Source organism: Mustelus asterias, chromosome 3 (assembly GCF_964213995.1).
Source record: "Mustelus asterias chromosome 3, sMusAst1.hap1.1, whole genome shotgun sequence".
Lineage (NCBI taxonomy): Eukaryota > Metazoa > Chordata > Chondrichthyes > Carcharhiniformes > Triakidae > Mustelus > Mustelus asterias.
Genome location: NC_135803.1, coordinates 54,940,365 through 55,062,260, shown reverse-complemented (window position 1 = coordinate 55,062,260; position 121,896 = coordinate 54,940,365). Strand labels below are relative to the sequence as shown.

The 121,896-nt window shown below is 44.5% G+C and overlaps 3 protein-coding genes across 5 annotated transcripts in view; 1 reads left to right on the top strand and 2 right to left on the bottom strand.

Annotated features, from left to right (window-relative positions):
* Nucleotides 1-298: 298 nt before the first annotated feature.
* Nucleotides 299-79,518, bottom strand: gfm1 (G elongation factor, mitochondrial 1). 3 transcript variants are annotated; one of them, XR_013497426.1, is made up of 19 exons: nt 79,261-79,518; nt 67,179-67,331; nt 64,696-64,828; nt 61,870-62,074; nt 55,748-55,864; nt 52,064-52,214; nt 51,581-51,735; nt 50,549-50,633; nt 48,360-48,497; nt 47,456-47,557; nt 44,420-44,476; nt 43,224-43,361; nt 23,793-23,875; nt 9,076-9,238; nt 7,184-7,328; nt 5,718-5,878; nt 4,008-4,061; nt 1,515-3,712; nt 299-530 (listed from the first exon to the last, which is right to left on the bottom strand). XR_013497426.1 is itself a non-coding variant. In XM_078208975.1 (18 exons), the coding sequence occupies exons 1-18, from the start codon at nt 79,333-79,335 to the stop codon at nt 3,581-3,583; spliced, it is 2,247 nt and encodes a 748-aa protein (XP_078065101.1). In that variant the 5' UTR covers nt 79,336-79,518; the 3' UTR covers nt 299-3,580. The 3 variants fall into 3 exon arrangements, 2 of the variants coding, with proteins under 2 accessions (XP_078065101.1, XP_078065109.1); XM_078208975.1 differs by having other exon boundaries at nt 299-3,712; XM_078208983.1 differs by lacking the exon at nt 44,420-44,476 and having other exon boundaries at nt 299-3,712; nt 79,261-79,391.
* Nucleotides 11,943-21,117, top strand: lxn (latexin). Its single transcript, XM_078208989.1, has 6 exons — nt 11,943-12,164; nt 19,052-19,120; nt 19,386-19,554; nt 19,701-19,837; nt 19,927-19,989; nt 20,115-21,117. The coding sequence occupies exons 1-6, from the start codon at nt 11,943-11,945 to the stop codon at nt 20,868-20,870; spliced, it is 1,416 nt and encodes a 471-aa protein (XP_078065115.1). The 3' UTR covers nt 20,871-21,117.
* Nucleotides 79,519-90,053: 10,535 nt separating the features above from the next.
* The window catches only part of mlf1 (myeloid leukemia factor 1), a 38,879-nt gene continuing 7,036 nt past the window's right edge, over nt 90,054-121,896 (bottom strand). The window contains exons 2-7 of the mRNA XM_078209012.1: nt 111,666-111,804; nt 107,715-107,801; nt 107,417-107,545; nt 104,266-104,425; nt 96,849-96,960; nt 90,054-91,706 (exon numbers count right to left, since the gene is read on the bottom strand). Of these exons, the coding sequence (XP_078065138.1) occupies nt 91,574-91,706; nt 96,849-96,960; nt 104,266-104,425; nt 107,417-107,545; nt 107,715-107,801; nt 111,666-111,804 (760 nt within the window). The 3' untranslated portion in view covers nt 90,054-91,573. The remainder of the gene's footprint in view (nt 91,707-96,848; nt 96,961-104,265; nt 104,426-107,416; nt 107,546-107,714; nt 107,802-111,665; nt 111,805-121,896) is intronic.

Genomic DNA, 121,896 nt, shown 5'->3' with positions numbered 1-121,896 from the left:
CTTGTTAACCATTCGGTGAACCTTTCATTTGTGCAGAGATTTTAATGTAGATTAACTTAATTAGTTAAGTGCCACACAATAAAAGGGTTCCAAGCTTTGGAAAGAGGTGTTTGATTCTCACTAATTTTAACTGGGCCATATGACAAGCATTGAAGATTCTAATATTCACTGCAGTACAGAAGCAGCACTGCCCTGTGAGTATGTTATCCTTGGATGTGGGTTTATACCAACTGCCTCTCTGCTGAATATTAATTATCCTAATATTCAAAGCAACATTCTTCCAAAAACCAGCACCAAATACTTAATTGTATTTATTACTTTTCCTCTTTTGTTGGTTGCACATGGTTGTGCATACATTGGCTGCCACATCTGCCTATATATCAATGCCTGCTCTTCAAAATGAAATTCATTGGCTGTATTTTGAGGTGGCATGAAGGCTTGATAAGTGATTACATCAAAGCAGGTTTGTTCCTTCAGCACTTAGTCAGGTGTTCAATTCATTGAAAGTACTCGAGATCGATGAAATACCCCTGGTGCAAAGTCAACAACAAAATGATATAATATAAATCATGAAATTAATTAAAACATTCCATTCCGTACCACAGCATCCTAAATATTTTGCAGGATTATCCAGGACTAAATTTAAAGTATATTACATCAATTTTTACAATTTTACATTTTTGGAACCTAACACAATTCAATTTTAAATCCATTTGTAAATATTCTGAGTTCCCGCTCACTTACAGAATTCTGTTTCCTATATATGATCTAACAGGATTTCAATACAATAGGCAAAAGATCACTTGGAGATAAGAGGGTCTGAAATTAGCCTACATCACATTACAGTGTTCTTAACCAATGGATTTTCTTTTCACTAATTTGGAGGTCACAGCACAATAGAGCTGAAACGTTAACTGTTTCCCTCTTCACAGATGTTACTTTATCTGCTGGTATCACTTGTCTAAATACAAAATGTTCATCTCTCCCTTCTCACCTCAGCTGCCAGCAGTTTTCTCCCCCACTCAGGGCTCTCAAACTACTATCAACAGAATCTTTACACCAAATGGTTACTTTGCTGGGAGCTTGTCTTTGCTCTTCATAATTTTACCTCTGTGCAGTGCTCCGATTTTTCTCCCAAATGGCGCCCTGCTTTTCTTTCGGGATGAATTTTTTAAAAGTCTACCATCAGTGTTAAATTTTGTTCCTCCACATGAATGTTCATAAATATATCGATATATGTCACAGATTTTTAAACAGAAATATTTAAGGTTTTAATGTGAGAAATGAAACATGGCAAAGTGCCTGCTGATCACAGTTTAGGCACAATCAAACAAAATATTCACTTTTGAACTGTAAAAAAACCAAATGCAGTAAATACAAGAGAAATTAATACTATAATCCAGTGAAAGCAAAGTTGTGGTTCAAATAAAGCAGTGCCTAATATGCTGAACTTCAAATATTTTAGAACAAAAACCTCACTAAAATTAAGAAAATGTTTTTGTTTGTTTTCTCACCATTTTATCATTTTTTAAAAAATCACAGTTTTGGTCTTTTTCCTTCTCTCTTGTGGAATTCAACTGTACATATGGAGAGGAAAATATTTCTGCAGATGACAGAATGGACAATTTATTAAACAGCTGAGGCCTTCAAGGCATTATGCAATGTGTCCTAATACACCAACATGCCACACTGTTTCCTCGTATGTTGAAACTTCAGTTGCAGCCTGGGGAATACAGGGCAGGTGCTTCTCAATAAGGCAATGATTCCCATTGATGTGGCAAGAGCATGTGGTATTCAATTTTCCATGGAATTCACAAGAATTCAAGGTGAGCAAATGTTTTCAAAAAGATAAAACCCTGAAGCTGATCACAATGCTACTTCGAACAGTGCAGACATGAGGCTGAGCTCCCCCTCCTTCAGCACAGAAGGCCAGGCAATATCCGGCCCTGCTCGACTTGTCTCTTGGTCTCTCTTTGAGTAATGGACTCCTGCCGACAGTCACTTCACTGAGTCTTGAAGCCTGACCTCGACTATGAATCTGGCAGCAATGTTTTTGCTGCAAAGCTGCAGTCTGTGCCCAATACCATCACCCCAACTCTGCAGATGACCTGGGCTCCAAAATTAGCTACCTCAGCTCCCTCAACCTGCATTTCATCCACTTCCTAGCCTCAGATGAAGATAATATTTTTACAAAGCACTTTTAAAACTCAATACTTTAATATTTGTGTGATGTATCGTAGATTAATGAGATTATATCTTGAATTTTACTACTCTACTTTACTGCCGTTCTGTTGTTGCAGGCATTTAGAGCCATGTCGAATTTCAAGTGTTAAATGGGGTTGTATTGGAAAGTAATTTGGGAAGCATTGCCATAGAGAGTGATAGAAGAATTGAACAGCTGGGTGCCAGAGGTCCACTTTCATGCATTTCCTAGCAGCAGGCACACAATAGCAATAGGAGGTTGGAAACCAGGTTTTATATGCATTTCACAGCTCTTGTGAATGTAAAACACTCAGGAAAAAATGACCAGTTTGCAAGAAACAAAAGACCTTTTGGTAACCAAGGGAATAATCACAAACAAAAGAATCTTTTCATTCAACAAAGTTCACCATCTATGTCATTCTTCCTTTGAGCTTCATGATTGGATCTATGTTGTTAATAAATTCAAAAAATAAGAACAAAGGTCCATATTTTATAAAGATCTTCCTAGTTTTCAAAAGAGAAAACTTGAGGGACACAAATTTTGAGAAACTTGAATTCTCAACTCCAGATAAAAATTCCCCACTTTTATATAACAGCATTTTAAGAAAGACAGTCTTTATGAAATACCCTCGAGGAAATTTCTTTTGGTAGATTAAAAAAATGTGGTAAATAATCTGAATAAATAACAAATGTATGCCTAACTGGCACAAGATCAATGTACTGAAACACAGTTCAGTTTCACAACCCTTTTTTGATGCATTACCCCTTTAACATTAACAGCAATATAAATTTTAAAAACTATAAACGATTTCTATAAACAATGTTGGATCCAAGTGAAATCTAACTGACAATTTTCCCACTCAATTAAAATATAGAGGATAATTAGATGCTTTGGATCTAGATTTCAAATTGCAAAGTTTGATGGTTGGAGCTGGAAAAATATACAGATCAATGGGGACAGGGCTGGAATTGCTTTTAACTAGAAAAAAATCAAAAACATTCACAATTATTACAATTATTCAGCAATTTTTGAAGTCACAGATAAGACACCCTTTTCAAAAAGGTATCAGTTAATTTCCATCTGTGATAATAAACAAAATCAGTTGCTTTCAGAGCTACAATATGGAGAAATAAATGTCAGTGTGTAACCTTCTGATAAATCAGTCTCCTTCAAAACCAGACAATGGTTTGATAAATGTTGGCTCATGAGATGTAGTGATCGTTGCAAGTCTTATCAAAGGTGTAATGTTAAGGAATTCCTGTGGGTAGGTGTCCCCAACAAAACACTACCAACAACTGTTTATTTATGTTCTTGAAACAGTTAGCAAGCTGTGCAAAATGGTGCCAACATTCTTGAAACATCAACTGACAATGGCTTTTAGTTCTTGGCTTTTCCCTTTTTAACTGGAAGTTGTCCAGTTGCTTCTAGGTATTTATTGACCAGCTCTTCCTGTATACTGGGCAGGCAAGGCTGGTACCTGCTGTAGTCCATTGTGTATTCACCTTTACCCTGGAAAACAGTTAAAAAAGGTTATAACAAAGCTTACCTTTGCTCAAACTGTTGACAATGTTCACCTCTTGTAATAATTATAAACAGTTCAATTCAAAACTTGATCAGTTCTTAATTTTTCATCATATTGATTACAAATGAAATCTAAAGCTTTGTCACGAAAAATAAATCTTACTGATCAATAATAATGAATGTTACAACAAGCATTTATTTTAAGAATGAGTAACCTCAAGGGAGCAAGAGATGAAACTGAAAGCCATGTAAAGAAGGCATTTTTAAATGTTTGATGATGTACCTCTGTGCAAGATCGCAGTTCTGTAGCATATCCAAACATGCCATTCAGTGGTACCTGTAAAACAAGTGAAAACATTTTTCAAGTCTTGTATGTCAACAATATTGACAGTAGCTGGCTCTTCATGTCAAGTTCTGTTGCCTCTCATTCAGGTAAGGATTGCTATTACATAACTTGATCAGACAAGTAAAATAAGCCACAAAGACTGTAAAAATGAACAATTCGGAAGAAGAAGAGAGTTTTGGCTGTTGCCCCGATTTTTGACAGCACAATCATACAGACATCCTCTGTAGATTATAAAACATAGCACGAGAATCTTAGAAATAGATTTGCATTCTACCAACAATACCGAGATGAAATTCCCACTAGAACAATTTATCACTGAAACGAAAACAAAGATTGGCTTCACATGCTTAGTAGCTCTTTATGTAACACAATTCGGATCTTTCCATAAACTTAAATATACCTAAATCTGGAAATTATTCTATGCTGCTATGTTCAATTATTACTCAAAGAAGTAAATTTCCCGAAGATAGAAATAGACACAAGCATGGGATGAAGAAAACCCATCTTTTAAGTGTGATTAAAAATATTCCAAAATCTACAGAATGGCATTTCTAAATTATTTTTTGTTCTGGAAAGCAGGAGGGTGCCAATACTTTGAAGGGCCATTGGTATCGCATTCAGCGAGTCCCAATACGACCACTGCAAAAAATAATGTTTCTTCCCACACTATTCTAAATTTCTTTGATCTTTAACAACTGTCACAAACCTAGCTAATGTGTGTCCCAATTCGGAAACATAGGTTCGTGGTGGTGTAGTTCTGTTTACAGGAATGGTATAAAGGGCCAGGTGTGATACCCAGTGAGTGGAAGATCACTTAAAGACTATTTATTACAATAAAGACACATATACACAAACAGGACTATAGTAATCTATGACAGTTACATATAAGACTACTAAACACACCCACACAGTTTAAGTAGGAATTACCTTTCTGATCCAAAGTACATTTACAAGATCTGAACTCTTTCAGGACTTCCCTCTGCCAAACAACATCCAATCCAATAGATCTATAAGTAAAGGCCAGCTTGTTACCACTCTGTATACGATTGAATAGTTATTCTGGGGAACGTCTCTGCAGAGGAGATATGGCTTTTAACTGCCTCCCTGTAGGTACTCTGTGCACTTACTTCTGGTCTGCTACCCAGCACTGGCTTACAGGCTGCTAGATGGATACTGCCTCTCTCCTTCCACAAAACGGTTGCCAATTATATAATTGCTTCCCTTTGAAGATACTCTATATTTGGCTGTTTGTCCCCTTGGCTTCTGTCAGCTCTGATGTGAGCATATGTATGTCTTCCCTGAATGGTACCATGATCTCCCCAAAGTATTTCCTATTAGGAGGACAATGTTTTTCTTTTTTGATCAGTCCACACAATCTCATTATTGGGACTCTCATCCTGTGAAATACCTTTTGAAATGCTGGTGGCTTTGGACCTACTGGCACATTCAAGACACATTCTCCAAAAGCAAAATCTTTTACTGAACTATCATTTTCTTGAAATAGTTTTTAGTGTCACAATCATGAATGTACAGTGAACAGTTTAACAAAATATAAATATCTACACAAGGTAGAATATGACCATGGTTATTCAATAGTAATATCAGCAATTTTCCATAAAATGAAACAAGGCAATGCATGATACATACATCAGCATAAAGTGTGAAGTATCCCTCTGTTCCATCCTGGCCAGTGATTACACCATGTCGGCGATTGACTCCAGCAATTACAGTTCCCTGAAACTCAATTGGTGCTACAATCTCCACTGACATAATAGGCTCCAGAATAAGCACACTGGTCTTCTCCATAGCTGAGCAATAGAAACAAAGAGAAAGCAAGCAATTATTTCACAGACAGCGTAAAGACAGGGGGTTTTGCTTCTCTCAGCATATTACAAAGGCAGGGAATTGGGAAGGGTCTAGTCTAGATACTCTCGACAACATGAGCTCCAGATAAATTTGACAGGCCAACTGCTCTATTCCTGCCTGTCAATTTCATGTTTATATGCTCAATCTAATCCCTGAAATGTATATGAAATTTTACACATTAGATGTTTATAACACTTACTTGGATTGATTCACTTGCAAAATAATTGTATTGCCATTATGCTTAGATATTAGCTGATCAGCCTGTATAAGCCACTCTCACTAACAGTTTGGTAAAAGTAAATGCTGAAGAATTCATGTGCAGTCAAGATTTCTGAGCATGCTGATTTCCATAAAAGATCAGGCAACATCCTACGACACTATAAAATAATCTGGTGTGATTATTAAAACCCGAGCACAAGAGTACCGCATGGTAAAACACTATTTCATGATTCCACAAGGCTTGTAAAAGTTTTTTAAAGTTTATTATTAGTGTCACAAGTAGGTTGACATTAACACTGCAATGAAGTTACAGTGAAAATCCCCGAGGCACCACACTCCAGTGCCTATTCGGGTACACCAAGGGAGAGTTTAGTGTGGCCAATGTACCTAATGAGCATATCTTTCGGACTGAGGGAGGAAATCGGAGCACCCAGAGGAAATCCACACAGACATGGAGAGAACATGTAGACTCCACATAGACAGTGACCTAAGCCGAGAATAGAACCTGGGTCCCTGGTGCTGTGAGGCAGCGGTGCTAATCACTGCACCACCGTGCTGCTCTGTATGTGCATAAACAATCATAAAGATGGAACTGAAATAAAAATAACATGCAAAACATGAAGTAGGAAATTACAACAAAATTATGTCTGTAACATAACTGCATTTTTCTTGCAAATAATCTTTCATCCAAAAATGCACACAGTTCCCATTGTGAAACTAATTTAGAAAAGTAATTTATGGTATTAGCTTGATAGAATATACAATGTACAGTTTTGGAATTCGCAAGATGCAAATTATCCATTTATAGACATAAAGACATACAGGTTCAGTATGAATATCTGCAAAACTTTACTTGTATTTTTGTGTCAACTGACACCTGTTTTTCAGCAACCTCAAGGTTTTAGTAAATTTGATGAAGGATGTTCTAGGGACTCTATTGTGGACTTCTAGGGAAGCGGGAAGAACATTGAACCATTTATTGTCAGTATTTGGCACTTCTGGTAACTGGTTCTAGGAGCTTTACAAACCTTGCCTTACAGCACCCTCTCCAGCTCTGATGAATGAGATTTCATTGGAATCCACCATGTGATGGGCACCATCTTCCAGTACAAATCGTACTCCAGAGACTTTATGCGCGGTAAGAGGACCTTTTTCACAAGCTTCAAGAAATCCCTGCCAAAATAATGCACAACATATTGTCATTTACACCATGTTTTTGGTTGCACAGTTATAACTTTGAACATTTTGTTTGAACTAAAGCAGCATATTTAAGCAAGGCATAGATTTGAATATTTTATATATCTTAGCTTTCCCTTTCAATATATTTTAAAATGAGCTATACAGATCAAGGTGGCCCAGTTTAGTCCATTTCTGTTCTGAAACAGCGTCAAAGTAAAGATGCAGATATTGCAATTGGCTTTGGTATCACCAGTAAAATGTGGGCAAATTAAGAAAAGATAAATTATACAAAAACAATTCAGTAGCAGTACAGTAACTAATACAAATCCACAGCAAAATAGACAGATGCATTGGTTATGACTGAATTTTAACCATCTTCCTTCTAACTGTATATAATTGCTGGTCAATGAATGGAATCCACAAATTTCTAGTGCATAGTCCTACTCAGTACATCTGCCATACGATTTAACAATTTTAAAATAAAAAAAAATTCATCTTACAAATCACGAGCTGTGATTTGCAATGGATAAAAGGTTTCAGTTGTGATGTCATCTCATGCCCAAGACACATTACTGCCTTAAAAAAGCCACAGTCATGGATTGATTTCTATAATACAGATATAGGGCCTTATTTTACCATTTTGATTCTAAGTGCTGGGCGGACTTGAAACTGGGAGTGTTTCAGATCCGACTTTTAGACTCATTCTCAGGTGCTCCCATACGCGATTCGGAATTGCTGATATTTGTACTGAACAAATATCAGCAATTCCGAATCGCGCTGCAGAAGCCTGTGGGCGGGCTTAACGTGCCCGAATCCCTGCAGCTCCAATTGGCTCCTCCAACTGCGCATACGCAGAAAAAACGATAGAATGCGGCTCCCCTGCCACACCACTCCCAGACTGGACAGACATTGCCCCACCCCCACAATATTACTGATCCCCTTATTCCCCCACCCCCTCTGCCACCTAAACAAATCGCGGGCCCCTCCCCCCCTCCGCTGATCTCAGGCAGAGTGGCAGCGGATCCTCCCCTTCCCCCTCATCAATCACAGGCAGAGTGGCAGCAGACCACCCCCCCTCCTTCCCCTTCACTGACCTTAGGTAGAGTGGCAGCAAACCTACCTCTCCCAACCCCCCCATCCCCCACCAATCTCAATCAGAGAGCCGTTGGATGCTCGACACTTACCTCCTCACTAACTGGAGCGCCCGAATTGGACTTTTGTGGAGCATGTCTATTTTGCCCCGATTCTGGATGGGCGGATGCCGAGGTAAAGGGGGAAGTGCCAGTAAGATTGGGCATGCAGCCCATTAAGTCAATTTAAATGCATGTTTCGCGGCCATTTTCGGGCCTTGGTAACCGGGCCTTCGGGAACCAGCGCGGAGGCAGGCGCGGATCACTGTCCTCGTCTCACACCCGGCTTTACCAAGTTTTTGCACCGTGCTGGTCAAATCGGGCCCATAGTCTCTATTTCCTTGTTAATTGTGATGCATTTGACAAGTTGACTCAAATCTTAGTGGCAAACTTCATAAGTTTAGTTTTGTGGCAATACCGTATGGTTAGCAATTATTCTTATTCAATTTCTCTTGAAAAGGTTATATTTTGAAATGTTTAATTTCTCCCACTAGAAGCCAAGGTTTCCAAGTACAATAATTTAGGGTATTTGGTAATATTGCTAGAGGCAAGCAGAAGCCAGTCTAAGATGCCAGAAGGAAGTGAGGTAAGGAGATAATCAGATCCATTACCTTCTCAACGGCTGGTATAAACTGCTTTGGTACATTTGTTCCAATTGTTCTGTCAACAAATTCTAATTTGGTGTAGTTTTCAGGGTCCAGAGGTTCTAATGCACCAATAACTTTGCCGTATTGGCCTGCTCCACCAGACTGCTTCTTGTGAGTAAATTCAAAGCTGGAAAAATAAATGAAAAATATAACATGAAAAAATCATCTGGCATATAAACTAAGTAAGAAGTCTCACAACACCAGGTTAAAGTCCAACAGGTTTATTTGGTAGCAAATACCATAAGCTTTCGGAGCGTGCTGCTCCTTCGTCAGATGGAGTGGTCTCTGTTCTCCAACAGTGCACAGACACAGAAATCAAGTTACAGAATACTAATTAGAATGCAAATCTCTACAGCCAGCCAGGTCTTAAAAGGTACAGATAATGTGGTTGGAGGGAACATTAAACACAGGTTAAAGAGATGTGTATTGTCTCCAGACAGAACAGCTGGTGAGCATTCCATTGGATGCTTGCCTTGAATTATTCCAGAACCATCTTTACTTTTAAATGCATTTATATATCACTGCCTCACATTCCCAGGACCTGACTGTGGAATAAAAGCAATCAGAGATGCGCTTCATTTTAAGGATCAAATAGTACCACTGCATAGAAACCCTACAGTGCAGAAGGAGGCCATTTGGCCCATCGAGTCTGCACCGACCACAATCCCACCCAGGCCCTACCCCCACATATTTTACCCGCTAATCCCTCTAACCTATGCATCCCAGGACTCTAAGGGACAATTTTTAACCTGGCCAATCAACCTAACCCGCACATCTTTGGACTGTGGGAGGAAACCGGAGCGCCCGGAGGAAACCCACGCAGACACGAGGAGAATGTGCAAACTCCACACAGACAGTGACCCGAGCCGGGAATCGAACCCAGGACCCTGGAGCTGTGAAGCAGCAGTGCTAACCACTGTGCTACCGTGCCGCCCTGTAAGGCTAACCAGGAATCAGGAGAGATTCCTGGTTATCCCTGTGATGGAAAGAAATTGAAACCTCCACCATCACTATCCATTAGCTCCAGGCTACAAAATGCATGTAAAGAAATGTATGTTGCCGCAGCAACTTGGAATCTTTGGATCAGTTGGCACAATTGATGGATGGCTGGTGTGAATTTGATTGGTGCCAGTAGCACAGGTTTCGATTTCCATTTTCAGATAGAATTGTTTCAGGACCTGCCTGCTTGCCCTATCACTCATGGTAGAGATTGCAGCGCCTGGTGTTGGACCTGCCTTTGGGCAGAGAACTCAAGAAGACGATTCTGCCTCTCGAGCTTGAACCGCCATTCAATAACATCACAGTTAATGATTTGACAGGGCTTAAGGAGGACTGCGTAACCAGTGTAACTTCTGGAATGTTTTCCACTATCAGTTACAAGGAATAAAATGAAAGGCAAGAACTGGCTGACATTTGGCGAAAATGTAGTGAGCTTACCAGAAACTGTCATCCAACATTAATTCCTGTACATCATAATCAACATAAAGTTTAACATGGGAGGTTTAAACTGAAACAGACATTTTCCAACTTGGTGAATTGCTTACACTTTTACTGCTGCTTTATTAAAATCTGTTCCTTTTCTCTGAGAAGACAAAGTCCAACACTCCACACAAACCGGGTAAAGAATGGGAGAAAGAAACAATGAGTTGCTAAAGAGAGAACAATTGAAAGCAAAACTCTCCCTTACATCATGGTTGATTTAGAATTAAGTTTAAGATAAAGGCTGGAAATTGTCATTGTAAAGTTGCCAGTTGCCAGAATAAATCCTAGATAATTTTTCCTATTTCCTTCTCAGCAATGCAGCTGGATCAGATAAGCAAATATCTGAAGTCAAGTCCCAATGTGACCAATCAAATTCAGAACTCCAAATCAAAAGCACAGTGCTCTACTGCATGACCAGAGGCATACCATGGTGTTAAGTTCAACAATATAGTCTTTGATAAGTTTAATAGCTCATCTCTATATATTTTTAATTTATCTCATTGCACTTTAAAATGTTATAGCAAATTTTACAATAGTCAACAGCAAATTTCTGGATCAATATTCAGTGATTAAATAAAATTTACTTCTTCCATGTGGATGCCTATCGCTCACTGATTTAGGGCATAATATCCCACTAATACCAACATAAGGATGCAGCCAGCAGTTAAACTGATCCACACAGAGCTAAACCTTCTGATAAATGTTAGGTTTCAGATGAAGTCAAATGATTTCTGATATTAGTTTCGGATTTCTAAACAAGCACAAAATAGCAATATTGGACAGGAACATCTGTAAATTGCATTAGTTTAATTTTTGACCATTTTAAAATGGTCCACTTTATTCACTACACTACACAAAACAAGCATTACAAAAGGTCAATGAGGAGAAGTTAAATTGCATCTATCATTATGCTCGTCTGCATAATTAATAAAGCAAAAGGTTGTGAAAATTAACATGATCACAAAATAATATTCCTTCCTCTCACCACTGATAAATTAAACAGGGAAAAGCACTTCAAAATATCAGATTCTGAACATGAATTTTGGCTCAAATTCAAAAGTGAAAGAAACTTTTGTTGTTGAAAGCGAGATTAACAAAATAAAGTCAGCATTACATTCCAGACTTAATCAATCAAATGCAGTAAAGTTAAGTCCAGATTAAAGGCAGAAGTGCAAGTATGTTGGAAGTAGACAGAGAAAACTGTAACAAAGTCCATGCAACATAAGCATTTATCACTTGAATATATAACCATTCAGGTTGCGAGGGTGCAGCTGTGACGCAACTGCTGAAGCTATATCTTTCACACCCAGTAAGGGCTCAGTTTAGTTCACAACTGGGTTTGCTCAAACATGTACTTAGTTCTATGCTTCATCATTTGTTTCTTCCCATTATTGTATGGAATGCCAAAAACAACAAATCGTTTTGACCTTCCAGTTACTGCTGTTGAAATTCCTACCAAAGCCCGCATTTCTCAACAAGCTGCAAGTGTGACTGTCCATTATTTAAACTATCGTTATGGATCCCCAAACAGAATTTATGAACTGCATAAACTGAAGAAAGCCTATACGGAGGTAAGATTTTAAAAAATACAAACAGTACGAGTAACAAATTTAAACCGCTTGCTTTCTGAATGTTTCATTGTGTGTGTCTTTTAGAATCCTTAATGCGTGTTTTCTCTCTTAATATATGTGATAAAAATAAATACAAACTAACATAAATGTGCTGCTACTGCAAAATTACAACACAAGTATTATTTATATGTTTCATACAACATGTTCCAGTTAAAACTAGAAGGACAGAATTAAAATGCAAAGCACATGAACAGGGAGATGGCAAATGCCTTTGTTTTTGGAAAAGTTGCTGAATTGGAACCTTTATGCAAGAAGCTGGATAATTGATTTCAATAATATGGGAACTCGGGAGCAGACTATATCTAATTTCCAATAATTTTTTTGGAAAACAAACTTACAAACTAGTTTATACCAGTGACTTGAATTGACAATTTTCATTCAATATTAAACTCTATTGTTTCAATACATTTATGAAGGATAGGTGGTGGATTTGGAGCAGAATATTGCTTTCAAATTTCAATTTATTCCATTCCAAAAGAATGATAAATAAAATCAGTTTGAAAAGAATCAAAGCTCAAATGAAGAACTTTGCTGATACTAGTAACTAAGGGAAACCCAAAACTCTTCTATCCAGTGAAGGTCAGGGTATTTAACAGTACAAAAACCATTTTGTATTCCAATCCATGGCACTTAGCAACTAAGGACTTTCTTGCATATTTTCAATCTATAAGCACTTAGTGTTTAAAGTTCCACCTTAGAAATCTAAATAATGAAACCAAAGGTTAAGGTCCTTTCTTCCAGCTCACACATTGCACAAATTTTACGAACAGCTTTTCAATAAGCCTTCTTTATATCAGTCAGGTCTCCCTGGTTTTTCAAATCAATAGCCAATCATTCAAACGATCAACCTCGGGCCAAGAAATTGAAACTTTATTTTTATTAATTCATGGACTGTACGCTAACAAGACTGGCATTTGTTATCCCTAATTTGCCCTTGAGGAGGTGATGCGGAGCCTCTTCCTTGAACCACTGCAGTCCGTATGGTTAACAAGGTATTCTTATAGTTCTAGGATTTAAACCAGTGACAATGAAGAAACAATATATTTATAACTCAAGATGGTGGAGAGACTTGTGGTGATGGGTGGGGGAGGGAGGTGGTGGTGGACCTTGGAGACTATGGCGTTTTCAGGAACATGGTGCTCCTGTCCGTCTAGCCCATGGCTGTTATGATCTCGAATGGAGACCATTAACTAATAAAAAGAAATTAAAACTCCCAATTACCTGAAAGAATTACACCATACTGTTTTACATTTTAAATACAAACCTTTACTGTAGAAAAATTAAATAGAGTACTACTAATTTATCACTACAAATATTCCACAAATCCTTAGATTTTAAATCTGAAAATATCAACAGACGATGCCCATTCTGATTTTTAATTCCACCCCGTAGTTCCACAATACTTTCCAGGATCTTCAGGGTTCTTTCACTTCACCTGAGATCAAATTAAAGGATGATACAGCCTTATTCAACTCTATTTTTTCAATACATACATGAAGTGTGGATTTGGAGCCGAATATTGCTTTCAAATTTCAACCATTTCAATTTATTCCATTCCAAAAGAATGATAAATAAAACCAGTTTGAAAAGAATCAAAGCTCAAATGAAGAACTCTGCTGATACTAGTAACTAAGGGAAACCCAAACCCACAGGTGGTAGTGGTAGTGCTCAATTCACTTTGACTCTCTTCAGTTTCCAAGTCTGGCACCTTGACTCCCAGAGTCCGCTCTCTCTTCAAGGATTCCATTGCTGATCTCTTCCACTACCTTTACCAGACAGATCTGACTATTTTCATCCCTCATGAAAATGGATTTTTCATTTGGGGTATGGACCTCACTCTCAATTTCTGCTTGGTGACTCCAATTTAGAAATACCCCTGGTTCCTAATTGCCTCTCTGCCCCTTGTTCTGGCTACCAATAAAGAAACTGTTACCTTCTGATAGCCTTCTAAGTTCACTCACTCCTTCTGTGAGAAAAACAGGTAAACCCAAAACAAAAGATTGTCTCCTTGCAATCTATTCCCAGGCAATGTGGCACATCTGCGGTGCCCCAGATATAAATTTCAATTCTTAGCTTAAATTTTAAGTCAGTCCTTTGATCTAAAAAGTATATGGATACTTTAAGATCTCCCTTGTTTACCCTTTATTTTCGAACCCCTCTTTGATATGGGATTCATATGAATGATTTACATTCCTTGTGAAGACAACTGTAAATATCTAATCTCGACCAAGAGGATAACCCTGGCCTTGTCACTACGCGTGAGCAAATACATTACGTGATCTGGCAACTTGTGAATTCCAGAGTTTCTATCATCTTACACCAGTGGTCTCCAAATAGTCGACTGTGATTGACAGGTCAATCCTGGTGTCTCAAATTCCATTGTCACTGACTGCTAAACTGCTGTCGAAAATACGTGAGATTTGGGCTTCTAATGATGATGAGTGAATCAACTCTCTGACTGCCAAACCACAGGCACCAAAATGTAGACTCAGCTGAGTGAAGACAAAATGACGAGTGAGGAGCCCGGGGCCTCCAAGAGGACAAAAACCTACCATTTCCACCAGGAATGGGAAAGTGGATTTTATTTTACGAATGTCAAAGGCAAGGCCATTTGTCTCATTTGTCAACAGAATGTACCCTTGAGTAAAAGAGAAAATTTGGAACTGCATCACAGGACAATGTATGCAAAATTTCAAGAAAATTTCCCTTTTAGCCACACCATTCGGACAAAGAAAGTTGAGGAGTTAATGGGAATGTTGCAAGTTCAACAGTCACTCTTTTCAAAACCTGTGGCTAAAGGCAAGGCTAGCAAAGGGGCATCTTGTTGCATTCGCGCTGGCAAAACATTAGAGACCATTCACTGATGGGGAAGTTGTCAAGGAGGCTATGATGGTTGCTGCCGACACCTTGTTCAAAGACTTTAAAAACAAATTTGAAATTATGACAGCCATCAAGAGCATGCCACTTACTACTTCATTAGTAGTCAGAAGGGTGGAATTGTTGTCCAAGGATGTGTCTCAGCAAATCCAATGAGGCTTATTAGTCTGTTTCTCATTGGAGTTTGAAGAGTCAGTAGACATGACAGACATGGCCCTGCTGATTCAAAGATGCAACAACAAAGGAGAACTTCCTCACACTTTTGCTACTCAAAGAGAGGACAAGAGGCAAGGATGCCTACTACGAATTTAAAAGGTATGTGACTGAGGAAAACATTCCGATCACGAAAACGGTTTCAATCATAATTGATAGTGCACTGTCAATGCAGACTTTGTTGCACTTTGCAGAAATAATCCTGAATTCCCCTCCTTTGTCAATTAGCACTGTGATATGCACCAACAAGCACTAGCAAGCAAGGTTATTGACTTTTTCACGTGATGACAATTGTTGTCAAGATAGTCAACTCAATGCATGCCAGAGCACTTCAACATCACTTGTTTAAAATGTTAATCAATGAGCTTGATGCCACCGACAGTGAGCTAATCCTTCATGCACTTGAGGTGGTTAAGTTGAGGAAAAGTCCTCAAGAGATTTTTTAGATCTGCTCCCTGAAATTGTCACCTTTCTTAGATCAAGAAGGGTGTCCAGTGAGCTGTCAGATAATGCGTGGTTGCTCGACTTGGCTTTTCTTACGGACACACGTACAAATTTGAATGAGCTGAACCACGAACTGCAGGGGAGAGACAGAGACTCGTCACTCATGATCAGTGCAGTGAATGTGTTTCAAATTGAATCCGGGCCTGTGGTCCGCCCAGTTAAAGAACAAAACTACTATGCACTTCCCAAATCTGGAGGAAGTCCAACAAAAGGTCAAACAGAACAGGTTCCATCCAAATAAATTGTGGCCATCTGAACAAATTGGAAAAGGAATTCAACAGACGATTTCAGGAGTTAAGACGAGATGGAACAAATCATTATGTTTGTCTCAAATCAATTTCTTCAAGTGGACATTGGAGAACTGACAGCAAAATTTCAACAGGTGATCAAACAAAGCAGTGGACTTGACATTGAAATAATCACCATGCAAAATGACACAGAACCGAAAGCAAAGTCAAAGGACAAAGACTTTTGTGGACTTGTAAACAGAGAAAAGTACCCTCTTCTGACATTGTGGGTATGCAAGATAATGGCCTACTATGGTTCCACATACCTCTGTGAGATGGCTTTTTCCCAGATGAAAATCATCAAGTCCCAAGTATCACAGTCGCCTCATAGAACCCATCTGGTGAACTGTATGAGACTGGCCATCTCAAAAGACAACCCAGGCTACAATGCACTCTCAGATAGTGTGATTCTTGTGTTTGCACACTAAGAGAAGGTTAATATTATGCATAAGTACATTTTGGGGGAGTTTCAGTAAAGTCCAATTTTTAAAAGTAGATCTTGTGCTGCATTTTGATGCCAAAAGTGATCTTGTGCTTAAAAAGGTTGGAGACCACGGTCTTATGTTTATAAATTTAATTTCCCCAAAATTAAAAATTATATTTCTACATCATTTCATTAGATACTCATAGCCATTTGCTCATCTTGCAAGCGTGGCAACAAAATAGAATGCATGCAAGCTATCCAGCAGGACAATGTTTATTTATTATTATCACATGTAGACTTCCATTAACACTCCAAGAAAATCCCCTAGTCGCCATACTCTGGCGCCTGTTCGGGTACACTGAAGGAGAATTTAGCATGGCCAATGCACCTAACCTGCATGTCTTTCGGACTGTGGGAGGAAATTGAAGCACCCGGAGGAAACCCACGCAGGCACAGGGAGAACGTGCAAACTCTGCACAGACAGTGACTCAAGCTGTGACTTGAACCCGGGCCCCTGGTGCTGCAAGGCAGCAGTGCTAACCATTGTGCCACCCTGGCTATCCTGACGATGTCATTGTTCGCTTTGTATTGCATTATCTCTTCATCAAGAGCTACATTTTGGTCAGTGTCAGCTACCCAGTTTAGCATTTTTAGCTGCTAGTTTTGGTAGCCTCTGTGAACTGGAGACTCAGGGCTTCTCACATAAGCACAGCCCTCCAACATAAACCTTAACAGCATTTCTAATGTGGAAAATTATATTGCACAAGCATGCTTTGTCATTTAACTTTGAATGTTATAATTTTAAGTACTTATGCATGTGACAAACCTAATTTATTGTAGGAAGCATTCAGTTTAGCTGAGAAGTGCGATTTTTGTATAACTGAGTGATTTGATTAGATCATATTTTAAAATTTATACGTGTTGCTGATTGTTAATGTACGGTTTGAATCATAAATGGTTCCATATTTCACAGTAATGATTCAGCTGAATTACATACATTATGAGCATCCCTGATTTTAATCATTTCTGGCTGTGCCTTCAATAGTCAAGGCCCTAAGTTCTGGAACTCCCACCTTAAATGGCTCTCTCCTCCATTAAAAACGTTTAAAATCTAACTCTTTGGCCATCAGCCCCAATATCTCCTGACCTCGGTATCAAATTTTGCTCTCTAATGCTCCTGTGAAGCACCTTGGGATGTTTAATTTCAACAAAGAGGTGATATAATACATGCCGTGATTTTTCTTTCTGTCTGAATAATAATTTTTGCTTCAAAAGCCTTTCTCTAAAACATCCAGCCTTTCAGTTGACATCTTTCCTCTGTCAGCTTAAAAGACTTAACAACCAATCAGCATTCAGTACAATGCATTGTATGACAGAGTAATATATATGATACAATAGATCCTAGAAGAAGCCAAAGCCAGATTTGGTTTGGCATTATTTAATAAGTCACGGATGGGAATGCTATTTAAACACCCTGGTTTTACATATTTCCAAGATCTAATTGAAGCACATGCAGAAAATTGTGTTTCGAAACAATCGTTTTGTAGCCATGAATACATACCATGATGGCATTGTGCAGATGCCGAACACCCACAATAAAATCATGGAGGAACTTCAAATGGAGTGCTAGTTTTGGTAGCCTCCGTGAACTGGAGACTCAGGACTTCTCACATAAGCACAGCCCTCCAACATAAACCTTAACAGCATTTCTAATGCGGAAAATTATATTGCACAAGCATGCTTTGTCATTTAACTTTGAATGTTATAATTTTAAGTACTTATGCATGTGACAAACCTAATTTATAGTAGGAAGCATTCAGTTTAGCTGAGAAGTGCAAAATTTAGTAAAACGATTTTCGTATAACTGAGTGATTTGATTAGATCATATTTTAAAATTTATACGTGTTGAACTTTAGCGTTTAAACGTTTAAAATCTAAGCTTTAGTGATAATAGATCTTTGTCACTGCCTCTACAAGTCCTGTACTTCCAATATGTAGTATATTGTGCAGAGTTCAATACAACCCATGCGACTCTGCTCTCCCTGAGACATCAACAAGATCTATACCCATAAGTTATAATTTCCACAAATTTACAAGTGTACAAAAATGTTTTGACCAATGCAAAATGAATTTAATGAAGGCGGCACGATGGCACAGTGATTAGCACTGCTGCCTCACAGCGCCAGGGGCCCGGATTCGATTCCTGGCTTGGGGCACTGCCTGTGTGACGTTTGCACGCTCTCCCTGTGTTTCCTCCGGGTACCCCGGTTTCCTCCCACAATCCAAAGATGTGTGGGTTAGGTGAATTGGCCATGCTAATTTTCCCTTAGTGCTAGGGGGACTAGCTAGGGTAAATGCATGGGGTCTTGGGGATAGGGCCTGGGTGGGATTGTAATTGGTGCAGACTTGATGGGCCAAATGGCCTCCTCCTGCACTGCAGGATTCTATGAATTGTGTACATTGCTGTAGTACTAAGTTTGATTTAACATAAACCCAACCAAATAAATACATTTTCCCTCCAGGTGATTTTGAATAAAGGACACAAGTACTACCTAGAATTTGAAGTGAAAAATCAAGAAAGTGCTTCAAATGTAAGTAGAATCGTAACAATATGGTCATGTCACACATGCAACATTCATTGTCTAAATGACTCATAAAATTTTATTCATATTTTCTGCTTTCGATGATCCGTTTTTGGTATCAAGATTAAGTGACAAAGCTTCAGTATCTTTCACTGTTCATTTAAACTTGGGTAACTGAACTAAAATAAGTAGCTACCTCATATAAATAATACAAGTGCAACAAATACTAAGAACATAACTAACTCAAGATTACAATTATTGTTTCTCACCACAGGTTACTGCCACCTGTACAGCTAAAGTCCTCTTCCATAAGAAAAAAAATCCGGGCACAGCTCTAAAGTGTAATCTGAAAGATCAGATGAAGGACAGTTTCGAGAAAGATAATCGATTTTACATCAATATGCAGGAACAGAAGTACCTTATGGTTGGCTATAATATCCCAGGTATCAAGCTTCAGTCACCCATGTCACTCAACAGTTTAATTGGTTATCAAACTGATTTTTAGGATTAGAAAATATTCAAGAATACTTGACCTGATTTCCAATCTTTTTTTCTCAACATCTTGTTTCATTTTCTCCCTGCATATTAGACAATTTTGGATTTGTTGATCCTAAAATGACGCCAATCTGGCTCCTGGCAAAAGTTAGTGCCAGTTATATAATCTGGAAAAAATCCACTGACGTCATGAATTATAACATGGTTCAAATCCAGAAAGTTAACCAATTGGTAAGAAATTAAAATATCTTCCTGTCCTTGAATATATATATTGCGGTATTTCCATCAAATGCTTTAGTAACCAAACAACTCTTTTCCAGAGAAAGACAGACACATTTCTTCAGTTTGTCTACATAATTCTTCTCCATGAGTTGCCAACCCAGGTAAATTAAACAACGACAAAAAAATTGGATTATCTCTTCAGAGACCACTGAAATCCCTTTCACAATGATTATTGCCAGCCCATTAATTACATGTTTTGTAATACTATTTTCTCTGGCCTGAACAGGGTATACTTACTTGCTCTATGTGGGTGATGTGGCATCCCAAACAACCGCTGATTGTGAAATATTTTTGCTCGACTCCTCCATCTGAAAGTTTTCCTGAAGAGTCAAGATTGAAGAGATTTGAAGGATTGGGATCAGAGAGATCCAAAAAGTCAAGATCGGAGCGATCCGAAGAGTTGGGACTGGAAAGATCCGAAGGATCGGGATCCGAGAGATCCGAAGGGTCGGGATCCGAGAGATCCGAAGGGTCGGGATCCGAGAGATCCGAAGGGTCGGGATCCGAGAGATCCGAAGGGTCGGGATCCGAGAGATCCGAAGGGTCGGGATCCGAGAGATCCGAAGGGTCGGGATCCGAGAGATCCAAAGGGTCGGGATCCGAGAGATCCAAAGGGTCGGGATCCGAGAGATCCAAAGGGTCGGGATCCGAGAGATCCAAAGGGTCGGGATCCGAGAGATCCAAAGGGTCGGGATCCGAGAGATCCAAAGGGTCGGGATCTGAGAGATCCAAAGGGTCGGGATTTGAGAGATCCGAAGGGTCGGGATTCGAGAGATCCGAAGGGTCGGGATTCGAGAGATCCGAAGGGTCGGGATTCGAGAGATCCGAAGGATCGGGATTCAAGAGATCCAAAGGATCGGGATTCAAGAGATCCAAAGGGTCGGGATTGGAGAGATTCGAAGGGTCGGGATCAGAGAGAGTCGAAGAGTCAGAATCAGAGAGATTTGAAGGCTCAGCTATGGAAGGTTTGCTCATGAACTGAATGCTAACCACTCATTTAGGATGCATTACATTTATTCAAAATTATGGCTTTCCATTGTACTGCTGGTATATAAAGTACAAAAATGTGAGAAAGGAAATATTACTAACACTGCATCCAAATTAATTTAATTCATACTTGTAACTAAAATGAATGCTACTCAAATGTTATCTTCAAGTTTTGAGATTGCATTTTCCATTATTGACAGACAAACATATTTAAATGGCACAAGATATTGAGCCTTCAGTCAAGCCAGTAAGCTTATTTAATGTCAGATGAGTAAAACTACTGTTAATCTCAACAGTTCACTCCCTCACTGCTATCAATTAATAAAGAATATTTATTGAAAAATGCTTTGTGAACAGATCTGTAAAAACTGCACACAAACTGGAAAATTGAATTATCTAACCTTGATAGGGCTTCATTCTTAGTAGGTGGATAAATAATTCTCAGTGAATCAAGATATCCAAAATTGGCACATAGAACCCTGTGACCTCAAAATGTTTTCCTCCATTCAGAAATCGTTTCTCCAAATTTTTGATCACAATTTGTTTAAAGGAGCTCTTTAATAACACAAGAATCTCCAAGCATTCCAGTGAGAGTATGTGTACTAGAGAGGTCAAAACCAAACATTGACAAACAATTTAACAATCTTACTCAAGCGTGCATTTCCAAATTAGAAAAGTATAGGATTTTTTTTACTTGAATGGGTGGAAAGCAGTTATTGTTAAATGTCTAGGTTAGCAATCTATTCAACAGCATCAACTGATGCACTGTGAATGGTGGTGATGCCATCAGGAATAGATCTTTCAGGACAGAAGTTCAGTATATGGACAATGGTTTGTCTTGGATGGCTACAGTCATAATTTGAGCCGTTCAAGTTCCACTTGTATCAGAACAACTTCGTAACATAATTTTGGTGTCAGCTTAAGTTATCAAAGGTAAATTAAGTTATCAAAGGTAAATTAAGTTATCAAAGGTAAATTAAGTTATCAAATGTAAATTAAGTTAAGAACTGGCTCATTTGATGATATTCTGACTGTCAAGTCATCTTTAATATCTGCATTTAGAAAAACACCTCTTGGACCTACCCACACTTTTGGTGCCAAACAGCAATGCAAATTCTCATCTTATATACTGCCAATAGTTCCTGCATTTTCTAGCGTCCTGTGCCAAAGTTGGTCCCCTGTTTCAAATATTTTTGAAGAGCTTTTTTTAACTAAATTTTACTTTGTTCCATTTAAATTTCTGCCTTCTTGCCATACTGTCATGGTTTAACAATGAGAGCGGTGTTCCAGCTTGGCTTTTTCTGTGCGGTTTAGTTCTTTCTTATTTGCCTGCTTTTAAGACTGCATTATCCAAATTTGTGAAATCTTTCCTCAAAGCTCAGTCCTCAGCAACCAACTTCATTACTTTTCATTACCACCTCGTGGACTTGAATATCGCGGTTGCATCTTACCGACCAAAATTAGATACAGTACTCAAGTGGTCAGTACAATTTTAGCAGGCCATCTTTGAGTTGTTTTCGAATCAATAGTTAAGTAATTCAATCCACTTGCTCGGTTGACCACTCTTCCTCATTAATCCAATACTGCAAATGCCAAGTCTACCACCTTCTCTGAATTTCCTTTAATATTGGTACTTCAGCATTATTCATGGAGCATGTGCTCAATGTATGGCAATCAGCACATCCCTATACACAGCGCTGCTAGAACTCATCAGTGTGGCAACATCAAACTTGCATTTTTCTATCTGCGGCATTAAGTGTTGGTGTTATGGGCAGCACAGTGGTTACCACTGCTGCTCACAGGGCCAGGGACCCAGGTTCAATTTCCAGCTTGGGTCACTGTCTGTGCGGAATCTGCACATCCTCCCCGTGTCTGCGTGGGTTTCCTCCAGGTGTCCCTGTTTCCTCCCACAGTCTGAAAGGCATGCTGTTTAGGTGCGTTAACCGTGCTAAATTCTGTACCCGAACAGGTGCCGGAGAGTGGCGACTAGGGGATTTTCAGAGTAACTTCATTGCAGTGTTAATGTAAATCTACTTGTGACACTAATAAATAAACTTTTAAAAAATTTAAAGTAGAACGTACAATGCCACTGCACCCTACTTAATGGAAAATGTTTGCAAAGTAAACATGTCACTGATATGCTTAATCACTACCTTTCCCAATATCAAGATCCTCTTTTATAATTGAAGGGATGGGATATAAAGAGAAGTTGTGTTACAGCTATTTAAAACCCAGTTTAAATTTCATTTGGGGTACTTTGTACAAATCCTGGACAATCCACCTTAGAAAGGAAAAGCTGGTCGTGGAACTAGTGCAGCACAGATTCACTCGAATGTTAGATTAGGAGAGCAGATTACATAATCCAGGTCTATAATCCTTGGATGAAAAGTTTTTGGAGTTTGAAAAGATTTGACAGTGTTAATGGAAACGTTTTCCACTGGTGGGGGAGTCAAGCAAAGGGGGTATAACATTAAAATCAGAACCAGGATTTTCAGGAGGGAAGTTAGGAAATGTTTATTTGTATAAAGGGTGATACGGGTGTGGAAAACTCTCCTACAAATGTCAGTACATGTCAGATCAATCAATAATTTGAAATCGGTTTTAACAGATTTTTGCTAGCTAAAGGTAGCATATAAGCCAAGGCAGATGGATGGAGTTACAATACAGATCGACCATGATCTTGTTTAAAAGCTTGAGGGCTGAATAGTCTACTCCTGTTCTGTCGCACAGATATTTAGCGCCCCAGGAAGGTCAAGAAAGATTTTGATTTTAAAAAGTAAAATTTATCGCAAATTAAAAGGATTCCAGGATTCCAATCTCTTGAACTTCAGCTATGCCAAAAATAAAATACAATTTAAATTCCAAAGTAGTTGATGACGAATAAGTCCAGTAAATTGACATTTATGAAACTACTTACGGAACATAGGAAGAGATGGTTTCTCTGAAGGCAACTTTCGGTTTTCCCATCACACAGGGACAATTGTATTCTCTTTCTAGTCTCTAAATATTGAACAGAAGATAAAATAATTAACCGCCATTTATGGCTTCATTTAAAGCAACACAATAGGATTACCATGAGTACTTGATAGCCTCTTTTATACTAATGTTGTTTAAACTGAGAGTTTGGGATACCGATGCTCACAAGTTGGTTCCTAGTATTTACGTGACATTTAGTCAGAAAATTTATCCTCAGAGTAGATTCAACAGCCTAATTTTGAAGGCTCTCGAGGTTCCATTCTTTCAGAATCTTAACAAAATCATGCCAGTATAAAAACAGCTTATAAAATATTTTACGTGGTGTGTACAGCCAAGCTTAATCAGTCTCACTAACTTTCTCAACCAATATGAGCTGAGTTCATAAAACCTAGGAGCAGAATTAGGCCATTCGGCCCATCGAGTCCACTCCGCTATTCAATCATGGCTGATATATATGTTTTTAAGGCAAGGATAGATAAATTTTTGAACAGTAAAGGAATTAAGGGCTATGGTGAGTGGGTGAGTAAGTGGAGCTGAGTCCACGAAAAGATCAGCCATGATCTTATTGAATGGCGGAGCAGGCTCAAGGGACTAGATAGCCTACTCCTGCTCATAGTTCTTATGTTCTTATATGCTCCTCATCCCCATTTTCCTGTCTTCTCTCCGTAACTCTTCAACTCATTACCAATTAATAATCTGTCTAACTCCTCCTTAAATTTACTCACAATCCCAGCATCCATCGCACTTTGGGGTAGCGAATTCCACAGATGCACAACCCTTTGGGAGTAGTAGTTTCTCCTCAACTCTGTTTTAAATTTGCTACCCCTTATCCTAAGACTATGACCTCTCATCCTAGAATGCCCCATAAGAGGAAGCATCCGCTCCACATCAACTTTATCCAGACCTTTTATCATCTTGTATACTCAATTTGATCTTCCCTCATTCTTCTAAATTCCAGAGAGTTTAGGCCTGAACTGATCAATCTCTCTTCATACGACAAACCCCTCATCTCTTAAATCAATCTAGTGAACCTCCTATGAACTGCCTCCAATGCCACTACATCTTCCCTCAAATAAGGGGACCAAAACTGTGCACAATACTCCAGGTGTGGCCTCACCAATGCCTTGTATAGTTGCAACAATACTTCCTTACCTTTATATTTTATTCCTTTGGCTATCAATGCCAACATTTTGTCTGCTTTCTTTATTATCTGCTGACCTGCATGCTAGTTTTCTGTGACTCACGAAGGAGGACACCCAGATCCCTCTGCACCGGAGCACTTCAAAGACTCTCCCCATTTAGATAATAAGTCGCCTGCCCATTTTTCCCTGTTGTGCCCGCAACAAGTCAACAGTAAACTTGTCTGGAAGTGTCCAGTCAAATGGCAGAACGGACTCGATGGACTGAATGACATAGTTCTGCTCCTATATCTTATGAGTCAAATCAAATAGATGCTTTCCATTGATGTTCAGAATTAAAACTTCATGCTTTATGCTTGAGACACATGCTGGTTAACAGTATGCTAGGGACAGCAAACTGACCCATTCAGCACATTGCCACAACTTGTCAAGATTCCTCTTAACAGGAGTCGGTCAATTAATAGCAACACAACAATCTGTAACAGAGAGATAATAATGTAATACATTTACCAAATATATTTTCCATTGCTGGCACCTTCAAAGATGAAGTAATAGAACCGCCATAAACAACACAACACAAACGAATTTACAATCAAGTGAAGCAGTGCAGAAGCAGAGATACAAATCACTTGCAAATTAGAAATGGTGTAAGCTGTTGTGCACCAGTATTCTGTTGCCATCTTGGGCATTGCACAGCCAACTATATCGCCATGGCAACAGCTTAAGCTTTAACAAGCTCCTTTGCTCAGTTTAGATCTGCTCTAATATAAAAGAGCTTGCTCATGCTTTCTGAAAGAAGAAAGGCTCTTCAAAAAGCAGTTTGGATATGATTTTTATTATCCACTCAGCTGTTAAAGCTCAACTGAGAGTACATTTAATTTTAAAAAGAATCAGCTTTAGTGCTCTTAGATTCTAATACTGATTCTTGCAGGGTTTTGGTCTACAGAATAAACTTGCCCGCAGAACAAAGAAGTCCCCGACGGACTATAATGGTGACTTAGAATTTCTCCAATGTTGAGTGCATTAAGTACTTCTGAAATTGGGGCTGAGACACATCATTGACAAAAAGTTGAGGGAGATTGATTTTTCATTTGGCCATTCTATTTCAATCTTGTCTTGATAACACAAAATTGATTTCACAAGCCCCTGCTGGTAGTCCTGAACCTTGGAGATCAGGAGTGTTGTTCGTGGTATTAGTTGCACAAGTTATGGCACCCAACTTGCAGTGAGCCTTATTTTGAAGGAGAGTTGGGATTTTGAGGCGATTTCAATGGCCAGCACAAACCTCAAGAAAGATATAAATGGTTCAGTTCCTGGATTTTGCAGCTTTCCTACCAATACCAGTAGCAGTGTGTCAACTGACTGCACAAGTAAGTTTTTACAAACTAACCACAAGGTTTTACAGTTTGGAAGTTTTTCTTCAATTTATCATACTACTACATATGCATTGTTATTAGTCCTTTAATATTTGCTTGAATGACCCGATGGGACTAGGCTGCGGACAGGGGGAGCTGGGCATCTAAAGCAAAACCTAGAAGGAAGGGTAGAGGAAAACAGTACTTAACGGTGAAGGGTTGTTATAATTGTTCATTTGTATCATTACTACTTGTTATTATTTAATAGGCTTTCAATAACAAACGGCCAAATCTTCTGGACTCCGGAGATATTGAAGAAACATGTCAGGACCTTATGGAAGTCCTGATGTGTGGACCTCTTTAGGAATTGCTTGGGATGTTTCAACTTCTGATGCGCAATCCCCTGCTCTCTAGGAACCTCCATGAATGCCACTGTCTTGGAGTTAAGAGTCAGAGACTTCAAACTGTTATGTAGTGCTTAACCTCAATACCCAAGAAATTTCAATGCCTGGGTAACAAAATCAACTCCCCAATCAACCCCCTGACCACCCCAACCAGCTCTCCTAACCACCTTCCAACACTTGACTACCTAAGATCCCAACCACTCACCAACTTGATTATCCTGACTATCTGACTACCCCACCTCCGACCTGGCCGACCACCCTTCAAGGTAACCCACCTACACTGCTCCAGACCCAACCCAACCCAAGTAACCCCTCAAACCACTCACCAATCTGCTACCCAAGGACAGACCTCAACCACTGCCCACTTGCCTACCACACTCATTCATTCACTCACCCATTCATTAACATTCAGACTGGACTTTTAAACTTATTATATGGAACTAGTGCTGTACAAGGGGACATGTCTTCTGTGCTGATCCCCTTTGCAGGTCTCTGCATGGATTCCTGTGCTGAGGGAGGTCTTCTGCATTCCGGAAGTTGGGACTCATTTAACATGTCAATGTTTAAGTGAACTTATTTTCGCAACTTCACCTTCCTTTAACAAATACAATGGGCAAACTATAGAAAATGCAAGATAACCCTTGAACTTCGGCATTCATCATTTATCCTTTTACAAATACAGGACAAATGCTTGTCCTTGATTCAAGGAATTCAGTTAATGAGAAAATATTGAAAAGATTCTGGATAACCGGATTAAACAATAACGTTTTTGGCAGGGAATCTCACATCGGAAAGGCATGACAAGCCAAATGGCCTTCTCCATTTAACAACTGCTATGATTCCAGATAAATAACACTTCAGAAATCTAAATTGCAGGATAAGCAGAAGACAGCAGCAGACCCTAACTTCAGTAAAGTTTATTTATTAGTCACAAGCAGGTTTACATTAACGCTGCAATGAAGTTACTGTGAAAATTCCCGAGTCGCTACACTCCTGCACCTGTTCGGGTACGCTGAAGGAGAATTTAGCATGGCCAATCCACCTAACCTGCACATCTTTGGACTGTGGGAGGAAACCGGATCAAACACGGGAAGAATGTGCAAACTCTACACAGACAGCGACCCAAGCTGGGAATCGAACCTGGGTCCCTGGCACTGTGAGGCAGCAGTGCTAACCATTGTGCCACCATGCTGCCCTCAGCTCAGCTCATCATATTGTCCTTTTTGAATCTTGATATCAAGTAACAAAGTATCTATGCCATCAAAGTCCCTCCTCTATATCTTCACTTTTACATACAAACACAAACTATGCACTGCAAGTACCTTGCACTTTGTCAACAAAAACTACAACAGGCCCCCCCCTCCGCTCAAGATATTTTCTCCTCAAAAAAGTTGGCAATTATACTGCACTATTACAGCAAAATGTACTGAATGAATTTGATCTCATCATCTGAACTTTAAAAGTTTTTAAAAACTAATTTATTCCCTTGTTCATTTCAAGTCTGTTGAGGTATGGTTCTTCTTACGATCTCTGTTGAGACCAATAATTTTTTTAAAATTCAAAATCTTAGTTACTGAAACAAAAATGTGATAGAATCTGTGGTTTCAAAGCTTGTAAGTTTTGAGACAAACCCTAATTGGAAAGGGAAATTAAGGAAGGAACTATCCCTTCCAGTTACCAAGGGAACTCAGACTGAAACTCATACTGAAAGCCAAAGCTTCTGGGAAAACAGAAACTGGTTGAAACCATATAAAAGGGCAGAGTCATTTAGAGTACTCAAATTCAATGGGACACTTACATTAACAGCCTATGTACACCTTAGTTAGCTGTTTGTTCATTTGATGTAAAGCATTTATGTTGAAGTGAAAACATCAGATTTTCAAATTTATAAGCTGTTTTTCCTCCAATATCATTGAATGAATGGTTTCTTGCCACTTCTGTGCCCCACCCCAAAGACTCTTGTTTTGATCCACATAATGCTGTTTCCACCCTACCCGTTGCAGAGACAGCATTAATCTGACACTGGTGAGACGTAATGTGACGATGACTATTCCTCCTCAAACATTCAATGCAGTTGAGTACTCCAAATTTTCCCACCATCTCATTTGCATTTTACGTTTGGGAGACTTGCCTAAAATAGATTAATTACTATTTTTTCTGACTCAGCCATCATATTTTCAGTAATGGTTCTCCACCCATTCTCTTGTCAAATTATAATACGTCAAGATTTCCTGGGTTTTTTGGTTTAAATGCGGTGCCTTGGAAACATCACGGGCAGAATAGGGGTCAGAGTCAATACTTTGGAACACACTCAACCCTAATTCATTACCACTTCCAGTTCCACACTTCCTTCTTTTTTGGCAGATTTCTCAAACTGACACTAAGTCACAAACAAGTCAGAACTTCCTCTTACAGAACACAGGGAAAGCTGAAGCTACCTTATTCGAATGCTAATCTGGATCCTGACTCCAATTCTCTCCCAGACTGTTTACATAGGCTGAACTGGATGATGCACAAATTAATTATTATATATGAGCTGAGATTCAAACCCCGTATGCTGTCTATAATCAAGGTTAGCATATTTTGATTCTGATATCCAATTACTGATGATTTGTTGCAGAAAAAAATCTAAGTCTGATTTACATCACAATCTTTGATTACATGCAACTCTTTTGGGGAGTCAATTCACAAAATAGCAGAGCTAGGAAACGCAGAGTTGGATGGGAATAAAGGGTCTAAATCATATTACTAATGACAACTGAGGTTAGTTTAGACATTCCCACTATCATCCATGCCTACGACTGTTGGGATGATCCAAAGCACGTGAGCTCAGCAAGGATGGTTGCAAAGAAAGTTAGAACCTGATTTTGGAAGAGAGGTGGCTAGTTTTATGAATGGACTGAATGGGGAAACAGCCGAAAAGGAAATCATCAGAGCAACAGTAAATTCACTTACTGTGGTCTGAAGTAAGAAAAAGCCAAAATAAAATTTAAGCCAGTCTATTTGTTGGGAATGCACAAGAAAATCATGCCCAAAGAACTCCTCATAGGACCAGCTCTGACTGAACTAGTGCTAGCCTTGACCAGTTTTAATGTTAGGTTGATTAAAGTACGAGCTATATCACTAATGCAGGAGAAGGCAAGGCAACAAAGTTGATTAATTTTCTGATGCATAGAAAAGTGTTTGAAATTAATTGCAGTAAGTATTGATTATAACTCTCGGTATGTCCACTTGCTATCCGTAAGTTAAAACAGCTCAACTATTTATACTTGGCTTCATCCCTAGGTGGCACAGTGGTTAGCACTGCTGTGTCACAGCACCAGGGACCTGGGTTCGATTCCCGGCTTGGGTCACTGTTCAGAGTCTGTAAGTTCTCCCTGTGTCTGCGTGGGTTTCCTCCGGATGCTCCAGTTTCCTCCCACAGTCCGAAAGACGTGCTGGTTAGATGCATCGGCTGTGCTAAATTCTCCCTCAGTGTACCCGATCAGGCACCGGAGTGTGGTGACTAGGGTATTTTCACAGTAACTTCATTGCAACGTTAATGTAAGCCTACTTGTGACATTAATAGATAAACTTTAAATTCACTCAATGTTTTCCAGTTCATCCACTGAAAAAGTGGAGAAGCACATGTAAGACACAATATGCGGTTCAGATCACATGGCTCATTATTGTTATTTGCTGTCCACTCTCCTCGCCAAGGATCCATGCTTGTTGACAAGAGTTTTGAGCTATATTCGTCGCACCCTGAAATTCTTGGTTTTGCTACTTCCCTCCTTGTCTTGAAAACAACCTTGAAATGTATCTTTTTGATTGTTCTTTCAGCCAATTATCCTCCATATTCTTCTCCTGGGTTCTTTTTGTCCCACAAGAAATTCTCTGGAACACTTTGTACTTTAAAAATGCATTGCAAATGTAATTTTTGCTGTCAAAATTAAGCCTCATGTCAGTGACTAACTCAAGTATTTGGTCTATAACTTTCCAGATTCAAAGCAGCTAAGTTGAATAGAAAAACAAAAATAACGAAGGTGAGAGGAAAGCTGGTCTTGAACACAGCTGGATGTCAGGACCAAAATATCTTAGTTAGATTTCAGGGCAGGGCAAAAGCACTTTGAAGAAAAACGTAGAAGATATTAGACTTTGTTCTAAAATCTGCCACATAGATTGATTTACATCTATTCAAGAAAATCCAATCTCAGGAACAAAAGGAAATAACATTTCAATTATGTTAATAATCTTATCAAACTCAATATAATTTGTTTGAGATAAATGAATCGCCCAGTGTAAAAATACTTTCCAGTCCATAAAATCAGCTTAGAAATTCCATTATAATGATTTTACAAGTATGAAGGTTGTACTGGCTTGTTTTATACTTGGGCAGGCTGGTGGCAAGATAAATCATACCAGTCCATAAAGCACACCATATATTGGCAGCCGTAAAAATCTAACGGACAGGGTAATTTAAGCAGTGGATTTTACAGGACTGCCATCCCTATTCCAATACTATGCTGGAAAACAAGGATTCCCAAAGTGGAGCCTGCGAAACAGGTGGCTGCCACGTAACCAGCAAACGCCAATTTGATGGGAGCAACTGGCAAATTTCAAAAGTAATTACAGCAATGAAATAGGCCAATAAAGCAAGCTGTGTCTCTGACTGGCCCTCAGATACATTCCATCTGTTGCTGAGCAGAATGGAGTGAGGATTGATCTGGAGGCAGAAGTCGGCGGCAAAAAGAGGCATTGAGAAGTAGCGGCAGCAATGTGGAGAGGCAGCAATGATGTGGAGAGATTGCGATATAATAGTGGAGAGGCCCCAGAAAGGCAGGGACAGGGGTTCTACCTCACAGAGGGGCGAGTGTGTGTGTGACAGAGGATGAATGTATGAGTGCGTATGTGTGCGTGAAGTGAGAGGGGGAGGGGCGCGGGAGCGGGGGAGGGGCGCGGGAGCGGGGGAGGGGCGCGGGAGCGGGGGAGGGGCGCGGGAGCGGGGGAGGGGCGCGGGAGCGGGGCGCGGGAGCGGGGAGGGGCGCGGGAGCGGGGAGGGGCGCGGGGGCGGGGAGGGGCGCGGGAGCGGGGGAGGGGCGCGGGAGCGGGGGAGGGGAGCGGGGAGGGGCGCGGGGGAGGGGGGCGGGGAGGGGGGAGGAGGAGGGGGGCGGGGAGGGGGGCGGGGAGGGGGGCGGGGAGGGGGGCGGGGAGGGGGGCGGGGAGGGGGGCGGGGAGGGGGGCGGGGAGGGGGGCGGGGAGGGGGGCGGGGAGGGGGGGCGGAGGGGGGGGCGGAGGGGGGGGCGGCGGAGGGGGGGGCGGATGGGGGGGCGGGGGGGGAGGGGGTCGGAGGGGGGGGGCGGGGAGGGGGGCGGGGAGGGGGGCGGGGAGGGGGGCGGGGAGGGGGGCGGGGAGGGGGGCGGGGAGGGGGGCGGGGAGGGGGGCGGGGGGGTAGACGGGGAGGGGGGCGGAGGGGTAGACGGGGAGGGGGGCGGAGGGGTAGACGGGGAGGGGCGGAGGGGTAGACGGGGAGGGGCGGAGGGGTAGACGGGGAGGGGCGGAGGGGTAGACGGGGAGGGGCGGAGGGGTAGACGGGGAGGGGCGGAGGGGTAGACGGGGAGGGGCGGAGGGGTAGACGGGGAGGGGCGGAGGGGTAGACGGGGAGGGGCGGAGGGGTAGACGGGGAGGGGCGGAGGGGTAGACGGGGAGGGGCGGAGGGGTAGACGGGGAGGGGCGGAGGGGTAGACGGGGAGGGGCGGAGGGGTAGACGGGGAGGGGCGGAGGGGTAGACGGGGAGGGGCGGAGGGGTAGACGGGGAGGGGCGGAGGGGTAGACGCGGAGGGGTAGACGGGGAGGGGCGGAGGGGTAGACGCGGAGGGGTAGACGGGGAGGGGCGGAGGGGTAGACGGGGAGGGGCGGAGGGGTAGACGGGGAGGGGCGGAGGGGTAGACGGGGAGGGGCGGAGGGGTAGACGGGGAGGGGCGGAGGGGTAGACGGGGAGGGGCGGAGGGGTAGACGGGGAGGGGCGGAGGGGTAGACGGGGAGGGGCGGAGGGGTAGACGGGGACTGGCGGAGGGGTAGACGGGGAGGGGCGGAGGGGTAGACGGGGAGGGGCGGAGGGGTAGACGGGGAGGGGCGGAGGGGTAGACGGGGAGGGGCGGAGGGGTAGACGGGGAGGGGCGGAGGGGTAGACGGGGAGGGGCGGAGGGGTAGACGGGGAGGGGCGGAGGGGTAGACGGGGAGGGGCGGAGGGGTAGACGGGGAGGGGCGGAGGGGTAGACGGGGAGGGGCGGAGGGGTAGACGGGGAGGGGCGGAGGGGTAGACGGGGAGGGGCGGAGTGGTAGACGGGGAGGGGCGGAGGGGTAGACGGGAGGGGCGGAGGGGTAGACGGGGAGGGGCGGAGGGGTAGACGGGGAGGGGCGGAGGGGTAGACGGGGAGGGGCGGGGGTAGACGGGGAGGGGCGGGGGTAGACGGGGAGGGGCGGGGGTAGACGGGGAGGGTCGGGGGTAGACGGGGAGGGTCGGGGGTAGACGGGGAGGGTCGGGGGTAGACGGGGAGGGTCGGGGGTGGACGGGGAGGGTCGGGGGTGGACGGGGAGGGTCGGGGGTGGACGGGGAGGGTCGGGGGTGGACGGGGAGGGGCGGGGTGGACGGGGAGGGGCGGGGGTGGACGGGGAGGGGCGGGGGTGGACGGGGAGGGGCGGGGGTGGACGGGGAGGGTCGGGGGTGGACGGGGAGGGTCGGGGGTGGACGGGGAGGGTCGGGGGTGGACGGGGAGGGGCGGGGGTGGACGGTGAGGGGCGGGGGTGGACGGGGAGGGGCGGGGGTGGACGGGGAGGGGCGGGGGTGGACGGGGAGGGGCGGGGGTGGACGGGGAGGGGCGGGGGTGGACGGGGAGGGGCGGGGGTGGACGGGGAGGGGCGGGGGTGGACGGGGAGGGGCGGGGGTGGACGGGGAGGGGCGGGGGTGGACGGGGAGGGGCGGGGTTGGACGGGGAGGGGCGGGGTTGGACGGGGAGGGGCGGGGTTGGACGGGGAGGGGCGGGGTTGGACGGGGAGGGGCGGGGTTGGACGGGGAGGGGCGGGGTTGGACGGGGAGGGGCGGGGTTGGACGGGGAGGGGCGGGGTTGGACGGGGAGGGGCGGGGTTGGACGGGGAGGGGCGGGGTTGGACGGGGAGGGGCGGGGTTGGACGGGGAGGGGCGGGGTTGGACGGGGAGGGGCGGGGTTGGACGGGGAGGGGCGGGGTTGGACGGGGAGGGGCGGGGGTAGACGGGGAGGGGCGGGGGTAGACGGGGAGGGGCGGGGGTAGACGGGGAGGGGCGGGGGTAGACGGGGAGGGGCGGGGTAGACGGGGAGGGGCGGGGAGGGGCGGGGGTGGACGGGGAGGGGCGGGGGTGGACGGGGAGGGGCGGGGGTGGACGGGGAGGGGCGGGGGTGGACGGGGAGGGGCGGGGGTGGACGGGGAGGGGCGGGGTTGGACGGGGAGGGGCGGGGTTGGACGGGGAGGGGCGGGGTTGGACGGGGAGGGGCGGGGTTGGACGGGGAGGGGCGGGGTTGGACGGGGAGGGGCGGGGTTGGACGGGGAGGGGCGGGGTTGGACGGGGAGGGGCGGGGTTGGACGGGGAGGGGCGGGGTTGGACGGGGAGGGGCGGGGTGGGACGGGGAGGGGCGGGGTGGGACGGGGAGGGGCGGGGTGGGACGGGGAGGGGCGGGGAGGGGCGGGGTGGGACGGGGAGGGGCGGGGTGGGACGGGGAGGGGCGGGGTGGGACGGGGAGGGGCGGGGTGGGACGGGGAGGGGCGGGGTGGGACGGGGAGGGGCGGGGTAGACGGGGAGGGGCGGGGTAGACGGGGAGGGGCGGGGTAGACGGGGAGATGCGGGGGTAGACGGGGAGGGGCGGGGTAGACGGGGAGGGGCGGGGTAGACGGGGAGGGGCGGGGTAGACGGGGAGGGGCGGGGGTAGACGGGGAGGGGCGGGGGTAGACGGGGAGGGGCGGGGGTAGACGGGGAGGGGCGGGGGTAGACGGGGAGGGGCGGGGGTAGACGGGGAGGGGCGGGGGTAGACGGGGAGGGGCGGGGGTAGACGGGGAGGGGCGGGGGTAGACGGGGAGGGGCGGGGGTAGACGGGGAGGGGCGGGGGTAGACGGGGAGGGGCGGGGGTAGACGGGGAGGGGCGGGGGTAGACGGGGAGGGGCGGGGGTAGACGGGGAGGGGCGGGGGTAGACGGGGAGGGGCGGGGGTAGACGGGGAGGGGCGGGGGTAGACGGGGAGGGGCGGGGGTAGACGGGGAGGGGCGGAGGGGTAGACGGGGAGGGGCGGAGGGGTAGACGGGGAGGGGCGGAGGGGTAGACGGGGAGGGGCGGAGGGGTAGACGGGGAGGGGCGGAGGGGTAGACGGGGAGGGGCGGAGGGGTAGACGGGGAGGGGCGGAGGGGTAGACGGGGAGGGGCGGAGGGGTAGACGGGGAGGGGCGGAGGGGTAGACGGGGAGGGGCGGAGGGGTAGACGGGGAGGGGCGGAGGGGTAGACGGGGAGGGGCGGAGGGGTAGACGGGGAGGGGCGGAGGGGTAGACGGGGAGGGGCGGAGGGGTAGACGGGGAGGGGCGGAGGGGTAGACGGGGAGGGGCGGAGGGGTAGACGGGGAGGGGCGGAGGGGTAGACGGGGAGGGGCGGAGGGGTAGACGGGGAGGGGCGGAGGGGGAGACGGGGAGGGGCGGAGGGGTAGACGGGGAGGGGCGGAGGGGTAGACGGGGAGGGGCGGAGGGGTAGACGGGGACTGGCGGAGGGGTAGACGGGGAGGGGCGGAGGGGTAGACGGGGAGGGGCGGAGGGGTAGACGGGGAGGGGCGGAGGGGTAGACGGGGAGGGGCGGAGGGGTAGACGGGGAGGGGCGGAGGGGTAGACGGGGAGGGGCGGAGGGGTAGACGGAGAGGGGCGGAGGGGTAGACGGGGAGGGGCGGAGGGGTAGACGGGGAGGGGCGGAGGGGTAGACGGGGAGGGGCGGAGGAGTAGACGGGGAGGGGCGGAGGGGTAGACGGGGAGGGGCGGAGGGGTAGACGGGGAGGGGCGGAGGGGTAGACGGGGAGGGGCGGAGGGGTAGACGGGGAGGGGCGGAGGGGTAGACGGGGAGGGGCGGGGGTAGACGGGGAGGGGCGGGGGTAGACGGGGAGGGTCGGGGGTAGACGGGGAGGGTCGGGGGTAGACGGGGAGGGTCGGGGGTAGACGGGGAGGGTCGGGGGTAGACGGGGAGGGTCGGGGGTAGACGGGGAGGGTCGGGGGTAGACGGGGAGGGTCGGGGGTAGACGGGGAGGGTCGGGGGTAGACGGGGAGGGTCGGGGGTAGACGGGGAGGGTCGGGGGTAGACGGGGAGGGTCGGGGGTAGACGGGGAGGGGCGGGGATAGACGGGGAGGGGCGGGGGTAGACGGGGAGGGGCGGGGGTAGACGGGGAGGGGCGGGGGTAGACGGGGAGGGTCGGGGGTAGACGGGGAGGGTCGGGGGTAGACGGGGAGGGGCGGGGGTAGACGGTGAGGGGCGGGGGTAGACGGGGAGGGGCGGGGGTAGACGGGGAGGGGCGGGGGTGGACGGGGAGGGGCGGGGGTGGACGGGGAGGGGCGGGGGTGGACGGGGAGGGGCGGGGGTGGACGGGGAGGGGCGGGGGTGGACGGGGAGGGGCGGGGGTGGACGGGGAGGGGCGGGGGTGGACGGGGAGGGGCGGGGGTGGACGGGGAGGGGCGGGGTTGGACGGGGAGGGGCGGGGTTGGACGGGGAGGGGCGGGGTTGGACGGGGAGGGGCGGGGTTGGACGGGGAGGGGCGGGGTTGGACGGGGAGGGGCGGGGTTGGACGGGGAGGGGCGGGGTTGGACGGGGAGGGGCGGGGTTGGACGGGGAGGGGCGGGGTTGGACGGGGAGGGGCGGGGTTGGACGGGGAGGGGCGGGGTTGGACGGGGAGGGGCGGGGTTGGACGGGGAGGGGCGGGGTTGGACGGGGAGGGGCGGGGGTAGACGGGGAGGGGCGGGGGTAGACGGGGAGGGGCGGGGGTAGACGGGGAGGGGCGGGGGTAGACGGGGAGGGGCGGGGTAGACGGGGAGGGGCGGGGTAGACGGGGAGGGGCGGGGGTGGACGGGGAGGGGCGGGGTGGACGGGGAGGGGCGGGGGTGGACGGGGAGGGGCGGGGGTAGACGGGGAGGGGCGGGGGTGGACGGGGAGGGGCGGGGTTGGACGGGGAGGGGCGGGGTTGGACGGGGAGGGGCGGGGTTGGACGGGGAGGAGCGGGGTTGGACGGGGAGGGGCGGGGTTGGACGGGGAGGGGCGGGGTTGGACGGGGAGGGGCGGGGTTGGACGGGGAGGGGCGGGGTTGGACGGGGAGGGGCGGGGTTGGACGGGGAGGGGCGGGGTTGGACGGGGAGGGGCGGGGTTGGACGGGGAGGGGCGGGGTTGGACGGGGAGGGGCGGGGTTGGACGGGGAGGGGCGGGGTTGGACGGGGAGGGGAGGGGTTGGACGGGGAGGGGCGGGGTTGGACGGGGAGGGGCGGGGTGGGACGGGGAGGGGCGGGGTGGGACGGGGAGGGGCGGGGTGGGACGGGGAGGGGCGGGGTGGGACGGGGAGGGGCGGGGTGGGACGGGGAGGGGCGGGGTGGGACGGGGAGGGGCGGGGTGGGACGGGGAGGGGCGGGGTGGGACGGGGAGGGGCGGGGTAGACGGGGAGGGGCGGGGTAGACGGGGAGGGGCGGGGTAGACGGGGAGATGCGGGGGTAGACGGGGAGGGGCGGGGTAGACGGGGAGGGGCGGGGTAGACGGGGAGGGGCGGGGTAGACGGGGAGGGGCGGGGGTAGACGGGGAGGGGCGGGGGTAGACGGGGAGGGGCGGGGGTAGACGGGGAGGGGCGGGGGTAGACGGGGAGGGGCGGGGGTAGACGGGGAGGGGCGGGGGTAGACGGGGAGGGGCGGGGGTAGACGGGGAGGGGCGGGGGTAGACGGGGAGGGGCGGGGGTAGACGGGGAGGGGCGGGGGTAGACGGGGAGGGGCGGGGGTAGACGGGGAGGGGCGGGGGTAGACGGGGAGGGGCGGGGGTAGACGGGGAGGGGCGGGGGTAGACGGGGAGGGGCGGGGGTAGACGGGGAGGGGCGGGGGTAGACGGCGAGGGGCGGGGGTAGACGGCGAGGGGCGGGGGTAGACGGCGAGGGGCGGGGGTAGACGGCGAGGGGCGGGGGTAGACGGCGAGGGGCGGGGGTAGACGGCGAGGGGCGGGGGTAGACGGCGAGGGGCGGGCGTAGACGGCGAGGGGCGGGGGTAGACGGCGAGGGGCGGGGGTAGACGGGGAGGGGCGGGGGTAGACGGGGAGGGGCGGGGGTAGACGGGGAGGGGCGGGGGTAGACGGGGAGGGGCGGGGGTAGACGGGGAGGGGCGGGGGTAGACGGGGAGGGGCGGGGTTAGACGGGGAGGGGCGGGGGTAGGCGGGGAGGGGCGGGGGTAGGCGGGGAGGGGCGGGGGTAGACGGGGAGGGCGGGGGTAGGCGGGGAGGGCGGGGGTAGGCGGGGAGGGGCGGGGGTAGGCGGGGAGGGGCGGGGGTAGACGGGGAGGGGCGGGGGTAGACGGGGAGGGGCGGGGGTAGACGGGGAGGGGCGGGGGTAGACGGGGAGGGGCGGGGGTAGACGGGGAGGGGCGGGGGTAGACGGGGAGGGGCGGGGGTAGACGGGGAGGGGCGGGGGTAGACGGGGAGGGGCGGGGGTAGACGGGGAGGGGCGTGGGTAGACGGGGAGGGGCGTGGGTAGACGGGGAGGGGCGGGGGTAGACGGGGAGGGGCGGGGGTAGACGGGGAGGGGCGGGGGTAGACGGGGAGGGGCGGGGTAGACGGGGAGGGGCGGGGTAGACGGGGAGGGGCGGGGGTAGACGGGGAGGGGCGGGGGTAGACGGGGAGGGGCGGGGGTAGACGGGGAGGGGCGGGGTAGACGGGGAGGGGCGGGGTAGACGGGGAGGGGCGGGGTAGACGGGGAGGGGCGGGGTAGACGGGGAGGGGCGGGGTAGACGGGGAGGGGCGGGGTAGACGGGGAGGGGCGGGGTAGACGGGGAGGGGCGGGGTAGACGGGGAGGGGCGGGGTAGACGGGGAGGGGCGGGGTAGACGGGGAGGGGCGAGGTAGACGGGGAGGGGCGAGGTAGACGGGGAGGGGCGGGGGTAGACGGGGAGGGGCGGGGGTAGACGGGGAGGGGCGGGGGTAGACGGGGAGGGGCGGGGGTAGACGGGGAGGGGCGGGGGTAGACGGGGAGGGGCGGGGGTAGACGGGGAGGGGCGGGGGTAGACGGGGAGGGGCGGGGGTAGACGGGGAGGGGCGGGGGTAGACGGGGAGGGGCGGGGGTAGACGGGGAGGGGCGGGAGTAGACGGGGAGGGGCGGGGTAGACGGGGAGGGGCGGGGGTAGACGGGGAGGGGCGGGGGTAGACGGGGAGGGGCGGGGGTAGACGGGGAGGGGCGGGGTAGACGGGGAGGGGCGGGGTAGACGGGGAGGGGCGGGGTAGACGGGGAGGGGCGGGGTAGACGGGGAGGGGCGGGGTAGACGGGGAGGGGCGGGGTAGACGGGGAGGGGCGGGGTAGACGGGGAGGGGCGGGGTAGACGGGGAGGGGCGGGGTAGACGGGGAGGGGCGGGGTAGACGGGGAGGGGCGGGGTAGACGGGGAGGGGCGGGGTAGACGGGGAGGGGCGGGGTAGACGGGGAGGGGCGGGGTAGACGGGGAGGGGCGGGGTAGACGGGGAGGGGCGGGGTAGACGGGGAGGGGCGGGGTAGACGGGGAGGGGCGGGGTAGACGGGGAGGGGCGGGGTAGACGGGGAGGGGCGGGGTAGACGGGGAGGGGCGGGGGTAGACGGGGAGGGGCGGGGGTAGACGGGGAGGGGCGGGGGTAGACGGGGAGGGGCGGGGCTGGACGGGGGTAGACGGGGAGGGGCGGGGGTAGACGGGGAGGGGCGGGGGTAGACGGGGAGGGTCGGGGGTAGACGGGGAGGGTCGGGGGTAGACGGGGAGGTTCGGGGGTAGACGGGGAGGGTCGGGGTAGACGGGGAGGGTCGGGGGTAGACGGGGAGGGTCGGGGGTAGACGGGGAGGGTCGGGGGTAGACGGGGAGGGTCGGGGGTAGACGGGAGGGTCGGGGGTAGACGGGAGGGGCGGGGGTAGACGGGGAGGGGCGGGGGTAGACGGGGAGGGGCGGGGGTAGACGGGGAGGGGCGGGGGTAGACGGGGAGGGGCGGGGGTAGACGGGGAGGGGCGGGGGTAGACGGGGAGGGGCGGGGGTAGACGGGGAGGGGCGGGGGTAGACGGGGAGGGGCGGGGGTAGACGGGGAGGGGCGGGGGTAGACGGGGAGGGGCGGGGGTAGACGGGGAGGGGCGGGGGTAGACGGGGAGGGGCGGGGTTAGACGGGGAGGGGCGGGGGTAGACGGGGAGGGGCGGGGGTAGACGGGGAGGGGCGGGGGTAGACCGGGAGGGGCGGGGGTAGACCGTGAGGGGCGGGGGTAGACCGGGAGGGGCGGGGGTAGACCGGGAGGGGCGGGGGTAGACCGGGAGGGGCGGGGGTAGACCGGGAGGGGCGGGGGTAAACGGGGAGGGGCGGGGGTAAACGGGGAGGGGCGGGGGTAGACGGGGAGGGGCGATGGTAGACGGGGAGGGGCGGGGTAGACGGGGAGGGGCGGGGGTAGACGGGGAGGGGCGGGGGTAGACGGGGAGGGGCGGGGGAAGACGGGGAGGGGCGGGGAAGACGGGTAGGGGCGGGGAAGACGGGTAGGGGCGGGGGAAGACGGGTAGGGGCGGGGGAAGACGGGTAGGGGCGGGGGAAGACGGGGAGGGGCGGGGGAAGACGGGGAGGGGCGGGGGAAGACCGGGAGGGGCGGGGGAAGACCGGGAGGGGCGGGGGAAGACCGGGAGGGGCGGGGGTAGACGGGGAGGGGCGGGGGTAGACGGGGAGGGGCGGGGGTAGACGGGGAGGGGCGGGGGTAGACGGGGAGGGGCGGGGGTAGACGGGGAGGGGCGGGGGTAGACGGGGAGGGGCGGGGGTAGACGGGGAGGGGCGGGGGTAGACGGGGAGGGGCGGGGGTAGACGGGGAGGGGCGGGGGTAGACGGGGAGGGGCGGGGGTAGACGGGGAGGGGCGGGGGTAGACGGGGAGGGGCGGGGGTAGACGGGGAGGGGCGGGGGTAGACGGGGAGGGGCGGGGGTAGACGGGGAGGGGCGGGGGTAGACGGGGAGGGGCGGGGGTAGACGGGGAGGGGCGGGGGTAGACGGGGAGGGGCGGGGGTAGACGGGGAGGGGCGGGGGTAGACGGGGAGGGGCGGGGGTAGACGGGGAGGGGCGGGGGTAGACGGGGAGGGGCGGGGGTAGACGGGGAGGGGCGGGGGTAGACGGGGAGTGGCGGGCGTAGACGGGGAGGGGCGGGGGTAGACGGGGAGGGGCGGGGGTAGACGGGGAGGGGCGGGGGTAGACGGGGAGGGGCGGGGGTAGACGGGGAGGGGCGGGGGTAGACGGGGAGTGGCGGGCGTAGACGGGGAGGGGCGGGGGTAGACGGGGAGGGGCGGGGGTAGACGGGGAGGGGCGGGGGTAGACGGGGCGGGGGTAGACGGGGAGGGGCGGGGGTAGACGGGGAGGGGCGGGGGTAGACGGGGAGGGGCGGGGGTAGACGGGGAGGGGCGGGGGTAGACGGGGAGGGGCGGGGGTAGACGGGGAGGGGCGGGGGCAGACGGGGAGGGGCGGGGGTAGACGGGGAGGGGCGGGGGTAGACGGGGAGGGGCGGGGGTAGACGGGGAGGGGCGGGGGTAGACGGGGAGGGGCGGGGGTAGACGGGGAGGGGCGGGGGTAGACGGGGAGGGGCCGGGGTAGACGGGGAGGGGCCGGGGTAGACGGGGAGGGGCCGGGGTAGACGGGGAGGGGCCGGGGTAGACGGGGAGGGGCCGGGGTAGACGGGGAGGGGCGGTGGGTGGGGGCAGGGGGGCGGGGGCAGGGGGGCGGGGGCAGGGGGGCGGGCGCAGGGGGGCGGGCGCAGGGGGGCGGGCGCAGGGGGGCGGGCGCAGGGGGGCGGGCGCAGGGGGGCGGGCGCAGGGGGGCGGGCGCAGGGGGGCGGGCGCAGGGGGGCGGGCGCAGGGGGGCGGGCGCAGGGGGGCGGGCGCAGGGGGGCGGGCGCAGGGGGGCGGGCGCAGGGGGGCGGGCGCAGGGGGGCGGGCGCAGGGGGGCGGGCGCAGGGGGGCGGGCGCAGGGGGGCGGGCGCAGGGGGGGCGGGCGCAGGGGGGGCGGGCGCAGGGGGGGCGGGCGCAGGGGGGGCGGGCGGAGGAAGGGGGATTGAGGGGGAGGGGTGGCCGGGGGGGCGGGGAGGGTGCGGGCGGGGGCGGGGAGGCGGCAGGTTGGGGGCCGGGTAGGGGGAGGGTGGGGGGAGGGAGGGGCCGGCGCGGGGTGGGAGCGGCCAGCGGGGGGAGGGAGGGGCCGGCGGGGGGAGGGAGGGGCCGGCGGGGGGAGGGAGGGGCCGGCGGCGGGAGGGAGGGGGCCGGCGGCGGGAGGGAGGGGGCCGGCGGCGGGAGGGAGGGGGCCGGCGGCGGGAGGGAGGGGGCCGGCGGCGGGAGGGAGGGGGCCGGCCGGCGGGAGGGAGGGGGCCGGCCGGCAGGAGGGAGGGGGCCGGCCGGCAGGAGGGAGGGGGCCGGCCGGCGGGGGGAGGGAGGGGTGAGCATGAGGCGGGGTGCTGCTGCGGGCGAAGTGGCGGGGGGGGGGCTAGGATGCCAGGCTGGGGATGGGCGTGGTCGCAGGCACTGAGCATGGTGGGGGGGGGGGGGGGAACAGGAGGGTGCCGGAGCGGGAGGGCGCCGGGCGGGGGCGCGTGAGGTCGCGGGCCCGGGAGGACGGGGTCCCGGGAGGGCGCGGGGACGGCACAGGAGGGCGCCGGGCGGGCGCCAGGCACGGGAGGGCGCCGGGCGGGGGCGCGGGAGGGAGACAGGTAAGTGGGGTGCATCTCTGAATTCAGGCTTGTTGATAAACCATGATCCTTCGAATATGATCGAATACATTTAACAAATGTCGAATGAAGGATCGGAAAAGCTTACTCATTCACATATTAATAGAACTATCAACATCAAATGAGATAAACAAATAAGTATCGAAGTTTTGATTGGATTGCAGAGGGAGCACACACTCTCATGGTCAATGTTGTGTGCAACCAGCACGCACCTCACTTCCTGTGCCGTTTATGTGTACATCACTTCAGTCCTTTGGTAGGAACAAAAACTCCATGAACAGTAACCAGCAGAATCTGCAACCCTGTCCATGGGAAATGGTCAACAAAGTATCTCGTGTGCTGCACTCAAGCCTGGTGGACCGCATGTGGCCCTCGGCTGCAGGTTGCTCACCACTGATCTGTGAGGAGTTGCAGCCACATAAAATACGTTTATATTGAAACTCAATGTTCACAACACATTTAATGAACTGCACCAAAATTCAAACCTTAAAATTAAAATGAAGTTGCAAATCGGTTAAATACCTGTGCATAGATTTCTAAGTGCAATTCTCCCATTCCAGATACAATTGTTTCTCTACTCTCAGAGTCATAATTAACTCTAAAAGTGGGGTCCTCTCGTGCAAATCTGCCAATTCCTTTGGAAAATTTATCCAGATCGTTCTGAAACAAAATATTGTGCACTTTGAAGTGTTTTCTTTATCATCTTGCATTGAATTTTTTTTCCAGTCTAAACAATACATTCTTAGTTTCAACATTCCTCCTGCATTTGGAAAGCATAATGAAATACTCCAATTCCCAGTTGTAGTGAGATGTAACAAAATATCTTTGAATATTTGAGTCTGTGAACTTAAGAAAGTATCTACAAATTTAATTTAACTTCATGAGCACATCCAATATCTAATTATAATGATCATTTTTGATACAAAACAACTTTGAGCGACTCAAATATTAGAAACATGTATATATTTATAATCATAACAGGTTTATTTCCCCAAAATGTAAAATCTTCAGTAAATACATCACTGGAATATTTCAACTTAAATCATTACTCAAGAAAACTGGCCGTCAATTCATATTTTATTTTCCCATGACTTTTACATCATAGCTCTAATTTCAAATTACTTTTGTCACCTATATAGGTGGCACGATGGCGCAGTGGTTAGCACTGCTGCCTCACAGCGCCAGGGACCCGGGTTTGATTCCCGGCTTGGGTCACTGTCTGTGTGGAGTTTGCACATTCTCCCCGTGCCTGCGTGGGTTTCCTCCGGGTGCTCCGGTTTCCTCCCAGCTGAAAGACCGGTTAGACGCATTGAGCCGAACAAGCGTTGGAGTGTGGCGACTCGGAGAATATCATAGTAACTTCATTGCAGTTTTAATGTAAGCTTTGTGACTCATAAATAAACTTTACTTTTCATCTCTTCAGGCAACCAACTTCTCATTTTCATTTCAGATTCTGCATATTGTTATTTTTTCCCGCCACATATCTGAATCTCAATTTAAAGTACATCACCATTCTTTTAAAAAATGCATTCATCAACAAAGACACATCGGCTGAGGAAAGAATATCTCAATTTTCATTTAGAATCAGAGTACAGAAATTACGCAAGGCAGAGACTAAAGCCTGATTTTCTAAATGTATGCCAAAGCATATTGCATAAAACCATTAAAGAACATGAAAATCAAAATCATATCAGTTTTGTCTCTCCAATTTTACATACCTTGTTGACAGGTTTTATTGCCACTGATATCACTGGTTCAGGGACATGAATAGATTCCTGTATTGTAGTTTTAAAAAGAACAATTACTATAAATATTTCACATCTCAGATTCTTATATTTCTGTGTTACTCAATTACATTGTTGTACTTACATTAAAATTTTCATTATTTTAATGCCATATTGTCTCCAAGAGACGACATTTCAATTAAATGAATTAAAAATACCAAATTTGGTTTGACTCTCACAGCTCCTTCCTAAACCTTACAGATTTCAATATCAGAAAAATATAAAATGCACTTTGCAATACAGTACTGGGTTCTCGTCAATAAAAATAATTTTCTCGTTTCACTGTCATAGAGCTAGTTTACTTGAAGATTGAACAGCTGTGGGGAGACAAGAAATGCATTTTCTTGTCAGATTTTATTATCCAACAATGTGAGCAGTTATCCATCTGGTGATCATTATATATTAGAAGAAATGTGTAACAATAAAACTTCAATTGTGTACAAATTGTTTGATACTAAAGACTACAAATTAACATTTATGTAACATAATTATTCCCAATTTCCCCAAGTGAAGCTGCAAGTCAAAGAAAAATTGTTGTTCTATCACTTTCTTATTCAACAGTCAGGTGAAAGGGCACACAGCAGAGTGCATTCTTTTGCCACGCTGTATTATTTTAACATTATCACAATTATGCAGCTCTTCGTTGAAGCTTTTCCCTGTCTAGTTGATGCCTTGTAACTAGAAAGCTGATAAAAGAAATCTCTTTATTAAGAGCTTCCATCTCACTGAGGAGGCTTCAGGCCAATCCACATCCAACACCTGCTCTGAAAACTCTGCTCATAGATTGACAGCTCTGACAATTTGCACCCACAGTAGCTGAGGAAATCCACGATTCTAAAACAATCTACAACATTCTAAATCAAACAACCCACAACGTTCTAAAACAAAAAGTAAATTCGGTCCATCTCCAAATGTTAATAAATGGATCCAGATCCTTCAAAAATTGAAGAGGGTTAGTAGTCACATAAATAACCATGAAGGGACTAGTAGCCAGATTAATAATCATACTCAGTGAAAGGGTTAAAATAAAGCATGCACACAATTTATCTGCACCAAACAGTGGGCTGTTAGTTTCTGGAAAGAAATCTTGCAATGAGACAAAGAGAGCCTGTCCAGACAGATATGGCCTTTAGTAGCACGGTAGCGGCACGGTAGCACAGTGGTTAGCACTGCTGCTTCACAGCTCCAGGGTCCCGGGTTCGATTCCCAGCCCGGGTCACTGTCTGTGTGGAGTTTGCACATTCTCCTCGTGTCTGCGTGGGTTTCCTCCGGGTGCTCCGGTTTCCTCCCACAGTCCAAAGATGTGCGGGTTAGGTTGATTGGCCAGGTTAAAAATTGCCCCTTAGAGTCCTGGGATGCGTAGGTTAGAGGGATTAGCGGGTAAAAAAAAAGGGATTAGCGGGTAGGGCCTGGGTGGGATTGTGGTCGGTGCAGACTCGATGGGCCGAATGGCCTCCTTCTGCACTGTAGGGTTTCTATGTTTCTATGTTTCTAAGATAACGTAGGGAGAGAAACTCTGGAATGTAGGTTTATTTATCTATCCATGGTTCAGTCTAAAGGAATTCATTAAAGTGGACATGGAGAGGGATTTGATACCTTCAAATCCAAATTCAGGCTGGGATGTTAAGGGCAACTTGTAACAATAATGAATTAGATCAGCTAACATGAAATCTTCACAGCAATTGGATATTATAATTAAGCAGATGTGCAACGGCTGTGATTGGTTTTAACATCTGTATCATATGCATGAAGTAACCCTAATCAATAGTTGTGAGTGGACATAACTTCTATTTTCCTGTACATCCCTGATTGGTGTATGCTAATTTCTTGTAACTGGATCTTGACTACAATTGTTTGTAGAATTCTTGAATCAGAGTCTTTTCCCTTGTGAACCACTAGTTGGAGTACTGGAACTGGCCCTTACTATATAGGCCATATTGAAGACCCTGTCTTAAACTCCAAGAGTCTTTGTCTGGCTTTCTTGAAAGTGAGAGTGTGAAGTGCACTAAACCTGAATAGCTGTATTATCTCCCGAACAAAGACATTCCAAACCAGATCTGCATCTTCGCTAAAAAATTATCAGCTCTTAGTTGGGCCTGACCTTATCTGCACACCAAGTTTGAATGAAATGCATTCATTAGTTTTTGAGGAGGGGGGGGGGGGGGGGGCAAGAACAGCACCAAATCCCAGAAGTATATCGGAGGCACAAGGTCATCAAACAGGTGAGTAGTAGAGAAACTCTGACCCACATGTACTAGACCAAAACAAACTTCAGCAGACATGAAAGGAAGCAAAACCACAATAAAGTGTATATATGTGAATTCCTGTAGTGTCGTAGAAATTCTCAGTGCCACAACAATAAAAGATTCATCACAAAAAGAACAGAGGACTATATATGGTGCAAACAAGGTTGAAACTGAGAATGGTGCAAACACTGAAAATACACCAAAATATTGCTTTTATGTATTCATAAAGGAAAAAGACATGAGCAATATATCCTCCATAAAGTTAAATCAATATGAATGAGGTGACTTCCTGAACAAACTGATAAGACTCAAAACAAATCAATCACCAAGGAAGGACATTTAGAGAAACTGGGGAGGAGATTGCTGAGGCACAATCATTATTAGAGAGCCACTGGAGAAAAGGGAGGTAGAATATACAGAGAAATGTGGTGCTCATGTTGAATGAGAACAACCTGAATGTGCCATTTATTCCCATTTGGAATTATCGCCAGGAAACGATCTATGTCAAACAGTGAGTGAGAGAGTCAGCCACAGAGAAATCTGTGACAAAAGGTATTTGATCTCACAGATTGCTCACACTTCCACATGGACACTTAATTTTCCCATGTTGCTTGTTTGTGAGGGGGTTTCAAAGATGAGAGTGACTCTTTTGGGGAGGAGGAAGTTATTCGATCACTGTTGGAGAAACTGAACATTAAGATTTTGTTATACGTTTCTTCCCTACCATTGAAAGGTTGTAGTTTGTTCTTGCAGTAAATGTATCACCACTGGCACAGTCAATGCCAAACAAAGCACAAATATCACCAGCATAAACCTCTTCAACATCCTATGGAAGTCAAACAAAAGCAATGCAAATTAAAACAGTTTCTCAATAATTGGTCACCCTATTTCCTTCCTCCCAAATCAAGCTAGGTGAAATGCCTATCCATCCACTTCAATCACAGTTTTCATAAAATCAAATTTTGGATCAGTTGATACAGTACTGATTTGGAAGGTTGTGTTTAAGCCCCACCATGGGCATAGGCATAACATTTCACCCTGTACTATGTCACTCTGAGAAAATGCTGCATGGTTTGAGATATCACTTGTGACAAAAATGAAGTAGTTCTATCTAGTGTTAATTTTGTAGGGTTTCTCCTAATTCAATAAATTTTAAAGAGATTAAAGAAATGTTTCCAACTGTTTGCAGAAATAGTACACAAGTAACTTTATGAATGAATATATAGTTCTTGTATTGCCTTCATCGGTTTGGAGGTAATCAAGTAGCAATATATGCACTATTAAGCTGAACATGTGAAGATCAATGGGCCTTACTTCAGTTTACATGGTTACAAGATGGACATCAAGCGTTAAAACCAAATATAACCTACCATTATCAAGGAGTCCTTACTTAAAAAAAACACCTGATTTCACAAGAGGTTACATCTATAGACCTGCATCAGGCCAAATCCCTGGATCAAACACTGCATTAAGTTTTGTCATCTTTCTGAATAACAGATTCAATTTCTAACATGTCATCATTATTTGTGTTGCAAAATACTGGACGACTAGGCAAACCATAGATGAAAAAAGCTCACCAACTTTACTACAGAATGGACAGGAAGTGGACATTAGGTTAGAAACCATACCTCCATCTGACCAGCGTGCATTCGGACTAGGCGCTGCACTCTAATCTTCTTGCCAGTTCGTGTGTTGTAGATGTTTTCACTCTTTTTCAGCACACCCTGATAAACTCGAATGTATGTTAACTGCCCAAATCGGCCTGCCTGAGAAGTTAAAGGAAAACTAATTACATTGATACTAGCACATCTTTGCATGAGACTTACCCTTTAATAAAGTGTACTGTTATAGTGATTATCTGAAGGATTAAATTATGTTATCGCTATTAAAGACAGAGTCAAACAACGTTTTTCATTCAAATTTAGGTCAGTCCAGTGTGACATGAAATGTTTGGACTATAATTTCAAGTTCTGAAATAATGAAGAATGTATTATAATCCTAGTGATGGTTCAGTAATATCTCTCACGATGGACCCGATTTTAACTCTGTACAAATGGATGGATTTTCAGCGAGTTAAAATCTCATCCTTTCATATTGCTAAACTTCCGATAATTCATGTTCTACTTAACCACACCTGGAAATCAATATCGTAAATCTTTTCTGACTTGTGCAAATTCCAGCCTATTTTCCTCACTTTAATTGTCTGCAACTCTTTAACTTGGGCTGCAATTAATTACATTTCTCAGTGTCATCATATGTGCTCCTCCATCCATCTAAATCTGTGCTTGGAGATGTGAATAATTATGATAACCAGCTGACCACAGAAAACTGAATGGTAGGTATCAGGTTCCTATTCTGGCGATATTTCGGACAGAACTGACTGACACCTGTTCACAAAAATGGGCTCCAAAGTTTCATCTGACATCAGTTTTTTTTATTTATTAGTGTCACAAGTAGGCTTACATTAACACTGCAATGAAGTTACTGTGAAAATCCTTTCGTTGCCACACTCCGACGCCTGTTCGGGTACACTGAGGGAGAATTTAGCATGGCCAATGCACCGAACCAACATGTCTTTTGGACTGTGGGAGGAAACCGGAGCTCCCGGAGGAAACGCACGCAGACATGGGGAGAACATGCAGATTCCACACAGACAGTGACCCAAGCCGGGAATCAAACCCGGGTCCCTGGGCACTGTGAGGCAGCAGTGCTAACCACTGTACCGTCATGACAGGAGACTGTAAACCCAAGCAAAGTTAATCATCACTTTGAAAGGACAGTTGATACTGCAATTCAAACTTATCCCTCTCTTTGAAGAGCTGGTAATTTTCTCTGCATCAACCCAGCCATTATCAGAATCCAGGAAATAGGATAAACCTTGAGACCAAAAGATTTGAACTCCTTCTGTAAGGTGAAAGTTCTTTTAATATTAATTTATTTATATTAGCCTTTAGCTTTTGCCCGTTAAGTGATTATTTGTTAGAGAACAAAAATGTAATATAGGTTGGCTTTACTTTGGATAAATGTGCAAGTTAGCAATGTTCAGTTACGGGAATTAAAAATTTCTACCAGGCATTTATCAGATAAGAGATTCAATGACAGATTCCTTTGTTTGCTTAGATTTGAGAGCTACCATATATATATCTTTCATCTTTTCAGGCAAACAGACATCTTTATGGCAGTTAAATATGCCCCCAGATATATGTTTTGACATCAATTCAAGGAGTTATAATTCAATAGCTAGAGATGTCAACTCCTCCAAGGACACAGCCACGTAAGGAATGCGGTCAAGTGCTAAAATTGCTGTCGGTCACCTTTATTCTGTAATTGTTCTGCAACAGTCTCCAGTTGAATGATTTAGCTGACATTTCAGTCAAGGTGAAGCTAGAACAAAGTCTGGGGAACTATCCTTGTTAAAACTTCAGTAGTTGATATGGGACAACAGTTAATCGAATGAGCTATTCTATAGAACACACGGATTCTACGAAGCAGGACTGGATTTTTTTTTAAAAACGGTGTTAGAAAAGATACATCAGGATTTAATGAGGTCTTGTCAGCTTCAAAAAATCCTCAAGCTTAAAAACTGAAACCTCCTCAGAATCCTTTGGGTGAACTCACAAGATATCGCACAGTCAGTATATTCTTCAGTTTGTGTGTCATGCTTGTCAATTATGGTTATCATCGTATGTTTAATTTTGATTTTCAATAATGCTTTTGAACCATTAGCTTGAGTAACAACTTATAAGCAAGAGCACAAATCTTCTGACCTTTCTGTATGTGAACATATGAATGAATCAACCATAAAATACAGAAATACCTCTAGTTTAAAGGCCAAGCCAACAAATGGTTGAGAAGGGTCTCTTTTAGCATCCATTAGAACTTTAACTCTGTCCTCAGAATTCCTGAAGGAAACAAAGCACTTAAATAACATGTCATCAGGACCTCAGATTTGCTATTGAGTATACTTATGTAAACATCAGTGCATCCAAATCTCCACTGACCATGCTCTACCCCTGACCAATTGATTTTTATGTTCATATGCAAGTCCTGCTGCTAAACCTTCATTGCTGTCCTCATTGACCTACATTGGTTTATCGTACTCCAGGCGCTAAACTTAAGATCTTAATCTGTGCTCAAGTCCCTTCATGGCCTCTGCTCCCCATTTCAGTAGCCTCCTCCTGCCGTACAACCAACCACCCTTCCCATCACACCTTCTGTTCCCCTGCCTCTGGCCTAATACGCCACCCCTACAATCCTCATTTCACCACCGGAGGCCTATGGCCTACATTCGGAAATTCACTTTCAAAACCCTCACTGATAGATTCTCCTCCCTCAGAAAGTCTATAAAATCCTCCTCTTTGGTCAAGCTATTGCTCATCACTCTCTCATCTCTCCTATTTTGGTTCAGGACCCATTTTTTGATTATCACTCCATGAAGCATTTGGGGATGTGCTGCCATTCACATGCAAGTTGTCACTAATATATTTTACTTCATTTTCAAAGTAGTCCTCAAGCTCTAATTAAAAGCTCATCGATGATTATGGAGAAATAAGCCATTATCCATCACACATGGATAGAAGCCCAACAAGAAAGCAAAATTCTTGAATAGGAATCCAAGCTTGAAGATCAGAGGCAGCCATGCTTTCTATCTTTTCTACTGCTTGTTGGGAGAACAGAATTATAGAGTAGTACTTTAATGTGAAATCTCTGATATTTAAACTCTGCTGATATCTTTTACCACTTGATAAGGACAAATATTGAATAGAAACATAATTAGTGATTCAGAAGTTATAAGTATACGCTGCACAGAAAACTTATAATCAACAAGTAATGAATGTAAAGCACTCACTCTTGATTAATAATGGCGTAATTTGGGACTTCACTGGGATCTGGTAGATAGTCCAGAACAGCATCCAGTAGTGGTTGCACACCTTTATTTTTCAGAGCACTTCCCACTAATATCGGTGAGAATAACCTGCTGATAGTTGTTCTCCTAATAGCAGCCTACAAATGGGTGGAAGAATAAAAAAAAAGTATTCAGATCAAAAATACAGCCACCTGTGAATGTTTTCCATTAACAAATTCCAAAAAACATCTGTATGAGAATAAAATTGCATCATTTCCAGTACGTTCCATATTTTTCTTAACGAACTGCAAGCTATAAAGGGCTCTACAAAATAAAGATCTAAATATGTTGAAAGTGAAATCACTAATGGAGTAATTTTTTCATTTCTTTCTTAAAACACAGATGTAGTACAAGAAATATGAAACCGCTTAGGAGGCTGAAATTTGCATTTCTTGAAATGTGTCTTTTTCATTAATAAAAACTCACCTTTAAATCAGCAACTGTCGGGACTTTCTCTTCCAGAAACATTTCACCCAGCAGTTCATCCACATTGGCGACGCACTCAACCAGCTCCTGGCGTCGATCTGCAGCTTCTGCGCGTAACTCAGTGGGAATGTCATCATATTTTACATTTTGACTGAGCAAATGAGAACGATAACATTTTAAGTAGCAAATCCTTTAAAGTACACTATATATCTATCATTATCAATTGAAAAGGTTGAGTGGGCAGGCTGAACATAAATCAGCAAAAAATGTTTCACTTGAAGTTTAAACAAATGGTTTAAAAAAATGTCAATCTGTTACATCAGAACACTATACAGAAAGAGCACAAACTCTGACCATTGTTACAATCCCAGCTCGGTAGATTGTAACTTTTATTTCTTTGTTTAGAGGCATAGATGAACAGAGTCACAGGATTGTTGATTAACTTTTAACAAAAGAATAAAACATTCATTAAACAAGATTAGTTATAATACAATTCATCAACCCAGTGATACCTTCATAGATGTATACAGATTTGTATGAACAACACTAGTTACAAGTAATCTTATATTCCAATGTTCACAATACACACATAGACCATGTAAATCAATGGGAGAAATATCGTCAGACACACCACACTCTGAAACCAAGTGGCAGATGCCACCCCAATAAAACTTCTGTGGGTTTCTCATCAAAATCCCCCAGAGGCTTGTCACACTAAGACAACTGGTCTCTCTGGCTTCCACATATGGGCTTCCAATCACTACTCTCAAAGGTCATACTTCAGAATTTTCTCAGATGCCTCCACCAAGGATCCATATCCAGGGTTTCAACCTCTCCTGTAGGCACTCCTCTGCCACGTGCATTCTAACTTCCCCATAATGTCTCTGGTACCCAGCCACGCCAACCAAACACTACTACTTTGTTCAGGTTCTAGTTCTTTGTCCCTTTGACTTCCTGGGTCTTGACTTTTCATTCTCCGTTTTCTGGAAATTCTGGTTCTTTAGCTTCTGGTACTTCCTTTCTGCCCCTTTGTATTGCTTTGCGGGCACTGGCAGCTTCTGTGAATGGTTTCTTGCTTTTGGGTTACCAGACTGAACCACAATTGCTTCTGCTTCTCAGTATGGGGCTCTGGTTGCTAAGCAACAGCGTAGTTTTTAAAGCCTGAAATTGATTTTGTGTTGTATACCCTTAATTAAAAGCTTAAAGTGAAACCAAAAGCCATAGATTTGCAGGCACCCATGTTTAACATACAACAAAAAAACCCCTGTGCTTATACACCATGTGTAATATTGTAAAACATCCAGGGCACTTCACAAGAGCATATCAAAGACTTTGACCTGCAGCCAGCCGGGAAATAGGGCGCTTGGTTCAGTGCAATAGGCAGGAGCTTAAAGGCAGGCTAGCAAATTATCATTGACTGAAATTCATTGTGGAAAAATGTGAAATGATAAACTTTGAGAGAAAGAATAAAGGAGCGGAAAGATATTCATATTTTGAGATTTTACATCACTTGGATAGGATTAATCTTTGGTTTAATTTTGGATATGACTTCAACACAAGTCATAATTAAAATTTTTGTGGTTTACTTAAACAAATTATACTGCTTTTTTGATAAACTATGAAGAAAAGTCAGACGTGCTGAGATAGTAAGATGACTGTGTGCCTTTACAAGCTCTTGCAAAAGATAATTAGCCATTGAAACTTGTATCCCCAAAAACTGGACGGCATGGATAATTTGGGCCGAAGGGCCTGTTTCCATGCTGCAAACCTCTATGATTATGACCTCTAAACGGTTTGCAAGAGTAGGCTGCCAATTCCCAATAATGCCAGGAAGCACTATATTTTATGATCTTGGACATGGGGGGAGATGTGCTTCAGGACAACTAACCTTTTGTTTAAAGTGGATAATATTTGAGATTCAAGATGCTTACCGAGTGAATGAAGCCACAAGATTCGTTTGAATGAATTTGAACAACGTTTTGAACAACCAAAATAAACTTTACTACACAAGTTCAGAAAGATAAAACAATTTCCATACCTATCCTATGCTCCAACATTTAAACAATGTATGAGATACATGTGAATTAACAGGCGAACTATGGTCGGACGCACCACACTCCATGATAGATGACAGATGAAGAGAGATTAGATGGATTTCTCAACAACCCACCCAGACGTTTGTCACATTGTGAGCCAACAAATCTCACGGAAACTTTGTCTTTCTCGCCACAATTGCCAATCTCCACATTTGAAGATCTCCTCCTGGAATTTTCTTCATAAAAGTCACTTCCACTTGGACATCTTCAATAGTGAGCCACCTCGCAGTGTTTCAATTTCACTTGCCGAGGTGTTTTTCCCCTGGATCTCTGAGCACATTCAAGCTTCACCTTCCAAGCACAATTTCAGATCTTATGCCAAGCAGAACACCATTGCTTCAAAGGGGCATCTTTACCATAATGGCCCACAACACAGAGTCACCAACCTTTGGCTACTTTTGCAAATCCTCAGGGCTCCATTACAAAGAGGCCTCAATTACAAACTTGACTAAATTCAAAAAGCAAGCTGACAGGGATTGAGAGACACCCTTTTTTTTGCAACACAGTAAATTGCAAAACATTAATTGTTCCATTGTTTGTTTACATACAAAAAATAGATAAACTGATCTATATTTAGCCTTGCACATTAAAATGTTAATCAGTCGACCATTCAGAATGTAGAAGAAATGCCTGAAGTGGCACATCCAAGGCTACATCAGGCAGTTCACATATCAAGGAGTTTTCATTATCACCCCACGTCACGCAGACGGATGACTAGATATTGAGTAGCTTATTTATTAGTCACAAGTAAGGCTTACATTAACACTGCAATAAAGTTACTGTCTCTCCTCGTCGCCACAGTTCGGCCCCTGTTTTGGTCAATGCACCTAACTAGCACATCTTTCAGAATGTGGGAGGAAACCGGAGCACCTAGAGGAAACCCAGGTAGACGCGGGGAGAACGTGCAAACTTGACACAGACAGTGACCAAAGCCAGGAATTGAACCCGGGTCCCTGGTGCTGTGACCCGGGCAGCAGTGCTAACCACTGTCCCACCTACATCCAGTAGTAGAAGTAAACCTGTGGCCATAGATTCAAGATTTGTGCATAGGAAGAACTTTTGAAGTGGAACCCAGAAGAGTATATACTCAACCCAAAATTGGGGGTAAATGGTAGAATTTCAAATCAGAGCAGAAAGGTTGCTAGATTTACAGGACCTTTGCTTTTCAAAATAGGGGCATCTAATTTAAGAGCAAAATGGTAATGGCAAACATATACAAATCAATAGTTAGACTGCAGAAGGCGGGTGGCTGAGCCCATTTCACTTAATTTTAGACATTCCATTCTATCGTCATTCAAGCTTTTTCCTCAAGGAATAATACCCAATCATAATGCAGCTGTTAGGAAGAATACACCATTTGGCCTATGGGGTCAAGAAGGCTGCAAAATTTCTGATAGCCTTAAAAACGAAGGACAATTTTTCAGAGAATGTGATTTTGCAAACCAAACATTTTTACTTCTCTTCCTGTATTTTTACAGAGTTAGATTTCCTTCTACAAATATTTTACATACACTGCTCTTGAGGTTAGTTTTCTAAAATATATCTAAACCTTTGGGCATTCGCTAGAACATTTAAAAAATATTCTTACCCAAATTGGCCATCAAAGTAAACTGCACGCTCCTCTATGAGATCAATAATTCCCTTCAGATTTCCTTCAAGGCCAATCGGAATTTGAATAAATGCTGTATTATGGTTGAGTTTTGATCTGAAATTCAAAAAGAAGTTTCTTTTCCTTTTTTCATCTTGTTAATGGGAATAAGCAATAGCAGCAGGCATAGACTATATTGCCCTCAAGCTTGCATTACCATTTAGCAATCATGGCTGATCTTCAGCCTTAACTTCACTTTCACATCCACTCTTCATATCCTTTGATTCCATGAGATCAAAAAATCTGTGTGTTCGAGCCTTGAATATATTCAATGTTGGTGCATTCACAACACTCTGGAGAAGAGCATTCTAAAGATTTACAATCCTAGTTGAAGAAATTTCTCATCCCATTGTTTGAACCTTGATGCTGAGGCTCTGTCCCTGTGCTTTGGATTCCCAAGTTAGGAGAAGCAGCTTTTGTGTCCACGCCTGTCAAGCCCCTTCAAAATTTTGTACATTTCAATTAGATAATGATTAGACAATCATAACCAGTGCACCTATTATCTCTGTAGCTACTTCTTTTGGAACTCTGGAAGATATACCACACCTGGTCTTTCCCCAGTCATTTCTCTTTGCTGATATTAATTACCTTAAGTTCTTAATTCTTATTAGGAACTTGTTACTCTCCATTTCTCACACAAACTATTTGTTCAACATCTCAATTTCTTCATTCTTCATGATAATTGCTCCTGTCTTTGTTTTTAAGGGGCTATGTTTACCTTAGCTACTCTCTTCCTTTGCTCTTAGCTGGCTTCTAAAATCTTCCCAATCTACAAGCTTACTGCTATGTTTTACAACATTATAAGCCTCTTATTATAATTTATCTTAAACTATCTTAACTTCCCGAGTAGGCCAAGAGTGAATCTTTCTCACTGACTTTTTGTTTTTATTGAAATGTATTTTAGATTAACATTCTGAATAATTTCTTTAAAAGTTTCCCGTGGTTAATTTACAGCCATACCTTTTAGTCTATTAACCCACCTTTTAGTCTGTTTACTCAATCAACCTCAGCCAGTGGATCCCTGAGACCTACATAATTGACAATGATTAAGTTTAAGATTTTTGTTTTGGACGAATATGTTACTTCACATTTCACGTAAAATTCAGCTATATTATGGTTCCTATTTAGACCATAACAATAGGATCTTCCCCCTCCCAGTCTAAGTTCACCTCCAGCTGCAATGAGATGTCTCTAGCCCTGTCACTCAGCAGACAACACAACCTTCAGAAGTCTCAGTGATGGCGGCACAGAACAGCCTCTATCCCCCGACTGCAGTGTCATCCATCACTATCACATTCCTTTACATTCTATTTCAAATGTCTCCATTGTGAATAGTTTTGGGAATTCTTCTTTCTTGAAACAGATTTCAAATATTAAATGAAAATTGAACACTGAAAGCAAAGTACAGGAAGTCTGCAATTTCCTCTCCAAAGCAGACACCAAAATTTAGTTCACAAAGGGTTCATAGATGTTTTACAGCTGTCACGATTTGGCAGGTAATTGCTGTGCACTATCTCCATATAAACAGGTCCTGGGTTTGAGATTAGCTAGGCGATGCCTTAATGGTATTCGGAAGGAAGGGATCCCAGAAAAGGCAGAAGGAAAATGAAAGAAATACATCTGCTTCTGATTGCTAGCTAGTGAATTCTGCTGGAAGGACTAGTTCAACTGCATCGATCCAGAGGTTCAAAACAGATGGTGTCAAAGTGCGTAAACAAAGCAGTTACATAACATCTGTGAAATTGAGAGTCTTACTTCCTTCAAAGAAAGGCAAATGAAGAAACAAAGAAAAGACATTCTTATTGACATTGCTCTTGATGAAAAAATCCCTTAGAGTAAAATTTTATCAAGTATTACATAGCTGTCACATTATGCCCATCAAATCATTAACTGGCCAGACAACTTTAAGCTCTGTAAAGTATCGTAGTCATTTGTCAGAGGCATTTTTGTCATGTCTTAACCTGCCATCTAGTGGCAGTAACTTAGATTAGCAGCATCAAAATAAATTTGGTTCCAAACCGGACAAGAATGGAAAATAAACATATAGAACACATTTTGGAGTAATAAAAAAGATAAGGGGCATGTGGGGGGGTAGTTTTATGAGACATTTCATGCTTGAGAGAGAATTGATGTAGATAAGGAACAGATACAAGAGTCGCCACGGTTGGAGTTCAAAGATAATAAAAAGGGCTTGCTCCATTAGTCGGAATAAATGGGTGCTTTTCTGGTTGGCAGATGGTAACTCGTGGTGTGCCGCAGGGATCGGTACTGGGGCTTCAACTATTTACCATTTGTATAGACGATCTGGAGGAGGGGACTGAGTGTAGGGTAACAAAGTTTGCAGACGACACAAAGATAAGTGGAAAAATGAATCGTGTGGAGAGCGTAGAAGGTCTGCAGAGATTTGGACAGGCTGAGTGAGTGGGCGAGGATCTGGCAGATGGAGTATAACGTTGACAAATGCGAGGTTATTCACTTTGGAGGAAATAATAGCAAATTGGATTATCTAAATGGAAAAAAATTACAACATGCTATTGTGCAGAGGGACCTGTGTGTCATTGTGCATGAGACGCAAAAACCCAGTCTGCAGGTGCAACAGGTGATCAAGAAGGCAAATGGGATGTTGGCCTATATCGCAAGGGGGATAGAATATAAAAGCAGAGATGTCTTGCTGTATCTGTACAGGGCATTGGCGAGGCCACAGCTGGAATACTGTGTGCAGTATTGGTCACCTTATTTGCAGAAGGAAATATTGACCTTGGAGGGAGTGCAGAGAAGGTTCACCAGGTTGATACCAGAGATGAGGGGTGTTGATTATGAGGAGAGACTGAGCAGATTGGGTTTGTACTCGTTGGAATTTAGAAGGCTGAGGGGGGGATCTTATAGAGACCTATAAGATAATGAAGGGGCTGGATAGGGTAGAGGTGGAGATTCTTTCCACTTAGAAAGGAAGCTAGAACTAGAGGGCACAGCCTTAAAATAAAGGGGGGTCAGTTTAGGACAGAGTTGAGGAAGAACTTCTTCTCTCAGAGGGTGGTGAATCTCTGGAATTCTCTGCCCACTGAAGTGGTGGAGGCTACCTCGTTGAATATGTTTAAATCACGGATAGATGGATTCCTGATCGGTAAGGGAATTAGGGGTTATGGGGATCAGGCGGGTAAGTGGAACTGATCCACTTCAGATCAGCCATGATCTTATTGAATGGCGGGGCAGGCTCGAGAGGCTAGATGGCCTACTCCTGCTCCTATTTCTTATGTTCTTATGTTCTTAGTAGAGGTGGATTCGCATTTCTGAATTATGGAAAGGAAATCAAAGATGAAATCTGCAGACTGATTAGCGAGATGAGCAGGAATGAAATAACAAAACGATTGTGCCGGGAGTGACCCACATCGATTGGGATAAAGTGAATAAATGGAGAAAAAGGAATGGATTCTCAAAGTATGTGTAGGACTCCTTCCTCATTAAAAGCGAGAGAGACACCATCCCCACTACCAAGAGAATCATAGAATAGAACAGAATCATAGAATTCCTCCTACAGTACCAAATGAGGCCATTCGGCCCATCGAGCCTGCACCAACAACATTCCCACCAAGGCCCTATCCCTGCAACCCCATGTATTAACCCTACTAATCCCACTGACTCCAAGGGAAATTTTAGCATGGTCAATCTAACCCACACATCTTTGGAGTGTGGGAGGAAATGGGAGCACCCGGAGGAAACCCACGCAGACATGGAGAAAACGTGCAAGCTCCACATCGACAGTCACCCGAAGCTGGAATTGAACTCTGTGAGGCAGCAGTGCTAACCTCTGTGAAACTGTGCCACAGTAAGAGTTTTGAGAACACCAGGTTAAAGTCCAACAGGTTTATTTGGTAGCAAATACCATTAGCTTTCGGAGCGCTGCTCCTTCGCGCTCCGAAAGCTAATGGTATTTGCTACCAAATAAACCTGTTGGACTTTAACCTGGTGTTGTTAAAACTCTTACTGTGTTCACCCCAGTCCAACGCCGGCATCTCCACATCATCACTGTGCCACACCCAGGGAGAAGAGGATTGTCATCTTATACAGGATGATCAAAAAATTAAAACTCTTTACAAGTATTTTGCATCGATTTTTACCAAGAAAGGGTATCAGAGAGATGAATTTTGAAGTTGGTGAGCATGAAATGGCTGATATTTTGAGGGAAAAGAGGTGAAATGCACATTTTTGTAAATGAATGTAAGACAACATGCTACAATGACAGGGTGTATATATATCCTGAAGAGCTAAGGAATAACATAAGAACGTAAGAACTAGGAGCAGGAGTAGGCCATCTGGCCCCTCAAGCCTGCTCCGCCATTCAATAAGATCATGGCTGATCTTTTTGTGGACTCAGCTCCACTTACCCGCCCGCTCACTATAACCCTTAATTCCTTTACTGTTCAAAAATTTATCTATCCTTGCCTTAAAAATATTCAATGAGGTAGCCTCAACTGCTTCACTGGGCAGGGAATTCCACAGATTTACAACCCTTTGTGTGAAGTTCCTCCTCAACTCAATCCTAAATCTGCTTCCCCTTATTTTGAGGCCATGCCCCCTCGTTCTAGTTTCACCCACCAGTGGAAACAACTTCCCTGCTTCTATCTTATCTATTCCCTTCAGTATCTTATATCTTTCTGTAAGATCTCCCCTCATTCTTCTGAATTCCAATGGCTATAGCAAATAAATATCCCAATCGATGTGGGTCATTCCCAGCACAATAATTTTGTTATTTCATTACGGTATTGCAGAGGGCCTAAAATGATATTTCAGGACTCCACTGAATGTGGATGGATGCTGGAGGTCTGCAAATAGCCCAATCTAGTACCCATTTCAAAAAAAGGAGTTGGAGTTAATTGAGTATTTGTTAGTTTTACATCTGTTGGCATGGAAATATTCCGCCTACACTTCAGGATGAGATTACCATTCTAGATGAAGGAAAAATAGTTGCAAGTAGCACAGCACAGGTTTCAAAAGGAACATTTAGGCTTGACAAACTTGATAGAATTCTTTCTGTCGAATACAGATATGGTAGATGTGAGAAATGCAGTCAGTGAAGTATACATGGACTTTAATAAAGTCTTGGCTAAGTGAAAGATTGCTGAAGAAATGAATGTTGCATAGAATTTCGGGAGGTTAAAAATGGATTAACAGTTGGCCAGAAGGGAGAAAGTGGAGCTAGGAATAAAGGACAGTTTTTTTTTAAGAAGTGTTTGAAAGTGGGAACTGCTGTCCTTTAAGGTCCTGTTCTGGGGTAGTTCACGCTGTCTACCAATTATTTGGATATGGGCCAAGAGGGAGTGAAATTGTAATATCAAAATAGAAGGTATAGTTAATGCTTTACAGACTAAAAGAAACTGCAAATGAATAGTTATAAGATCGGGAATAAGCTGCGGAGTGATGTAAAACAAACAGCAGAAAAGTGGAAAGCAGAAGAACTTAACATTAATTTATAGAACATTAAAGACAGCAGTTATGATTATTAAAAAAGATCAGAATGTACTATTTCTGTTACTATGTAGTAAATATTTGCTATACTCTGCATTGTCCAAATATCTCATCACAAGGGCAACACCAAATGGGCTGATGGGTTTCCTTCATTTGAATTTTACGATTTATTGAAGCCAATGTCATAAATGCGACAAAATTTCATGTTCAAACTATTCCACTTCCCAACCCCATCCACAAAAGAAGGTGATTCTGACATGATGATGTCACATATTGATTGTTTATGTCTTGTCTTAGCTGCATCCATTTTGTAGATGGTACACACTCCCTGCACTGTGCTGTGTTCAAACATGAATATACCATGTTAAAATATCACTAAATAATGGGTGCCATCTACGCATCATCTCTCATTCATTCCTTGTTTCCTTACTCTTACAGTTCTGTCCTCCTCCTCACTTAAATACTGGCCTGAAACCAAAGGTATTACTGTAGGAGCAACTGGCAGAAAACAGAAAATATTAGCGTTCATGTGATAATCAGGGGGTAGCAAATTAAAATAGACAGTTTATCAAAATTTTTCACATTATAGCACAAACCTTATTTGATGAAGAGCTCGATTAGGATTAGCTCCCAACCTGTCCAGTTTATTTATGAATGTTAGAAATGGAACATTGTAACGCTTCATCTGTCTATTTACAGTCATTGTCTGGCATTGAACTCCACCGACAGAACATAAAACCAGAACAGCTCCATCCAAGACTCTTAATGCACGCTCCACCTCTATTGTAAAATCAACATGTCCTGTAAAAGCAGCAAACAACAGTGTGATTAATGAACAAGAACATCTGACTTTCTTTGGTACGAAAGAACATAGAGCACAATCTTTTGACATTCTGTGCTGTGAACGACAAAAATAATAAATAATGCAAGTAAATAGGTAATTTCTAGAAAAGTGTCAAAATATAGTGATGGAAAGACCAGTTTATGAAAATATTTGTGATCAAATCCCTCCATGGTGTTTCCCATCCCCATCTCTATAAGCTCCTCCAGCTCTACAACCTTCCAAGATCTCACTGCCCCCCCAATTCTGGTCTCTTTAGCAAGCCTGATTTTATTCACTCCACCAATAGTGACCAGGCCTATGCTCTGGATTCACTTCCTACCTCTCCACCTTTAAAAGACTCTTTTATCCCTATTTCTTTGAACAAACTTTTGCCCATCTTTCCTAATATCTCCTGATGTGGCTGTATGTCAGATTTTGGTTAATAACACTCCCAGAAAGCTCCTTGGCTTTTTTCACTACATAAATACAAGTTTCTGCTGATTCACCTCAATCTCCAAAGCTAAATTAATCGCAGGAGGTAAAGTGCTACAAGAAAACAATTCTTTGTTCAGATACTTCAATAACGGCTTACTGCCAGTAATTTTTGCAAATTTTTAACATTGCCTTGAAAGCTCGATATGTAAATACACAGCATGTTGTCCTTCCTATAAACAAGGTACCAAATTCAATCTCTATTTTATAGTGAATTAATTTGTCTCAAATAAAAGACAAGAGGCTTATGCTTAACTGTAGAATTTCTCATTGACTCCAGGCAGAAAATAAAACATATTCCCCTTTCCAGTGATGTTTGTTGGAATGGTATGTACATGAATGTGTGAGAATGAAATTAATCTCCCCGTGAATGATGCCACAGTAAAATGGATATTTTAACACATTAAATATAATGAAATGTTCAACATGCTTCACAGGAACATTATAAAATAAATTCGAACAGAGTTACATATTAGGATAGATAACTAAAAGGTTAGTCAAAGAACTAAGTTTTAAGATGTATCTTAAAAGAGGAGGCACGGGGAGAGGAGTTTAGAAAGGAATTTCAGAGCACAGTCACCAATAGTAATTCAAATTGAGGATGCTCATAAGGCCAGAAATAGAAGACATCACAGAGAGCTGTGGGTTTGGAGGAGATTACAGAGCTGGAAAAGAGTGAGGTCAAGGAGGAATTTGAAAACAAGGACGAGAAGTTTAAAATCATGTTGTCTTTGAACTGAGAGCCAGTGCAGGGGGGTGATGGATGAATAGGACTCAGTCCGTACAATGTGAAAGATTAATCAGGGGTGCACAGCAATTGTAAAGCCGACAGCAGGCTTTTCCAATCCCTGGTCCGCTGGCTGGATGTGGTTCTTGAAGCTCTTTGATGCAGCCAGCTGCGCTTTTGGACTCAGCCATTGAAGACTTCTTGGTGAGCCAATCAGCAACCACTGCATGGAGAAACTAGCGTGTGATTGGACAAGCCAAAGGCAATCAGTTGCCAGGTTTTCTTTGGGGGGGGGGAGGGAACAGCCACAGCCCGCATTGGGGGGAGGGGGCAGTTATCTCAAGTGTGTGTGTGTTGCAAACTATTGCTGAAGGTATCAGAGAATGTGACACAGAAGCTAAAGGTCAGCTAGCAGCAGCACCCCATCAAAAGCCCTTTGAAGGTACATCTCCATATCTCTGATTCTTGAAGTAAGCCAGGTCAGCAGAAACCACAGCTGGAACAGAAATAGGGAAGCTTCTCCGTCAAATTGAGGACACTGGAATCTCTCAAACAACTATTGCCTGAAGTGAACACTACTGGAATCTTGAAACTATTTGCCTACTGAAGTTAGTGCAACTGTCATCTTAAATCACAATGACCACAATGCTCAATCATCTACTCCTCACGAGTCAAAGATAGTTTTGTATATTTTTTCTTACTTACTTTGGACTCAGTGCTCACTTTTAATCTGTGTGAACGTACTTGCATGTGTTCTCGTGCCTTTAGTAGTTAATACTCATTCTATCATTAACTCTAGAAAGCCTGGTTAAATTGGCTCCTCTTAAAACATAAATATTGGGATTGAGAAAAGGTATCTGCAAAGGGAGAGATTCTTATAAGATTAATCTTGTTGCAGCCAGCTGAGGGGATTGAATAAAGTAAGGCAGCCAATTCATCCCTCCTCAATCGGGACGTAACGATTCCCAGCCGGTCGGTAAGAAGCTGAGGAATCTCGCCAGGGCAACAAATTTGGGGAATCTTACCTGAAGACCAGGCGTAATAGCTCACATGTGGAAACTGGTGCACACTAACACTGCTGACGTTCGCATATGAGAGAAACACTGTAACCAAAAGAGTAAATGCTGCCAGATCTGCTGAGATTCTCCAGCATTTCCTCTTTTGGTTTCAGATTCCAGCATCCGCAGTAATTTGCTTAGATAGAGAAACACTGCATCCTTTATTGCATACCCCAGAATACACCAGAGAAATCAGAACGGATCTCTCACTCTCCTTTACTCTTTTTCACAGTTATTTTCTCACATCATTTAATTTCTACCTTCATTCTTCCCCCTTTCAATTTATTCAAATATGCCCCAACTTCATCATCTCACACATCACCTGGTGTATCAATTATATTGATATTCCTTTCATTCCATACTGTGTATGTAGCTGCAGACTGGATAGTGATTCCTCGTTGTCGCTCCAGTTCCATAGAATCCATTATGGCACCCACACCATCCTTTCCTTTCACCTGCAAATTAGAAACAAAATCATCCCTTCAACACAGAAGAGTTAATGAATTAAAAACTGCATTTTACAAAGGCCTTCATTCTGAATTAATGGTTGGATTTAGGCTGTATTTGTAATCCAGAAAGTTGGACCTTACACAAGCTGGTTATGGTTCACTCTATTATCAGACACTGCAATGTTGTAGTGCGAGGGTTACGATGTGCAACATTTTGGACTTTAGTATAGGCTTAACAAGCACGTAAGAGATCTACTGGTACTCAAGAATACTTTCTAAAATGAAGCAGAGCTCATTAAATGTTCAAAGAAAGTAGATGCTCTCTTCCACATCATCAATGCAATCACACTTTACCAACGAGTAGTGGAGCTGTTCACATATGCAAGCACATATAGAATTCTCTCCTGAGCATGCGACTCAGATGAGCAGCCAGGCAGTGATTAAGTAGTTCTGAAGTAGAGGTTTGTGCCCCAGTAGACAAATGCGGAGTTACATGGATTTTTACTGCTGCCCTAAATGACTAACCTGTGAGGAGCTGTTATTCTCTGCTGTTGATTTTTTTAAAAAAGCAATTACCTAGGATTGGTCAGAAAGTAAAAACTCCAAGGAGGGAAAATAAAGCTATTCACAAGCCTTGCTAACTTAGGGTTAGACTGCTTTCAGATTTAATTAAATAATAGTTTTTTTTAAAAAATGAACATTAAAGTGCTGCTGCTGTCAATTGTATCTTAGTGGCATTATGTATGGTACATGCTAAAGCTTGTGAGCTTGGGAAAATATTACTGATCATGCTATATTAGTGAGTTTTCTTGCCTGTAGCTATTTACGAAGTGCATTATTAACTGGTGATTGCCATTGTGCACACAGCAACAAAGTTTTATTGAAACCATTACAGCAGCATTACTCCCTTGGACCATAAAAAGGAAAATGTCATAACTGTGTCTGGTACTTTGAATGTGTGACTTTCACTTCTGAATTTATCAATCAGATGTATTGACCTGATCAAGCCACCTTATTACACTTTTTTAATGTATACTTTGAATTACCATAAATATAAACAGAAAATGCTGGAAACACTCAGCAGGCAGGCAAAATCTGCAAAGAGACACACACAGCTAAAGTTTCAGGTTGATGATCTTTCGAGATGAAAGTTCTCTCCTACCCTGCTGTGTTATTTCCAACATTTTCTGTTTTCACGTCAAATTCCCAATATCCACAATAGTTGCTCAAAATATTGTGGTTGCTGAGATAAACCCAACAGGGTTCCAACTAAAAACTAACAAAACGTTGTCAGCATAACAAACATGTTAATGACTGAATGACTAGATGCCAAGCATTGTTCCCTTACAGAAAAGTCATAAACTGACTGGGAGAATACATTTACTACAAAGTTTGGAGGGTAGGTCTTATGAGGAAAGGTTGAGGGAACTTGGGCTTTTCTCTTTGGAGCGGAGGAGGTTGAGAGGAGACTTGATAGAGGTTTATAAGATGATGAGGGGGATAGATAGAGTGAACGTTCAAAGACTATTTCCTCGGGTGAATGGAGCGGTAACTAGGGGGCATAACTATAGGGTTCATGGTGGGAGATATAGGAAGGATGTCCGAGGTAGGTTTTTTACTTAGAGAGTGGTTGGGGTGTGGAATGGACTGCCTGCAGGGATAGTGGAGTCAGAAACTTTAGGAACATTTAAGAAACTATTGGATGGGCACATGGAGTACTTCGGGATGATAGGGAGGAAATAGCTTGATCTGGGTTTCAGACAAAGCTCGGCACAACATCGTGGGCCGAAGGGCCTGTCCTGTGCTGTACTGTTCTATGTTCTAAAGTTCAGTGACAAAGATAGAGACATTTGATTCGGTAATAATTGAGTGGGCTTCCAAAGAATATTATTCATTACAAGATAAACTAACAAATTGCAGGATATCATTTTTTCCAGCGATCTCTTTGGCACCAGCCTGATATTTTTGATCAAACAGACAAATAGGCTCCACATAAAATCATTTATTTTTACAGGACACAAATGAGGTTCCAGGGTCATTCACACTTGGAAATCAAAAAAACATGTCCTCCCTGCAGGGGTTTAAAATGAGGTCACAGAAAGGAAAGACAGCAATTTTTAGACTTTATTCAAGGCAATTGATGAAACAAACTTAACTGATTTAGAGGAACTCGCCTGGTGACAGAAGTGAAATAGTTTTTCTGGTGGAATTCCAAGTACTTTTTACATACTCTGTACTCAAACGTTTATGCCAGAAGCGTTTCACATTTCTTTTGAACTGTCTGGAACACGGTTATTCACCGGATTTTAAAAAATATTTTATATATCGGAGCACTTCAAAATAAAATTCACAGTACCTCGTGCATTTCTGCTATTCTTCCTGTGTAATACAGAACTCTTTCTGTCAGTGTGGTTTTTCCAGAGTCAATGTGTGCAGAGATTCCTATGTTTCGAATCATTTTGTTCGGCAAGGTATCAGATGAACATTGTCGACAGATGTGTATAAGAATCTGAAAGAAAATATTGATCGTTACTGAACAGAGATGATCTTGCATCTTCTTTGAATTACTCTGGTCCTCCGTTAAATTGTTGCTGCCTTTTAAAATCTTGTGTGCTGGTAACATGATTTGAAATTAAAAAATAAATATGCAAATCCAATTTCCAAATTAAAACATTACTGATGATGTGTCACTGAGACTTGAGTGTTAGACACATCCTCTCCGGCCTTTTCATCTGACCCCCTCTCGACAGGGATCTGCAGATCTCATTCTGCTAAGTCAAAGCAATATTTAGTGGAATCAAAGTACTAAGTGAATGAGAGTAGCTTTAAATATGCACACACCAATCCAATCCAAACAGTACCCATGGATATGGTACCCCATACTTACATTTAAGGAAAACTCTCCTGGGATATGCAATCCCATTTTAGGATCAAAGAACCAAAAAGAAATGTAAAGTATTATTTTACTTAATGGCAAAGCAACTCAATACAACAAATAGATGGAGATTTTTAAAAAGTGTCTTAACTGAGAGTTCTGACAGAGATGGGTCTTTGATCCTCGGGATATGACCAATACAATGGTCAAGCTATCAAGCACATATTCCACTGACAATTTTTCAACAAATGTTATTCTGTAAAGATTTACATGTATAAAGTAGAATGGACCATCAGAACATCATGATATTTATCAGGTTTATTGTGAGCAATTCACGGCATCGCATATGAGGAAGGCCATATTAGTGTTGGAGTGAGTGCAACATAGATTTACCAGACCGATGCTTGGACTCAAAGGGTTAAATGACGAGCACAGAAAACACAAATTAGGGTTATATTTCCTGGACATTCGAAAGTTAAGGGATGATTTGATCACAGGTTTCAGGATATTAAGGGAAAAAGATAAAGAGAAACAATGTCCTTTGGTTGGGGCGTCTAGGACTAAAGGCACAGTATAAAAATTTGAGCCAGGCCTTTCAGGAGAGAAATTAGGAAACACATCGTTAGAGAAAAGGTCAGAAATATGGAACTGTCTACTGCAAACAGAAATGCCAAATCAACTGTTAATTCTAAATCGAAGATTGATGGAATTATTGAATAAGGGAAATAGGCTCAATTGGTTAAAAGGTCTACCCCCTGCTCATACATTCCCAAAAAAGAATACTGGTGCCTAACAAGTTTGAGTTGTAGTGAGACAAGCAGATAATCCTTAAGTTTCATATCTCAAACTCTGCCATTGAAAGCTATGGACAGGAAGGTTTCATAGATCCATATTCGTTTACGGCACAGGAGGCAATTGGCCCATACTGTCCATGCCAGTCAAAGATCTGACTACACTAATCCCACTTTCCAGTGCTTGGCCCATACCCCTTGAAGTTATGGAAGCGCAAGTGAATATATAAATATTTAAATGTTACAAAGGTTTCTGACTCAACCATCCTTTCAGGCAGTGAGTTCCAGACTCCCACCACCCTCTGGGTGAGAAAATTCTCCTCAACTCCCCTCATAGCCTTCTTCCTCTTACTTAAATCTAAGCTCCCTGGTTACTGACACCTCTACTATTGGAAAAACATCATTGAGGACTCTACCCATGTATTCCGGGTCTACACACAAGGTGGAGGGCACTATTCATGAGCAGCCTGAGCTCCACGATGACATGCCTTTGTGGCAGACTGGATAATCAAACACCTGGGCCAAGCAGGTCCACAGCATTACAGGACACTATTATTACACAATAACCATCCTGATTAATTAGGTAGGTCGTGCCTTACTAACCTTATTGAGTTTTTTGAGAAAGTGACCAAGGAGGTGGATGGGGGCAAGGCAGTGGACGTGGTATATATGGATTTTAGTAAGGCGTTTGATAAGGTTCACCATGGTAGGCTTCTGCAGAAAATGCAGATGTATGGGATTGGGGGTGATCTAGGAAATTGGATCAGGAATTGGCTAGCGGATAGGAAACAGAGGGTGGTGGTTGATAGTAAATATTCATCATGGAGTGCGGTTACAAGTGGTGTACCTCAAGGATCTGTTTTGGGGCCACTGCTGTTTGTAATATTTATTAATGATCTGGATGAGGGTATAGTTGGGTGGATTAGCAAATTTGCTGATGACACCAAAGTCGGTGGTGTGGTAGACAGTGAGGAAGGGTGTCGTAGTTTGCAGGAAGACTTAGACAGGTTGCAAAGTTGGGCCGAGAGGTGGCGGATGGAGTTTAATGCGGAGAAGTGTGAGGTAATTCACTTTGGTAGGAATAACAGATGTGTTGAGTATAGGGCTAACGGGAGGACTTTGAATAGTGTGGAGGAGCAGAGGGATCTAGGTGTATGTGTGCATAGATCCCTGAAAGTTGGGAATCAAGTAGATAAGGTTGTTAAGAAGGCATATGGTGTCTTGGCGTTTATTGGTAGGGGGATTGAATTTAGGAGTCGTAGCGTTATGTTGCAACTGTACACAACTCTGGTGCGGCCGCACTTGGAGTACTGTGTGCAGTTCTGGTCCCCACATTACAGGAAGGATGTGGAGGCTTTGGAGAGGGTGCAGAGGAGGTTTACCAGGATGTTGCCTGGTATGGAGGGGAGATCCTATGAGGAGAGGCTGAGGGATTTGGGATTGTTTTCGCTGGAAAGGCGGCGGCTAAGAGGGGATCTTATTGAAACATATAAGATGATGAGAGGTTTAGATAGGGTGGATAGTGATAGCCTTTTTCCTCTGATGGAGAAATCCAGCACGAGGGGGCATGGCTTTAAATTGAGGGGGGGTAGTTATAGAACCGATGTCAGGGGTAGGTTCTTTACCCAGAGGGTGGTGAGGGATTGGAATGCCCTGCCAGCATCAGTAGTAAATGCGCCTAGTTTGGGGGCGTTTAAGAGATCCGTAGATAGGTTCATGGACGAAAAGAAATTGGTTTAGGTTGGAGGGTCACAGTTTTTTTTTAACTGGTCGGTGCAACATCGTGGGCCGAAGGGCCTGTTCTGCGCTGTAATGTTCTATGTTCTATGTTCTATGATTAATTGGAAAACCTGGAGAGTGGACCAGTTACTGGGGTTGCAAGTTTTGCCAAATAACTCTCCCAGTTAATGCCCAAGGTGGCAGTGGACCTCAGAGCAGCATTAGGAAGCTTATCTGCAATTTGTGCTGGTAAGTGTATGATTTCAGGTAGCTGAGTTTTAGTAGCACCTTTGTACACACCTGGGAACATTGGACCTAGGCTTACCCAAACACTCCATATTTAGGTATGCGGCACCCCCCCTTAAAGGAGAATTACACTCCATATTGGGCAAACAGAAACTCAAGGGAGACATTTTCTTTGCTCAGTATGGAGACTCAAACATGATAATATTATGGCCAATCAACCTAACTTGCACATCTCTGGGGTGTTGGAGGAAAGGAAGCATCAGGAGGAAACCCACGCAGACACGAGGAGAATATTCAATCTCAACACAGACAGTCACCTGAAGCTGGAATTGAATCCAGGTCCCTGGCGCTGTGAAGCAAAAATGCATTTTGGAAGGTCTAATACAGATAGGAAATATACAGTAAACAGCAGAACCCTAAAGAGTATTGATAGGCAGCGGGATCTGGGTGTACAGGTTCACAGGTCACTGAAAGAGGCAACACAGGTGGAGAAGGTAGTCAAGAAGGCATACGGCATGCTTGCCTTCATCGGCCGGGGCATTGAGTTTAAAAATTGGCAAGTCATGTTGCAGCTTTATAGAACCTTAGTTAGGCCGCACTTGGAATATAGTGTTCAATTCTGGTTGCCACACTACCAGAAGGATGTGGAGGCTTTGGAGAGGGTACAGAAATGATTTACCAGGATGTTGTCAGGTATGGAGGGCATTAGCTATGAAGAGAGGTTGGAGAAACTTGGTTTGTTCTCACTGGAACGACGGAGGTTGAGAGGTGACTTGATAAAAGTCTACAAGATTATGAGAGGCATGGACAGAGTGGATAGTCAGAAGCTTTTTCCCAGGGTGGAAGAGTCAATTACTAGGGGGCATAGGTTTAAGGTGCGAGGGGCAAGGTTTAAAGGAGATGTACGAGGCAGATTTTTTACACAGAGAGTAGTGGGTGCCTGGAACTCATTGCTGGGGCAGGTAGTGGAAGCAGATACAATAGTGACTTTTAAGGGGCGTCTTGACAAATACATGAATAGGATGGGAATAGAGGGATAGGGTCCCCGGAAGGGTTGGGGGTTTTAGTTAAGTCGGGCAGCATAGTCGGTGAAGGCTTGGGGGGCCGAAGGGCCTGTTCCTGTGCTGTAATTTTCTTTGTTTTTTGCTGCCCTTGAACAGAGCATAACTTTTAATTTTTTTTTTGGAGATGTGGATGAACAGAGTTGCAGGACTGCTGATAACTTTTAACCAAAGAATAAAACATTTATTAAACATGAAAAGATACACGGCTCCTTCACCCCACATACATTGTTACAGATGTACAAAGATTTGTAAGGATAACACAAGTTACAAAATATGCCTTGTAGGCTAATGTAGTCAGTAAGATCACAGTCCATGTAAACCAAACGTGGTCAGACACACCACACTCCCAGTGGAACTCTGACTTCCATGTACGTGTTTCCAAACTCCACTCCTGAAAAAAAACACACCTTGGAATCTTCTAAATAATGCTTTCTCTTGGATACCTTCACCAAGGATCTACTTCCAGGATTTCAATCTCTGCCTTGGATTGCCACATGTTCAAGCTACCACATGATCTCTCAAGTGACCAGCCATGCCAGGAGAACACTACTGCTTCACAGGTTGTATTAAGATGTCACCAAACTTTTGACTTCCTTGAATGCCACACTTCGCACTTGTTCTTGCAGCTGTCTCTTTACTGTGTTTTGCTTTAACACTGCTGCTTCACAGCGCTAGGGACCTGGGTTCGATTCCTGGCTTGGGTCACTGTCTGAGTGGAGTTTGCACATTCTCCCTGTGTCTGCGTGGGCTTCCTCCGGGTGCTCCGGTTTCCTCCCACAGTCCGAAAGATGTGCAGGTTAAGTGGATTAGCCATGCTAAATTCTCCATCAGTGTACCCGAACAGGCGCCGGAGTGTGGTGATTAGGGCATCTTCACAGTAACTTCATTGTAGTGTGAACGTAAGCCTACTTGTGACTAATAAATAAAATTTTAAATTTTTTAACATTCACCCAACAGAACCTTGTTCCAATTTCTTGTTCTTTGTTCCTTTAACTTAGCTGTTGTCCTAAGACATACTTCTTGCCCCAACTCTCTGGTTTCTGGACTTTCTTTCATTCTTTCGGTAAGTCTGTTCCCTGCAGCTCCCTTGTCCTGTCCAGCTTCTTAGCTTCTTCAGGGTCCAGCTTAAAACTAAACTCAAAAGTTCTTTCTAACCTAGGGTGGCCTGTGGTTGCTAAGCAGCAACCTAGTTTTTCCTTGAAACCCTTTACTTTCACGTTGTAAACCCTTTAAACTGTTGCAGCATTGCAATTAAAGTGACCAAAAACACAGACATGCATGTACCTTTGTTTAACATGAAACTAACTAAAGCTATAACTTCCTAACATAGAACCACAAAACTAAACTTACTTAAAGCTATACCTGGTTTCTAATATCCACAGATACAAATATAGATGACTTAAATTACCTCTGTCCCCCAACAGTAATCTTCATCAGTGACACAAGTTCACATGATAACAAAGTATGGCGGGACATCATTCCATGTAGAGCTTTGCATAGAGACTATCATGTACATAGTTCATGTAATACTCAATAAAAGATAGGCGTTTGCTCACAGTATCATTTCCAGCATTACAATAAGTCTAGGACCATGACTACCACATACTAGACCAAAAACAATAATAACTGTTGCACGAATGGTTATATTTTAAAGTATCTATTTAAATCCAAGAAAAAAACATTAGGGAGTCTAAAGAATAACTAAATAGTATTTCTATCTGGATAGAAGGCCCATGTGATTCACACTGCTATGGAGACAGGCTTTAAGGGAAGAGCCCATAGGAAGCCACTGTCGGATCGGGTTGCAGGTTTTCCTAAAATATCACTGGAAAGTCAGTCTGCAAGAATTTAAGAGGGAGAGCAGGAGAGAGAGATACAGGCAAATAGTCTCATTTGTTTACCAGACAGAATGTGGATGGGTGATCAGGCATGGAATAAGAGAGCAGGTTTGTGAGGGTTTAAATGAAGTTGGAAGATTCGCCTAGTTTTGTTCAGAGGCCTCTAGAGTAATCCTATCCATGACTTTGGCTGGCAAAATGAAACAAACTGTCAGCAGCTGAGAATAGTGTAAGGTGGGTTCCTGAAGAAAGAAGCGTACACTTAAGGGGTATTGTAAGGTACATCTGTGAAGAGGGAATTTTCAGTCAGGTGGAATCTTTTCTGTGGCTTAGACCACAAACTGCCCACTAAAATAGCATTTTATCAATGTTGCTTTTAGTTTGTTCATTACAGTAAAAGTCTTAAAACTTGAAATCTTGACATGTGATCCTTTTAGTCAAGTCACTGGAAGTTCCAATTTTTAAAAAAGTTATCGGGATTATAATATGTGACAACACATCAAGCTGATCAAAAGAGATCCCTATTTTCAATTAGTTTCTTAAAACTTCTAAAAGCTATAGTATTATTTACCTAAACATTCCTCCTTTCCTGTTGAACACCTTTTTCCCCATTACAATACAGTAACATGTTACATTATGTGTGCGGCATTCCTAATGCAGTAACAGAGATGGAGCTTGTCAAAGGAAACTGTATGAATGAGCCTCTGTCCAAAGGAGCATACATTACCCTGATAGGTAACGATGTCAGGAAGGTTGCTGCAGTTCAATGTATATCACTTGGCAGCATGAATGAGCAGAGGACTGCCGTCTGTTTCTGGAGACATTTCCTTGCAATAGAAAAGCAATAAATGCTGGGAGAGACAAACATCCATTCTCAAAACTGATCAGACTGCCTCCAACTGCAAGTGAAGTTCAAATGACTGAAGAGTTGAATATCCCATCAGTTCCAGTGATCTTGAGGCAGAGTATGACAGAGTGTCTTAAAGAAGCTGAAACATATATTTGTTTTTAATGGGTTGCGCACCAGCTGTGTTTACAGCACAAACAATGTACATCGCCGGTGTGAATCTTTTTTCAGGTGGTCTTGCTACGAATGAATACAAGTTGATTCGACACAAGCATCCAAGTTAGTACTACAACAGCAACTTGCATTTATACAATACCATTGATGTAGCAGAACATCTCAAGTCATTTCACAAGAGAATGACAGAGACAGTGGTGTAGTGACTGAGACTTTGGTGTGTAGTGGTAATGTCACTGGACTGATAATCTAGTGGCTCAGACTAATGCTTTAGGGACACGGGTTGAAATCCCACCAAAATAGCTAGTGGAATCTGAATTCTGTTAATAAATCTGGAATATAAAAATGTTAAGTAATAGTGACAATGAAACGATTATAGATTGTTGTAGAAACCTATCTTGCTCACCAATGTCCTTTAGAGAGGGAAATCTGCCATTCTTACTTGCTTGGCTGGCCTACATGTGACTAGAGACCCACAGTAGCGTGGCCGACTCTTTACTGCCCTATGATACAGCCTAACAAGCCACTCAGCTCAAGCACAATTAGGCATGGGCAACACATTCTGGCCTTGCCAGTGACATCAACATCCTATGAAATAACTTTTTAAAAACTTACCCCGCTTCCCAATCTCTCTGACACAAGGTAGCCCCATAACAAACTATAACTATCCTCTCTGACATAAATTAATGACCTAGATCCTGGTGTGCAGGGCATAATTTCAAAATTTGTGAATGATACAAAACTCGAAAGCAGTGTGAACTGTGAGGAGGATAATGCAGAACTTCAAAAGGAGATAGACAAGCAGGTGAATGGGCAGAGAGGAGGAAGATTATATTTAATGCAGAGAGATGCAAAATGATTCATTTTCATAGAAAGAACATGGCGAGACAGTGCAAAATAGGAGGTACAACTTGAAACAGGGTACATATATGCATTAATCATTGGAAGTAGATGGACAGGTTGTGATAGCTGTTAATAAAATATACAATATCTTGGGTTTTATTAATTGGGGGCAAAGAGTACAACAGCAAGGAGGTTATGTTGGATTTGTATATGATATTAGTTTGGCCTCAGCTGAAGTATCACATCCAGTTCTGGGCTTCGCACTTTAGGAAAGATATGAGAGGGTACGCAGCAAAGATTCACAACAATCTTGGGCGGTACGGTGACACAGTGGTTAGCACTGCTGCTTCACAGCTCCAGGGACCCAGGTTCGATTCCCGGCTTGGGTCACTGTCTGCGTGGAGTTTGCACGTTCTCCCCGTGTCTGCGTGGGTTTCCTCCAGGTGCTGCGGTTTCCTCCCACAGTCCAAAGATGTGCAGGTTAGGTGCATTGGCCATGCTAAATTGCCCCTTAGTGTCCTGGGATGCGTAGGTTAGAGGGATTAGTGGGGTAAATATGCGGGGTTAGGGGGATAGGGCCTGGGTGGGATTGCTTGTCGGTGCGAACTCGATGGGCCGAATAGCCTCCTTCTGCTCTGTAGGGATTCTATGGAAGAATGGTTCCTGAGATGAGGAACTTAGTTGTAAAGAGAGATCGGAGAAGTTTTTTGATTCATTCAAGGGATGTGAGCTTTGCTGGCTGAGACAGCCTTCATTGCCCATCCCTAATTGCCTTTGAGAAGGTGGTGGTGAGCTATCTTCTTGAACTGCTGCAGTCTATGTGGTTATAGTTACACGCACGATCCAGGATTTTGACCAAGCAACAGTGACAGAACAATGATATAGTTCCAAGTCAGGATGGTGAGTGTTTTGGGCTGTTTTCCTCAAGAGAAAAAGCTGAGAAATTTACATTCAAAAATGAGAAGCAGAATTCTCCAACCTTGCCCGCGGCTGGGATTATCCAGTCCCGCTGCTGTGACAAATTTTCCATTCTCGCTGGCAGCAGCAGCAGGGTGCGCAAGAGCAGAGAATTCTGGCCGAGGGGTCTGGACAGAGTAGATAAGGAGAAAACGTTTCTACTTGCAAAACAATTGAGAATGAGAAGGCATAGATTTAAAATAATCAGTAAAAGAAGCAATAGTGATATGAGGAAAACCTTTTTCATGCACTGAGTGGTCAGGATCTGAAATGTTCTGCTTGAGTGTGTGGTGGAGGCTGGTTCACTTGAAACAGTCAAAAGGGATTTAAACCCATCTGGAAAGGAAGTTTGTGCAAGGTTACAGAAAGAATGGAACTAGATGAGTTGTTCATTAGGAGAGCTGGTGCCTCCTCAATCAACCAAGATTCAATCCCTAGTGAATCAGCTGATCAGTGCTGGAGTGTGGCATTGAAAGAGCCCAGACGTCAAATACTCAATTTGCTTTGGGGCACCCCTATGTCAAAAGTTATTTAAATGGAAATTCTTTCTTCTAATTTTGAGTACTAGGGATCAGAGAGGGGGAAAAATATTTTCCTGTTCTGGTGGGCGGCACACTGGTTAGCACTGCTGCCTCACAGCTCCAGGAACCTGGGTTCGATTCCTGGCTTGGGTCACTATCTGTGGAGTCTGCTCGTTCTCCCCGTGTCTCCGTGGGTTTCCTCTGGGTACTCCAGTTTCCTCCCACAGTCCAAATATGTGCGGGTTAGGTGCACTGGCCATGCTAAATTCTCCCTCAGTCTATCCGAACTGAACCGACAGAAACGGGCGAATGTATAATAGAGGACAAAGAAATGGCCTTGGTTCTGTCTTCACAAAATAGGACACAAATCAAATGCCAGAAATGTTGGAGAATGCAAGATTTAGTGAGAAGGAAACACTGAGGGAGATCAATATTAGTAGAGAAATGGTACTGGGAAAATTGATGGGATTGAAGGTGGATAAATCTCCAGGGTCTGATAATCTACATCCCAGAGTACTTAAGGAAGTGGCTCTAGAATCAGTGGATGCATTGGTGGTCATCTTCCAGGATTCTATAGACTTTGGAACAGTCCCTACAGATTGGTGGGGAGCGAATGTCACTCCAATATTCAAAAAGGGAGGTAGAGAGAAAACAGGGAATTATAGACCAGTAAGCTTAACATCGGTAGTGGGGAAAATTCTCAAATCCATTATTTGAAGGACTTTATAGCAGAGCATTTAGAAAGCAGTGGCAGGATCAGACAGAGTCAACATGGATTTATGAAAGGTATATCTGCTTGACAAATCTGTTGGAGTTCTTTGAAGATGTAACTAGTAGAGTTGACAAGGGGGAACCAGTCGATGTGGTATATTTGGACTTTCATAAAGTGTTTGACAGAGTCCCGCACAAGAGATTATCGTGCAAGATTAAAGCGCGTGGGATTGGGGGAACTGTATTGAGATGGATAGAAAACTTATTAGCAGAGAAGAAACAAAGAGTAGGAATTAATGAGTACTTTTCAAATTGGCAGGCAGTAACTAGTGGAGTGCCACAGGAATCGGTGCTGGGACCCCAGCTATTCACAATATATATTAATGATTTGGATAAGGGAACAAAATGTAACATCTCAAAGTCTGTAGATGATACCAAGTTGGGTGGGAGGGTGAACAGTAATCCTTCAGAATGATTTGGACAGGTTGGGTGAGTGTGCTAATCAATGGCAGATACAGTATAATTTGGATAAGTGTGAGGTTATTCACTTTGGAACCAAAAACAAAAAGGCAGATTACTACCTGAATGGCTGTAAATTGGGAGAGGGGAGTGTGCAATGGGAGTTGGGTGTCCTTGTGCACCAGTCACTGAAGGTAAGCATGCAGGTGCAACAGGCAGTAAAGGCGGCAAATGGCATGTTGGCCTTCATTGTGAGAGGTTTTGAGTATAGGAGCAGGGATGTGTTGTTGTTGCAATTATACAGGGCCTTGGTGAGGCTACACCTCGAGTATTGTGTGCAGTTTTGGTCTCCTTTTCTGAGGAAGGATGTTCTTGCTCTCGAGGGAGAAGTGTTGGAGAATGCAAGATTTAGTGAGAGGGGAGAACTGAGGGAGATCAATATTAGTAGAGAAACGGTACTGGGAAAATTGATGGGATTGAAGGTGGATAAGTCTCCAGGGCCTGATAATCTACATCCCAGAGTACTTAAGGATGTGGCTCTAGAAATAGTGGATGCATTGGTGGTCATCTTCCAGGATTCTATAGACTTTGGAACAGTCCCTGCAGATTGGAGGGTAGCTAATGTCACTCCAATATGCAAAAAGGAAGGTACAGAGAAAACAGGGAATTATAGAACGTTTACCAGGCTGATTCCAGGGATGGCGGGACTGATGTACAAGGAGAGATTGACTAGGTTAGGTTTGTTTTCGCTGGAGTTCAGATGAATAGTCATAGAGACTTATACAATTCTAACAGGACTATTCAGGGTAGGTGTTCCCAATGGTGGGGAAGTCCAGAACCAGTGGTCACAGTCTGAGGATTCAGGGTAGACCATTTAGGAAGGTGAGGAGACATTTCTTCACCCAAAGAGTGGTGAGCCTGTGGAATTCATTACCACAGGAAGTAGTTGACGCCAAAACATTGAATGTATTCAAGAGGCAGCTGGATATAGCACGTGGGGCAAATGGGATCAAAGATTATGGGGAGAAAGCAGGATGAGTTGGATGATCAGCCATGATCGTGATGAATGGCTCCTGCTGCTATGTTTGTATGAACAGACGACTCGGGGATTTTCACGGCAACTTCATTGCAGTGTTAATGTGACACTAATAAATAAATAATGTTTCTGCCCAAAACGTCCAGTTCTTGCAGATCACAGTCAGTTGGGAAATTCAGGACAGCCGCGGGAAGGGAGCAGTGACAGCACCGCCTGAGCTGCAGAATGAGGTAATTCCTCCTGACAACCAGTCTACCCCCCACACAGTGACCAGAGCGGCACCATCTCCCTCCCAGCCCCGGGCAGCACTCAGCCCCCATCCCCGCGCATAGCTGCCGGCTCCGGCCCTCATCTCACCTGTCTCAGGCTGCGGGAACCCGTGGTCCGCACCGGGTTCTGGGCCAATATCAGGGCGGCTCTGAGCAGAGACATGGCAGCGGCCTCCCGTCACACTCGCCGGCTCCAGAGGAAGGTCAGGCAACCGGCACAGCGGAAAGATGGCCACCCCGGCAAACAGAGCACCCGGACATCCCATAGAGTGCGCTCCCTGTCGGCCGGAGTACCTCCCAGTCTCCGCAATAAGCCCACTCTGAGCCGGAGTAGCTCGCTGTCTCCACACTGCGCCCTCTGCCGGCCAGAGTACCTCGTTGTTTCCACATTGCGCCCTCTGCCGGATGGAGTACCTCCTCGTCGCCACACACTGCCACCACTTTCCCGTTCCACCCCCATGTTGTAGCCTTTGTGTAGATAGGGAGTGCAGAAGAATATGTGACCTATGAGAATGCAGGAACACTTGCTGAAATATCCAGGATCTTATCACACCTCCATCAGTATTCCACAGTCCTTCCAGGTGTTGCAAAGGCAGAAGTTCTTAAAAATGACTTTACCTGCAAGTTGGAAGCCTGGCCCTGGGCCCCTCTTGTTGCTGAAAACCTGGATCTGGTTGAGTGACATGCAAATCTGTAAAATAGTCTAGTGTAGTCTAAATTTCAAAGATTCCAAGAGTGGTTGCTGTTCTCGGAGGCGGTTTGGTCCAGCACGCCTGTGCCAACTCTCCACAGTGGCCAATTCACTTGCCACTCTTCCTATATCAAAATTTGGGAAATGGGTTTCACATCAGCCTCAAGAGGAACATCATTTGAGCTTTTTTCGATGCATGCAATGGTACAGTGGCACAGTGGTTAGCACTCTCACAGCACCAGGGACCAGGGTTCGATTCCCAGCTTGGGTCACTGTGCAGAGTCTGCATGTTCTCCCCATGTTTGCATGGGTTTCCTCTGGATATTCCTGTTTCTTCCCAAAGTTCCAAAGATATGCTGGGTAGGTGCATTGGCGATGCCAAATTCTCCCTCCGTGTACCCGAACAGGCAGCAGAGTGTGGCGAATAACTTCATTGCAGTGTTAATGCAAGCCTACTTGTGACAATAATAAATAAACTTAAGCTGGTGAGCTGCACTCGAAGCTGCTGCCAGTGCAACATATACCCCTCCCTCCACCGAGTTAGCTTCAGCAGTGTTAGTCATTGTGAATTAAAGTCATGCTCATAATTCTGAATTTTGAGGCAGAAATAGTAATCTAGATGAAAATGGAGGTGAGGGAACCAAATATTTCTCAAATGATTTCTGCAGATTAACACTAAAACTGTATTGGAAGTACATGCAAATAGGCAGCCAAGTGCTATTGAATGCAGTTAAATACTTTATGAGGTCAAGAAGGACAAGTGATTCTGTGCTTCTTGCACCATGAACTCAAACTGGGAAATTGTGAAAATAAGAATAAGTACAAATAACTTTGGCTGCATGCAAATTGTTTCAATTTTACAATCTGCACTTTTATCTTATTCCTGTAGATCATCTTTGTTGTACACTGTTGGAGTAAAATCAAAATTAAAGGACACAAAATGTTACCTGGCACAAAATGGACTCTGGGAAAAGACATTAAGATGTGCTGACTTGGGCACAGACATTGCACAGCAAGTTAAAAACTGTTAGTGTTTGAATTGCTGCAGGAAACAGATCAGACCTGGAGGCACCTTAGCTTTAGATCAAAGCAGGACCCAAAACAAAGAGTTTTGATAACGAGATCAGTCATTGATAGGGGACATAAATGCATCTACTCTATGTACAACGATGTGTTAACTGTCAATGTCTTTGTCTACCCTACGTGTAATGATGTGTCAACTGCCGATGTCCATCCTTGTCTATTATTTGTATAACGATGTGCTAACGGCTAATGTCCATACTTGTCTATTATTTGAAAAAGTATAAAGATGCTCAACTGCCATTGTAAAGTTGAGAAGGTGACTGCACACACTGCGGAGAGCCCAGCACTTCTCCCAAAGCTTTGTCCGATAAAACTGCGTGTTGAATCTTTAAGCCTGACTCCGAGTGGTGATTTTCCCACAACAATTGGCCAAGTCGGCAGGATCTCACTGCTGGAGTTGGATCGGTTGGCCTTGATCAGCGAACTGGGGTAGAGATCATTGAATCTGTGGGAGTCAGACTGAGTCAACAATGCAGTTTAAAATGGCTAAAAATTAGGGGAATCTATGGTATAGAAATAAGTATTGATTGTTAACGGTATAGAAATACGTATTGACTGTTACTTGTGCTGATCGACCAAAGGACAAAGAAGTGCCTGTCTTAAACGCGCAGCCTTAGACCGGTTGTTAAGAGGGGAAATCCCCCACGCAAAGGTCAGGACCCTGAAGTGGGCGTAGAGACACCAGGGCACTTAGGATCGTGAAGCACAAGTGGCAAAGGTCACTTAACATCAAACTCTGTAGTGGTGAACAAACGCAGAGTTTTCCATCTGTTTGCATGAAGGTTTGTGTAGTTGTGTACTTGTCTGCCACATTGTGAAGCGGTGCGGAAAAGGAGCTGATCACTCTGACCTAGAGCCGGACTCCGGTGGAGAAAACACGTTGTCGAGGAGGTAATCGTGGCTGTGAGTATAAATAGAAACCCTAAACGGTGGAGAAAACACGTTGCTGGGAAGTAATCGTGGCCGGGGGTAGTAAAGTCTGCGAGATGGCAGATAGAGAAACTAAGTGGGGACCTGCAGGTTCTCTCATTGATAAATATATGACAGACAGACACACGTTAATTAAGAAGATACAAAGGGATGGCTGGGATGTTTCTCAGACCTTAGAACAACAGAGAAAGTGGGTAGATGGAGAAAAGAGACACAAAACAAAAAAGGCAGGGGTATTATTAGTACATCAGTTAGCTGGACTAATTGAACAAGTAGTCGCCTCCACTAAAAAGTGGAACGAGGATAAGGATAGGATTAGAAATTTAGAATCCAGAGTAAGGGAATTGGAGAAAAAGAATTGAGTATTAGAGGAGAATCAATGGGGAGGGGAAACTGTTCCTCTGCCTCCTTATGAGTCCATACAACAGGGACCAACCGCCCCTCCAGAGGAAGGGGAAGCGCCAGAACACAACTTGGCGCCAGTAACCTGAGGGGGAACAGATGCGCAGCCAAAAGCAAATTACAAACCATTTACCCGGGGCGAAAGACAACAGATAATGGCCTCCCTGCGAAAACTACAACCTAGAAGTGCAAACACTAAATTTTGGGAAGAATTAGATACGATTTGGGTAGGACACCAACTGCACCTAAGGGATATACACCCAATTGGTCAGAGCTGCATGTCCAGCGGATAAATGGAGGCAGGTAGCCAGAAGGCCTGCCAATCCCCCAGCACAAGACTACAGTGGGGGACAGTGGACACATGCAGTAGCCCTAATAGCAGAAATGGATGCCCAACAGGCACCCTTCGCCCTGTTTAAAACAGAAGTCCAGAGAGTTTTAGGAAATGCTCCTACTAATTGGAGTAAAATCACAACGACCAAGCAACAAAAGGGGGAAGGAGCTTCTGAATATGGGTAACGGTAGTTCCAAGTATACTAGGAATGCTCAGGGCAAGGAAACCCAGATCGTGGGGATCGAGCCTTCATCCCGGCTTTCAAGGATGGGCTCTCCAGTGCTCACCAAACCATCCTAAAGATGGGAGTGATCATGTCCCAGGATTATGATGAACTAGTGGAATGGGCTAGTGGTGTACTCGGAGGAGGGGAGGAGAAATCTCAGACAAGGATAAAACCGGAGACAGTAGCCGTCTATGGTAGCGGGAGCGGAACTAAGCCCAAACTGACCTGTCACAACTGTGGCCGACAAGGACATTTTGCAAAGGTGTGCTGGGTCCCAAGGAAAGGAAATAAAATTGGAAACAGTGGGAAACATTGTAATCACTGTAATAAAAAGGGACACACGGAAGCAATATGTTGGGACAAACATGGGAGACCCCCGCCCCGATCCATGTCCACAGCAGAATCGGAGGAACTAAGGAACCTCCGAGGTCAGCAAGACTGACGGCCTGCAGCCCCCATTCATAAGGGTAAGAAGGAGGGAAGGATCTATATGTCTGCACTAGTAGGGGGCAGGCAATGTGAGATGCTGGTGGACACAGGAGCATCGATATCTGTCACAGACCTTCCCTTCCCCACTCCAAGTAGGATGATTTATCTAACAGGGATAGGAGGGAACAAAACACCCGCCTACCTGAGCGAGATCACGTTAGTAGAAATAAATAATTTGTATATACCTATGAGATTCTATGTATGTAAAAATAACAAGGGTACAATAATGGGAAATGATTTAATAAAGGAGTATGAGATTTTGATTGACTGTGGGAAGGGAGAATTAATCTGGCCAAAACGGGACGGCCGGAAAACCGGAATAGGAAAACTCACGTCACCTCGAGACTATCAAAGTGGCCACAGCCACCACCAGAGATTGGCGACTAGAAACAGAGGGGTTCGGAGCCATCTGTGCCTCCGTCCCCAGAGTATGGGCCGAAACGAAATTAGACACTGGCTTAACTAAAACTGACCCGATAAAGCCGGAAGCAAAGGCAGCTGTAGCAGAAATAGTTAAAGGGTTAGTGGAGAAAGGAATCCTGAGGGAAACTACAAGCACCACTAACTCCCCAACTTGGCCAGTGAGCAAACCCGACAGAAGCTACAGGCTCACGATAGACTACACCGGCCTCAATAAAGTCATGTCCAAATTGCACCCCACTGTAGCAAGTCCCTCGACAATCCTGAACGGATTGTCACCGGAGCATAAAATCTTTACTGTATTGGATATAGCCAATGGATTCTGGTCCCGACCCTTGGATCCCGAATCCCAAGACAAATTTGCCTTTACAGTGGGAGACAAACAGTACACTTGGACTCGCCTACCGCAGGGATTCCACAATAGCCCCGCTATCTTCCATCGAGTAATGAGTGACATCCTGAACAGGGTAGAACTACCAGAGGGGAGCATGATTCTATAATACGTGGATGATATATTAATAGCCTCAGAATCTAAGTCAGGACACCAGGGACCACTATACCCACTAGTGTTAAATGAACTAAAAACCGCATGGTTAAAGGTGAGCCCCAAAAAGGCACAAATCGGGAAAGCGCAAGTCCTGTACCTAGCACACTTAATTTCACAAGGGCTTAAAGAAATGCCAACAGACCAAAAGAAAGCGTACAACAAATGCTGCGGCCCGTCACCGTAAGAGGAGTCAGGAAGGTGCTGGGACTGTTTAACTATAACCGAAGTTTTATCCCGGAATTCGCAAAATTGGCAGAGCCTATACAGAGACGAGTTAAAGGGGGAAAGCCAGCTTTAAAGTCCGTAGAATGGGGACATGAACAAGAAGAGGCTTATGACAAATTAAAGACAGAACTGATATCAACCCCCGGATGGGGACTACCAGATTCCAATGAAGATTTCCACATACACTGTAACAATGAAAGGAGGTTCTACTCTGCGGTAGTAACGCAAGATCATGGCGATAAACGAAGACCCATAGGTTACTATTCAACAGCAGAAGGGCTGGCAGTTACCGGACTGCCAAGGTGCATAGTCACCTGAGATTGCGCCGCCTGGGCCGTAAAGGTTAGCGAACCAATAGTAATGACAGGAAATATAATCCTCCACACCAAACACACCTTGGCGGAAATGCTAAATACAGGAAAGTTAAGGTCCATCTCGAACATAAGAGGCTAAATGGGAAGCCGTTCTCCTACCTCCCAGCAAATCAGTTAGAATAGTAAGGGACTCAGGAGATAACCCAGCAGAAGGAATTTTGGGTACAGGAGAACCACATAACTATGGAGATGGAGATATGGATGTAGAGGAAGGTAGGGTAAAGGATGTACCTTTAGTAACAGCTGAGGAGACCCTTTTTGTAGATGGCTCATGTAAATATGTGGAAGGATCACCCCAGACAGGGTGGGCAGTAGTAAATGACAAATCAGAAACAGTAAGGTCAGAAAGAATTGACGGAGGTCTATCCGCGCAAGTGGCAGAACGAGTGGCACTCACACAGGCACTAGAACTGTTTAAAGGAAAAATGGTAAACATATATACCGATAGTAGATATGCATTCGGGGTAATACACGATTATATGATGGCATGGGGTAGAAGGGGGTTTGTAACCACAGGAGGAACTCCTATTAACAACCAACAAAGGATCAAGGCATCACTAAAAGATAGCGAGAAACCCCGAGAAACGGCAGTAATAAAAATTAAAGTGCATCAGAAGGAACAGAAAGGGATAACCCAGATTGGTTAAATTACAAAGGGAACCAAACAGCACATAGAGCAGCACAATTAGCGTTAGAGCAGGAGGCAGTGGGTGAGCTGCCAATAGCAGTAACGGGCCAGACAGGAGACGAAATAGATATTCGGGACTTACACGAGGATACCTTGAAAGAAGAAAAGGGGAAGTGGGAAGCACAGGGAGCAAGCAGAGGGACTGATAACGTTTGGAGATGAAATGACAAGATAATGGCACTGGAGTGCATACAAAACACCCTCTTGGAACTACACCATGGACTCTCACATGCGGGAAGAGAGGCCATGGCAATTAGTATAGGAAAAGAATGGTGGTGGAAAGGAATGGGAAGGGACATAGCCCGACATTGTCACCGATGCGTGACATGCACGCAATACAACCCCGGACGACCCATAAAAATTAAGATGGGACACCAGCCGAGACCAAAGGTGCCCTGGGAACATCTGCAAATAGATTTCACAGGGCCACTACCACAATCCCACGGCAAAACCTATTGTCTGGTTATTGTAGACCAGTTTACCAGGTGGGTAGAAGCGTTCCCCACTAAAAATTGTACTGCTACCACGGTGGTTAGAATATTGGCGGAGGAGGTAATCCCTAGATGGGGAATACCCATACAAATTGATTCGGATCAAGGGATGCACTTCACCGGAAAGGTGGTAAAAACAGTGTGCCAACTGATGGGAATAAAACAAAAATTCCACATCCCTGACCACCCGCAGAGTTCTGGAATGGTGGAATGCATGAACAGAACCCTTAAGAATGTCCTGGCCAAAGCCATGCAAACGTCAGGAAAAATGTGGACAGAAGTATTACCTACCATATTGATGAGGTTAAGAGCCACCACAAACCGGACAACCGGATTAATCCCTTATGAACTAATGACAGGGAGGGCATTGCAATTACCAGAAAGCATCATAACAGGTGGGACCGATGTAGGTCCACTAAAGGACAAAATTAAACGGTATGTTTTGGAACTAAGCGCCCAACTAAAAGAGATGCGTAAATTAGTAAAGAATAATCAGGAAGAGACGCACAGACAGAGCTTGAAATGCTCCCTGACGTCCCAACAGCGGGAAGTCGCGTCTTGGTAAAAACATTACCTGAAAAACCAGGGTTTGCACCAAAATGGAATGAGCCATATGAGGTTATAATTAGTGGAGATACCTGTGCCTGTCTGGACATAAGGGGGAAAGATGTATGGAAACATTGGACCCAGCTGAAATTATACAAAGAAACGAATGAGTGATATTAAAGTGACCAGAATGCTTTCCCCAAAACAGGTGACGACTACAAGCAAGATTAACTGACGCGTTCGGGTTGGCGATATAGCCTTTGGAAAGTTGTTAACATAAAGTAATAAGATTGATACTTGCCTGTTGCAAACATGTCTAAGCTCGTGTATATATATGATTGTATTACTCTATGTTGTCACGATTATAAAATTGACTGGGTTCGAGGATAACTTATTCTACAAGGCTCATGTACATTTACACGGTAATCGAACCATGTGTTACCCGCTAGCCCAATCTGTACCTGGGTGGACCCCCCCCATGACTTATATTACCTCAGACGCACCCTGTAAAGGACAAATAGGCAAATATAAAAGGGGTATACAGGGAAGATGTGTGGAACTTATAAATCCCACAGATCCTGTGTGCAGGGAGGTCCAGGGAGTGGGAGGAAGAGTATGCTCAGATGATGCAAGCTATCCGCTTTGCTTCTCAGGGCAGGGATGGGGATGTGCATATGCCTTAGTCCCCAAGAATGTTTCCTGCGTACAGACGCAGTGTGTCCGTCAGCACTGTCAGGTAAATAGAGGTCAGTTTACTTGTACCTGTAACGAGCAGAGATGCCTGAACATAACCGCAGGGAGGCAGCTCATTTGTGGTCAGTGTAATGGGACTCATGTCAGCTCAGCCGAATGGACATACCCGTTTGATACTTACCAAGTGGTAGGATCAGGCAGGGAGTCAAGTGAACCAAGCAATTGGCGGTATACACAAACCAATAACCAGGATATTAAATGCTACCGGGCCAAGAAGGGATTTGTGTTCCTCTTCAACGGCACCTACACGACGGCAACACCAACCCTCCTGATCCTTTTTGCAGTGGGGACAATAGAACCACTCACTGTTCCATACCCTCAAAAGGGGCATATCCGGAGAAAGATAGTGACACGGGCCATCAGCATGGAATTATGTGCCGATTGGGAAGTCCCGACCACACTGGGATCGTCACTCGGCTACGGGTTCCTTGGGACCCTGTCTCTGGGGGGGGGGGGGGGGGGGCAGCAGGAGTAATTAGTGACAAAAATAGAAACCATATTATCTGTGGATTAACCATCCTGGGAAACAGTACATCAAAGGCACTGGAGGCTGTCAACCAAGAATTGGCTGAATTAAGATTATACGCACAGCAGACCCACTATGCCGTAGACTATCAGTTACCCCAACAGGGGGAGTATGCACAATAATAGGAGACAAATGTATAACGCATGTTACAGATGAATCTAACAACATCACTCAAGCCATTAATAACATAAGAAAGCAGCTTGATGACTTTAGACAAGGACCCAAGAAGGGGAGTAGCTGGCTCGAATGGTTAGTAGGGGGATCCTATTTAATGCATGGACTGATCATTCTCGTTGCAATAATAATTGTCTGTTGCCTAATTGTCGGATGTCTTAATGTCTGCTGCAAAGTAATGATGACTCGGATTGTGCCAGGACCTAGTGTGGTCATCGAAGAAGAACACCTGATGGGAACACCAGAAGACACCAAGGACAGCGATGATGAAGGAAAGAGCGAGAAAGGTGGATGTCTACCTGTGAACGCGCGACCTGCTGGTTGCGAGTCAGGCATACCAATTGCCGGACCCACGATGCTGCTATTGTTGGTCCATCGGATTATTAAATCATAATCCTGACCAAAAGGGGGGGAGTTGTTGGAGTAAAATCAAAATTAAAGGACACAAAATGGTTACCTGGCACAAAATGGACTCTGGGAAAAGACATTACGATGTGCTGACTTGGGCACAGACATTGCACAGCAAGTTAAAACCTGTTAGTGTTTGAATTGCTGCAGGAAACAGATCAGACCTGGAGGCACCTTAGCTTTAGATAAAAGCAGGACCCAAAACAAAGAGTTTTGATAACGAGATCAGTCATTGATGGGAGACATAAATGCATAAATGTATCTACTCTCTGTGTAACGATGTGTCAACTGCCGATGTCCGTACTTGTCTACTCAACGTATAACGATGTGCTAACGGCTAATGTCCGCACTTGTCTATTATTTGAAAAAGTGTAAAGATGCTCAACTGCCATTGTAAAGTTGAGAAGGTGACTGCGCGCACTGCGGAGAGCCCATGCTTCTCCCAAAGCTTTGTCCGATAAAACTGTGTGTTGAATCTTTAAGTCTGACTCCAAGTGGTGATTTTCCCACAACAACACAATGCCACACTTAGAAATAGCAGTAGAAATTCAGCTGAATGTAGAAACAAAGTTGCTTAACTCCATAATCTTACATGCCAACCAGAAATTGCCTGCAGAAAGAACGTTAATTTCCTGGCACAATTAGAATTCTATACCACCAACCAGCTGCTCAAATCCCCTGGGCTTCAGGCTGTTGATATCAAGGGGGCTTCTCATTCACCGCATTATTTACCTGTCTAATTTATACCCAGAGTTAAAATTAGGGTTTTATTCCTGTTGTAATCTTTGAATGCCACCAGATTGAGAGATAGATGATTGGGTCTGTTTCACTGTAATCATGGGAGGTCTGAGGTGACACTTGTCGCGTTGTTGCAGCCTTTCTAGATCCTCTACCCTTAAACTATCTTTAGATCCCCTTGCTGTGGCTTTACAGCTGTAAATCGCTCCTGAGCTACACTGCGGGGGGCTGTGTGGCCTTTCAAATTGCTTTCACTATACTGTTGAGATGGATGATGAACATTCTGGCCCTGCCTCAACCTAAGCCCATCTCCTGCTAAAACCATAATCTATTGGATTGTCACCTCCTGAATAGACAATTCCAATACTCTTTTCGCTAGCCTGCTGTTCTCCATCGAAATCTGCTCATTTAAAACTCTGCTCCCTGTTTTCTAATCTGCACTGAACCTGGTTTACCTATTACCTATGTACCCATTGAATTACATTGGCTTTCAGTTCCACAATACTTCCAATTTCAAACTCTCTCACTGGTGTTTAACCATCTTCATGCTTCAGCCGTTCTGTATCTCCAGCCTTAAAATCCTCCAAAAATCTGTTCCCGTCATTTGCTGCAGACCTCATCCCTTCACTTTGCCATTGACAGCCATCCTCTCCAACATTTAGGCCCTCAGCTCCAGTATTCCTTTTCTAAACTGCTCTCTCCTTCTTTAAGGCCTTCTTGATGACCCACCACTTTAACAAAACCTTTTATCACATTTCATAACAGTTCTTTGACTTGTTTGATTCCACTTTTGTGAGGCTTCTCTGTGATGTATTTCTACATTAAAGGTGCCATATAAATGCAACTTGTATAACTTTAATATAAAATATCACATGTCCAAAAAGGTGCCTGCAAAAATAATTAAAAAGCTAAGGGCAAAAATAAATTACACAATGAAGACAATTCATAATTTGCATTTTATGACATTTGTAGAAAAATCTTAGTAAAACTGCAATATCAGTGAAGCAGGCTGTTACTTAAAAACTTTGTCACATTGCTGATCATGTTAGTACAGTAAAATTAAGTGCTAGGGTACTTACTCACGTGGCTGTGCCACTGACTATGTTTCACTTGGCCAAATTAGATCATTTTACTTTTCTTCAAACAAAATAAAAGTGAGAATTCATCGCTCTGAGATTGTGATCACAGCTGGGAAGAAGTCTGAAATTAATATTTTAGTAAGCTTACTGGTATTTTTATTATGCTATGATGACAGCATTGTATTATCCAGGAGGAAGTTGTATCGAGTTGTCCTACAATGGTCTCCTCACAATGTGTACATAGGCTTTTCTGCAAATACTGTTATTGTCCAGTTTACTCAGAAATCTTTATGTCGCCCTTAAAAATAAGGGTGACATAAAGATTATAAAAGGAGTAAAGAGTAACCATTATTCACTCTCCAGCCCATAGTACAGTAATTATAATCTGCGAAACATGGAGGTGAATTTTATTCCTAGAAGTCATAGAGTCATATAAGTCATATTAGACTTGAAACGTTAACTCTGGGTGTGATTTTCCTTCCCCGCCATGGTATGTTTCATGGCTACGGGAGGTGGCGCACTGCTTGCTGGCAGCAGGATCATACGATCCTGCTGTTGTCAACATAATTTCCCGTTGAACACACCCTTTGCTGCCAGGAAACACTTGGCGGTAGTGCACTGTTGGCAGGACTGTAAGATCCCATCAGTGTAAACAGCAGCAACATTTTGGTGTCTGTTTCTCTCACCACAGACCTGCTGAACCTTTCTAGCATTTGCTTTAGTTTCAGTTTTCCAGCACCTGCAATATTTTGCTTTTATAACAGAAAATCAGGATGCTTTGATACCTGCTGCTTCATAAAGATGCTTCCATCTTTACGAAGCAGCAGGTCCATTCAAAAAGGAGCAAGCCCACTGGATTTTCCACCTTCTCAAATCCCAAGTGCTATAAGCAGCACTTGATGCTGGCAATTGGCCACACATTTAAATCCGGTCCCTGCCACCACCCCCCAAAAACAATTCCATCTTCCACCATCATCATCAATGTCACTGGATCAAATCATATGCTTCACCTGTATTTCTCAAACTCACTTTACTGAGTGTCTATCTTGACTAAGTAGATATTTACTATAAACTTCTACAAAATGCATTCCCTTTATTTTTTGCATTTTGCTGATGACAAAAGTGAAATGCGGGTTATGAAGCTTAAGCCAAAAGCTAAAAATGGACTGAAGTATTCTACATGAACCAAACTAGAACTCAAAAAGCACAGCCTTGGTCTTAACAACAGAGATGGCCTGAGACATATTATGAAGAGCTAGGTAGTTTTAGCAAAACGTTCATCTCCTCCTAGGTTTCATCACATGTTGTTCATTTTGGCTTCTGTGAGGAGGATTCAAAGCAGGACAGCCACAAGGGGAAGTAACGGGATTTGGAGCTGGGAGCGGAGCAGCCGATCTTCTACACGTGTTCCTAAAATGCAAAAATCCATAATATTGTTACTTATATTCTTACATTAATGGTGTACAAACAATTTTCATTGCTGTCCAGTTTGAATAATACTGACAACAAAGGGTAACTCATTTTCTTCAATATTTCTTCTGTTGTGAGAAACGAGCAGCAGGAGTTTATTAATTTCCAGTCCTGAAGTTTGAAACTTAATGATTCCATTCCAAGGGCGGCACGGTAGCACAGTGGTTAGCACTGCTGCTTCACAGCTCCAGGGTCCCGGGTTCGATTCCCGGCTTGGGTCACTGTCTGTGTGGAGTTTGCACATTCTCCTCGTGTCTGCGTGGGTTTCCTCCGGGTGCTCCGGTTTCCTCCCACAGTCCAAAGATGTGCGGGTTAGGTTGATTGGCCAGGTTAAAAAAATTGCCCCTTAGAGTCCTGGGATGCGTAGGTTAGAGGGATTAGCGGGTAAATTATGTGGGGGTAGGGCCTGGGTGGGATTGTGGTCGGTGCAGACTCGATGGGCCGAATGGCCTCCTTCTGCACTGTAGGGTTTCTATGATTCATTCTGTATATTGTCAGAGTGGGCGATACTGCTTTACGATTCATGGATATGCAATGTTAGCACAGAACTTGCAAACAGTGAAGGAATGGTTCTCACTGGTGACCTCAGAAAAGTTGCCTATAATTTTTTGCTAATCTTTAGCGTCCAGATTTCTTATATTTAGATGTCATTTTGAATTTGGTACCCTCTACGGGGAATTTGTGACTTTTAGCTAGAGCGAAATCATCAAGCCAATCAGACTGAATAATTTTCACAGATAGCAAAGCAGGAACAAAAAAGCAGGGAATATGAGGTGCATTGAAATCACACAGAAAAGCAAAATAAAGGTTGGGGCATAAACATGTGGAAGGGAGAACTGGAAATATCAGAATACATACTTTTAAAAAATCCTTTAAAATCTGTGATTTTAAAATGTCACTCACAGGTGATGAGACTTCACACTTGTAAAATTATTTTCAGAGCAAAGGAGGTTTCTCACAGACATAACTTAGAATGCTACTGAAAACTCAGACTCAACAAAGTTTAACTTTATCATTGGGAGTAGGAGAGGATCACTGACACAACCTTTCAGATTTCAGTGTTTAAACGTGCATGTTGTAGGCAGGGATTGCTGCCAGTTTTACACAACAGTAACTTTCAGGCCAATATTGCCCTTCAGATGAATGCTCTCACATTAAAGAGCTATTAGTGTGTGATACAAAACAATACACCCTACTTTAAATTTCAAAGTGCTAAAACAGCATAGTCAATACTTTTGTTCATTTGAAAGCAAAATTTACAATTAACATTTGTAACATAAAAAACTGCTACTGCCTCTTCTCTGGCTTCTTAGATTTTTAAATGGCTGAATAGTTCAATTTTTATTTGTATAAGGTATACACTAAATGAAACTTTCACTATTGACCAAAATGGAATTAATTAGTAGTAACTGGCTGAAATTAGCAGATTGCTCCCCACGTTTTAGATTCTCCAACTCGCAGAAACATGGTGTGTTGGGCAAAACCTTACCAAAAAATAGCAGAGTCCTGGTTCTGGTGCAAAAAATGGAGTGATTCTCATTGACTGTGCTGGCATGTTTTCGGACCAAATCTTACGCCTCATTAAAAATAATTTTTATGCCCATGAGAATCATGCCGCTCCAGCAGCATGTTCCCTCTGATTCGCCCACCCCGCAAATACTTAACTGCTGAAAGCACTGGGGAGCTCTATATAAACACCTTCCCAGCACTTGTTCCACAACAACTGCAGAGGACAGCAGGCAAGAAAGCAGCACCATGCTTTTCAGATGGGGCCCTCATCAGGATACTGGACAGAGTGGAGCAGAGGCAAGATACACTCTACAGGAGATGACCTTTCAGCAGGGTCGCCAGCCCCACCTGGGATGCAGTGGCAGTCCAGAAGAGGATGGGACAGCAGTGTCAGAAGAAGATGAATGATCTTTTTCACTCAGCCAGTATAAGTGAACGACTCCCAGTCTCCCACTGGACTCCCTCACACACTCCTTGCACTCCCAACCCCTTCACTCACTCAGGCTCCCTTTCTCCCACAATCACCATGTTTCCCCAGTAGTTGCTTTGCTCCTCATACTCCAGCTCCCAACCAAGCACCATGTCTGCCACACCTCTTCATCTTAAAATGTCAACACTCCAACCTAAACTCTTCTTGTGTCACTGCAGGACAAACTCAACGACAACAGGCGTGAGTGGGTGCAGCCAGCTGGAGTCATGCCCGAACTGAGAACCCTCACATGATTTGAGGAGCGAGTCCTCGACTTGGCGAGGAAGAGTCTGCCTGCACTGTTGAAGTGGGAGCAGCAGAGAAAAAGTGAGAAATCTGAACACATATGCTATCATTCCTCATGTCTCAAGTGAGTAATCAATGTTCCCTCTATATCCCCTGTAATTTACTGACGCTACATCCCTTCTCTTGCAGGCCGACCAGCGGAATAGGACTGACACATCTATTTAGTGGCCTATTCTTGGGCTCGCCAAGGGCCAAGAGGGGGAAAACTGTTACAGGGGATCAAATTAAGTTAATGAAGCCATATATAATCATGAGTTTAAAACACTAACACAATACTGACATGGAGTGAATGGTCTTAGATTAAAGAATGTAACAGACTTGTGATAGCAAATAAACCTGTTGGACTTTAACCTGGTGTTGTGAGACTTCTTACTGTGCCCACCCCAGTCCAATGCCAGCATCTCCACATCATGCCCTAACACCAATTTAGTGAACCTTCACTGAACCGTCTCCATGCCAGTATATCCTCTCTCAAAGTTGGTGTCAAAAACTGCACAGTGCACTTCACATGCAGTTTCACCAAAACCCTTAAAACTGCAGCAAGACTTCTCTATTCTTGCACTCCAATCCACTTACAATAAAGGCCAACATGCCATTTGCCTTCTGAAGCATTTGCTGCGTGTTAACTTTCTGTATTCTGTATATGAGCACAGTCAAGTCAGTGTAGTTCAAGAGTCTAGAGCTGTCATTGCCTTTCACATGACAGAGGGGTTGGCAGCCATATGTTGCTATCTGGCGGTCGTGTTGTGTGGGGGGAAGCCTCCTGTTAGGGCACCTTGTGGGCATATTTGATTTTCCCATTCCACTCTGACTTTTATGCTGAAGCAGGGTGGGGCCACCAACCTCTGCATAAAATTCAGCCCAAGGGTTCACCAAAAGCAACCAAATAATTGCTAGCACTAACCCAAACAACAGGCTCAAGTTTCAAATGGCAATGTCTGAAGCTTTCCCGCACTTGCTGAACCTGCTTTTTTGAAGGGCACTTGCAGAAGATTTGTTGGAAACTGATGTAGGGGGCTAATTAGGCTAATATAAACACAAGTCCATCGGTTAAAGAACACTAACACAACATTTACTTAAGGGTGAATGATCTTGGACTATGGGAATGCTGGCAAGGGCTGCAGCTATAGAAAACAGCTCGAATAACGAGTTTTTTAAAAAACATATATCTTGAATTTATGAAATCCTGTTTTAGGATTTTTGTGAAACTTCAGTCAATGACAGAATACAGCAAGCGCTGGTGGGCGAGGTATTAAGAAACAAAGTTCCACTGAAAGCAGTTATCAGAAACAAGATGGCTACCAATACCAATTTGATGAATAAAGTTATACAACTGATAACGCAGGTGGCAAGTAATCGTAGGGATTTCTCAGGGTTGGACGAGTGTCACGTAGGTTCAATTCGGTGGGAATTATTCTCACTGTCCCGCATCTCATATTGCGAGGCAACAGGAGGAGGGTACATCCGTAATTTATAACAAATGAAATTCCATTCGGTCTTGATGTGCATTGTTATTAGCTGGAGTTAATGACAGGATGATTATTGACTGCTTTATATTAATGTTTATTGGATAATGCCCACTGGAAGGGTGGACAATATGATTTGGTAGATGTATAATTGCCTTAACAGGGGTATTGTTCTTCAGAGTGACATTGGGCTGCCCGCATTCAATACCTTGATGGCTGGGCTTCCTTATATCATTCTCCCATTCGATAGTTTGGTTAAATAAAGTCACGTCTTAAATCAGTACATTGCATTTCATGAGTCTCTATATTAGCTTAAGTTTAGCAATACATAGCCTCGAGAGGAAAACCCCCGTTTACAGAAGCAATACAAGGTAAAGCATGAATCCAGGCACAATGGGATTTCTATCAGTGGAATTGGTTATTTCCAAATCTAGAGCACCAACTGCAATAGCAACTTTTCAAAATCCTAAAAATCTCAAACAAATCACTCCCTAACTTTCCATATTCCAGATAGTATAAGCCTTGTTTATGTAATGTCTCCTCGTAATGGGGGAGCCATGGGGCGGCACGCTGGCACAGTGGTTAGCACTGCTGCCTCCGCACCAGGGTCCCAGGTTCAGTTCCGGCCTTGGGTGACTGTCTGAGTGGAGTTTGCACGTTCTCCCCGTGTCTGCGTCTGGGTGCTCCGGTTTCCTCCCATGGTCCAAAGATGTGCGGGTTAGGTTGATTGGCCATGTTAAATTGACCCTAGAGTCAGGGGGATTGGCGGGGTAAAAACAGGAATAAAGCCTGGGTGGGATTGTGGTCGGTGCAGGCTCGATGGGCCGAATGACCTACTTCTGTACTGTAGGGATTCTATAATTCTATAATAATCCAATTTGCCAACACTCTGCTTTTTCTGTGCTTGTATTCCTTCCAGGTATAACATATTGTTTCTAAGGTGGAATGTCTTCATAAATAGTATTCAAATGTGGTCAAACCACAGTTGTGTGTCGCTGCAGCAAAACTTCTGGATCTTTATTTTTTTGTATCTGCACCAGTTTTAAACATGCAAAACAAGCACACATTTGGCAAGCAAAGTAAATATGTGGGAACATCAATGTGAACAGGTTTATCAAGAGGAGAAACAAATATGGTTAAATTTCTCATGGAAGGGGGTTCACAACTTTTCTTGACCATTAGTTTTGTTTATTCAGATTGATGAAATCAACTCTAGAGATGCAAAATGTCTCGGTGCAGTTTAAACTCAACGTATTTTGAATTTCACCTCAATATTAGGCTTTTTTACTTTTCAAAAATAATCCTGTTAAAAACTAAAAGACAATGATGTACCTTTGTCCTTCCAGGACTTTTTTCACATCCTGAATACCATATGGATGTTTTCCAGGAGGCATAAAGTTTGACACCTTATTTTTCCATTCTTCGTCAAAATCCACTGCCTCAGCTGTTATTAAAAAAAAGTTGGTTACAAAATAGGCATAGATTCTTGGATTTCTCCCCCCCCCGCCCCCACACACGCACACACAAACCCCACCCTGGCAATGTACACACACTCAATTGCCAATCAAATGATGAGTCCCAGCTGGCAATTGTTAGTGATGTGGAGATACCGGTGTTGGACTGGGGTAAGCACAGTAAGAAGTCTCACAACACCAGGTTAAAGTCCAGCAGGTTTATTTGGTAGCACAAGCTTTCGGAGTGTTGCTCCTTCTTCAGGTGAGTGAGGACTCGTGTTCACAAACAGGGCATATATAGACACAAACTCAGTTTACAAGATAATGGTTGGAATGCGAGTCTTTACAGATATAGACAATGTAAATGGAGAGAGGGTTAAGCACAGGTTAAAAGATGTGTATTGTCTCCAGCCAGGACAGTTAGTGAGATTTTGCAAGCCCAGGCAAGTCGTGGGGGTTACAGATAGTGTGACATGAACCCAAGATCCCGGTTGAGGCCGTCCTCATGTGTGCGGAACTTGGCTATCAGTTTCTGCTCAGCGATTTGTGTGTCCGATAGCCAAATTCCGCACACATGAGGATGGCCTCAACCGGGATCTTGGGTTCATTTCACATTATCTGTAACCCCCACAACTTGCTTGGGCTTGCAAAATCTCACTAACTGTCCTGGCTGGAGGCAATACACATCTCTTTAACCTGTGCTTAACCCCCTCTCTACTCACATTGTCTGTACCTGTAAAGACTTGATTACCTATAAAGACTCACATTCCAACCATTATCTTGCAAATTGAGTTTGTGTCTATATATGCCCTGTTTGTGAACACAACTCCTCACTCACCTGAAGAAGGAGGACACTCCGAAAGCTTGTGCTACCAAATAAACCTGTTGGACTTTAACCCTGTGTTGTGAGACTTCTTACAATTGTTAGAGTGACAGATCAGAAACTCTAAGGCATGTTATGAAGCCAGACTAGACCCCAACAATTTTTCTATTTTGGCATAAATGGGAGGAAAGAAAGCCTCACCTCAGAAGTAATTCAATTAACAAATAAGGGATCTCTTTTATCTCAACAAACTTTATTCATAACAGACTTTAAGTACAACTCTAACAAAACGGAACAGTTTAACTCTTAACTGTTGAACAATCTTTAAACAAGAACAGAAACAGCTCTAAACTGCAAACTTATCACTGTTCAGTTCCAATTAATCAATGTTTCCCTATATACTTAAACCCCATTTTATAAGTAGTTAGCAACTCTAGGCGTACTTGCTTTCACTTGGGTTAACAGCTTTGGAGTTTCCAGAAGAAAGAGCTGCTTGTCGGCTTCTATCTTGAAACAGCCCCTTCCAGCAACTGAACTCAGAAAGCTGTTTTTCTCAGTTAAAAACCTAGCTCCTCCCATTTCTAGTATCACATGACTATATGACCCTTCATACCTAACTCACCTTCCATTACTCCAATCAAGAAAACACCCCAAAGATCATTTTCTTTGGTAAACCAAAGCTCATCAAGCCTTCTGATAAATAAACAATTTAATGGCTGCAAGGAGTAATTATCCTGCTTTCCAGCATCTGCTGTATTCCATCCAAACAAATCGACTGCTTGTAACAAAACACTGCATTTTAAAGCAGTCCTCCTCAAATATGAAATATATTAATAGCGCAGTATTATCGCACAATATTGCAGAAGTGCATCTGAAGCTTCTTGCATTTTCTGGTTGGGGTCATGACTTCATGTTATGGGTGCACGATGGGCAAGGGGAGAAAATGAAAATTACTGATTTGAGCATGGGCTGAAGAGATACCTAACAATAGTCCAGAGAAAGATAGCACAATAGAAATCTAGCAGTAGGAAATGCAGTTCAAGAAGATTGTACTATAAATGTAAATATGGATATGATGGTACAAATGGTAGACTCCATAAATGCAAGTAGCTCTATTCAGAGGATTTGCATCTATATATATATATATATAATATACATATATATATATAAAATTTAATAACCCTGCCAAGTGGTAGGGACTGCAACATTAAATCATGTTAATGCAATATATTAACTATTATTCTAATGTATTGTCCCTTCCCAACCACGGGTATCACTTCACTTAAAGCTCCCTCTTCCCAGAGGTGCTCATTAAACGTCGTGTTCACAGAACTACATCTACTGAGCAGTCACCTCCCTTGGGTGAAGGGCACATTGGACTACCCACTGTCAACTCCTAGTGCTAGCAACTATCCTCAGAGGACATCATTCCTTGAGGGTGTACTGTCACAGAATATAAAGAAATGCAGGGTCAAATACTTTCACTTTGGTGACCGCCCTGTTAATGTATCATTTAGATTCCCATCTGGTGATTCAAAAGCATGATGTGGAGATGCCGGCGTTGGACTGGGGTGAACACAGTAAGAGTTTAACAACACCAGGTTAAAGTCCAACAGGTTAAAATCCAAATAAACCTGTTGGACTTTAACCTGGTGTTGTTAAAACTCTTACTGGATTCATAAGCAAGCAGGGATCGCTGTGGAGAATCAGCATCATTGGGTTCAATCCTCTCCAAACTTTGCCCGTTTGGAAATAGATACAGATCCTTGGGGGCTATTAAGAACATAAGAACATAAGAAATAGGAGCAGGAGTAGGCCATCTAGCCCCTCGAGCCTGCCCCGCCATTCAATAAGATCATGGCTGATCTGACGTGGATCAGTACCACTTACCCACCTGATCCCCATAACCCTTAATTCCCTTACCGATCAGGAATCCATCCATCCGCGCTTTAAACATATTCAGCGAGGTAGCCTCCACCACCTCAGTGGGCAGAGAATTCCAGAGATTCACCACCCTCTGGGAGAAGAAGTTCCTCCTCAACTCTGTCTTAAACCGACCCCCCTTTATTTTGAGGCTGTGTCCTCTAGTTTTAACTTCCTTACTAAGTGGAAAGAATCTCTCCGCCTCCACCCTATCCAGCCCCCGCATTATCTTATAAGTCTCCATAAGATCCCCCCTCATCCTTCTAAACTCCAACGAGTACAAACCCAATCTCCTCAGCCTCTCCTCATAATCCAAACCCCTCATCTCCGGTATCAACCTGGTGAACCTTCTCTGCACTCCCTCCAATGCCAATATATCCTTCCTCATATAAGGGGACCAATACTGCACACAGTATTCCAGCTGCGGCCTCACCAATGCCCTGTACAGGTGCATCAAGACATCCCTGCTTTTATATTCTATCCCCTTCGCAATATAGGCCAACATCCCATTTGCCTTCCTGATCACCTGTTGTACCTGCAGACTGGGCTTTTGCGTCTCATGCACAAGGACCCCCAGGTCCCTTTGCACGGTAGCATGTTTTAATTTGTTTCCATTGAGATAGTAATCCCATTTGTTATTATTTCCTCCAAAGTGTATAACCTCGCATTTCTCAACGTTATACTCCATTTGCCATATCCTCGCCCACTCACTCAGCCTGTCCAAATCTCTCTGCAGATCTTCTCCGTCCTCCACACGATTCACTTTTCCACTTATCTTTGTGTCGTCTGCAAACTTCGTTACCCTACACTCCGTCCCCTCCTCCAGATCATCTATATAAATGGTAAATAGTTGCGGCCCGAGTACCGATCCCTGCGGCACGCCACTAGTTACCTTCCTCCAACCGGAAAAACACCCATTTATTCCGACTCTTTGCTTCCTGTCGGATAGCCAGTCCCCAATCCACTTTAACACACTACCCCCAACTCCGTGTGCCCTAATCTTCTTCAGTAGCCTTTTATGGGGCACCTTATCAAACGCCTTTTGGAAATCCAAAAACACCGCATCCACCGGTTCTCCTCCATCAACTATTGATGAGAAGGAGAATGGTAGAGATAGCAGGAGTAACTCTGTGAGGTACTGACAGTTGTGCCACATACACGCACTCTACAATAGCAGAGAGGATGGAAGAGTCAAAACCAATATTAATGAATTGAGTCTGCCATGGAGAGATTCAGCCTTCCCAGGGTTTCAAGTCTGGCTCCATGTGCAAGTCTTGTCGACAGTCATGCAGTCCGAATGCCAAAGCATCTACCTTTTTAAACAGAATGACAGTTACATGATCGGAGAGTCTGCAAGGTGTCACTGACCGTCACTAAGCTGCTTCCCAGCAGGGTAAGAGCAGTGATGCGGTGCTGGCTCAAAAGAGGGATGATAGCAGAACGGGACATCAAAGTGGGAACTCCGCTCAAAGTATTTCCACTTCTCAGCTGCTGACACTGCATCTAGCTCCCCACTGCCCCTTTCCTCCCACCTCAGCTAGTATTTGCCAAGTTGCCTTGTCTCCCAATGGTCGAATATGGGCCTGCATAGGTACAGGCAAAGCAGAATTTTATGGGGCTCTCAAATCTGGTGGTGATAGGCCAAAAGCAGTCAGGACAGGGATTAGAGAAGTTCTGAAGTTGCTTGGAATGTACAACACAAAAGCAATATGAAAAGTAAGTTAAAGCATTTTTAATTCACCAAGTGTATGCACACTGATGTGTGACACAATGTTCCATTGTTAAGTTTCTGTTTAAACAAGACCAAAGAGCATCACTTCTAGGTCTGCTTATTGTTGTGTCATGAGTGCAAACTTGCTCTTTTACTTTATGCTGAATGCGAATACATGACAGAACCCACTGTACATTGGGGTTATGTGTGGTCGAAGACAGTTTTGTGCAAAGGGGTGGGGTTGGAGGCTGTTGGTGGGTCATTGATGTTGACAGCCTTTACTTGTTGTTGAGTCCATTCAAGTTTCTTAGAATAATTAACTGAACCGTACAGCTATGCAGACATCCTTCCATGTAAACTGCTGCTCAAGTGATGGATGCCTCGGCTTCACATTCCTCCTCTTCTTTAATGTTCTCTTGACATATCGTTGCCCTAACTGTCATCTCTGCCCTTATACTTAGATACAAGAAAATGAATCTTACCTTGCTTGTCCTCCTCCCAGTGCCTGTTTTTTGGTAAGAGGAAGAGGGAGAGAGGGAAACACTAATGTAATGTTTCAGGCTTAACCGTTCCTTGAAGCCAGTTCTTCCGCTACCCACTGTTCAGTCGTGGTGACTAATCCGACTTCTCCCAGAATGCTCCTCAGTTGGATGCTCTTCCTCCAGTTTATCACTCTGGGGGAGGGGCAAGGGGTGGTCTTCTGCTGCCCACCGTTCAGTCATGATGACTGAACCAACTTCTCCCAGAATGCTCCTATGCGGCCTCTGTTGGATCCATGATCTGTAGGTTTTGGCCTATCCTTAAACAACGAATGTGTGAACGTCAATCGACTGCGAGGTTGCTTCACTCAGGTCCATATTTATGTTGACTTTACTGTCTCTACTTCAAAGACTAAAAGTCATATAGTATGCTGCAACCATTTTAATAGCTTTGAGTTCACTTTTAAAACTACATCTTTAAAATTTGTAAAATCTCTGTGCCAGTAAGGGCATGACATTTCTATCTTAGAAACATGAAAGAATAACAGGAACAATACTGCTGATAGTAGGAAGAAGGATCAAAAATACATTTTCAGCTACTCAAGGAAGTCAAATGAGGATGATCACCATGCTCAAGATGGAACATATAGATCCACAGATGTGCAAACAAAATGTCTCCTAATGGAGGGGTTGACAGCAGCAACAGTTGGATAGCAGTCACATTGTATTTAGTTCTCATTGCAGCATCTGGTGGTAGGGCCCAAGCACCATAGGGATCGTTTCAAACTGTATTTAACTGTGTTATAACCACTTTCAAATAGATTGAGTATTGTATAGCCGGCTCTCCCAGCCTCGAATACCATCGATGTACACTGTCAAATTAAAAACTGGTAACATACAATGAATAAATACATTTTAGGCAAATAAGGACATTCCTTTATGATCCCAAAAGCACCAGCAAAATTCTCAGCATACCATTTAATACAAATGCCGTGTACCACATAATATTAGTGACCTAATATATGCATTAAAGGATATTAATACTATTATTATAAAACAGTTCTTCCTTTGACCCAGAATGAGCAATATCACAAGAGATCTGCAGGTAAAATCCTAAAGAATGGTATGTAGTTTATGACCAATTAGCAAAGTTATTGAACTTGAGCTACAATTGACAAGTTTTCTGCTTAAGGTCACTGAACAAGGTTCTAAAAAGTACCAGATTTCTACCACAACGTTATCAAGAATCTTATGAAATGGCTAAACACTCAGACTGGACTCTGATATGCCAGGTCCAGTCAAGTGAAAAGTTTTCTGATGAGCCTTATTAATTGGTCGAGTCTTTGATTTTTTTGTACAAAGCTTGTGGTGAGAAGGATGTGAGCCTTGGGTGCCTGCTTCTCTAATTCCACTCTCAGTTAAAACACAGGATTTGACTGGTGTATCAATGTGATTTTTCAGTTGGGATTTAAAAATGTGTGGGCATCAGCTTAGGATCCACATTTCAATTATAGTGTGGATCCTTGAAGAAAAGAGAAGTTATATTTTCAAATTTTTCAAGTTGTTCCATTTGCACCCCAAATTGTTGAAGGCCTGGGCCCACAGGCCACTACTGTTGACCGAAGAAACCTTGGTGGAGTTAGCAGCAGTGTCTCACAAAGGGACTCTGATGCCAACATCATTGGAGTTTCAAGAGTCTATCCTACCCTGGCACAAAAAAGCAATCTGAATGCACATTTTAAAAAAAATTAAAAAGGATGCTAGGTCCTGGCATAAAGACTGACTTTTGAAAATATTCTATGCAAAGAATAAACAAGTTATTCCTATGCATATATGTTGACATCTTCACCTTATTTAATGGTATCTTTTGAAATAGAAACATAGAAATATAGAAAAACTACAGCACAAAACAGGCCCTTCGGCCCCACAAGTTGTGCCGAACATATCCCTACCTTTTAGGCCTACCTATAACCCTCCATCCTATTAAGTCCCATGTACTCATCCAGGAGTCTATTAAAAGACCCTATTGAGTTTGCCTCCACCACTACTGACGGCAGCCGATTCCACTCACCCACCACCCTGTGTGAAAAACTTCCCCCTAACATTTCCCCTGTACCTACCCCCCAGCACCTTAAACCTGTGTCCTCTCGTAGCAGCCATTTCCACCCTGGGAAAAAGCCTCTGAGAGTCCACCCAATCTATGCCTCTCAACATCTTATATACCTCTATTAGGTCTCCTCTCATCCTACGTCTCCCCAAGGAGAAACGACCAAGCTCCCTCAGCCTATCCTCATAAGGCATGCCACTCAATCCAGGCAACATCCTTATAAATCTCCTAACCAGAATATGGTTGCCTCACCTTCATTCAGGTTGATAAATTCTTGATCGATTTCTTCATCACCTGTTCTCTGGTTTCTGGATTTCTGAATGACATGTGCACGGTCATGTATGTGATGGCCAATTGACATCTTTTCAACTCCACTTTCAGAGTCTTTTACTGCCTTCCTTATCTCTTTCATCTGTTAATTAATAAATTAATTAGTCCGATATCTACAAAATAACCGACCAACAAAGCAACTTGACATTTAACGATGAGCTGTAAAGAAACATCTTTGAACTGAAAACTGTGTAAGCTTGTAAATAATTTGCAAGTCACTGATATTTCCAACCATAGTGGTAAGGAACAAACACTGGCACAGCTGGCACTATAGCGTACAATGAGTTTATGCTAAAATGTAATAGTTCCATCTACAACATTTTAAATAGAATGCTTCAATGTGTAACCTAATGTACTGCTGCTACTATATTTTAGTCTTATTAGCGCAACATAGAATTCAATTAAATAATTCTACAGGCAGTAATCCAATATTTAGATCGAATAATAATTCAGTGCCAAGAAGTTACAGGGTGCATGCAGATGGGGAGTTAAAGAATAATAGAGCGATTACAGAACAGGAAGCCATTCATTCTGTAGTCCTGCAAATATTTTTGCTTTAGATAATCATGCAATTCTCTTTTGAAAGGCATATCTGAGTTTCAACAACACACTCATGCAGCGCATTCCAGTTCCTAACCAACTGCAAAAAAAAGTTTTCTTCATGCTGCCATTGCTTCTTTAGTCAATCATCTTAAATCCCTCTGATTCATGATACTCCTAAAGTGGGAATAGTCTCTCCCAATCTACTCTTCTCAGACTCCTCTTGATTTATTTTTTATTCATGGGATGTAGCTAACTGGCTCGTCCCTAATTGCTCTTGAACTGAATGGCTGGCTTGCGAGGCCACGATGGCACAGTGGTTAGCACTGCTGCCTCACAGCGCCAGGGACCCTGATTTGATTCTGGCCTTGGGTGACTGTGTGGAGTTTGCAGATTCTCCCTGTGTCTGTGTAGGTTTCCTCCGGGGTGCTCCGGTTTCCTCCCACAGTCCAAAGATGTGCGGGTTAGGTTGATTGGACATGCTCAATTGCCCCTTAGTGTCAGAGAGATTAGCAGGGTAAATACGTGGGGTTATGGGGATAGGGCCTGGGTGGGACTGTTGTCGGTGCAGGTTCGATGGGCCAAATGGCCTCTTTCTGCACTGTAGGGATTCTATGATTCAAAGAGCAGTTAAGAATCAACCATATCACATATAGGCCAGAACAGGAAAAGGATATTTGTGAACCAGATGGATTTTACAATCAACAGTAGTTTCATGATCATCATAAGACTTGTTAAGTGTCTTTATTGAATTCAAATTTCACCAGCTGCTGCGGTCAGATTTCAACCTGGATCCTCAGAGCATTACTCTGGGTTTCTGGCTTACTAGTCCAGTAACAATACTACTATGCAGCCTCCTCTTGATTTTGAACACATTGAACAAAACTCTTAGGAACATATAAACAAGGAGCAGGAGAAAGCCATTCAGTTCTTGATCCTGCTCTGCCATTTAAATAGTCCGGATGATCTAACAGTCACTTCAAATCTGTATCCTGCTAACAGTCAATAACTTACCACCCCCCTACTAATCTTTTCTTCTCCAAGGATAAAAGTTTCCCAATCTATCCACTCAAGTGATTCCAGGGGTGAGGAACTTTGTTCTTGTCAATCCTTTCTGAACCCTCTCTAATGTCTTCACATCCTTCCTAAAGTGTAATGCCCAGAATTGGATACATTGGTTAGACCACATTTGGAATACTGTGTCCAATTCTGGTCACCATATTACCAGAAGGATGTGGAGGCTTTGGAGAGTGTACAGAAAAGGTTCACCATGGTGTTGCCTGATATGGAGGGTATTAGCTATGAGGAGAGATTGAATAACTGGGATTGTCCTCCCTGGAAAGACGGAGGCTGAGGGATGACCTGATAGAAGTTTATAAAATTATGATGGGTATGGAAAGGATGAACAGGTGGAAGCTCTTTCCCAGGGCAGAAATGACAACTACAAGAGGGCATAAGTTCAAGTGGGGGGCGGGGGGCAGTTCAGTGGAGGTGTACAGGGAAAGTTTTTTTTTTAACAGAGGGTGGTGGATGCCTGGACTGCACTGCCAAGTGAGGTGGTTGAGACAGATACATTAAGACTTATCTGGATAGACATGAACAGATGGGGAATAGAGGGATATAAACGGTTGGTCTAGATAGGACCATGTGATCGGTGCAGGGTGGGAGGGCCGAAGGGCCTGTTCCTGTGCTGTACTGTTCTTTGTTCTATTACTTCAGCTCAGGCCCTACTTATAAAGCCCAGGATCTTGTATGCTTTATTGGCATACAATATGAGCGGTTAAACAGAGTGTCAAATTTAAAGTTACTTGGATATCATAGAATCCCTACCATGCAGAAGGAGGCCATTCAGCCCATCATGTCTGCACCAATCACAATCCCCCCAGGCCCTCTCCCCTTAACCCCATGTATTTACCCTACTAGTCCCCCTGACACTATGGGGAAATTTAGCATGACCAATCAACCTAAGCCACACATCTTTGGACTGTATGTAATCAGAAAATCAGCAAGGAGCTACATTTAATGGCGATTGTTGGACCTCTGTCCAGCTTTCCCCCTTGTAGTTGATGATCCCTTTCAGTTGTGATGCAAATTGCCATAACTCATCCTGTGCCGTGAGTTATCTAGCTCCAATTGACTCAAGTGCTCATCATGTCTGTGGCCCTTAGTTGTTAAGCACCAGACTATTCTTTAAACCCTGTTTAATGTTGTAAAACCCTCATTACAATGTATGCATCTTTTAAAGTGATTAAACTAAAACTGAAGTTTTAACCCTTTCCTAACACACAAATACTGAAACACAAAATTAAATTTGCTTAAACTTATACCTTATTCCTAACACACAATATTAATATAAACATAAAAATAAACTTTTGAAAAGATTACATATAGATTATGGCTGCGAAAGTCACGTCATTCCAAAATTTTGATTTTATCTATAATATGGATATGTGAAATTAGAAAATACTCGTGTTCATATGCATGTCTATTCTTACAGAATACTTAAAGTCTATTAATAATTCTGAATACTTACTCCACCAGGAACATTGTGTACATGACTGGAAGCTTGGAATATTTTGGGAGGTTCATTCCCCACTTTTGCATAGGTCATTACACTGGAGCTGTTCATAGAATGACCATTGGCACCTAAGGCTCGGTTTCCCTAAATAGAAACAAACTCCTCTCAAAAGAAAGCTCCTGTAGTTTGACAAAGCACTTTAGAAAATTCAGGAAGTCGAGCCTATAAGCTTAATGTTTTAGCAATAATAAAAAAACACTTAGTGTTGTGGAAAATAAGAGTTTGCCTTTGGCCATATCCACATTATGCTTACTTGCATGTTTTGTGTGTTAAGCATTTCTTTTCTTATTTGTCCCATCACGGTGCTCATCCTATTGAACGGATCTGACCGGGAAGAACCCTATCAAAGTGTAGGAAAAGCAAATCAGAAATTAAACGCAGAAATCATTCTTTTCTAAATAAAAACAACATATTTGTAACTCTAAAATCAAGTGATAAACAGTAAACAGCTACATTTTGAAGTATGAATAACAATAAGTGGCTACAATTTCATAACAGCACTGCATTTTTAAAATATTTGTTCAAGGGATGTGGGCATTGCTGGCTAGGTCAGCACTTGTCCACCCATGAATCTGCAATAAGGATCATGTTATGTAATCCATTAAGTAATTCTGGACTTCACTACCTTCTGTGACAATCCCACTGACCAAACAAAATGTTCTAATCTCTCTGTCAGGTTTTCATTTTCTCATGGGAAGTTCAGTTTTCAAATCCACACTTTCCAAAAGGAGCATTACTTCTTTCCAAATCCCTCACTTCCCACTATTTCAAATGTTTTCACACAGAATTACACAACGTGTCATCTGAGCAAGTTAACCACTTGATATTGTTAACATTTTATTACCAGGAAGTCCAAGTCTATACCGTGCTTCTCCATTATTGTTCACCTGGTAGTTAGGTTACCACTTACCTTTTAAATGTCCACTTCTGCTTTTCATAGCCCTGTGTTACATTAGGTTCAATAGTCTCTCTTGAGCAGATCTTTCGCAGACAGATGGGCAGTCTTATGTAGATGACACTGTAGCTAAAGCAAGAGCTCTGGCTACCAATTTTTATGCAGTACTGTCACAAAAACATCTCTCAGTTTTGAAGCTCAAACTCCATTCCCCCACGCCAATAAGGATCCTATTTTAGGTCTTTGAGTGCCTATGTTTTCCAGCCCCTGCGGCTTGAGAGGAATAGTGGGTGTAATGGCTACTGGACAGGTTTTGTCTTCAAAACACTTTGACCATTTTGTACTGCTGGATAAAAGGAATGCAAATAAATAAGGGGGGAAAAGGGGAAGACAGCTTTTGGGTACTTAGTGTAGAGAAAGGAAATATTGCAGGCTCATAAGGAATCAAGATAGGTGAATGATAAGAAGAGCAGGTTAGGGGACATAAACTCACAAGTTCGATAAAAGTGAGATTCATAAAATCCTGCTAGATGTCCAGGGTGATCATTCTCACCTTGCCTTTAGAATTTTGCTTGTTTGGATCAAGACTGCAATGATATTTGGAGCTCAGTGTTCCTCATGGAACTTAAAAAGAGCATTGGTAAGCAAGTGCTGCGTGACAGCATTGTTGCTGAGTCTTTCCATTGCTTTGCTGATGATGGAGTCAGCTGCTGGGTGTGTAATTGGTTGTATTGGATTTGGTCTGCTTTCTGAGGACAGGGCATCTTTGGCCAATTTTCCACTTTGTCAGGTAGATGTCGGTCTTGCACCTTCACTGGAATAGCTAAGCTAAAAGCACTGCTCATTCAGGAACACATTTCTTTAGCACTGTAGCCAGATGTTGTCAGAGCCATAGCATTTTCTGCACTCAGTATGTTCTGTCTTTTCTGAATACTGTGTGGAGTGAATCAAATTGACTGAAGACTGTAGAGAGAAGTCAAACCAAGAAGGACCACTTACTCAGCATATTTGGCTAAGATGGCTTCAACCATCAGCCTTTACATTCACATGCTAGACTCTGGCACCAATGGCTATGAGGATTTTCAGACTGCATTTTCCTCCCATTCATGTGCCAAGATTGGATAGTTTTGTTCTGTTCCATTAGTTATGAATTAGTTGCGGCTTTGTTGATTACATGCTGCTTAGCATGTATGTAGTCCTATGCTGTAGCTTGGCATCATATTTTTAGATATGCTTAGTGCTGCTCTTGATTCTCTTAATTACTTGTCTGCATTGTTCCCCTGGTTTTATGGTTAGGGTAAAGTGTGGGATATGCCAGGCCATGAGATTACACATTATGGTGGAATACAATTCTGTTGTTGATGGTCAACAGCATCTCATGGATTCCCAGTATTTTTGAACTATCTTTTCAACACAGCAGTACTGCCTCACAACATGATGGAGGGTGTCCTTGGTGTGAAGATGGGTCTTTGTCTCCAAAAGGACTGTTACTTGTACCGAATTGTCATGGACAAATGCATTTGCGTCAGGTAGATTGACAACGATTAAATCAAGTAAGTCTTTCCCTTGTGTTGGTTCTCTCAACGCTTGCCACAGGTCCACTCTGTTGACAATGTGCTTCATGACTTGGGTTGCTTGGTCAGTTATGGATATTCAAGTCCCTGGCTCAGAATACATTCTGTGCCCTTGCTCCTCAATGCCTCTTCCAAGTGACATTCAATATGGAGAAGTATTGATTCGTCAGCTGTGGGAGGGAAGTAGATGACAAAATGCAGAAAGTTTCCTTACCCATGTTTGAGCCGATGCCTTGGGATTTCATCATGGCCGAATTCAGTGTTGAGGACTCCCAGAAACACTCCCGCCTGGCTGTAAACCATCAAATCACATACCTCTGGTGGATATGTCCTGATGATGTGACCAGTAATATTCAGGTACAGCAATGGAGGTATCTGGGATGTTGGCTGAAAAGTCTAGTTCTTTGCATGTGACTGTGCCAGGTTGTTGCTTGACACGTCAGAGGACAGTTGTTCAAACCTTGGCACTAAACCCAAGGAGCTATTGCAGAGGATTTTGCAGGTTGATTGGGCTGAATGTGCCTTCTTTGTGTCTGAACCTGATGTCTACTTTGATGCCAAGTGGTCAGTCCTGTTTTATTCTTATCAGAGCTTTTCACAGCGGTTTTGGTCAAACTGAATGGCTTGGTAAGCCACATCAAGGGTAGTTAAGAATCAAAAGCATTTTGAGTCTGGATGACCCTTCATCAGAGTGTGTGGGTGTGCGTGCGCGCACACATCAATCAGTCCATGTTTGGGGGAGGGGCGGGTAGCGACAGACAGATTTGTGTTCTCTGCTATTGTGCAGAACAGAGAGATCTGAGCATGCACAATTGCACTCTTTGCTGCAAGCTGACAGCTTTTGGTGAGCTTAGGTCCCTCCCGCTGCTGAATTCCCCTTCCATTATAATCATTGGTTTTGGTCTAATAAATAATTTCACTGTTTAGCAGGTGCAGTATCAAATGGAGGCAGGGTGTACCTTTTAAGGGGACAGTGGCAAAGCGGTTTTGTCATTGGACTAATTTTTATTTGGAAAGAGGAAGTAATCTGTTAATTGTAAATCAAGTGGGTGTCAATTGTATTCAGATGGTGGGTATAAATTGGCGACTCACCTGTCAGTGTGTGAGTTGTACCTTCACTACCAGTCTATCTGAATTCTAACATGCATGTGGCGGATGTAGTCACCAAAGAGCAGAATGTAGATGAGTAAAATGAGGAGTGAATAATACATATCAAGCTATGGAGGAATTAATGCTCACCAATCATCATCCAGGCTTGCATATAAATTAAGATCACTTGTACAAGATGTCATTAAGGATAAATGTCTCCAAAAGTGGACCTTAGTAAAGGTCTGCCTTCATGAAGCAATTTGTGGACTTTGAAAAAGACATGGAAGTCATTAGCCATATATTACTTATATGCACCATAAAAACAGTGAAGGTCATAAAACAGCAACCTGATAGTTATGTTTGGACAAGGCCTGAAGTCTTGGTCTTGCTGATATGACAATAACACAAAAATGTATTTTAAACATTTATCAATTTTGGATCAATGCTAGATCAATTTTAGCAATAACTCAATTTAATTAGGATCCATTAAACAAATATTTTTAAAAGTTCCAGGCTCTCAATTCAACTTAATAGTGTTTATTAACATATTACATTATCATGGCAATATCAAAACAGACATTTAACCCTAAAAGTAATGATTTTCCTTTGCATTTCAACTAGAGTATGGAAATATAAACTAAAATACCTCGTTTCTTGCTGGTCGTTGACAGGAGGGTCCTTGTTGGGGGTTTCTGCTACCTGCTGACAAGAAGTCTTGTCCCATAAAAGTTGGCACATTGTCCATCATCTGACGGAGGTATTCATTGTGAGAATGGAACGGTTCCCTAAAATATTGGGGAGGGGGGGGGGGGGGGGGGGGGGGAAGGGGAGGTGAAAGATGAACTCTTTTCAACTATAATAACCTAATGTAATATTTCATGCGAGTTATGTAAAACAAATAGACAAGAGGAATGCAGCTGTTCTACACCAGCAACATGAAACCTGCTCGTAGTGGGGGTCGACAGCCAATTTTCACTGTGTGCAATCTTCCTTCCAACAAAGTTCACACAGCAATAGTTCAGAAACCCCTTTGAGGTCCTTTTGCCAAACATCAGTGTCATTTTACTTGATTTGCAATTAAAAATCAATCAACGGAAAATAAAAACGAACAGTAAAAAACAACGTCAGATTTACGATGAGTTCATTTTGTGTTGCTGGCTAAGATCAATTTCACCCTAACATCTGTTAAAAGAAACACACTTTCATAAATAACGTGGCTGAAATTCAGTTCCAACCAACTTAGTTACAAAATATTGAATTTGATGATGCTCATGCCTATAGATCTACACAAATTTCAATTTGGATTAAAGACAAAGAAAATGTGTATTTCTTGTTTTAGATATTTGCTAGCTTTTTATCTTTAATCTAAAAACATATTCTTGCTCAAGTTACATTTCATGAAAATATGCAACTATGTGAAGGAGAGATACCACTATACTCTTAAATTGGCTGCATAGCTAGTCAGTGATGCAGAGCAACGCCAACAGCATTGGTTCAATTCCCACATCAGTGGTTATTTATGAAAGCCCATGTGGCAATCCTCAAGTGGAATGACCACCAGTCAGCTCTCCCCCTTAATGGGGAGAGCAGCCACCGGTCATCTGGGACTACGGCGACTATAATACTGTCCTGAGTAACAACAACTCCATGGAAAAGGGAGGTTTCTGTGCAAAATGTAAATCCGATATGCAATAAATGTTCGATTTGAACACCTTGTTATTGCATAACATGCCTTGTCAATTCATCAGTACACTGACTAATAAAGTAGAAAAATCTTCACTTTTCTCCCATTCACCCCAAAGATATCTCTACCATTTTGTGTCCAAACACCATCAGCACCATTACAATAGGATTATTAAAAATAAAAATTAATGAACAACCAAGGAAAGGAATGGAAGAGGATGGTGTGGTAGACAGTGCTAATAACTACACATTTCAGGAAAGACAAGATGTATGATGCAGTATGACCCACCGTCCAATGTAATTGATGACTTTGGTTGGAGAGATTCAAACAAGGAGAAATAGTTTCAGATTCGTCAAGGTTGGTAGTTTACATGGCTAGAGTGACAAGGGTGTGGTTGTTGAAGGGGCAGTTGATGACCAAGGTTTAAGAATGATGGGGAGAGTAGCTTAAGAAAAGACAATAATCAAATTATTACTGCACAGGGGGACTTTTAGTTGTTGAACCCATGCTGACTCTTGAGAATAATTTGCTTATCACCCTGCCCTGTGTTCTTTCTTTAGGTACTTATCCAAGTCCCTTTTGAAAGCCATAATTGAATCTGCCTCCACTAACCTCTCAGGCAATGCATTCCAGATCCTAATCACTTAAATGTGTTAATAGTTTTTCCTCATACTGCTTGCTGTTAGTTCTTTAGTCAATCTTAAATTAATGTCACTTGGTACTTGACCCTTCTGCCAATAAGAGTAATTAATCTCATCTACGCCCCTCATGATTTTGACATTTTTATCAAATCCCACCTCACCCTTCTCGAAGGAGAGCAACTCAGCTTCTCTCATCTATCCAAATATCTTAAGTTCCTTAATCCTGAAATGTTCTAAATCTTTTCTGCCCCTTCTCTGAAATCTTGACATCCGTCCGAGAATTGGGTCCAATACGCCAATTGAGGGCAAATCAGTGTTCTATAAATGTTCAGCTTAGCAGATGATAAGAATTGTTGCAGCGTAGAAGGAGGCCAATCGGCCCATGTTGTTTGTACTGGCTCTCTGAATGAGCAATTCACGAAATGCCATTCTCCCTGTAACATAGAAATTAGAAGCAGGAGTAGGCCATTTGGCCCTTCGAGCCTTCTCCGCCATTCTTTTTTAAAATTTAATAGTGTCGCAAGTAGGCTTACATTAACACTGCAAAGAAATAACTGTGAAAATCCTCTTGTTGCCACACTCCGGCGCCGTTTCAGGTACACGGAGGGAGAATTTAGCATGATCAATGCACCTAACCAGCACGTCTTTGGGACTGTGGGAGGAAACCGGAGCCCCCATAGGAAACCCACGCAGACATGAGGAGAATGTACAAACTCAGCACAGTGACCCAAGCCGGGAATTGAACCCGATCCCTGGCGCTGTGAGGCAGCAGTGCTAACCACTATGCCACCACGCCTCTTGATCATGGCTAATCATCAAATTCAATATCCTGATCCACCCCTTCCTCCCATATGCCTTGATCCCTTTAGATAATTTTTTGAACAGTAAAGGAATTAAGGTGAGTGGGGGGTGGGGGTGGTAAGTGGAGCTGAGTCCACGAAAAGATACGCCATGATCTTATTGCGTGGTGGAGCAGGCTCGAGGGGCCAGACGGCCTACTCCTGCTCCTAGTTCTTATGTTCTGATTTAGACAGGCTGAGTACGTGGACATCTGCAAGGCAGATGCAGTATAACGTGGACAAATGTGAGGTTATCCACTTTGGTAGCAATAATAGGAAGACAGGTAGGAAACCGGAGCTATATCTAATTTGTTCTTGAAATCAGACAACATTTTGGCCTCAACTACATCATGGTAGTGAATTCCACACATTCACTACCCTCTGGGTGAAGAAATTTCTCCTCACTTCTGTTCTAAAAGGTTTACCCCTTATCCTTAAACTTTGACCCCTAGTTCTGGACTCCCCCACCATTGGGAACATTCTTTCTGAATCTACCCTGTCTAACCCTGTTAGAATTTCATAAGTTTCTATGAGATCCCCGCTCACTCTTCTGAACTCCAGTGAATATGCTTAGGTCTTTCCTCATATGACAGACCTGCCATCCCAGGAATCAGCCTGGTAAACCTTCGCTGTACTCCCGCTCTAGCAAGGACATCCTTCCTCAGATAAGGACACCAAAAGGGCACACAATACTCCAGGTGTAGCCTCACCAATGCCCTATAAAATTGCAGCAAAATATCCTCTCGCTATAAAGGCCAGCATACCATTTGCCTTCTTTACTGCCTGCTGTACCTGCGTGCTTACTTTCAGTGACTGATGCACGAGGACACCAAGATCTTGCTGAGCATCCATCTCTCTCAATTTGCACCCATGTAAGTAATAATCTATCTTCCTATTATTGCTATCAAAGTGGATAACCTCACATTCATCCATATTATACTGCATCTGCCTTGCAGGTGCCCACACACTCAGCGTGTCCAAATAAGAACATAAGAACTAGGAGCAGGAGTAGGCCATCTGATCCCTCGAGCCTGCTCCACCACTCAATAAGATCATGGCTTATCTTTTCGAGGACTCAGCTCCACTTACCACCCCCACCCTCCCACCCCCCCACTCACCTTAATTCCTTTACTGTTCAAAAAAATTATCTATCCTTGCCTTAAAAACATTCAATGAGGTAGCCTCAACTGCTTCACTGGGCAGGGAATTCCACAGATTCACAACCCTTTGGGTGAAGAAGTTCCTCCTCAACTCAGTCTTAAATCTACTCTCCCTTATTTTGAGTCCATGCCCCCTCGTTCTAGTTTCACCTGCCAATGGAAAAAACTTTCCTGCTTCTTTCTTATCCATTCCCTTCATAATCTTATATGTTTCAATAAGATCGCCCCTCATTCTTCTGAATTCCAATGAGTAGAGCCCCAGTCTACTCATTCTCTCTCATAAGCCAACCCTCTCAACTCTGGAATCAACCTAGTGAATCTCCTGTGCACCCCCTCCAGTGCCAGTATATCCTTTCTCAAGGAAGGAGACCAATAAGTACACAGTGCTCCAGGTGTGGCCTCACCAGCACCTTATACAGTTGCAACATAACCTCACTGTTTTTAAACTCCATCCCTCTAGCAATGAAGGATAAAATTCCATTTGCCTTCTTAATTACCTGCTGCACCTGCATGCCAACTTTTTGTGATTCATACACAAGGACACCCAGGTCCCTCTGTACAGCAGCATGTTGCAATTTTTTACCATTTAAATAACAGTCCATTTTGCTGTTATTTCCACCATAATGGATGACCTCACATTTACCAACATTGTACTCCAGCTGCCAGACCCTTGCCCACTCAATTAGACCATCTATGTCCCTTTGCAGACTTTGTGTCCTCTGCAAAGTTTGCTCTGCCACTCACCTTAGTGTCATCTGCGAATTTTGACACTACACATGGTCCCCAACTCCAAATCATCTATGTAAATTGTTAAACAATTGTGGTCCCAACACTGATCCCTGAGGCACACCACTAGTCACTGATCGCCAACCAGAATAATATCCATTTACCCCCACTCTTTGGTTTATGTTAGTTAACCAATCCTCTAGCCATGCTAATACATTACTCGTAACACCATGCACCTTTATCTTATGCAGCAGTCTTTGGTGCAGCACCTTGTCAAATGCCTTCTGGAAATCTAGACACACCACATCCACAGGTTCCCCATTGTCCACCGCGCATGTAATGTTCTCAAAGAATTCCACCAAATTAGTCGAACATGACCTGCCCTTCATGAACCCATGCTGCGCCTTCCCAATGGGACAATTTATATCCAGATGTCTCGCTATTCCTTCCTTGATGATAGATTCAAGCATTTTCCCTACTACAGAAGTTAAGCTAACCGGCCTATAGTTACCAGCCTTTTGTCTATACCCTTTTTTTAAACAATGGCGTCACATTTGCTGTTTTCTAATCTGTCGGGAACCACCACTGAGTCCAGCGAATTTTGGTAAATTACCACTAATGTATTTGCTATTTCCCCCACCATCTCTTTTAGTACCTTGCGATGCATTCCATCAGGGCCAGGAGACTTGTCTACCTTTAGCCCCATTAGCTTGCCCAACACTATCTCTTTAGTGATGATGATAGTTTCTGGTCCTCTCCTGCCATAGCCTTCTCGTCATCAATTTTTGGCAGGTTATTTGTGTATTCCGACACTAAATACCGGTTCAATGCCTCAGCCATTTCCTCATTTCCAGTTATTAACTCCGCCTTCTCATCCTCTAAAGGACCAATGTTTACTTTAGTCACTCTTTTTCGTTTCATATCACGCTGAAGCATCTCTGCATCCTCCTCACAGCTCACCCTCCCACCCAACTTTGTATCACCTGCAAATTTGGAGATAATACATTCAGTTCCCTCTTCCAAATCATTAATATATGTTAACAGTTGGGATCCTAGCACAGATCCCTGCGGAACCCCACTAGTCACTGACTTCCAATTAGAAAAAGACCCATTTATGTCAACTTCTTGCTTCTTATCTAACCAACTTTCTATCCACCTTAAGACATTATCTACAATCCCATGCGCTTTAACTTTATACAATAGTCTATTATGAGAGACCTTGTTGGAAGCCTTCTGAATGTCTAAATACACCACATCCACTGGTTCTCCTCGGTCAATTCTACTAGTTACATCCTCAAAAACTTCCAAAAGTTTTGTCAAGCATTATTTCCCTCCTGTAAATCTATGCTGACTTTGTCTGATTATACCACTGCCTTCCAAATGCCAAGTTATGAAATCCTTGGTTATAGACTCTAACAACTTCCCCAGTACCGACGCTAGGCTCACTGGTCTATTGTTCCCTGTTTTCTCCCTACCTCCCTTTTTGAATAGCAGGCTTACATGAGCTACCCTCCAGCCTGTAGGAACCATTCCAGAGTCCAAGGAATTTTGGAAAATAACCACCAATGGATCTACTATTTCCAGGGCCACTTCCTTAAAGACTCTGGGATGAAGATTATCAGGACTGGAGATTTATCCACCTTCAATCCTATCAATTTCCCAAAACCATTTCTCTACTAATGCTGATTTCATTCAGCTCCTTACGAAAATATGTTTCTCTCAACATTTCTGGCACATTATTCATGTAACACTGTGCGTTCTTCCTTATCAGATAACGCTAACAGTCTAATTCCGTTTTGAATAGCTTGATTGAAGATGCTGCCATCATGTCCTCAGACAGTACCTTGCAGACCCCAACCACTCGCTGTGTGAAAAAGTTTTCATGTTACTTTTGCTTTTTTTGCCAATTGCTTTAAACCTGTGCGCTCTCATTCCCCACCCTTTCATGAATGGGAACAGTTGCTCCTTATTTACTCTGTCCAGATCCCTCATGACTTTGATAACTTGTATCAAATCTCTCTCAGCTTTCGAATCCCCCCCATGGTAGATGATGAAATTTTAATTCCAGAAAAATCTGCAATTAAAAGTCTAATGATGACCATGAAACCACTGTTGATGTCATAAAAAAAAACCCATTGGGTTCACTAATGTTCTTTAGGGAAGGAAATCTGCCATCCTTACCCGATCTAGCCTACACGTGACTCCAGACACACATTAATGTGGTTGACTCTTAACTGCCCTCTGAAAAGACCTAGCAAGGCACTCTGTTCAAGAGCAATAAATGTTCGCACAACCCATTAATGAATTTCTAAAAAAAGTCTCACCTCTCTATTTTATCTTCTTAATTATTTTGCCTTTGTTTTCTTATGCCTCAAAAAGCTCAGCATCCTTCCCGTTTGATTCTCCTCCTTGCTACCTTCAATGAACAAAGAACAAAGAACAATACAGCACAGGAACAGGCCCTTCGGCCCTCCAAGCCCGTGCCACTCCCTGGTCCAAACTAGACCATTCTTTTGTATCCCTCCATTCCCACTCCGTTCATATGGCTGTCTAGAAAAGTCTTAAACGTTCCCAGTGTGTCCGCCTCCACCACCTTGCCTGGCAGCGCATTCCAGGCCCCCACCACCCTCTGTGTAAAATATGTCCTTCTGATATCTGTGTTAAACCTCCCCCCCTTCACCTTGAACCTATGAGCCCTCGTGAACGTCACCACCGACCTGGGGAAAAGCTTCCCACCGTTCACCCTATCTATGCCTTTCATAATTTTATACACCTCTCCTCATCCTCCGTCTTTCCAGGGAGAACAACCCCAGTTTACCCAATCTCTCCTCATAACTAAGCCCCTCCATACCAGGCAACATCCTGGTAAACCTCCTCTGTACTCTCTCCAAAGCTTCCACGTCCTTCTGGTACTGTGGCGATCAGAACTGGACGCAGTATTCCAAATGCGGCCGAACCAACGTTCTATACATCTGCAACATCAGACCCCAACTTTTATACTCTATGCCCCGTCCTATAAAGGCAAGCATGCCATATGCCTTCTTCACCACCTTCTCCACCTGTGACGTCACCTTCAAGGATCTGTGGACTTGCACACCCAGGTCCCTCTGCGTATCTACACCCTTTATGGTTCTGCCATTTATCGTATAGCTCCTCCATTTCTACCAAAATGCATCACTTCGCATTTATCAGGATTGAACTGCATCTGCCATTTCTTTGCCCAAATTTCCAGCCTATCTATATCCTTCTGTAGCTTCTGACAATGCTCCTCACTATCTGCAAGTCCTGCCAATTTTGTGTCATCCGAAAACTTACTGATCACCCCAGTTACACCTTCTTCCAGATCATTTATATAAATCACAAACAGCAGAGGTCCCAATACAGAGCCCTGCGGAACACCACTAGTCACAGGCCTCCAGCCAGAAAAAGACCCTTCCACTACCACCCTCTGTCTTCTGTGACCAAGCCAGTTCTCCACTCATCTAGCCACCTCCCCCTTTATCCCATGAGATCCAACCTTTTTCACCAGCCTACCATGAGGGACTTTGTCAAACGCTTTACTAAAGTCCATATAGACGACATCCACGGCCCTTCCCTCGTCAACTATTCTGGTCACTTCTTCAAAAAACTCCACCAGGTTAGTGAGGCATGACCTCCCTCTCACAAAACCATGCTGACTATCGTTAATGAGTTTATTCCTTTCTAAATGTGCATACATCCTATCTCTAAGAATCTTCTCCAACAACTTCCCCACCACGGACGTCAAGCTCACCGGCCTATAATTACCCAGGTTATCCTTCCTACCCTTCTTAAATAACGGGACCACATTAGCTATCCTCCAATCCTCTGGGACCTCACCTGCGTCCAGTGACGAGACAAAGATTTGCGTCAGAGGCCCAGAGATTTCATCTCTCGTCTCCCTGAGCAGCTTTGGATAGATTCCATCAGGCCCTGGGGATTTGTCAGTCTTTATATTCTCTAACAAACCTAACACTTCCTCCTTTGTAATGGAGATTTTCTCCAATGGTTCAACACTCCCCTGCGAGACACTCTCAGTCAACACATCCCTCTCCTTTGTGAATACCGATGCAAAGTATTCATTTAGGATCTCCCCTACTTCTTTGGGCTCCAAGCATAATTCCCCACTTTTGTCCCTGAGAGGTCCGATTTTTTCCCTGACAACCCTTTTGTTCCTAACGTATGAATAAAATGCCTTGGGATTCTCCTTAATCCTGTCTGCCAAGAACATTTCGTGACCCCTTTTTGCTCTTCTAATTCCCCGTTTGAGTTCTTTCCTACTTTCTTTGTACTCCTCCAGAGCTCCCTCCGTTTTTAGCTGCCTGGACCTAACATACGCCTCTCTTTTCTTTTTGACCAGTCCCTCAATTTCCCTGGTTATCCACGGTTCTCGAATCCTACCCTTCCTATCCTTTTTTACAGGCACATGCCTGTCCTGTAGCCCTAACAACTGTTCCTTAAAAGAATTGCAATGATTTATCTGTTCATGCATCCCCTTTAGAATTGCATCTTTTAGTTTGCATTGCCTCTCCTCAAAATGTCACTAGACACTTCACTGCATTAAATTTAATCTATACATGTCCTTACATTACTATGTTCTTTTCAAGTCTGTCACTTGCCTCTTCACACTTCACAATATCTCCAGGTCTTGTGTTATCTGAATTTTGAAATTATGCCCAGTACACCTAAGTCTGAATCATTAATATGTGTATACACTAATGCCTCAGGAACCCCACTGTAGACTATCCTCCAGTCCAAAACCACAATGAAACTGGCCTTCCTCCAATCAAGTGTCTTTACTCCAGATTGCTCCTTGTTCTTTCCCAAAGTTAATCTAAATTTTAAGATCCCACTTGACATAAATTTGATTCACATTCTTCAAAGCACGGCAGCAATAACTCTTCTAGTTGGAACAGAAACATATTGGCCAAGAAAATTCCGCGAATACACTTCAGAAACTCTTCTACTTCTCCACTATTATTATCACAATCTATATATATATATATATATAGCAAGGTAATTAGAATCCCCCATTATCACTATTAATAATTTTAGATGCGTGCTCAACTGAGTGGCTGCATGGCTTTAGTTGACCAAAAATCATGATCAAAGTGGATGAATCAATTGAAGCACTAACAGGCAGATGACGCCATCATAACAAGACAACATAGGATAAAATGAATGGACTTATGAGGTTTGTTGCAGATTTCAAGATAGAAAAGAAAACAAAACCATCTGTAGCCACTAGTTGTTGAGAAGCAACAGCTGAACTTGGATAGTCTTTGTTTCTTAACTTACTTTTGTTGCAAAATAAATTCTCCTGTTAACACTGAATCATGTTTTCATTTCTGTAATTTATTGTCTGGTATCTAAACTTCTTACAATCTTGTTCATAACAGTTGAGGAAGATCTCCTCAGCATAATCCTACCTTTCTGCAATGGGTCCACAGCAGTGCAGACAATGGATTTTCAAGTAGATATCCACTTTTTAAGTGGGATAAGATTCTGCCTCTCCAATCCTTTCAGGCAATGAGTTTCCAGGTTCCGAATACCCTCAAGATAAAAAATTGTTTCCTCTTCTCCCTGCTAATCCTTCTAGCAATTATTTTGAATCTACAATTTTTTAATCTTTCTGCTCAGGTAAATGGGTTATCCCTAGGCCGCTCAAATATTTTACACTCAATTAAGTAACCCCTTAGCCCCCTTCATTTCCAGGAAAAAAAACCCACATTCAATTCGATCTTTCCTCAATATCTCCAGTACTGCAACATCCTTGTAAATCTCCTCTGCACCCTCTCCAGTACAATCA

What these genes read in the sequence shown, in the direction of transcription:
- lxn (XM_078208989.1), top strand. Translation starts at nt 11,943, where the DNA reads ATGTACTTAGTTCTATGCTTCATCATTTGTTTCTTCCCATTATTGTAT. An exon ending in TGAAGAAAGCCTATACGGAG is followed by an intron (nt 12,165 to 19,051) that starts GTAAGATTTTAA and finishes TTTTCCCTCCAG; the next exon opens with GTGATTTTGAATAAAGGACA. An exon ending in TCCAGAAAGTTAACCAATTG is followed by an intron (nt 19,838 to 19,926) that starts GTAAGAAATTAA and finishes ACTCTTTTCCAG; the next exon opens with AGAAAGACAGACACATTTCT.
- gfm1 (XM_078208975.1), bottom strand. Translation starts at nt 79,335, where the DNA reads ATGTCTCTGCTCAGAGCCGCCCTGATATTGGCCCAGAACCCGGTGCGG. An exon ending in TACTTTGATGGCCAATTTGG is followed by an intron (nt 52,215 to 55,747) that starts GTAAGAATATTT and finishes TCATTTGCTCAG; the next exon opens with TCAAAATGTAAAATATGATG. An exon ending in ACTTAGAAATCTATGCACAG is followed by an intron (nt 23,876 to 43,223) that starts GTATTTAACCGA and finishes TTCAATATTTAG; the next exon opens with AGACTAGAAAGAGAATACAA.